This window comes from Tripterygium wilfordii, chromosome 5, assembly GCF_013401445.1.
Source record: "Tripterygium wilfordii isolate XIE 37 chromosome 5, ASM1340144v1, whole genome shotgun sequence".
Classification (NCBI taxonomy): Eukaryota; Viridiplantae; Streptophyta; class Magnoliopsida; order Celastrales; family Celastraceae; genus Tripterygium; species Tripterygium wilfordii.
Window position 1 is genome coordinate 9,599,238 of NC_052236.1, and position 112,674 is coordinate 9,711,911.

General features: G+C 36.9%; 15 protein-coding genes, 1 non-coding gene and 2 pseudogenes across 30 annotated transcripts; 6 read left to right on the plus strand and 12 right to left on the minus strand.

Annotated features, from left to right (window-relative positions):
• Nucleotides 1-1,137: 1,137 nt before the first annotated feature.
• Nucleotides 1,138-2,604, plus strand: LOC119998255 (josephin-like protein). The gene has a single exon (XM_038845535.1). The coding sequence runs from the start codon at nt 1,972-1,974 to the stop codon at nt 2,359-2,361; it is 390 nt and encodes a 129-aa protein (XP_038701463.1). The 5' UTR covers nt 1,138-1,971; the 3' UTR covers nt 2,362-2,604.
• Nucleotides 2,605-2,910: 306 nt separating this feature from the next.
• Nucleotides 2,911-4,872, minus strand: LOC119998256 (putative tRNA (cytidine(32)/guanosine(34)-2'-O)-methyltransferase). The gene is made up of 2 exons (XM_038845536.1): nt 4,374-4,872; nt 2,911-3,327 (listed from the first exon to the last, which is right to left on the minus strand). Exons 1-2 carry the CDS (start codon nt 4,405-4,407, stop codon nt 3,086-3,088), a joined length of 276 nt encoding a protein of 91 aa, XP_038701464.1. The 5' UTR covers nt 4,408-4,872; the 3' UTR covers nt 2,911-3,085.
• On the minus strand, nt 4,415-6,074 carry LOC119998602 (annotated as a pseudogene).
• A 3,535-nt stretch (nt 6,075-9,609) lies between these two features.
• Nucleotides 9,610-14,053, minus strand: LOC119998300 (26S proteasome non-ATPase regulatory subunit 7 homolog A-like). The gene is made up of 10 exons (XM_038845594.1): nt 13,780-14,053; nt 12,518-12,610; nt 12,351-12,432; nt 11,933-12,029; nt 11,657-11,732; nt 11,498-11,556; nt 10,801-10,923; nt 10,215-10,272; nt 10,028-10,113; nt 9,610-9,926 (listed from the first exon to the last, which is right to left on the minus strand). Exons 1-10 carry the CDS (start codon nt 13,964-13,966, stop codon nt 9,855-9,857), a joined length of 933 nt encoding a protein of 310 aa, XP_038701522.1. The 5' UTR covers nt 13,967-14,053; the 3' UTR covers nt 9,610-9,854.
• Nucleotides 14,054-29,389: 15,336 nt separating this feature from the next.
• On the minus strand, nt 29,390-31,190 carry LOC119998286 (aquaporin PIP1-3-like). Its single transcript, XM_038845575.1, has 4 exons — nt 30,799-31,190; nt 30,281-30,576; nt 29,861-30,001; nt 29,390-29,763 (listed from the first exon to the last, which is right to left on the minus strand). Exons 1-4 carry the CDS (start codon nt 31,130-31,132, stop codon nt 29,671-29,673), a joined length of 864 nt encoding a protein of 287 aa, XP_038701503.1. The 5' UTR covers nt 31,133-31,190; the 3' UTR covers nt 29,390-29,670.
• A 20,442-nt stretch (nt 31,191-51,632) lies between these two features.
• On the plus strand, nt 51,633-55,660 carry LOC119998109 (auxin transporter-like protein 2). Its single transcript, XM_038845336.1, has 10 exons — nt 51,633-51,860; nt 52,010-52,062; nt 52,283-52,503; nt 52,610-52,795; nt 52,919-53,031; nt 53,121-53,304; nt 53,380-53,477; nt 54,060-54,267; nt 54,362-54,619; nt 55,168-55,660. The coding sequence occupies exons 3-10, from the start codon at nt 52,321-52,323 to the stop codon at nt 55,387-55,389; spliced, it is 1,452 nt and encodes a 483-aa protein (XP_038701264.1). The 5' UTR covers nt 51,633-51,860; nt 52,010-52,062; nt 52,283-52,320; the 3' UTR covers nt 55,390-55,660.
• A 3,695-nt stretch (nt 55,661-59,355) lies between these two features.
• On the plus strand, nt 59,356-60,107 carry LOC119998959 (30S ribosomal protein S31, chloroplastic-like). The gene is made up of 3 exons (XM_038846442.1): nt 59,356-59,604; nt 59,689-59,753; nt 59,865-60,107. Exons 1-3 carry the CDS (start codon nt 59,439-59,441, stop codon nt 59,982-59,984), a joined length of 351 nt encoding a protein of 116 aa, XP_038702370.1. The 5' UTR covers nt 59,356-59,438; the 3' UTR covers nt 59,985-60,107.
• A 1,375-nt stretch (nt 60,108-61,482) lies between these two features.
• LOC119998727 lies at nt 61,483-62,421 on the minus strand. Its single transcript, XM_038846109.1, has 2 exons — nt 62,226-62,421; nt 61,483-62,087 (listed from the first exon to the last, which is right to left on the minus strand). Exon 2 carries the CDS (start codon nt 62,084-62,086, stop codon nt 61,517-61,519), a length of 570 nt encoding a protein of 189 aa, XP_038702037.1. The 5' UTR covers nt 62,087; nt 62,226-62,421; the 3' UTR covers nt 61,483-61,516.
• Nucleotides 62,422-63,359: 938 nt separating this feature from the next.
• Nucleotides 63,360-63,920, plus strand: LOC119998603 (annotated as a pseudogene).
• On the minus strand, nt 63,635-73,535 carry LOC119998726 (RNA polymerase II C-terminal domain phosphatase-like 2). 10 transcript variants are annotated; one of them, XR_005468286.1, is made up of 18 exons: nt 73,075-73,535; nt 72,498-72,968; nt 71,748-71,958; nt 71,120-71,277; nt 70,935-71,005; nt 70,732-70,837; nt 70,554-70,643; nt 69,889-70,030; nt 69,460-69,785; nt 69,290-69,347; nt 68,198-68,331; nt 68,067-68,120; nt 67,315-67,411; nt 66,679-66,830; nt 65,813-65,889; nt 64,969-65,148; nt 63,910-63,983; nt 63,635-63,815 (listed from the first exon to the last, which is right to left on the minus strand). XR_005468286.1 is itself a non-coding variant. In XM_038846107.1 (16 exons), the coding sequence occupies exons 1-15, from the start codon at nt 73,342-73,344 to the stop codon at nt 65,809-65,811; spliced, it is 2,421 nt and encodes an 806-aa protein (XP_038702035.1). In that variant the 5' UTR covers nt 73,345-73,535; the 3' UTR covers nt 64,703-65,148; nt 65,803-65,808. The 10 variants fall into 10 exon arrangements, 2 of the variants coding, with proteins under 2 accessions (XP_038702035.1, XP_038702034.1); XR_005468287.1 differs by having other exon boundaries at nt 63,910-63,992; XR_005468285.1 differs by lacking the exons at nt 63,635-63,815; nt 63,910-63,983 and adding an exon at nt 64,703-64,869.
• LOC119999192 lies at nt 66,093-66,225 on the minus strand. The gene has a single exon (XR_005468366.1). It is a non-coding gene; the product is annotated as a U6atac minor spliceosomal RNA (small nuclear RNA).
• A 2,174-nt stretch (nt 73,536-75,709) lies between the features above and the next one.
• Nucleotides 75,710-79,652, minus strand: LOC119998346 (zonadhesin-like). 3 transcript variants are annotated; one of them, XM_038845649.1, is made up of 6 exons: nt 79,378-79,652; nt 79,146-79,257; nt 78,392-78,506; nt 77,143-78,183; nt 76,589-76,872; nt 75,710-76,223 (listed from the first exon to the last, which is right to left on the minus strand). In XM_038845649.1, the coding sequence occupies exons 1-5, from the start codon at nt 79,499-79,501 to the stop codon at nt 76,621-76,623; spliced, it is 1,644 nt and encodes a 547-aa protein (XP_038701577.1). In that variant the 5' UTR covers nt 79,502-79,652; the 3' UTR covers nt 75,710-76,223; nt 76,589-76,620. The 3 variants fall into 3 exon arrangements, with proteins under 3 accessions (XP_038701577.1, XP_038701578.1, XP_038701576.1); XM_038845650.1 differs by lacking the exon at nt 75,710-76,223 and having other exon boundaries at nt 76,361-76,872; nt 79,399-79,652; XM_038845648.1 differs by lacking the exon at nt 75,710-76,223 and having other exon boundaries at nt 76,361-76,872.
• Nucleotides 79,653-84,267: 4,615 nt separating this feature from the next.
• Nucleotides 84,268-87,250, minus strand: LOC119998934 (protein yippee-like). 3 transcript variants are annotated; one of them, XM_038846414.1, is made up of 6 exons: nt 87,018-87,250; nt 86,733-86,911; nt 85,617-85,660; nt 84,841-84,949; nt 84,666-84,721; nt 84,502-84,586 (listed from the first exon to the last, which is right to left on the minus strand). In XM_038846414.1, exons 2-6 carry the CDS (start codon nt 86,826-86,828, stop codon nt 84,502-84,504), a joined length of 390 nt encoding a protein of 129 aa, XP_038702342.1. In that variant the 5' UTR covers nt 86,829-86,911; nt 87,018-87,250. The 3 variants fall into 3 exon arrangements, with proteins under 3 accessions (XP_038702341.1, XP_038702342.1, XP_038702340.1); XM_038846412.1 differs by having other exon boundaries at nt 86,733-86,916; nt 87,018-87,249; XM_038846413.1 differs by lacking the exon at nt 87,018-87,250 and having other exon boundaries at nt 84,268-84,586; nt 86,733-86,828.
• Nucleotides 87,251-87,908: 658 nt separating this feature from the next.
• On the minus strand, nt 87,909-91,420 carry LOC119998349 (mitochondrial inner membrane protease subunit 2-like). The gene is made up of 5 exons (XM_038845656.1): nt 91,163-91,420; nt 90,402-90,593; nt 90,256-90,328; nt 88,750-88,918; nt 87,909-88,620 (listed from the first exon to the last, which is right to left on the minus strand). The coding sequence occupies exons 2-5, from the start codon at nt 90,562-90,564 to the stop codon at nt 88,513-88,515; spliced, it is 513 nt and encodes a 170-aa protein (XP_038701584.1). The 5' UTR covers nt 90,565-90,593; nt 91,163-91,420; the 3' UTR covers nt 87,909-88,512.
• A 3,929-nt stretch (nt 91,421-95,349) lies between these two features.
• On the minus strand, nt 95,350-97,112 carry LOC119999019 (chlorophyll a-b binding protein CP29.1, chloroplastic-like). The gene is made up of 2 exons (XM_038846509.1): nt 96,549-97,112; nt 95,350-95,830 (listed from the first exon to the last, which is right to left on the minus strand). The coding sequence occupies exons 1-2, from the start codon at nt 97,050-97,052 to the stop codon at nt 95,471-95,473; spliced, it is 864 nt and encodes a 287-aa protein (XP_038702437.1). The 5' UTR covers nt 97,053-97,112; the 3' UTR covers nt 95,350-95,470.
• A 477-nt stretch (nt 97,113-97,589) lies between these two features.
• LOC119998604 lies at nt 97,590-98,758 on the plus strand. Its single transcript, XM_038845944.1, has 3 exons — nt 97,590-97,904; nt 98,004-98,025; nt 98,474-98,758. The coding sequence occupies exons 1-3, from the start codon at nt 97,660-97,662 to the stop codon at nt 98,756-98,758; spliced, it is 552 nt and encodes a 183-aa protein (XP_038701872.1). The 5' UTR covers nt 97,590-97,659.
• A 1,074-nt stretch (nt 98,759-99,832) lies between these two features.
• LOC119999017 (high mobility group B protein 1-like) lies at nt 99,833-102,653 on the plus strand. The gene is made up of 8 exons (XM_038846508.1): nt 99,833-99,975; nt 100,419-100,503; nt 100,730-100,849; nt 100,950-101,007; nt 101,117-101,161; nt 101,572-101,649; nt 101,764-101,832; nt 102,297-102,653. Exons 2-8 carry the CDS (start codon nt 100,436-100,438, stop codon nt 102,375-102,377), a joined length of 519 nt encoding a protein of 172 aa, XP_038702436.1. The 5' UTR covers nt 99,833-99,975; nt 100,419-100,435; the 3' UTR covers nt 102,378-102,653.
• A 140-nt stretch (nt 102,654-102,793) lies between these two features.
• On the minus strand, nt 102,794-108,679 carry LOC119999016 (protein root UVB sensitive 5). Of its 2 annotated transcripts, XM_038846506.1 has the most exons (15): nt 108,435-108,679; nt 108,130-108,189; nt 107,621-107,772; nt 107,199-107,299; nt 106,454-106,512; nt 106,310-106,356; nt 106,151-106,229; nt 105,998-106,070; nt 105,625-105,714; nt 104,773-104,832; nt 104,567-104,680; nt 104,321-104,381; nt 104,107-104,225; nt 103,426-103,518; nt 102,794-103,350 (listed from the first exon to the last, which is right to left on the minus strand). In XM_038846506.1, exons 1-15 carry the CDS (start codon nt 108,581-108,583, stop codon nt 103,120-103,122), a joined length of 1,488 nt encoding a protein of 495 aa, XP_038702434.1. In that variant the 5' UTR covers nt 108,584-108,679; the 3' UTR covers nt 102,794-103,119. The 2 variants fall into 2 exon arrangements, 1 of the variants encoding a protein (XP_038702434.1); XR_005468329.1 differs by lacking the exon at nt 102,794-103,350 and having other exon boundaries at nt 104,107-104,248.
• Nucleotides 108,680-112,674: the final 3,995 nt, after the last annotated feature.

The following is a 112,674-nucleotide window of genomic DNA, read 5'->3' on the forward strand; positions in this document are numbered from 1 at the left end:
CATAGCATTACGCTATCATCAATCAAGTCAGTATAACAGTATTTTGATTTTGTCTTTATTTATTTTGTATTGATCATTCATTTAAATCTAGTGTTGTACATACTGTCATTCCTGATTGGTTTTAGCAATGTCATTGTCGTTACTCCAAAAAAAAAAAGTTGGGCCTATCACAACCGAGTCAAAAGAAATGCATCAAACACAACTAACACTTAACCCTTAATATTCAAACAGATTCCCTCCAAAAGTGTCTCACTGTCACAAGTAATACAAAGGGCTGTTCTGATTCCAGGTAATAGATTCAAGATGGCCAACAAAGGGGAATAGAATGCCCATGAGACCACCTAAAAAGCAACGCTGGTGAGGAAAAGTAAATAAATGACAAAAATATTGTTGTCTCTCAGTGTAGTCAGTCTCTGCCTCCTCATCCTCCACCCTCTCTTTTTCACTATGACATCCTTCAATTCTTACTGTAACTGGCCCCACCTATTGTCTTTTCCTTTTGACCAAACCTATTTTTTCCTGGATTTTAAATCTTGTGCTATACCTAATCTTCTTGTTCGTATTTGCCCTACCATTAATTCTAACGAATATTAGTGATAATATTAAAATACCCCTCCAATTAGATGCTAACACGTATCATAATACAAAGTGAATGAGAGGAGATAGAAACTAGAGAGCATCTCGGTACACCCGGATGTCACCTCGACCCCCTACTCTTTGATACTATTAAATGAGCATAATCTCAAAAACCCCAAGTGACCAAGACACATCAGGTAACGAAAAACATCTAAAACCGATCAAGAAGAAGATCCATAAGAGATCTTTGGGGGGTTTACAAGGGGTGTTCACGATCGATTTTTTGACATAAAAATAACCAACCAAACAGTAGATTATTGACGGTTTGATAGATTTTTTCAGAATTTCGATCAATTTTTCGATCAGTCTTCACTATCTTGTCTTTGACAACAACCGACCAATCGGTCAGTGTGGTCAATTTGTTCGGTCCGAATGGCTAATTCGGCCAGCCCTAGGATTTACCCCCAAAAATCTCACCACAACTTGGGAAGATTTGTACTTCGAAATACATATAAAAATGAATTTTCATTCAAGTAAATCTAACTCCTCACTTTTTGACTAATAGCTAAAGGGAGAGCTCTAAATAATAAGTTGTCTCACTAGTCATATTGTCTACTGATCTCGAGTGTCGAAGCATTCTCCTGAGATATACCTCAGGGACCCCGTAATTTACGCTCTTTACCTGTGCAAAGAGACAATAACAGCTTCTTGATTCCAAGTCTGATTAACTGAGATACCTGCAAAACTAAATAGTCGATAAGTTGGTCTGATTTTGCACGCCATCAATTAGGGAGAGTTTTTGGTTGATACAACCATCACATGGCTGCAGTCCAAGACTCAGGCGTGAACTAGCAGTGGGTGTTAAAGTTCTTATCTACTCTTGACTTTTCCTGATATAGAAGATCACTACAATTGTCGAAGACTAATAAAGCAGCGTTATCATCATAAGAACAAAGCATATGCAACGCTGAATTCACCCTAGGCTGATAGAGATGCTTTGGAATTTATAAAATTATATATGCATGAAAATATGGCATGAGCATGGGCCATGTATGAAACACCCTCTTAAATGCTATGCATGCTTAGTCATCAGGACCAAACTCCATCAACAGTCTTCGCATTTATGTAGGCATACGATATATATGCACTGACAAAACACTGATTATTCCACATTTCAATGAGAAGACTAATTCTCTATTTCACCTTTTCCTAGTAGTATCTTTTCTCCCTGTCCTCTTTATCTAATAATAATTCATCAATAAATACTCCCCACTACCTTAGCAACTGCTCTTTCTTTGTTCATAAAACTCCTTTAGTCCCCTCTCTACCTCTGTCTCTCCCAAAACAAGGAAGAACCAGTTTCTTCACTATCATATAAGCACTTCCATAGTAAAAATGCTAGGAAATTCAAGTAAGAGAAGTTGTTCCAGTCCAGATGTCAATGATAAGCCGACAATCTATCTCAACCATGGAGGGGGAACCAGAAGAGCAGGAAATAAGAAGAGGGTTAGAATATGTTTCAGTTTTAGAATGCTCAGGAGTTCTACTCACTCACCAGCAAGATTACTCTGGCGTCTCGGTGCTCAGGTTGCAAGAGCTCTACGGCGTATGTCCATGAGGAGGAGGTCTTCACGCAAAGTCTCTTCAGCTATTTTGGCAAGGTCGCGATCTTTAGCCGATGCAATTGATTCTCAAAGAGCTGAAGCTGTAGAAGATTGCATTGAATTCTTGAACTCTTCTTCCTCTTTGCAAAGATCAAACTCGGTTTCTGCACATTCTAGCTAGAAACTCTAGGCATAAGGAGAGAGCATGTGAATTAAAGAAATATGTTTATCATCATTCACTAGTCTTAAGAAATTGTTTTTTGTTGCATAATTGCATGTAAAGAAACAGATTAAATTGTGTATATCACCAACAATATTTAGCAGCAAGGATCATAGAACATCACTTTCGCAGCACGAGGAGTACAAGGTTTTTTAACATGTAAGGCAAACTTGCACAAGAAAATTATAGCAAAGAAAAACGAATTGCAGAAAAATCCAAGCATGATATATCACTAACATGTACAGCTCATTGACACTGGAAACACGAAAGATAGGCCAATTGTAGAATATTCATCTATCATCTTCAAAAGTCTTTTTCCATTTCCAACACTGCGGGTGGGAAGTCTCTAAGGCATTGGGACCAAAATAGACAAGTAGGGCATACCCACTTGGCTTTCTCTGCATTAAAGTCCAATCTTCCCACATTAAAGCTCAATGCAGCAAACCTCATTTCCTTGCATGCCAGTATCCGTTTAATAATTAATGAAATCAAACCATGTACAAAAGGATCTGACTCTAGATTGCCACATACACATTTCATCCAAATACATAATAATTATATCTGACAAAGGGAAGTGGTTGTTATGAAGGGGGAAAAAATCCCTATAACATTGTGTCCACAATAAAATGTGCAAAAGAAATATGAATAGTTTAGTCCATGGAGAAGCAAAAATTATTTCTGACCATCAAGAATCCAAGGAGAGCTTTTCAAGCTCTTGGGGACCATGACTGGAAGCTTTCTTCAATTCAAGGGCTCTTTTATAAGGAGGGCCAATGGGAGGCTGTACAGAATCCAAGCTCTGATAAATTCCCTCAGCAACTTTTGGCAGTGGGTATGACCAGTCAGAATCATTCCCAGTGAGGTCTCCACAAGCTAGAAATGGGATATATACCTTGTTCGGACAGTCCATCCACCCACTACTACAATCTGCCATGCAACATGGACATTTATATAAGAGTGGGGGAAAAAGAAATAACTACGGGCAATATACAAAAAATGGCGCTCTCAGTAGAATCAGTATTCAGTAGTTCACAAAATAAAGACTCCACCAATTTTGAAACTTTGATCAACGTATCTACAACTGCATAGGATTGAAGAGAAGTATTACCTAAAAACTCCCTAAAAATTTAACCGAATGAATAACTCTTCTTTCTATTACAACAGAAAGCAGTACACTAGAGCTAGAGGAATAGTAGAGCAAAGCTAGCTCACACCCATATGATGACAACATAAACACCAACAACAATAAATCAGTACATCTATTTAAGCCACATCCGAATTCAAAAACCCAGTAACCCACTATTCCCCTGAAGATTTTAATTTTGGAATAATATTGTCAAGGAAAACCACAAGTAAATATTTTCTTCAAATGCGACATGCAAAACCAATTTAACATTCTAATACTTGTATTTCATTAAAGGCTTATAGGTAAAGGTCAACAATTCATGCAAGCCTCTTAAAATAGACACGAGATCAAGAAAAAGGTAAAATGTTGGCAACTTACCTGACCTAGTGGAGAGGCAATTTCCAAGAATTGAGCCCATCAACTCTAGGTTGCGGTTAAGCAACTTTACCAATAGGCCAATGGTTCGCCCTTTTAGTATTTATGCTTAAAAATTCTTGGAGGTGAATAATTTTCATTTCCCTATGTTCTGCCATCATCTATACCGTAAGTCTGTAATCCCAGTTGACTGTAAATAACTACTGCAAACTCAAAGGCCTTCTCATCTAATGGTTTACAATTAAAGGGTCTTAAAAATCAAGATGGACTTGCATGGTACTGTTGTTAAAATAGTAAAAATAATCTTTTAGTAGTAAGAAAAAACAAACACAGAGAATTCGATTTTGAACATACTGCTGGAGAAAACAACAATTCATTAGTTAAATCCACTAATTGGAAAATTTAAAAACTTCTTCCAACTACATGCAAAAGATTTGAACCTTAACCATATTAGCGATGAACCACAACATACCTAACCAATTTCTGTATGTTAAAGGTTTTTTCATTTTTCTTTCAATTGAATGGTAAACTCCCAATCTTTTCCAGCAGGCGATGCAAGACTTTAGGATTGAATCCTTCAGGAAGGGGAATAATTCTCACAAACTGCAAATGCCTCTGCATGACAGAAAAAAATATATTGATTTTGACTGCTACACAATGTCAGTCCACTTTCTCAATGTCTTAATAATATTGTTAAATATCACGAAGGGCCATCCATGTTCAAGAGGGTGCTGGATCCGGGGCACAGGCATCTCAGATCTGTATCCTTTGTGCATTAAGGGAATCTGTGTGCCGACTATAAGAGCATGTACAGAAAATTAGAACAGTTAAAAAAGATGTCACTATTACCTATGCTTGAATTGCAGCTGCTTTTTGGTTTCGCAAAAGTCACTATGGGAAAAAACAGTTTCAGCTGCAGTGATGAGGCAGAAAAATAAGTTATATTGAACCTGGTTTGTTTAATGCTGCCAAAAATTGTGCCATGAACGTTGGGAAACGATTGCAAGTTGCAATCACTAACATCTCTACCAGAAATGGAGATCATACTGTACCTGGCAATACAGAAGACTTGTATCTTTTCCATGAAATATTTTCGCAATAAATGTCCCACCGTCTTCAAGGACATGTGTGACAATTGTTGAACCCTGGAAGAAAAATGACCCAAATGATGTGAGAGCAGAAACACTTAGCAAGATTCACTTACATCTTACACTAAATATTTACACCAAAAAATCGACAAAGCAACTAAATATGTGTTCTCAAACAGATAAAAGTATCAAAGAGTGAATTATATGCAAAAAAATATGAGATCTGAATAGAACTTAGAAGCATTTTGGAGCTATTGAACATAACAGAATGACATGCATGCTCGCCAAATGTATTCAAAAAAATTCCTCCTTGAATCAGAAACTACCACTCATAACTAAGAACAATTAGTTTTGCTAGGAAATTATTTACATTCGGTTTGGATATGAGAGTCCGAAAAACTTATAGTCAGTATGAGTTGGGACTGAACAAATTCATCCATGTCATGAAGACCCACTGAAAATAAAAGATATAATAACTCAAAGCACCATGAAACATACACTCCAATCTAGTTAGTCATATAAATGTGATTCAGATGAACACAAATGATAGTAAATGGAGAGTGTTCAATGGAAAAAGAACAAAGCATTGGCCAACTACTTCAGCTTGGCTTCATAAGAACTAGCATGTCTACTCCATTTTTTATTTCATCATCATCCATCAAATCACACAATCCTGTTTGTTCCCAAAGTCAATACCAAATTTCAGTATGTCCATATTCATACTTGTCCAAGCATTCAACTGAAACCACAATAGCCTCCGAAATTGGTAGTGACAAAAATCAACAGTCAACATTGATGGGGTCTAAGTTTGTAAAATAGGCAAGTGAAAGTTCATCACCACAGTATAGTATAAAGGCAGTGTCTCGCAGCACTATCTAAATTAATATAAAAAAAATGATCCCTTGGGTCATATTTATGAGTCCATTTTCGAGAGCTTAGAGTAACCACGAATGATAATCCTGGAATATAGTTCTTTTAACAACGAGCAGATTATTTTACATAAATAAGGTTAATAGGAAAAAAAAAATTTGAGGGAAAAAATCAATAATTTGTAAGAATGCAACCAATCCTACCACTTCTGCAATTCAAGCATTGGTTATATCACCCTGCACCTGAATGACTCAATTGGAGCCATGGGCTGCAAATCAATAGCCACAATAAGGGGAAGATCTTTATGCCTGCAAATACAATGAGAAGATATGGTGTTTACAGGAAGGTAGCATTTAATTTTATATTTGAATATTTTGCATTATAAAATAAGTTGTCTAAAAGTGTTCAAACCTAAGAATAGGAAAATAAGAACATCATAAGCACACACAGAGACAAACATCTACATGCCATGAGGAGCTCATGCTTGAGAAATCTTCATATCCAAGGCAACTTAATCATAAATGCAAATGCATAGTCCATATACGTTTTTCTACCATCCAATCACCTATCATTTCTCCCATCTTCTTCTTAGACACACACGTGCCAAATCACGTGATCGGAAAACACATACTTATTGATAAATGTGGCAACATGAATTTCTTCAACCTTTGCATGACCACATTAGACAAAACTTACTTTGAATCAGGTGCAAGCTTTGCCAGAAGATATAATTTACGGCTCAGAACCAGGAATGGGAAGTAAGCATTGAAAATCAGTAGAATCTCTTTTAATGTCTCCAGCCCAAACAGCATAAGAATGAGGCAATCTACACTTATTAATGCAACACGTGTCCAGACCAGCTTTATGCATTTAGAATACGAAATTTGCATACCTGACTCCAGCTACAGCATAAATCCACGACACACTTAAGATGAACCTTAGTTGCACCCTAATTTTTGCTGAGTACACCCCATTTTAAATAAACCCCAGCTTAAATTAAAACAATTATGAGTTCACCCCATTTTCTCAGCTTTTCAAAATTTTCAACCTGCACCCCATGCACAACAGTTACAAAAACAGAGTATCACCATTTTCAGCAGAGATTGTGTGAGAGAGACCTCCATTTTGAAGGCAGTATTATAGTTTCCGCAGCTCAAGCTCTTCTTCTCCGGTAGAACTACCGATTGAACCAAACAAACCATGGATTGCCACTGGTTCAGGTGTATTGAGTCTCCAATAAACATAACCCTTTTCCCTCTAAGAGTCTCCAGCAACAGTTCTGCTTTGAACCTTCAAATTAAAACCAGAGTCACAACCAAAAGAAAAGAAAAAATGATTTACTTGGGTAATGAACAATCTCTGGGTTGGGTTGCCATCTCCATTTCTGATATAGTGAATCCTGCCAACCATTCCTCAAGCATGTGACCCACTCATCCAGAAACTTGCACTCATCCTCTTTGTACAAAGGATGTGTCAATGGGTCAAATACTCACACTCTTTTAAAGATGTCACAATCTTCAGACAACTTCTTCATGGCTGATGATTTTTCTTCACTAGCATCAAAACCCTTTCCTTGAACAACTTCTGATTCTCCTTTTAATGTTTCTTGGTGGATTGGCCTTGAAAATGAAAATGGTAGTCCAAGTTCATCATTGAACACAAAAAAAAAAATGGAGAGATACCAGAAGAGACGAAGGAGAACGATAGAAATGGTAGGGTCAATAGGGGGTGTGAATAGATGTGTGTTTTTTGTGATTTTTGGGGTGTACTTAACAAAAGTGGGGGTGCAAATAAGATTCATCCACACTTAACCCTTGGAAATCACATTTTCATCAACCAATATGAAGATGAAACATAATCATATATTCGTGCATCCTAGGTAATTTTACTAGGTGCAGCATAATTTTATTTAAAAAGAGAAATAAATATTATTAGGTGGCACGGGAAAATGCATGATAAACTTTCTGTCTATAACACATTAGTTAATGATTCTTCTATGTAATCAAACCGAAAATCATTTTTTGATTGGAACCAAACCGAAAAACATAAAACTATCATGTTGAAAAGTCTTAAGTCTTAACATTTACATTGAATATTTTATCTCCTGTCAACTTATCAATGTAACTGGAAAACAATGAGAGAGAGAGAGAAGCAACATGGACCTCACCTTCAAATATGTTGAATTTATCTTCTATCTGCAGGAGCTTCAAGGCACTTCGAGCACGCCAACCTTCTTTTGCCTTTTGATAATAGATATCCTAGAAACCCAACTATCCCGCCATTTAGTTCACAAAACAAGGAAACTCTGGAAAAGGATAAAGGAATACCAATATCCACAAACCCTACCCTCTTATCCATGCTTTAGCCATGTCCTCAACGCCCTTGAATTTCTGTAGCTATTGAAAAAGAACTCCCGTCACAACAATCAGTTCCAAAATCAGAAGAAGCTCACAAAGAGGGAACAAACCAGTAACAAAATATTCCTTTCTACCAATAACAGTGTCCTCCTCTTAAAGTAATTAAAAAAGTCAAGGAAGAATTCGACTATGATATCATACAAGTTTCATTGGGATCTGTCATCAAAACCCACATAGGTTAATGGGTTACGATGCTTGTTTTTATCAGGTCGACAATCCTCAGCGGCCCTTGAAACTATAACATATTCAAAGACAGTCACCATCCAAACCGTTGATCCTTCTGACCAATATCATAACAAAAAGATCCCACTCTATAGTCAAAAAATAAAGCTCGAGTGGGCATCACTTCAAATAAAAACAAATCTCTTGCTCTTGCCATGAGTACCAGTATCATGCCAGGAACAGTAATCCAACTACCAAACAGTCATTTTATCGAACAGGTTGCTTACATACCAAAAAAAGTAAAAACGTAAAATAAATGGATTCCAGGGATCCTTTATACGAACAGCTAACCATCAGCTTAAATTGATGTCATAGAGATGACTTACATCGGTAATCACAGAAGCGGATGGACGAACAAAAAGAACGGGGAAAAAAAGAAAGCGGAGACCACCAAGTTTTAGATTTTTTTGCTTCTTTTATAGAAGGAAAATGATGACTTGTGCTTAGGGTGTAAAAACCAAAAATGTGAATTGAAATCTGAAAAGAAAATATTTATTTAAAGTTAGAAAAATTATGTGAGAGAGTCCTATCAGTTCCCTAGAAACAGATTCTTCTATGCTTTGACGACCAAATCCTTTTAGCTTGCTTTTGAACATATCATGGATATCGTTAAGAAGGTTGCTATGTTTTTGGATTCTGTAACTTTTAGTTATGTTAAGAAGGTTGCTCTTCTATTTGGATTCCATAACTTTTAACTATGTATACTCTGAGTGCAATAAAATTGCTCAAATTCTTACTAGAATTTTCAGAGTTTTGAGAGGTTTTCCGTGTTTGATCGGAAGATTTTCCTTATTTTTGTCAACCATGCTATAATTATAGATTGTGTAACTTGTTTGGAGCAATGAAATTCTTCCTAATTTCTTATTAAAAAAAGAAATTGTTTGTATCGCAATAGCGCAGCAAATAAATGAATTTGTTTTGCAATGCATCCCACGGTTCGGTTCCGACACCGTTACCCCTAAACATAAACCTTGATAAACTTGTAATAACCTTCACAATTTTTCTGCAGACTCGGGCTCAGACGGCTTGAGACACCATGTGGGCTCCTGCTTTGGATGGCAACCAAAAACTGAACACTCACGAAGGAAATCTGGACAAATTTGTGGTACTTAAAGACCAAACTCAACAGAAACTTAATATTTGATTAAAACTTTCTCCTACATAGTTCAATGCATCAAATTCAAATTATCGAATTCGAATGCTGGTAAATCAATGGCAAGATTGGGACTGAAAATTTTGAGCGGTCTTTTATGACCAAAGAACGAACAGGGTCCGCTCCACAGGCTCTCAAAGCTCAACTAAGTAAGAAGTCTATCGAATTGCCCGAATTAAAACACATCACCACAGGCTTGGCATTCAGCTTCCGTTGCCAGCGGATACTGCTGCTGGTTTGGCATCCTCCGCTTTCTCGTGTTCTTTGTTTAGCATCTGGAAGGAAAAAAAAAAATTTGTAAAACAAATAAACACATTAGCCGCATTCAAAGGGATTTAGAGTAAGCAAGTGTTTGTCCTGGAAAAGACCAAATCACCTTGTTATTGATCAAGTTGTGGAGCGCGATTACACTTCGAATGACAGAAGAAAGATATATTACCAGCATCATGTCGTTTGTTTTCACTGCACATGAGAAAGTCCATAAATTGTCTCGAATAATTAAATATCTAATGGTTGATAAACCATCCGTCATAGATTACAGGAATCAAGTATACTCGACACACCTGAAAAGGCTTTGATCAACTCAGCTACGTTAAGATTGGGAAGGAGGTTGAAGACATCCTGAAATTTTTAACATAAGCAAACATGAATACAGAAATTTATAGAGTACATTGTAACGTCCAGACAACACGTTAAATGCTGTAATTCTGACTTGTAGATTGTCCACTATATTTTGGTTGCCAGGAAGCTTAGCATATAAATACAAATTTCTTCAGCTGAGAAACACATACAACCCAAGTGGCCCCTATCTTGCTGCATCAACCAATAGACAAATGATAGGGACATTTGACATAAGATATAGCACACCCAACATGTTAAGGCATCATCCTTAACTAAGCCTAAAGACATGATTAAAACATTAATATACGAGTGATATATTCATCCAAGATACATCATAATGGAATGGATCAGACAGATTTCCTTAAAATTTTGGGTGGGTTTTATTACAGCCCAAGTTAATGCCAAAAGGATCTTTTCCATAAATGGGTAAATAATGCATATGATCCAACCTTCACACTGCCATATATCTACAGCAACAATAAAGGTAGATAATCATTTGGTCCCATTAACCAAGAATAAACAGGATACCTGTAAGTGGTATAGTATTTCGTGATTTAATGGAAGCTTCTCATCAACAACAAGATCGAGGTAACTGCGTATCTCTCTTAGCCGTGCATCCAAACCCTTTAAGGCTGTTAGCTTACCGGTAACCTGAGAAAGACAAACACTTATAACAATATTATAATCAGTAATTAAGATGTAAATTTAACATCACATAAGAGCTTCAGTACTCAAGTTAGTCCTAGTTAAGGTAAACTTTCAGAAAAATCAATAGTGCCAATCAAGCCAATGACACTGCAGATGCAGTACTCCAGGTATCAATTTCCATTTTATTGGGCATCTCCAATATGAAGGCCAAAATCAATACAACTCGTTTGTAGCTTGTGTTCTCTCCACAGCATACAGGATTCCAACCCAATGCACAAGGCATCTGCTACCACTACATGGTCAGGGGAGGATAGAAGCACCCTGCTCATAGGCAGTTCCGACATATACAACTATTCTCACCAAATACACAGACATCCATGATAGTTCTAAAACACCTTTATAGTGCTAAATCAAAAAACTTGACAACATTTATCACGGTAGTCATTCACAATACTTTTACACAACAAATCTTTAATATTATCACACAACCTGTACAAAAACACTGTGACTTAATCTGAATCCATCAGAAGCTGTGGCCCCCAACAAATTAAGAAGGATACATGGGGAAAAAATCTACCTCGGTTGCAAGTGTGCTAATGGTTGTATCTTTCACATCCCTTAGCAAGTGTTCCACTCCTGCAGAAGTGTCGTATAAATAAGCAGCGCAACCAAAACTAACGGAAAGACAAATTCTACATCAGATTCCGATTACGTCCGACTTTATCTCACATCTCACCAATTTCCTCAACTTCATGAGCAGCAATCTCAGAAGAAACATGAATGAAAACCTTCTGGCTTTTCTGAGTAGCATTCTGAAACATCAAATAAGTAACCTTTAGACAAGGTTAAATCAGCGCAGTATCACATCTTAAGAAAAGAACATAAGTAATCGCAAATCCTTTAATGTAACCGAAACACGGAGGAGCTGTCCGTAACAGTTGAAATATTAGATCTTTAAATAGCTATTAATCAGAGAGTAAACCGAGATAAGAAAGCATGATATCCTTCCCACCTCTTTAACCTCTTCTACATCAAAGTACGCCTTGGTAGGTATACCCAGCTCTTTTGGTTGAACATCAATGATGACTAAGACCGGATTTGGGACATAGCTACATAGCAGTAAAGAACTTATCAGAAAAATGAACCTCTAAAATCAAAACATAGCCATAACATATCTCAAACCAACCAGCTTTTCTAATATAGTAGATCAAGTATAATGTGCGAGGCCCAGCTGATGCCAAAAGGGCCACGCCAAAATTAAAATTGAAACAGCAGCATTTTGCTAGCTATCTTAATAAAAAAAATATTGAAGTAGAGTTCGGAAAAGATTTGCAAAATAATGCATTGAATTCCTTAAATGCCTAGGCCAATAAGTTTTTTCATTACAAGTATATATATGTATATAAATATACATATAAATGTGATCTTACTTGTGGAATAATTGGTGAATATCCAAGTCATTTTCCCGTAACTTTGGACCCGTACTATACCAGCCCACCACATTCTCTTTGGCTGAAACAATATTAGCAAATTCAGATAAGGATATAATTAATATATAAGAAATAGTTAAAAAGCAAGAACTTGGAACAAGAATGACCATTGATTCTTTTGAACATTGAATACATGGCTTCATGATAGTTACGGTCAAAAAACCATATGCTTGGGTCTTTGTCGTCCTCCTCAAATGGCACTGAAATTTGATAAGTCAAATATTTATCATGATCAGTCATAACCATCGGATACAAGCACACATCAAAACAACTTGAATAAGAAAATTTTAAGACATCACAAAATCCCAAATAATTCAGTTTTATGTTACATAGCTGCTGTAAACTTTATGCATTTCCTTTAAAAAAAGAACACAAGGTTTTCCAAACACACGGATTTCAAACCAAAAGGCTGCACTTCAACCATTAATCACCAGATCATCTGCTGCGCTGCATGCCTACTTCACAGTGACACAGCAAATTAATCAAAGCACAAAAGAACCTTATTTTCTAAAACTTATCAATGCAAGAATCCTTAACCACCTTTTCTGCTTTTGAAATTGAGAAGTTCTGAAATTTGGCCATCCTGACTATATTTTCATTCTTTTTTCAAGCAGAATGTCTCTCATTAAATAAGATAAGAGTCCACTTTGAGCAACTAAAGCTTCGATTCAATTCCTTCCGGTTTCCTTTTCTGCTTTTCAAATTGACAAGTTCTGCAACTTGGCCATCTTGATTACACTTTCTTTATTTTTTCAAGCATAATTTCTCTCATTAAATAAGATAAGATAAGAGTTCAGTTTGTGCAACTAAAGCTTCAATCCAATTCCTTTCGGTTTTGGTTAAATCCCTGAACTTAACAAGATCAAGAGCAAAAATCCCTGCTTCAACATCTCAAAATGGCATTAAATGCATGGTTGATTTTTGAGAATATCAATCAAACCATGTAAAAAATAGGTTAAAAACAATATATAATTTAGGGTTCAGTATCACTAATTAATACCTAAGTACCCCTAACGAGCAATGAGCATCAAATAGGTTAGAAACTCAAACCCCGCAAGCTGTTTATACCAATAATTACATAGAAAACCCGCAAGTTAATCATCAATTGAACGATAATATCACAAATAAAGACTTCCCCAGTTATCATGTCTAATCCGAGATGAATAAAGACACTTTACTAGTATGTCCAATGAAAAACAAGTCCAAAAATCAACAACCATTAAAAAAAAAAAGAAGAAGCTAGGGTTCTTAACTCATTCAGTTAAATTCTCATCTTAAACAACAAAATTTCTTGACCACCATAAGCTAAAGGTCCAGTAGGGGGTTTTCTTTGAAAACATGGTTACACGAAAAGGTGAAGAAAACGAACCTGCGTAGCTATTGCTGACATCAACGGTTCCTTTGAAGGAGCTTCCGAGGAGGACGCCGACCACTCGCTTGCGAGTGTCCTTGGCAACTCGGTTGTAGTTGTCGACGATGCTGAGTAAGACTAGTGGATGCACTATCACCTTATCGATGGGCCTCGCCGATATTTGCTGCTCCTTTATCACATCCATTCCGATCTTCCCTTCCGAATCTGCCCTATCGCCCGCTCTCAGCTTGCCTCGTTTTATTTATTTATTTTCGAGTAACGTCTCTATTCGTCTCCCAAATGAAAACCCCTTTTGTCAACTCAGTCAGTCTTGTTTAAAATTTATCAAAATAATCAGTCAAAGATAAAAAAAAAAGATTCAAAAAAAATTCGGGCATGACACTGGAATTATCCATGGGGCACCGGAGTGATGACGTGCCATATATTTATTATTTTTTGTACATACAATGTGTAAGACGATGAGGCAATAAAATCTTACTTTGGTCAATATAAGATAGTCTTATTTTCCACTTGGTCACTTTTGTTTCAAAAAAATTTAGTATGGTCACTCAAAGTTAAAAAATTTTCAACTCAGTCTAACAACATTAATAATCAGTGATATACTTGAGTCTATAGGGACTTTGGGCGAACTCTAAAAATGGGACTTCTTAAAAAAAATCGTGATTATCATATAGTTCTTAAAAATTTAAATCTAAAAAATTATTACTTAAATATGTCTCTTCTAACAAATATTTAGTCATTCAAATTTCAGAGTTAAGAGTAAAAGAGTTGCAGCCAGGAGAGAAGGGGGAGATTTGGGAGAAGAGAAGGATGGGATACGATTCTGTCAATTTAGAGAGGAGGCTTTTGATTATTTATTTTTTTAATTTCTTTATGAGTTGGGACTAGTCTAACGTCTAAGTCTCTAAGACTCTAAAGTGGTCTTTTGTAATTGGGTTGGTCACCTCCCTTTTGTTAGTTTGTTTTAGCTCTCAATTCTTTTTCTTTATGAGCTTTTAAGTAATATTTGTGGGTTTTAAAATAAGTTGGGATTAGTTTTAAAATAAGCTATCATAACTAAAAAATTTCAAAATTTGGAGACACTAAAAATTTGGGGGCCTTGGGCGACGGCTCAGCTTGCCCAAGCCCAGGGCCGCCCCTGTTAGCAATATATGAATCGTTCTCTCTAAAATGAACATGAAAAGGTACACCATTTAAATTGTTCTCTCCATGTCACATGGATTACTCCGGTGTCGGAGTGATCATGCTTGAAAAATTTTGACCCAAAATTTGTGGAAGGGTTATGACTAGAATGACAAAACCCAAAGAAATTGCTAGAATTATTGCTTGCGCTGTGGCTTTTTTGTGCCATACATGGAAGTTTCACCTAGCTCAGATTATGGAAGTTTCACCTAAAGAGATGGGTGTCAAACTCGGCCATGCGGTTGTTGCTTACTCTATTCGATTTGAAGATTGCTCATCGAAGTACATAGTGTTGAAGCATATAACAGATGGTATGCTACTTGGGGAATTTCATGTGGAGGCGACTTAGGCAAGTTACAGTGTGGTTATGGTGGATGAGGCCCATTAAAGAACTGTGTCTACTGATATTCTTTTTGGATTCCTAATGGATTTAGCTCGTGCTCGGCCTGATCTATAGTTGCTTATTTTGAGTGCTACACTTGATGCGAAGAAGTTCGGTCATGACTATTAGGGAACATTTGGTTGGCATTTAGAGGGTGAGATGAGGGTGAGAATCACCCATTCCCTTGTTTGGTTGATTTTGGGATGATGGAATCTCAAACTCATACTATCATTTATTCTCCCCTATGGAGAATACTCAAGCTCCCCAAGATGGTGAGAATGACTATTCTCCACAAACAAGGGAGGGAGAATGAGTTTTAATATGAAAAAGTGTATTTTATCCTTATTTCCTACCAAATATGATCATGTTCACTCCACCCTTATTGTCACACTCACCTAAAGCTCATCTCACGCTCACCTTATTCAATTATGAATCAAATACTCTTTTAGTCCTGTCGCCTTCAAAGCATGCTCTTATATTCTCCCAGTTATGCTTTGTATATGCCATTGCAATCCACTCTCGAACTAAATTCTTAAAGATGATGTGCCATTGGCTCTACCTCCTTATCTTGCTTTTCAATCTTCAGTTTAATTCATCCTTTTTTGCTTACAATTCCACTCATATATGTCCTCATGACCAGAGCTTTGCCCTACCTAGAATTCAAGAACACACTTTCAATAAAACAACCAGCTTCTGGTCATTATGTTGATTATAGGGTTACTTATGTGAAGATTGGGTCATGAAAGAAGGTGTGAACTGTTGTTTATGGGATGGGGTTACTTGTATTGTCGTTGGTTAAGTGATTGGTCTTGACCTCAGTTGGAGTTGGCTTCAAGGTACGTTATCTCCCAACAACAACCTCTTCCTCCTCAGACACCTTCAAGACGTCAAACTTGCTTTTAATAATTTAAAAACTCCAGGATTTCTCCTGAGTTCGGCCAATTCAAGAGTTTGACACATCTTGACCTCCGTGATTCCCGGTTTTGAGGCCAAGTCCCATAAGAGATCTCCTATCTATCCACATTGATTGCTCTTGATCTCTATTTCATTTAATTTGATTCTTGAAGCACCTACACTTAGAAAGTTTGTTCACGGACCAATTTTCAGTACCAATCAACAATTTGTTGTCCTTGGAGTATTTGATTTGTATAAACTGCAGTTTGTCAGTATTGATTCCTGCCTCTATTAGGAACCTTAGACAACTCAAAAGGCTGGACTTCACATCCAATAATCTTAATGGTGAGATACCATCTTCACTTAAAAACCTCACACAATCAGAGGCGGACGCACTCATGGGTCATTGGGGGCACATGCTATGGAATTAATTGGCTCATTTTTTGCATTTTTGATGAACCGTCCGGATACCTCTTGTGCCGTCAGGATGGTTTGGCCAATTTTGGAGACAGAGAGCTGGAGTTTTTTGAACTTTTATATTTTTTTTGACAACTTATAAATGGAAGACTTGTAGGGTTCTGACCCAACTTGGTTTTTGGACGCCGTCTAGAGAGAAAAATAAAGAGAGAGAGGGGGAGCACTTACGAAGGGGAAACACTTGAGAGAGAATGGAGGGATAAAAGAGAGCAGTTTTTGGTGTTTCGATTGCCTTGTGGGTAAGTGGATTTCTTGTCTTTGTTGCTTTCTCCATTGGTTTTTTTGTTGAGGGAGCTTGTAGGAAGAAGCAATGTTTTAAAATATCGGTTGGACTGGGCAGTTGAACCGGGTACCAGAGGATCCATCGGTTTGATTTGATTAAATATTGGTCAAATACCGGTTTGACTGGTGGTATATTGGACTGTGTACTGGATGTCCGGTTCAATTATGCCCAAAATGAAAAGTGAAGAGTTTTGTAAAGACCTAATTTTTATTTCATGATTTCATCCCCATCTTTACATCTTCTCCCCCTCTCTCTACTGACAGCTTGTTGAGCGCATTGCTCTCTCTGCCGGCGTGCCGTTCGACCGACAATCTCTCATCTTCTCCATCACCTTCGCCTATGACGCCCGATCTCTCTACCTGTACCTCCGCCCAATCTCCCTCCCTCCAATAGCTCCTGGCCTCAAGTATCTTTGCCCGATCTATCTCCCTGAACAGACTCAAACAACTGGCTTTGCCTCAGATTCTCTAATTTCGGACCTGATAAGCAACTCGACACAAAGTTTCCTTATTAATTTTGCTTGCTTCTGTGCTCTTGAGTTCTTAGGTTCTATGGGTTGTTGTTACTCAACTCAGAAGCTCATGTGTGTGTTGTATTTTTGCTGAAGAAATTGACCAACTCTTGATAGAATACCTTTTAATCGAAAAAGCCCATAAGGACTGAGTGTGGTGTTATTTGTTTATTTATTTTTGGAATTGAAGGATAATGATGATGATAACGACGGAGGGAATGATAGATAAGGGGTATTGCCTTGTATCAATGCTATGTATGTATCCATGTATCAATGCTCTGTATGTATCAAGAAGCACTAAATTTCCATGTTAAGTTGTTAACTCTGTCTCAATCAATTAAATCATATCGGCTGATCAAACCGGTGAATCGATTATCAGTGATCTAACCGGCACGATTCGAAATCCGGTATTTAAAACACTGGGAACAAGATAACATCTAGAGTGGGCGTGTTCTACTTATATTGGATAGTCTCTCTTGGTTTGTAACATCTCCATATAGTAAAATTGGTTCGCCCGTAGATGTAGATCTTTGTGTGTCGAATCATGCATATCGTTGTGTATTGTCTTTTTATCGTTTTAATTTTATTGGTTGTTTGATTCTCTGCTTAGCTTAGGTTGGAATATTGATTTGGTCAATTAATTGGTGCTATTATTTATGGGTATTAGTGATTTTAGCACAACAAGGGGCCCTAGTGAGGATTGGTTCTTAATCTCTTCTCCAACTTCTTGATAGCATCCATTGAGCTACTTTCTTCATTCTGAACTCCCTCAGTTACTACCCCGCCAATAAAGGTTCCCGCGGTATCAGCACCGACTGGGAAGGGATTCTCATGCCCATGAGGATCAACTTGATGAATGTACATTGGGTTCTGAGTCGTTCCCTGTTGAGAAACATATTGATGCTGGTGCAAACCAGGCAAAGATTGGTTACGGACAGGAGTGAACCCGGGTGGGTAAACTGGTACTTCTTGGTGCAAATGATTGTCAGGAACCTCTGGTGTTTCAGAATTTCCAACTACTCCTTTTCCCTTCATTAGCAACGCCATATTCTTCATTAATAGGGCCATCTGCTCTTTCAGTTCGACTATATCCTGATTCTGACTATGCTCACCCGTTTCCTGCTCCATATTCTCAATAATTCTTGATTGTAGGCGAGTCTGATAGGGGTGTCGATGGTGCTTCTTGGGCGCTATGATTATTTATGATTTTCTGTGCATTGTACAAACAACGACATCAGTTCTCATTTATTTTACAAATGTGCATATATGTGGCTATTATTTGTGCATATCCTATTTCAATTAAAAGATGTCTTGAAAATTTTACCAAACCAAATTCCAATGACTATACCTATATGAAGGGTATGAGATATATATGAACATGTATGGGTAATTAACAATTATGTATGTATATATGGACATGTATGGGTAATTAACAATTGTGTATGTATATATGGACATGTATGGGTAGTTAACAAGTGTACAAGTGTATATGAATATGTATGGATGATTAACAAATGTGTAAGATCATAACCTAGGCTAACATATTCATGGCAAGTGTATAAAAGATGTACATGTGTGGTTTGATGAAATGAAGAATAAAATACAAGAAATAAATAGAGTCAAGGATAGGAGAGTTCCCCCATTGTTCCTAAAAAATGAGGTTCCTACAAACTTCTGAAGGTCTCGAACCAGATCTAATGGTTATCTAATGTGCATATAGGTGGCATATCTAACTATAACGCGGCTACGCGAGAGGCCACTAGATCAGGTTAGTTCACACCCCATATCTGGAAGTGGAACCCATCCCCCAATATCTTGAAGGGACGTCAATCCAGGAGGATGTTTTTCCTTGCTTACGTGAGGACAAAATCCATCAAAAGCAAAGATCAACCCTCACTAATCACTAGTAGGACCCGGTTTTTATGGGCCATTTGTGTGCATGTGAATAGTGATGTGTGTGCGGGGGAACATACCGTATCCTTAACAAACACTCAAACACTCAAATTTTATGAAACCAAAAACCTGTTATTTTATCTACAATCATGAACAAACACATTAGATTCCTCAAAATGTTGAAAGACTATTATACAACAAAATAAACAAATCAACCAAATAGGAAAACACCAAGACAACAAGGCCCGACCCCTTTGGTACAACAACCATGATCCCCAGTGAAGTCGCCAGCTGAAGCAGCCGGCTTGAAAAACAATGAAGTCGCCACCAATTGATTTTTAGGATGCAATTGGACACCCATTTTGGTCTACGAAAAAAGTGGGTAAGGGGGTCTATTGAGTATGGGGAAGGTGTTAGGCACCCCACAACTCCCGAAAACGGTTACCTTCAAAAACAAATTTCCTATTTGGCTCTACTTTGATTTGAGGAATGATTGTATGTCCCAAATGTTTTAATGAGTTTTCCAAATGCCCGGAAAATCATGTATTATCAAATGGGTGGAAATGTTCCATTAATGTTAGACCAAGATTTGATTTTAAAAATCTTATTTTTATGGGTTTTGATGTTTTGGATGATTTGGAAATAAGGCTATTTGGATAGAAACATGGGAATGGGTTTTGATGGTTTTGGAGAAGAGATTTTTGGGAACTTGGTTGATGCACCAAAAAGGCCCACGATCGATGAAAAAATGTTCAATTCAGGCCTTACTCACAATTATATTCTTTATGAGAAAAGAAAGAATTCATTTAAGGCCCATCGGACGGGCCAAATATCTTTAAACCCCCCTTTGGGTCCTTAAATAAATTCTCCTAATCCCTAAAAACATATTTGTTTTCCGGGTCCACGAAATCCAAATGTTTTGGATGAATGCCAATGGAACCCCAATATCTTGAAGGCTCCTTGGTATTCAAAGAAAACATAATGGTTCCGTAAATTAATCTTGGTGTGTTTATTAAAGTGAGACGGCTTAGATTAATTCTAATGACTAACGCGTTGCATTTATTTTCATGGCATTCAAACAATCCTAGCATACATCTAAATATCATGGCATAGTGTGAGAAAACAAAGTCCTAAGCATGCATTCTAATGCCATCATCATTCACGAGATCAATTCCTCATTTCTATATGCTTCTAACATCCTAGAATATCATGTATGCATTTTCTATTTTACATCTACTATTTTTGCTACACTATTACAAGACTTACATTTTACAAGAATACATAACAAATAATAAAATTAAAAATGAAATTTATACAAATGTACAAAAACCCAATATTGCCCGCGAGGCCCATTGCTTCAATCCAGCCCAAATCATCTAAGTATTCCCTTCGGCCCAAGTAATCCATTCGGTCCAAACCCAATATCAAACACAAAAATGGGTCAAACCAATATCATATTAAAAGATTCACAAACATAGGCACAATTTTTGAATTGTACACAGCATGGTATTTCAAACTAAGTTTGGATCAAAAATTCATAGACTAAATTATCAATCAACATGCTAGCAACTAGACATATACAAATATAATCAGCACATTATGGATCAACCAACACCTAGCAAATGGAATCGTGAAATTCTCACACCAAATTTAGCATAAAAATTGATTTGAACACAAGCATCAATCATCACCAGCAACCAGCAAGCAAAACATGGAATCCTTATACTAATTTCAATCCAAAGATCAATTCGAACAAACGGCAACCAGCACACAGCTCACGGAATCAGAACAAAAACCAAATCAAATACAAGAATAAACTACAGCCAGCTGCCAGCAATCAATAGAAGCCCAACCTATATATCCTAACTCATTTCATTATGGTCAATCTGTCATGACAGAACACCAACTAATAATCACATATATACACATAAGTCCAGTCTCAAATAGTAAGCCAACAAAGCTCATACTAAGGGCACCATCACCGGATTTTAGAATAGCAAACAATTCAACCAAGAACATCACAAAACCAGCAACCAAAACCCAGAACATCACACCCATAAACCTTAAGCCAAGAACTTCACACCCAGAAACCGAAATCAAGAAGAAATCTCAGAACATGTACCATAAGATTCAAAGATACAAAACCGGAAATCAAACTAGAAACAATATCGAAAAATAGCAAAGAAATAGCCGATTATTACCTCTCCTTTTCTTATCTCACGAATTTGTCAATGCTCCGATTCCGATTCCTCCCGATTCCTTGTGCAACGCCTTCTTTCTCTCCGTTTTTCTCTTCTCTTCCAGTGGCTGCTGTTGCTTTGTTTTTTCCCTTTTTTTTTGTTCTCTCTTCTCTCGGTTTCCCCCTTATTCTCTTGGCCCTTTTTCTTTTTCTTACTCCTCTCCCCTCTTGTTCTACTCTTTCTGCCGCCCCGCCTTTCTCTCTTTTTGTTTTTTTCTTCCCCTCTTTCTATTGCTCTCTCCCTTTTGTTTGTGTGTTATGCGGCTGCTACCTCTCCTCCTCCCTTGTCAAAGAATATTGCATTCCTTTTATACTAAGAGAGACCTCATCTCCTAAAACCCTAGTTCTTTCAATTTGTCTTTTTTACCCTTACTTTCCTTTTCTTTTAACCAAGTTGGCTATTCTTTTTGGTCTTTTTAGTTTTCCATTTAATTTATTTATTTTTATTCTCTAGATATTTTCTAGGGTTTTGTTGTATTGGGCTTGAATTTTTATGGGCTTATGGTCCAAGAAATAGGCTTTAGGATTTTTTGCATGCTTGTGGGTCCAAGAAACAGGCTTTGAATTTTTGTGAGCTTACGGGCTCGAGAACGGGCTTTTGAATTATTATTATTATTATTTTTTTATTATTTTTTTTTTTTGGGGGGCCGGACGAAAACCGGGTACTACAATCTAGAGTGGGCGTGTTCTACTTATATTGGATAGTCTCTCTTGGTTTGTAACATCTCCATATAGTAAAATTGGTTCGCCCGTAGATGTAGATCTTTGTGTGTCGAATCATGCATATCGTTGTGTATTGTCTTTTTATCGTTTTAATTTTATTGGTTGTTTGATTCTCTGCTTAGCTTAGGTTGGAATATTGATTTGGTCAATTAATTGGTGCTATTATTTATGGGTATTAGTGATTTTAGCACAACAAGGGGCCCTAGTGATCCAACAAATTTTTCATTAACCCTAGTATGGGTTGATGTGGAAGCCCCCGACCAAAAAAAAGAGACGCCTCTATTGGCACTTGCCTAGTCCACTAAACTATTATCCTAAGCCACAAGTCCACCTAGACTCAACCGACTATTAATAACTCTTGTTTTTTGCCAAGTAATTAGTATGTATGATTTCACTATATCGTTGTGTGCGCATACCTCCAGAAACCCTAGATAGTGTTCGCGAACAAAAGAGTCGAGGATATGCTTGTAGAGGTCATGCACACCCTCCACACTTTTGTTGTGTTTTTGTGTTTGTGATCTATATTCGTGAATCGTGAACCCATGACATAACTAACTCAAATTTTTGTGTTATTACTTTGAAGTATTATTAATGTGTTTTTTTGTGTTTGCAACCTATATTTGTGAATCATGAACCCATGACTTAAAAGAACCCCAAAAGTTTTTTCTCAATTTTTTTTTGTGTTTTTATGTTATTGTTTTGAAGTAACGGGTTTTTTTGTGTTTGTTGTTTATATTTGTGAACCCATGAAATAAAGAACCCCAAATTTTTGTGTGTGTTTTTATGGTATTACTTTGAAGTATTATTAATGTGTTTGCGGTCTATATTGTGAATCGTGAACCCATGACATAAAGAACCGATTTTTTTGTTTGTTCTTGTGTTATTGCTTTGAAGTATTATTAATATGTTTTGTGTTTGCAGTCTATATTCGTGAATCATGAACCCATGACATAAAGAACCCGAATTTTTTTTTTATGTTTTTGTGTTATTGCTTTGAAATATTATTCATGTATTTTTTGTTTACAATCTATATTCGTGAATCATGAACCCAAGATATAACGAATCACAAATTTTTTTTCAAGATAATCAACTGTTAGGCTCAATTCCTAACATGTCAAATCTTTCAAAACTAGTTTTCTTGGAGTTTTTAACTCTCTAAATGGTACCATTCCATCTTGCTTGTATACCTTTCCATCAATGGGTCCTTTGTCCCTTGATAGTAACCAGTTTACTGGTCCTATCGGTGAAGTTGACCATAAATCCTTAACATTTCTCAATTTAAAAAATAACACAAAAATTACAATAATTGATCTTTCACAAAATAGGTTATCTAGAAGTGTTGAATTTATCAAGGAATACATTTCATGAGGAAATCTCGAAAAAGTTTACAGATGGCAGTATCTTGAGAACTCTCAACTTCAACGAAAATCAGTTTGAAAGGCTTTTGTCAAGATCAATTGTGAATCATAAAATACTTGAAGTTCTTGATCTTGGCAACAACAAGATAAATTATACATTCCCTTACTGGTTGCTCACTCTCCCAGAACTGAAAATTGTTATTCTAAGGTCCAATAGATTTCATGGTCCTATACATGATTATGAGAACAATCCTCTTTTGCCTATATCTTTATAGATATTTGATATTGCAAACAATGCATTTTCTGGTCCTTTGCCGGCAAATTATATCAAGAATCTGAAGCCCATGATGGATACTGGAGATGGTAGAAATAGTTTGCAATATGTGGGAGTAGGTTTGTTTTATCAAGATTTTGTGTTTGTGTCGATGAGACGGCGAGAGTACAAGTTGGTGAAATTATATCAACATTCACGACCATTGATTTCATAAACAACAATTTTCAAGGAAATACTTCAGAAGTAATTGGAAAGCGTACAGCTCTTAAAGGCATCAACATTTCAAATAATATGGTTAGAGGTCAAATTAGATCATCATTGGAAAATTTGACATGTCTTCAATGGTTAAATCTTTCTTCCAACAAGCTAATAGGGGAGATTCCTGAGAATTGGCAAGTCTAACATTTTTGGCACCATTGAATCTCTCGCATAATAAGCTTGCAGGATCCATATAGCTGGGCAAATAGTTTCTATAAAGGGAACTTGGGTTATGTGCATTTCCACTGTCAATGACATGTGGAAATGATGATGATAATCCACAGTCACCACCACCACCAGTCCACCATCACTTCTCAACGAAGAGGGTGATAATGCAAGTGGGTTTGATTGGAAAATTGTGACGATGGGTTATGGTTGTGGACTAGTGACTGGATCGTTTATTGGATATATCATATTTCCAACAGGAAAAACACAATGGCTAGAGATAAGAATGATCGAAGGAATACAAGGCTGGAACACAAGAAGATTTAATTATAGAAGCAGAAGAACAAACTAGAATGTGGAGTGTTCATGGTAATGTTTGCTTTCTTTTTGTCCCTAATAAACTGTGTACATGAAACTCTCTATAAGTTCTATATTTTTTTGTTTTATTTTGATTATGAAGGTGCTAACAGGAAAACAAAGGGTTCCATAAGAGACTCAAGCAATCAAGATTTACACAAAAGGGATTCTTCTGTACGATATTGCAATGGCTGCTTGATGTGTTACCTTTGAAAGATGTTCGATTTTCTTGTAATACCTTTTAGACAAGGATTTAATAATTTTCATAATTTCTAATGTTCTCCCAGGAATTTTTTTGTAATTTGTTAGGGACACATGTGCATGACGTCAACTTAACCTCCTACATAGAAGGGATGGATCATGCAGTAGTGGGAGTTGTATGGAAGTTGGATAGTGTTGCCATTTGTTTAGGAAATTGGTGGTGTCCATGTTATGTTAGTTATCTTTTACATGTCATGTCAGTTTATTTCAGTTTCTTTCTATGTAAATTTCCTAATGGAAGGAATAGTGGGTCACGTATGACTCTGGCTAAACTTCCTCCTTGTGATGTATTTAATTTGACGTTGAAGGGAATGAGAAGATCAAGTAATATTACAAGACTCTTAAGTCTTTGGAGGTTGGTTTTCCTCGAATTAAACCATCAACATCTTGTATCACTTATCCAAAATTGCTAAGAACAATCATTACGTTACCAAACGGTATCCAAGTTCTCAACACAAACCAATTACACGTTCCATGAGTAAGGAATCTATCATAATTTTACCAGTTCAATTTATATTTTTTTTCTATCCAGTTTATATTCATTTTTTCATAAGGAATTTATATTCTTATAAGCAAGGCATTCCATAGGCGGATGGACATTGTTGACTCCAGTAAAATTTTGATACAATAGTGGACTCTATTGTATTTTTTGACAAGGCCCTCAATGAATTTTTTAAGGCCCTTAGTGCCTATTCAAAAATGCAAGCCCAATAGTCCATATCAAAGCTACTTGGTTGATAACCCCATCTCTGTTGGCACTTGGAAGCCCATCTTTGTGGGCAACCTAGAAAGTGGTCGCGAACAAGATAGTGGAGGATATGTTTATAAAGGTCACCACAACCTCCACACTCAAGTTTATGTTTTTGTATTTGTGATCTATATTTGTAAACCACGAACCTCTGATATAAAAAAAAAACCCCACAAAAATATTTGTGTTTGCAGTCTATATTTGGAAGTCTTGAACCCATGACAAAAATAACTCAAATTTTTTTTTGTGTTTTTGTGTTGTTGATTAATGTGTTTTTTGTGTTTGTTGTCTATACTTGTGAATTATGACCCCATGATATGAAGAATCCCAAATTTTAAAAATAGTTTTATGTTATTGCTTTGAAGTATTATTAATGTGTTTTTGTATTTGCGGTCTATATTCGTAAATCGTGAATTCATGACATAAAAAACTTGTATGGGCCAAAAATCGTCCATGTGCAAATTGACATTACGAGGCTTACGAGTGCCTCAATTGACACAACCAAGCCATGACCTAACATTCAGCAAACACTACTAGACACCCAAGAGTCTAAGTTGAGCTCAATAGGCTCAAGGCCCAAATAAATTGGCAACTAGACTCACGAGAGTTTAAAGCCCAGCTTTAAAGAGACTCATGAGAGTCTTGGACCATGTCGAAAAGGCCCACGAGAGCCTGGGCAATCTACAGAAAAGTCCATGAAGACTTCAGTCGACACAAAAAACCCATAAGAGCCTAGTTTTAGCAGGTCCGTAGAAGGCCCCACGCGTTCCATAAAGGCTCAAAGCCCGTGGTCTAGAAGCTCCCTCCAAGGTCTTGGGCTCAACCAATGCCCTAAGCCCATCCTACGATCGACATGTGCAAGTCACGTGACTAAGAGCACTGTAAATACATGAGGACCGCTCCTCATTAACTCTCTCAACAGCTTGGTATCTCTCTCCCTCTTTCTTTGAAGTAGCATTTCACTTCTCTCACTAAGTATCTTCCCACCATTGACTGACTTAACCATCGAAACTTCCCCCGCCGGTACCACACTAGTGCCCCATCTTCATGGTCTACATTTGGTATGATCTTTGTAGGGTTGTCGAATGTCTCGATTGACATTACAAATTGATTGCCGATTTTTGGATCTACGGAACCCCCAATTCTTTTGTGTGTTTTTGTGTTATTATTATAAGGTATTATTAATGTGTTTTTGTGTGTGCAGTCAATATTTGTTAAGGGTTAATGAGCAATAGATCCCTCAAATCAAACTTTTATTCCAATAGCTCCAGTCCAATTTTTTTCAACCCATAAGGTCCATAAGTGGATAAGATTTATTCCATTAAGGACAAATTATACAAAAAAATATCTTTTTTCTTGACCAAAGTATCCTCAACTCATTGTTTACCACCACAAGTTATCTTCTCTAATTTCAAAGTCTGTTCTCTCTCTCTCTTCTCTCTCCGCAGCAAATTCAACAGAAACATTTGCGATCAATTTTGTCAAAAATAGTAATGGTAGTACCTGAACAACAAATTCCACCAAAAGATGTTAGCGTAGGTGGAAGTTACTTACCGATCTCATCGAGATGGCTAAACGCTGAGATACTTGCATTAATTAATTTGAGAAGTGGGCTCGGGTCAAGGTACCAAGAGGTGGGTCCTAAAGGTCCACTTTGAGAAGAGATTTTCAATAGGAATGACGAGGTTGGGGTACAAGAGGAATTCCAAGAGATTTAAGGGAAAATGGGAGATTAATAAGAAACGCCTGGTAGACTCCAAGACTTGCCCTTACTACCATGAACTCGATTCACTTCATAGGAAAAAGGTACTCAGCAGCACCAACGAACTATGAATCGTATAGACACAAATTTATGTGCACTAAATTCTAATTTATCTGCATTATCTATTGTGGTTTTTTTATGGTTAGTACATATTGAAATATATATGCACTACATTTATATACTACAGATAAATTATATGTTGTGTAGATAAATAACTTTTCTGCATTGTAGATAAATTATGTATTAATTTACTACGCAGATAAATTATATGCTATGCAAATAAATAGTTTTTATTCACTGTAGATAAATTCATTGTAGTGCATATAAGTAGTTTTTATGCAGTGCAGATAAATTCATTTGCAATGCAGATGAATTTTTATGTTGTGTAGATAAATTCATAGGTAGTGCAAAGCAGATAAATCCATATTCTATGCATATAAATTCATATGTAGTGGAGTGCAGATAAGTTCAGATAAATAGTTTTATGTAGTGTAGATAAATTCATTTACAGTGCAAATAAATTTATATGTTGTGCAAATAAATTCATATGATGTTTAGATAAATTTATATGTAGTAAAGTGCAATTAAATTCATATATTGTGCATATAAATAGTTTTTATGAACTGCAGATAAATTATATACAGTGCAGATAAATTTATTGTAGTGTAGATAAATAGTTTTTATGTAGTGCAGAGCAGTATAGATCAATAAAATTTATGTGCAAGATTTGTTTCATCTCAGAATATATCGATGATTAATCTTGTTTGAAAGAGTGTTTCACGATGATTGAGAATATGTATTTTTTTTTCAAATTCCGTTATGTATTTTGAGAGATAAATCATTTTAAAATTTTGTTTAAGAAAAGAAAAAAGTAAGAGCTGATGAAGTCATGTGTTGAGGAAAGATGTGAAAAGACGCCGATGCATAATTACATAGGGTGTAATTTCTTTAAGTGAAAAGGGGTATATATGTAACTTTGTAATTTCTATCCTTATTAATAATTTTTTTTTTCATTTGTCCTTACTGAAATAAGTTTTACCCATTTTATCTTTATTGATAATTGTCCCATTTGGTAATTCTCTATACATGACTTAAACAACCCAAAAATTTTCAAAGAGGCTGTCCCCAAGCACCGAATCACTTTTTGTGCTCCAAAGGCCACAATTCCTCGATCCGCCACAAAATATACCAACATAAGTTCTAATACTTTTATGTATATCTAAATATTTGTTATATATTAGTGGCCAGTCTAGATTTCTTCCTTTCAAAAAAATAAGAAAAAATTTAAGGCCACACAAACGTCCATTATTTACATGGTCAAAACGTCCCAATAAAATTTTGGGAGAACCATCCATGGGTTCCTCATTAAAACGTTATATTTTGTTCCGTTAAGTTTACTTGCATTTTGAACATTCCAATAAGTCCCGTAAAGTAATTGGGCTCAATTAGGCTAAACAGCAACCCACTTGTTTTTGTTTAAGCCCATCTCATTGGCCAATAAGGCCCATAAATCTTGGTCAAGCCCGTGAAGTAAGTATAATGCACAACGGCAGCTTATATGGGCCTTTCTCTACTATAGGCTCTGGCCTGAGATCAATAGATATAGGCCCATTGGTAATAGTCTCAGCTTGGTCATTTACCTTGTTTTGTTTTAGTCTTTCAAGTTCTATTTCCCTGGACCATCTTGCAGTTTTAACATCTAGAGTTGGAATTTTTTTTTTTTTTTTGAATATAAGGGAAGGGGATGAGAAGAAGGCTTGAACTCGAGACCTCTATGAAATACTACCTACATGAGTGTCATCTGAGCCACTCGTGATTCTCTATCTAGAGTTGGAAGTTATGAACAATCTTAAGCAATAATTTATTTTTAATTAAGGAAATGTCACACAATATCTTAGATGGGCAAAACTAAAACCCACCAATACCACAGAGCACAACTCCCCAATTCCGTTGGGGTACTCAATATACATGTGGTGGGAGTGGAGGCTCGAATTTGGATATCATTAAGTTCGAGTATATCAGCTCGGATGACAATTACAGACAATTTAAGAGAGTAAGAGAAGTGGTCCAATTATATCATCTAATCCACCTCCACAGAGAGAGCATTGTGTTGATAATCTTTCATTTGGACTTGAAAGGGATGGCCCTAATCACAATCTGATGGTACAAGGCTGCAAGTGCTGCACCAATGAATGGTCCAACCCAGAATATCCACTGTAACAAAAAAAAAATAAAAATTAAGAAGATAAAATCAATTACTAATTCAAAATTATGTTTTTTAATCTTAATTTGAATTTGAACAGAAACTTACATGCTCATCCCATGCTTGGTCCTTGTTGTAAATGAGAGCAGCACCAAGACTCCTAGCTGGGTTAATCCCTGTCCCTGTAACAGGAATTGTCGCCAGGTGCACCAAGAACACAGCAAACCCTATTGGAAGGGGTGCCAATATCTGATAACCAAAACATTCAACAGTCACAATTATCACCAAAACTAATCCCAATCATATTAAAAAAAGATTTAGGCTGTCTAAAATTACTGATCATAACTGAACCGATCGATAATCGAATCGATCGGTCAATTATTTTTAAAAAAAAAAACATATTTTTTTAAAAAACCGATCAATAATCGAAACAATCCCTCGATAGGTCAGTTATATTTATGTCAAAAAACCAATCGTAACCACGGTTTTCATCCTAAGAAACTCAAATTTTGAAATTAAATTGCTTACGGGAACATGGGAGTCTCTGGCATTTCTTTTAGCATCAGTAGCAGAGAAGACGGTGTAGACAAGAACAAAAGTGCCAACAATTTCAGCTCCAAGACCACTCCCTTTACTATATCCTGCACTAATCATGTTGGCACCACCACCCAGCCTCTCATACTGGTTTTTCTGGAATCCTTTAACGACAGCAGCACCACTTATGGCTCCAAGGCATTGCATTATTATATAATACACTGCCCTGGTCAATGACAGCTTCCTCGCCAAGAACAGCCCAAATGTCACTGCCGGATTTATATGACCCCCTGTACAAACCCAAACTTAGCGCTGTCCAAAATTACCGATCATAACCGAACCGATCTATAACCGAATCAGTTGGTCGGTTATTTAAAAAAGTACATATTTTTTTTGAGTTTTGATGGAAAAACCGGCGGATAACCGACCGTGGACAACCCTACCCAAAATTTTAAGCAAAAATTGGTTCATACTTAACTGATATTGGGTTTTAATACATGTATGTAATGTACCTGAAATCCCAGCAGTGCAGTAGACAAGAGCAAAAATCATGCCACCAAAAGCCCAGGCAATGCCTTGAATACCCACAGTGGAGCATTTGGTTGGGGCCTTAACCACACCCATCACAGTTAAAACGGTGATGTAGAGGAACAAAAAGGTAGCCACAAATTCGGCTATGCCAGCCCTGTAGAAGGACCATGATGTTAACTCTCCTGGCTCAAAGAGCGGTGCCGGTGGTGGCTCCTTGTAGTCTTTGATGTCCTGGGTTTGTGCAGATGTTCCTATTGGTTGCCTCTCTCTGTACCTATTTGCACCCACCTTCACATCTTCCTCTCTCCCTTCCATTTTTTTGGCTACTGTTTACTCTTTAGGCTTAGTCTTAAGAGCTTGTGTGTTGTGAATTGGATTAATAAAAGGCTCAGAAGTGAGTATTTATAGTGTAAGTCAGGGACAAAGAGGAGAATCATTTGGTGATAGTCTAGCTAGTTCCTTCGAACTTAGGGAGTAAATAATGTTGCCCGGGTTCGGGAGTTTGATTCTAAGCTAACAACACCATTTTCAAGTGGTTTGCATGGTCTCGGTCCAACTAACCTGCAAATCGGGGTTTGTTGGTGCCTAGTGGAACCCGAGTTTGAACTTATGGACTGTCCAAAAAGACATGCTTGCTGAGTCACTCTTGGTTACGCAAAAAAAAAAAACAAAGATGGGTTTTGGTGTTTTTCCATTAATTAATCGATATTGCAAGTATTTTTAAATTTTTAAATTTTTGTTGTGGTGACACGTTATCGACCATTCAAGGCTGAAAGTTTGATTCTAAGCTGACGCCACTATTTTCAAGTGGTTTGCGTTGGGTCGTGACCTGACTAACTTGTTAAGTGGGTTTGCATGTCTCTATTTCGACCCAAATTTAAAGCTTAGTCAGCTGTCGAAAAATATACGTTTGTCGGTTGTTGTTGGTTTTTAAAAAACAAAAAGACAAATAGAGGTTTTTGTGTTTTTGCCATTAATTGAGAGATATTGAGAATATTTTTGAATTTTTGTTGTGGTGACACATGTGACCGACCATCCAAGACTGATGAAAAGGTGTGGTAGGCTTGGGTGGAGATCATGGAGTGGCTTTTGATGACCACTTCTTTATCATGTGATCATTGTCATGGCCTCATGGGGTGTTTTTTACTTTACTCTATGTGTGGGTGTTGCATTCTTAGCTTTTAGTGAAAGTTGCAAGCATTTTTTCCCAAATGAATTGCTGGCAAAGTATGATTGAAAGAGCCACTCACCGATTTGGGATGTTTTGGTAAGGACTAGAAAAGTAGCACGCGATGCACGTTCACCTAGCTCATTACGAGTTCGTTTAGGAGTGTGTTGTGTTTTTACGAATTCGTTTGAGAGTGTGTTGTGTTTTGACATTCTTCGGTGAAATGAACGAATTTCACAACTCTGATGAGCTAAGTTAGGTGATAAAAAGTGTTTGGTAGTGGTTAAAAATATTGTGGCGAGTTGAAAATAAAATTGGATATTTTCATTGATATCAACCAAAAATTTGGTGAATTTATTTTCATAAAAACTATATATGAAATAATAAAATTGATTGAAGACAAAATTGGGGAAAAAAAAACTCAAGTTTTGACACTAAAAAATGCGATTAATTGTGTTACGTCGGAGTGGAAATAGCTCACTGCAACTTCATCTTCGAACTTATTGTGGTGCTGTGATATCGTAATGCACCGTTTGACCAAACACTTTTGTTCTCCGAACGCAGTGCGTTTGCTTCCGTCTCTACTAAATATAAGGACTTATAATTTTCTTTTGAAATATCATTGAGAAATTTGCTTCTCATTGAAATCGAACCTTAGGCACACATATGTGTAACACAGTCGATTGTCAGCCCAACCACCTCTTGTTGGTAATATAAGGATTTATTTAACACACCTTATGAAAAACACTCCAATATGAATTAACGCATATGAAACAATTTTGGAATAGGTATACCGCCACAATCTTTTTGAGTCGGGTCATTGCGCACAAAATAGACTCCATACTAAATCCCAACATAACCAATGTCATGGAATATGCATACTGACTATTATTCATGTAATCGACCTTCTTGTTATAATAGTAATAAAGAACAAGTTGGAAGATTAGATTAAATGATGTTAAATAATATTAATATTGTCATTGCTTGCATTTTCATTTTCCAAGCTTAGTAATACTAAAGTGTCCATGGTTGAAGGATATATCAAGTGCTAAAATTTCATGTTATTAGATGATAAGTATTAGTACTTAAGCAGTAGTGATGCAAAGAAGTGAACAACTTTCCTACAAGATTGTGGAGAGCTGGGAAAACAATGTAGGGTTTGGTGTGGGGTCTACAATCTACATGCTGGCTCTTGTTGGCTAATTCACAGCCTCACAGTCACGGGCAACGAATACAAGCCGCTCTTGTTGGCTAATTGCTTTTTGAGAGTCACGACGACCGACCATTGCCGCCCATGCCTAGCAATTATACACTGTAGTCTAATAATGTGCTTCAACATTGAAAATTCCTCGAGCGGCACCAAATTTTCAAGCTCTTTAGTAGACGTTGATAGTTGTTTTGTCATGTGTGCTAAAGTTTGGTAATAAGGGACATTGTTTGACTTGTTGGGACCATCAATCATGAAATAGAATTGGTAGTTGAGTGGGTTTGGGTTGGCTGGGGTCTAAATTTTTTACAACAAGTCCCGCTCTAGTGACTGTAAAATCCACCAAGGGACTAACAAATTTTACATTTTAAAAAAAAGGAAAATTAAATATTAGTCGAAGAGTTTTGTTACAAGAATGACACTATTAAAAGTCTTATTATATAAAATCATTTAGTTTGAACTAATATTTCAAAAATGATAAAAAATTAAAATATATAGTTTTATTGTCTAAAATACCCTCATCTTCATCTTCAAACATGGCACATGCCTTCTGTACATGATTCATCTCTGACCTCCGACAAAACCTTTGTCTCCGCCGTCGGAAGTTTGGTCTCTGCCCTTCATGTCTTATTTGAGAGTTCTATGACATTTTTTAGTGATTTTTCATCCCGATTTTTATTGTATTTGAACTAGATCTACTCATATTCATCACGGGACTTGTAGATCTTGTTGTTTTCCTTCAATCTATCATCATATCATTATTTTCGATAGTTTCCGTGGTGATTTTTGTGGTTTTTTTATTATGATTTGGAATCTGCAGATTGCAGGTGATTTGTTATCTGTTTCGATTAATTTGATATCTGTCATAATGTTATTTGTCTTGTTAAAATATTATATGTCTTTAATAAGATGTCATCTATTTGAAGTTCTAAAACAGATAACATATCAGAACAGATCCGAAATAGATATAATATTTGCATATTCAGATCCGATTTCAGAAGAAAAAAAAGAGTTTGAAAAGCAATAAAACCTCAAAGGTGATGCGCTTTGATCAGTAGAGTTGATTGGGGGTGTTGATGGTCGTCGGCGTTGGTCGTATTAGCCGGATCTAACTCTTTTTCAAACGATGACGATGATGACTGGGCTTTGATCGGGCTGATCTGGAGCTTTATTTTGATAGTTCGTTCGTTGAAAACGATGGCTGGATTGCCAACTTTTGATATGGTGGAGCAAGGAAGAAGAAGGAGGAAGAGGAAGAAGGAGGGAGAGTATTTTGGTAAGTTGGTATGTTTTGTCTTTTTTTTCTAAAGTTTTTTTAGGTTGTCCTAATTGGAATTAAACTTTTAGTTTTTGTTCTTATGGGTAAAAACCCCTAAAAAAATTATGAATGTATTTTGATCGGGTTTACTAGTATAATGATATATTCTTTTATCCCAAACAAAAATCAAATTGAACATAACAAAGATATGAAAATTATAGACCATTGAATATAAACTTGAAACATTCTATGTTTCTTTGGTAATGGTTTTGATTTTTGTTTGAGGAAATAAAACATACCGTTAGACTCATAAACCCGATCAAAACAGATTCACTATTTTCTTTTATTTTTTAAAAAAATTAAGTGTCTCATTTGCAGTATAGCGCGGAGTCCACTGTAAACACAATCACAATAGACCCCCGGCACCCAATTGTCATGTTTCGGGGCATTATAAAATTTTAATTTGAGGATTAGATGTAAAATTATTGAGAAGGGACCAAATCCATATGAGTGTGACTAAAACTTACAGTAGTAGCAATTCGAAGGGGATGTTGTTGGTGAGGCTATGGCTTTGAGGTTGGATGTCCAACGGTGTCTAGATCTCAGGTTACAGGAGGTGCAATTCGAAGGGGATGCTTTGATTATTATTAATGCAGTTGCTCAACCTGACTTGGTCTCTCATTGGGCTATTGAAAATCTAATAGAGGGGACTCGCAATTAGTTAGATGAGCTTAAGAGCTGGTCTATTTTGAAGATCAACAGACATCAGAATGTATGGACGGATGCCTTCGCCAAATGGGCTGCTACCTTGAGACTTTCAGGTAGTATTCTCAGTCACCGACTTTCAAAGTTGCAATATTGATTGTACAGTGAGTGCGATCCCCTAGATCATTGTTTGGTTTGACATGGTATGGTTTCTAGTTGGTGTTTCTTATTTCTTTGTTTTCCATTAAAATAAAATTAATTAATTAATTTTTTTAAAAAAAAATACACTTACAGAAGTAACACACCAAAATACAAATCGGATACCAAAATTGAGAAAAACTTTGGACTAGGCTACACATCTGGACTAGTGGCCAGGTAAGAACAAAACCCCAATGGGCTCATAAGCCTGCCCAATACATATCTGTCCATTCCAATGCTTTACTGTCCGGCTCAGCACCCCATGGACAGGCCCATATCTTGAAATGCTATTGGCGAATTGACATGCTTCTCCTATTTGGCTAATTGGCATCCTCATAATTACGAGCAACGAATACAAGCCGTAATATTTTACTGAGGGAAAACTCCAAACTGGTTCGAACTTTTGACTTTAGTGACACGCTGAAACGACAATTTATTCTAATCCCATAGATTTAACCAAATGAGCTATCACTCTGTGTTTACTAGTCCTCTAAGATCGTAGGTCGTAGGTCTCCAATGTAATGTGAAGCAGCTTTACCACTCATAACAACCCTAAACCATCAACACCGTAATTATTCTTTAAGAACAGTTACACTTAATTTAGAGAGTGGAGGAAAAATTATAATAGCAAAAAATTGTCATGGGCTGCTTTGGCAAGCCCGCGGCTCATTAGTAAGGTATAACCATTTGAATTATATAAGTATATTATAATGTATCACATCAAGCATGTCGAGTTGGGCCTTCTGCCCCAACAACCAATTATCCTAACTCATGCCCAACATGCTTGCATATCATCCCACACTGGCCTCGACATCCCCTTTGTGTTACCTTAGCCTCGGCTTGGCCTTTACTTTACGTTGGTCTCGGCCTCGCCTTTATGCCATATTGATCTTAACCTTGGCTTCATAGTGTCTTAACCTCGACCTCCCCTCAAATAGGCCTCATGCCAACCTTATCGTCGTATACCTATCCGACCTGCCTCGAGACTGTTATGACCCACTAACAACCAAGGCCCAACCGACACCCATCTAAAGTAAGGGCCCTCTCCTACCCACTTAAATACTACATCAGAAGATGTGGGCGTGTCAATGTAGTATTTAAGTGGGATGACCCTCCCTCCCTAGTAGCCAAGGTTTTCAGGAGGGCATGGGCCTGACTGGGGCCTTGGTTATAGCCGGCCCTTGGGCAGGTGGGCAGCCCATGTGTGGGTAGGAGAGGGCCCTTGCTTTAGATGGGTGTCGGTTGGGCCTTGGTTGTTAGTGGGTCATAACATTTGGTGCTTTCATTGAGAGTCCAGTGCCCTCAACTTGGGGCCGCGTCTGCGGAGTGGCCAGCCATGGTGCTCGACCCACGGGGGTGGACTGTCGGAGGGGCCGGCCATGGTGCCTGACCAACGTGGATGTTGGTCTTTAGAAGGGGAGGGTATTGTCATGTCCCACATCGGAAGATGTGGGCGTGCCAATGTAGTATTTAAGTGGGATGACCCTCCCTCCCTAGTAGCCAAGGTTTTCAGGAGGGCATCGGCCTGACTGGGGCCTTGGTTACAGCCGGCCCATGGGCAGGTGGGCAACCCATGCGTGGGTAGGAGAGGGCCCTTGCTTTGGATGGGTGTCGGTTGGGTCTTGGTTGTTAGTGGGTCATAACATTTGGTGCTTTCATTGAGAGTCCAGTGCCCTCAACTTGGGGCCGCGTATGCAGAGTGGCCAGCCATGGTGCTCGACCCACGGGGGTGGGCTGCCGGAGGGGCCGGCCATGGTGCCTGACCAACGTGGACGTTGGTCTCTAGAAGGGGAGGGTATTGTCATGTCCCACATCGGAAGATGTGGGCGTGCCGATGTAGTATTTAAGTGGGATGACCCTCCCTCCCTAGTAGCCAAGGTTTTCAAGAGGGCATGGGCCTGACTGGGGCTTTGGTTACAGCCGGCCCATGGGCAGGTGGGCAGCCCATGCGTGGGTAGGAGAGGGCCCTTGCTTTAGATGGGTGTCGGTTGGGCCTCGGTTGTTAGTGGGTCATAATAGAGACTCACACATGTTTTACCACAAGCAATAAAGTCATTACCCTAAACATATCTCCTACAAATCTATTGTTTCAGACTTTTCCTTTAATACATGAAGCCAACGCTTGCCTTGTCACTATCACTAGACCGCAACATCAGACCTTTCTCTATGAACTTTTACTCTTCTATATTGTAAATCCACACCCCCATAAACATCAACAATATTGTTCGCTTTGGATTGCCCGATTCTCATGGATACATCGGGCCCGCACAACTTTGTTTCTCCTTAGGCCCAAGCAGGTGAGCTAGGCCTAACCCACTCAAGCCCAGGAAAATGCCTTGTAAGTGGTAAGAGGTGGGCTTAGCCCTTATCAAGGGCATAGTCACCGCATTTTTAAATGATGTGGGACTTTTACACTCCCCTCACTTGTGGGCTGGGTTATGCCGGACCCACCAAATGGGGTAGAGGTCATGTCCAACTAGACCAAATTGCTCCGATACCATGTTGTAAATCCACACCCCCAAACTCACCAACAATATTGTCCGCTTTGAATTGTCTGGTTCTCGTGGATACATCGGGTCCGCACGATTTTGTTTCTCCTTAGGCCGAAACAAGTGGGTTAGACTCAACCCACTCAAACCTAGGAAAAGGCTTTGTAAGTGGTAGGAGGTGGGCTTAACCCTTATAAAGGGCATAGTCACCACATCTTTAAACGATGTGAGACTTTTACGTTCTAAGGATTGCATTACATCACCCTACACTTCTCCATCTCTTTTATGCTCTTACCTCCACTGATTTGTCGGAACCTTTCTGCCTGGTACTCAAGGTTTTCGATTGGCACTGAAATGCCAAAATAGGGATAACACTTGAGATTATTAGAAATGCTCAGTTTGCATATTTTACGAATTGTTGATCGTCTTGAATATTCTTTGATTATAAATTCGAACACCTGCCGGACTCATGAAATAGATGAGGGTGACTAAGACTTTCAGAACAAAATTTAGAAAAACTTCGGACTGGACTAGCGCCCGGGCAAGAATATAAGCCCAATGGCTCATAAGCCTGCCCAATACATATCTTTCCATTCCAATTCCAATGCTTTACTGTCCGGCTCAGCACCCAATAGAGACAGGCCCATATCTTAAAATTCTATAAGGCCTGACACACGCAGCTTGGTCCACTTCATTTAGTTCGTTAGATCTTCAGAAGTAATCCTCGCCGTTGAATCCAATCTAAGCCGATTCAGACCACCTTGTACCGGAGATGGCTAAGCCCATTGATTCTGAGTTCTCCCATATCAGCCCAAAACTACTAGTCGTAGCAGCTAATCATGAAAAGCTCATCTCATCTGCTATATTTATTGAAAGCGTAGGAGATATGTAACCGTGATGAGAGAATCCACTAAGAGACTTTTCCAGTTGATGACTTTGCATGCTTGGAATCTATCTTTTATTTTCTTTTTCCTTTTCAAATGCAATCTGATCTGGGTTTCTTGATGTCTGCCACATTGTGTTCAATCCATTCATGCAAACTAATCGAAGGAGGCAACTCAAAGTGGATTCGCAAGACTTTCAACAAACACCTTCTCTGCATGTTTAAACACTATTGATTACAAAACAAAAATGACTTGGCCGAAAAGGACTGATCAGGTGGATTCTACTACTCCTACCATGAGATGGAGAAATATCAGACTCCTGCACGTGCAACATCTTCAATATATCCATCATCTCACACAAGATTTTGGAGGTGTAGGGCACAAACCCTATGATTCCATTCATTTGTCCATTTGAGAGACCTAACTTATTAGAACAACAAAATCTAGTCTAATCCAGCTTTATTTTCCTTTGATTTGCTACATTGAATATATAACGCCCACGTGACACACACCAAATAAAGAAAAAAACATATATATATATATATAAGTATATATATATATATAAAGCAAAAGCAGAGAAAAAGAGGTTTTCACGTGTAAAGAGAGGAAGAAAGTAGTGTTTTTTTTTTTTTTTTGTATGGAAGAAGAAAGTAGTGTTTGTTCATTCTATATGTTATCAACTTTCAATCCTCTAACAATACAAAAATGCTCCATAAAAAGTTTGGATTCTTAATTTTCGTAGGAGACATACAGAAAAAGAAACTATTTGGTATATACGCGTGTGGCTGCACAATTGAGCCTTGTTATTGGACAAAGTGTTTCTTGCGATTTTATATAGGGAAAATTGATGATAAATCCATCTCTTAAAAGTGTTACTCTAATAAAGACACTCTTAAAAGTTTTATTCCATAAAGTTTAAAATATTATTTCATAAAGGACAAAAAGTTAAAATATATGATTTCATTGTCTAAATACCCTCATCTTCATCCTCAAATATGGCACAAAACATGATTCATCTTTGACCTCCATGACTTATTCGACAATTCTATGGCATTTTCAGTGATTTTTCATCCCCATTTTTTTGTATTCGAACTAGATCTACTCATACTCACCATGGGGCTTATAGATCTTATTGTTCTCCTTCGATCTGTCATCACATCATTATTTTCGATATTTTCTGTGATGATTTTTCGTGATGTTTTGGTTCTGATGTGAGATCTGTAGACTACATGTGATATGTTATCTATTTCGATTAATTTGATGTATGTCATAATGTTATCTGTCTTGCTAAATGTTATTTATCTTGTTAAAATGTTATCTGTCCTTAGTGAAATATTATCTGTTTGAAGTTTCAAAAGGACCAAAATCGATAACATATCATAACAGATATAATATCTATAGATTCAGATTCGATTTCAAAGAATATTTACAGATAAAAAAAACATATATAATATTGACAGATACAAAACATACATAATATTATATACAAAATAGATATAATATATGCAGATTCATATCCGATTTTAGATAAAAAAAAAATAGTTCGAAAAAGCAATAAAACCTCAAAGGTGATCCGCCTAGGTTCGTGGAGTTGATTGGTGATGTTGATGGTCACCGGAGTTGGCCGTATTGACCGGATCTAGCTCTTTCTTAAAGGTGGTCGTGATTTCAAGAAGCTTTTCCTACAAATAAAGTGATAATTGATGCCCGGTGATGGCCGGGCTTTGATTGGGCTGACCAAGAGTTTAGGTAGTTCGTTCGTTCGTCGAAAATGATGGTTGGAAGACCAATTTCCAATGGTCAGTGTAAAGTGGATTTTAGGGATATTTTTGTCAACTCAACACAAATATACTTTTTTGTAATGATTTTCCCGTTTTGTCCTTTTTAGAATATATAAGTCTCAAAATGTCTTTTTACTTAATTTTCCCTTATATGTATGGAGTAATTCTCACATAAGGATATCAAATAAGGATCTATGTTAACACTATTGATTTGAAATATATGGAACCCAAAGCAATGGATTCTATTTATTATCTCATTCATCCACAGCATTAAAATATAACCCTTATTTTATATCATCATTTTAGATCTTTATGTGAGAATTCTTATATATGTATGTATATATCTCTTATAAATTAATATATCTCTGCCAATATAATTTAGGCATTGAAGGCACATAAAGGTAGCCGTAGAGGGTATCCCCAAAAGTCAAAAGATACTCACAAATTCGACGGTTCTTGTGATATATATATATTGATTGATGGGACAAAATAGTTTGGTGTATACTCATTACATACTTGGATCATCGGATTCCATCAGTTACCTAGGTATTTTCCCCGATATCCTAAGTAAAATCAATTTTTTAGTGACACGTGGCAGATCATGAATAGGGTAGGTGATGCAGCGCGAACGCATCAAAGACAGATGGCCTTCCTGATATTTGTGTGTCGAATCTAATAGATCCAAATGCGTGTTATTTGCATCACACTGCCCTAGATCAGTAGGGAGTGTTGGAAGGGGATGATATGTTTTGTTTGGGCAGCTGCCTTTTGTATTAGGAGTAAAAGCACGTGACAAGCACGAGAGGTCCCCAAAATTATATAAAAGGATTATCAATCCTTGAATTTGTTCATGATTTTGTACATCCAATAGTGGTATTTTGGTAAACTACTGAATGTGGATCATGGGCCCTGGTAAGGTGAGGGTGGACTACACCCTCCACAGACCAAACCCTATATGCCAGGCTAAGGCTACAAATAAATGTGAGGGGTAGAGAGGGAAAGTTGTTGTGGGGGTAGAAGCACTAACTCCAAAATAGTCCTTATCTTATCATATTTTAAGTGGATCCCACTCTATATTTAACATTGTGGGTCCTACCCATTTCTCTATCATTCCATCAATTGATGATCAAAATATATGGATGATCAAGACATTGGCCCCTCCTCCTTTGACCAAAATATAAATTCAAAATGAATAATCATATTATGACCTCACTAGATCATCCAGTATAAGGGCAAATGCAATGAGAAACAATTTACTGGGCCAATATTTTTGTTGGCCCGGTCCCACCTCTATTACACAAAAAGTCAAGTCAAACACGTATTCTAATACAGCCACATCAGCAAAACACAAATTTCTATACACTTTTTCTTCCCACGCACTTTCTCTTTCCACCCAACCCAACAACATTCCATTCCTCCATATTATCCACAACAAAACTACACCAAAACATCAAATATCAATACATCCACATCAACAAAACACTTATCCCAATACAGCCACATAAGCAAAACACATTTTACAATACAGCCACATCAGCAAAAGACAACATCTTTGTTGGCCCAATACCAATTCACCATTGCATTTGCCCTAAATGCTTGTGTTAGTATAGACAACCAACTGAAATCATATACCACAAGCAGAAGTGATAGGAATCCCAATAAATAGGATTTCAGTCATTTCAGACAATGATATGTCACTCTCTTCAATCACTAAGTTTTGTGGGTCCCTACACTAACATCAATTAAGGGACAAAATCATTTACTGAGATTACTAAGATCTCTGTCATTTTTGCACCACAAGTGATTAATTAGGGAAGGGTCCAAAGAGTAAGTCCTCATAACCCACTATGAATAGGATTGGAGTTGAGGATTTCCTGAAAAGATTGATTGGAATTGTATCAAGCCTAGAGAATATTTGCTTTTATTAAAAAAAATATTGGTTATTTAAAAAATAAATGATCAAGATATTTTGATTTTTGACGTGCAAACAACAATTAAGCAATGAGTAAAGAGAGAACAAATTACTTGGCTTGACAATTTGTTTATCTTCACATGAACAAATGTCTGATTTTTATTATCAATGATAACAATATTTATGTACTTAATGCTAGAAATAATCTCTATTATGCTTGGGAGTATTTTAATGTGTTTGTAGGTGTTCTCATGGTTTAGGGTTTTTCTCAAACCCATGATAGCACATTTTTTAAAAACTAAACTTATGAACACCCTAGAACACATAAAAACTAAACTCCCAAGCACAACCTATAAAGTGTGGTCCACATAACAATCTTTTTTGTTTGATAAGAGTTGAGTTGTGCCACAACTTCTAATAATTACGTACCAATTAAAACATAATAGAATAATGCGAGGTTTTCCTAAACATAAGTGATAGGGATCCAATCATCCCAGTGATTGACATGTCACTCTCTGGTTCAATCACCAATTTTGTAGGGCCCTACATTTACATCAATTAAGGGACAAGATCTATAAATTACTGAGATTATTGCTATCCCTAACATTTTTATTTTCTAAATAAGAACGCGAACTTTGATGGTCGTAAAGCAGCACTTACTAGAAGATCAAGTTCGTAGGATTGTTGGTAAGAAAGTGATGACTCAAGGTATGCAATGTTTCCATATAAATAATTTTATTTATGAATGTATGTGAGATTGAAGATCCTGAATTGATTAATTGTTGAAGACATACATGATTTATGATTTTATTTGCTTATGTATGTCAATTATTTATTTTACACCTTTTTTTTTTAAAGGAAGATCAAAAGACCTTATTGCATTAGTAAAAAATAAATACATATTACCACATCTAGTGATAATTTTCTCAATGCGATGGATAGACGAAACACATCAAGATAAGATCCATCAACAAAACAAAACAAATTAAAACCTATCAATACCAAAGGACACTGGAGGTACTACACCGGGCAGAACACCCATCTCTTCTTCTCCATTGAAGTAGGATTGAAAACAACAAATTTGCATCTGTATAACCAGATCTATCAATTTGAAACTGCATCCAAGACAAATATGACAATTTGAGGCAGTATCAAAGCAGATCTAGAAACAGAAGCAGTTTTGGGTGTAGATTACAAAAGATCGACAATCATCATCATCTTCTTCTCCATTGTCGTACTGATGTTATCAATCGATAAACCGACAAGTAGAAAACGTGGATAACTAAAATTATTCGACAAGTATATTAATGCTACCCCACTAGGGAAAAAAAAAAACAAAGGGAGAGGAGGTGGAGAAGAAAAGATCTCCACCTCCTCCAACCTCACTGTCGATGAAGAGAATTTTGGAGAAGTTGAGAGAATAGGACTCGGCTTTGATGATAGTTATATGTTATATCAATACTATTTTACACCTAAAACTTCCATTTTCAGTCACTATTATTAGGTTGGGACCGAAAGGGATATATATATACAGGGTTCAACTAACATTTCCTTTTCTTAACTACTCTGTTCAAATGTCATAGGTTATCTATCAGATGGACTGAGACAAATATCCATATATACTATTTGAACTGCTAAAATGGTATGTGTTGGAATCATACCTAATTAATTAATTAAACAATTAATTTCTTCAGTTTATTTAGAATCTGCATTTGTGCATGTGGGGTTACAGTTAGAGTGAGATTATGTTGTATTTAATTATGTCGGGTTCACCACTTTAGTGCACAAATTTGTTTTTTGTAAAATTTTGAAAAAATTACAAATGCGTAGAATTTAGTTCAACGAATCTAATGATATTTTTTTTTCGAAATAAAAATAAAAATTTATCCTAATGGAAGCATCGAATATTTTGAAATTATATTCGATCGCAATGAATTTGATTATATATCATTGAATTCGTAATACTAAATACTACACATTTATGATTTTTGCAAAAAAAATTGGTGCACTAGTTAGATGACCTGTGCATAATGTACAGGCCCTCCCCCAAGCCTTCTTAATCGCATTATGAAGTTATCATACTGTATTATGCATGCCAACTCATGCAAATCAGAAGCAAATTAATCATCATGATATATATATATATATATATGTTATAAACCTGACTATATTAAGTTATCCAATGAATTGAGTAATTGTGGCCCGTAGGCGCTGAGGATCACCATAAAGATAGAGTACAATCAAGAGTATTAAAAAAAACCTAAGAAAACACAAACACTAAAACGGAAATCGCCCAAACGGTTGGACGAGAAACAAAGTTGACCATTTAATCTTATTATTGATTTCTCTAGGTATGTATTATTTTATTAATTTGCATATATACATACATAGACTTTGTAAAGCGAAGCCGAACAAAAACGTTAGTGACGAGCTCATCATTAGTCTCAAGGTTCTTTAATTCCTTGCCCCACCAATGAAGAAAAGAATCTAAGCAAGTAGGTCAAGGAAGGAAGGAAACACAAAAGGGGAAAGATATAGAGAAGATGAAAATCCTCTTTCACTTATCTAAAATAGGAGTGTTACGGATCTTAATAATTGGGATTCCAATTATCTTATTTACTGAGGTGTATGTACAAGATTTAATATGCATGTAGAGCCCATTACATGCATATTAAATCTTGTATATACATCTCAACAATCGGGATCTTTTATCTTTTTCGTATCCAAAACCAAAAATCATATCATATTACTATTTGTCGAAGTAAAAACCCAGGAAAAACTCACTTTACGACATTTGGATACCCACAAATTTTACCTTTTGTCATTTCATTAAATTCCACTTGAGTTAAGACATCTATTTCTCTAATGAATGGGGGTCCATTTTTGTTCATTTACATGCAGTAGCAGCAGCACTGCTAGGTTCGTCAATTATCCGAATTTGCTTTCTGCGTCTGCTCAATTATTAAAGCCCCACTACAACATATATGCATGATTTTCTTCATAATAAGCTCCAAATTAAGTGTATATATATGATGATGACCTACCTAGCTTTGGATCCTAAAATCATTGCCATATATATTATATACCTAAACCCAACTAATTCAAGACTACTAAACATCATCTGCCCTCCACAAGTCAAAACCTAATATATATATATATATACACATGTGTGTGGATAAATAAAATGACACGTGTCAGGTCAGCATGACACGTGGTATGGAGAAAGAAAAATGTATGTCCAGCTTTCTGGAAATATCGTACTAGGGAAGAAGCTGGGAAATGATCTCTATCAGCCCCAGGAATAATACCTCAAGCTAACATTCAAACGTGAAGAAGATCAGGGATCAGGACGGATTTGATCCTACCTACCATGACACTCCACGTCATTCCTACCATGATAGATGGCATACAGAGGGATGACTTCCCAGAGACAACCCAAAAAAGGGGAACGTGAGAATTCATACCAGCCTAATAACCATGCATTATCTAGGGAAGAACCTAGACTCAACCCAGAGAGTGAAGACTTCCTAACGACAACCTAGAAATCATGAAGAATTCTCATATGACAACGAGTGATCAAAATGGATCCTCGTATCACAACCTCAACGTCAAGATCTCAACAACTTGAACAATTGGGACATGAAAAATCGCAACATATATGATCTACAACACTATAAAAAGAGGATGACCAGACCCATCCTAGGTATGCTCTCACAACAGAGATATTTGACTAGTAATTTGCTTTGAATAAGATTACTGACTTGAACGACGGAGTGTTCCTGAGCCACGAAGGGTCGCCCTCTCCCTTGCTCTTGCAAGATTCAAGAATGCTTGTCGCTTCGTCAGCCCTCTCAACAGCTGACGTGTGGATCGTTCAGATTTTTGCATCCACAATATGTATGTATGTATATAGTACTCTATAGATGGGTATGAACAAAGTAAATGCATTGTGTGCCAGCATTGAAAATTAGAGACCTTATTCGTATTTGTGTAAGTTTCAAGGAAAGAAGGATCTCTATGGCAATTATTGGAGATACGAAAAGGATTGACACATATTGTATGTGCTAAATTCTCAAACATATTGGTTCCACGGTCCACTCTTCATTATTCTTAATTAATTTCAATCATTTATTTTCAATTTTAATTCTATATACTCATCATATTTTCATCAATTTCTATTAAATCCATATCCTTTCTTACTATTTCAAACCATGACTTGGATGTCATGAGAAACTAGTTCCTAGTTTAGTTTGTGGAGAAATTCCACTTGTTCTCTGTAATTCTTTGGTAGTTAATAAATTGAGAGATTCTACGTTAGCCCCAAAGGATATCAATGTTATTTATCTTGTTTTGCTTTATATTCGATTTAAACCAAGCCCAGTCCTATCATCTTTTGTACCCAAAGCGGTATGGCAAGTGATGCTCTATTGAAAAAAAATGACGCCCTTGACTCTTGTCTCTTGGTGTTGCTCAGTAAATTCGAATTCAGGTGACTGTAGAGGAAATAATAATGTAATCAACAACAGTTTTCTATCACCTATGTAAACTAACACATATATACATATATATGTGGTGCGTCTTGGGCCAGTCTGGTGCCCAAAGTGCTAGCTTTGGTTGTTTGGTGTAAGGTGGGCTCTAATTTAAACCCTAACTATCTGCATCACCCGTAAATTCAAACTCAATATATGTTTCGAGCTGAGTATTCACCTACTTGTAGATTATTCCTAATCCTAAAACCCTAAGCTCGATTCAGGGTCAACTATATGTTGATGTACCATTAAATCATAAATTGAAAAAAATTAAAACTTTCAAAACGAATTAATTCATATGTTTATTTGATGGAGTATGTCATGCTTCATGACAATTAGAGGCATGAACAAATTAAGAGATGCCATGGTGAACCCTAAACTGGCCATATATAAAAGTGAAAAGGTTGTGTTGATGTCAAATTATTGCAAGTGGAGGCATCGAGTACCCCCCTAATCCCCCTATTGAAAGCACTAGAGAACCCTAAACTCTCAAAAAAGGCATTTTCCGTCTGAGGCTTTGTTGCCTTGGTCCACAACTCATTCTTATACTTATCTACACAAATTAAAGATCCCTTTCTTCTTTCTTTTATATATACAAACTAAACGCATTTAGTGCAAAGAGGCCTTCTCCTACAAAGTATATTAAATCATTAATATACAACACCCCACTAAATAATTGGATCTAGATTTATGATTACGTTGTTAAAGGTTCGTTTGGTTTATTTTATGTTTTATCTATTCCCATATATGTTCTTTTTCTCAGAATGTCATTTTTCATTTTTTGTTTTTCGTATTTTCTAAAATTGACAATCAAATGTATTTTTAGAGTTGACTGAAAAATTAAGACCCAATATTTACAATTTTATTTACATAATTTCATATAAATAGTGGAAATGTGAGGAAATAAAGGTGATGGTTGTACAACAATGGGGGTTCCCAATTGAGGGACATGGATGGAACATATTCCGAATTTTGATTCTCATGGAAAAGACCGAAGTGGGGGGTCAAAATCTATTCACTAATCATTACTTCTCCCACTATAAGTTAAAAAAACGCCTAATTAAAGTTTTTTTAAAAAAAATATCGCATTAAAAAAAAAGTAGACTTATATTATCCTTGATTAATTGGTCGACACCACATCTCCCACGTTCATTTGTCCACTTTTTCATTTGGTCAAACTGTTTAGTCACCAACCAAAAATTAATTGGGTGATTTTGCGGAATTCATGAATAATATATATATATATATGGAATTTTCTTATGTGAATAAAAAATATGAATTAACTTTGTAAATTTGTTTTTAAACACTCTTTTGATGTGTTTTATTATATAACCAATGAATTTTATATTCACAAAATTGATTCACATTTTTGATTTATATATATATGTATTGGAAGAAGTGGAGAGTAGGGTTTGTGTAATGTGTGTTTGGCCGGGGAAGCGGGCCAAGAAAAGAAGCCTCACAAAGCCGACAAATCCCCGTTGAACGCGAAAACCTGTGGATTCTGCAAGATTATGAGCTACACATTTTCCCATTTTACATGCATTTTTCTCTCAACCCAAACACCCTTGTGGAGCCTCCACCACCACCACCACCACCTCGATATGTTCTAAAAGAAGACTTCTAAAATAGTTATTAATTCATTAGTCATGTCTTCCTATACAATGTTTGTAGTTATTAATCATTAATGTTTATGTCTTCATGTACAATGTTTATTGATAGTACTTATTTATGGGTAATGAAGGGGCACCAAACAAGAATGATTAATTAGGCTCAACAAATTACACTATATATCACCTAAAACATAGTTCGTTCATAAATTTTATAGGAAGCCAAAATTTATCGTCAACATAAAATGCTCCCTCTTATTTTTGTCTACTCAATTAGTTGTTTGTTGAGGATAATTATGTCTTCCTATAAAATAGGAGTAAAACTTATTAATAAGCTATTTTTCAGGTGAGATTGTTATTAATCATTGTTTATGTCTTCCTATACAATGTTTATAGTTATTAATCATTGTTTATGTCTTTGTAGACAATGTCTATTAATTGATAGTTATTTATGCGTAATGAAGGGCACCAGATAAGAATGTTTCAACTAACTCCACTATATATCACTTAAAACATAGTTCAATCATAAATTTTATTGAAAATCTGTAGAAATTCTGGCCCCCATTATCTTCCTCCTAAATGACCTATTAGAGGGAAAGAGTGCATGCTATTATAAATTTATATACAGAATTTTTGCTGGGTTATTACCCGATGTGGGACTTTTGTCCAACACCCCCCGCACTCGTGGGGGGCATCTTTGCCCAAGGCCCAACGAGTGGACGTCTTACTGAGGACCATTGCACACCTGCTCCGATACCATGCATAAATTCTGGGCTCCCATTGTCTTCCCCCTAAAAGGCCTATTAGAGGGAAGGAGGACTTGCTATTATATACATGATTTTTACTGGGTTATTACCCGATGTGGGACTTTTGTCCAACAAAACCAAAATTACCCTCAACAGAAAACCCTCCCTCTTATTTTTTGTCTTTTATACTGGTCGTCCATGCGTTTCAGGACTCTATTCACTAGTGTAAATAACTCAATTAGTTATTTTTTGAGGAATAAAAATTATTAATAAGATATTTTTTGAGTGAGGTAATGGAGTTAGTTGATTCTAATTAATCATCCGTCTTTGTCGCACACCAATTGTTACAAATCACACCCTCATACACATCAATAATATTGTCCGTTTTGGGTTATTCGGTTCTCAATGATACATCGAGCCCCACGACTTTGTTCCTCCTTATCCTAACTACTAAGGACCGAAGCTCATAAGTTAAAGCCCAACTCATTTGGGCTAAGAAAAGGCCTTGTTATTGTAATGAGGGACGACTTGATCTTATAAAGGTAAGACCCCGTATCTTTTTCCGATGTGATACTTAACACCTGTTATTTACAAACAATTACGGTGCCCAAAATTTCAAGCTTTTACTACTAAAGAGAGGGAACAAAAAGGAATAATATTTGATTTTTAGATGTGCGTCAAAAATTAAAGATCGTCTTTGGTCAACAAAAAATAAAAAGAAGAAAAAGGGGGGGGGGGGGGGTTGGATCCTAAGTCGGAGAAATAGTGTTGGACATGAAAGTGTGGGTCCGGCCCGCCGATAATAGGCCACTCGTAGCCGTTTGATTAAAATACGGCATGCTGTCCCATGATGAGCCGACGGCGAAATGGGCTTACGCGCGTGTTTTCTTTAAAAGCGTGCTTAAGAACTCGTGGCTGGAGCCATCATGGTTCGGCCGGCTGCACCTGAGTCAGTCCTTCACAGTCGCACTCAATTAAATTTATGCTCTAATTAGAGGGGAAAAAAAAAACAGCGACAATAATTTATGGTATTATTAGGAGGTTATATTGATTGGGTTTAGCAGCCCAATATGCAAATACCCTATCGTCTCTCTCATGGTCATAGATGTCAAAATAGGGATTTAGATCATAAGATTCTACGATCTTACGATCTTATGTCAATAAAATGATCCGGATAGGTATAAAATAGCAAATCTAGTAAGATAGTATGATCTTAGCTCCCTAGGAGTTCAGGATCTTGGAAGTCTCGGAATCGTAGAGGAATTTGTATAAGCACCGTCTTAGACTTCTCTTTGGCTTCTAATTTTCTCTGATTTCCTGTTAATTAATTAGAGAGGGATAAAAAGATATTTTAGGGAGGGACGTTGCAAATAATCCTAAATTAGATTTCAGGGATAAAAACAATTATTTTTTAGTTAGGTTAGGGATATATCGTTGAACTTATCAATAGTTTGCCACATAGGTGTCACACATGCATTTTCTGACCTCAATCTCACTTGAAGGACGAAAGGAGTACTTTTCCATTGTTAGGACACGAAATTGGGGAAAAAAAGAAGAAACTTGGAGACGAAAATGAAACCACCTATATAGTTGAAGGATGAAAAGTTATATTTTGCCAATCAAATCTAATAATTATATTAAGGTTAATGATAGATGAACATTATTTGCATCCTATTTTTTACTAAGTACATCCTATTAACCCTTTAAAAACACACTAGAGTGGGGTGTATTTAGTAAAAAGTGGGGTACAAATAATGTTCATCTTAATGATAATGTGTTTCTTAAAGATACTTGTTAAGGATTCACCATGACATATGACATTATGTGTGTGATGAATACTCTTTCACCTAATTTTTAATACTGAAAATACAAAAAAAAATTTCAGATTTCAATACACTTTCTTTATCCTTATTTAGTGCTCTTAGGGTACACATTATCATTTTCCTTATATATCGTGTTCTAAAGGTACACATTATCATTTTTCTTATAAAATGGAATTAATAGGGAAATTAAATTCTCTTACTTATTACTGGGATTTGGATCCGATCTCATTTACAATCCTTGCATGTATGGATGGATGTATTTTGATGAGCTATGATATTTTGACATTTATGTGGAGTATAGGGAATTTTGGTTTCCAAAGCCCAAAAGAAAAACACAGAGCAATTATATATATATATTTATGAATTACGTTTTAAAGTGAGTTATTAAAATGAAATCCTAACTTTTATGATTCATTTTTAAAAGGTACAAAATATTTTTTAAAAATAAATATATTTGTGTTTTGATTATAAGCACATAAAGGCTATATGTCACTCATCTTAATAGAAGAGAGTATCGTTTTGTGTATATATGTAAGAGGAAAAGGGGTCTTTTTCTTCAACCTCTGCTGAAGACCCATTGAAAGAAGCGGAGAATTTTATTGTTTCAACTCTCCTGCTTCTGAGCTACTCGCCGTCGTTGGGGTTCAGTACTGCGCCTTTTGTCTGTGCAGAGTGGCTGCATTAAACAGAGGAGCTTGTACTCAGAGATTCGTAGCGGAGATCTTTAATTCGTGTAAATTATCGGCCATTTTAAGTCAAAATCTTATACTGAAGAACTCATAAACTCTCTCTCTCTCTGTGCCTTTCGTTTCTTTTTCATTCTGAAATTAAGGAAAAACCTGCGACACTTTCTTCTTATTATACTCTGTTTTGGGTTAACAGACATCTCCGCAGCTACTTCAATCCGAAATAGAAATAGAGACATAAAGAACAAGGTTAGTTCAATGTTAATAATACTGGGTTTTTCTTCAATTCAGTCTTGTCAGTGAAAAAAACATGTCAGTTCTTCTTTGTTTTCGCACCTTTTTTTGGAAATTTGGGAAGGGAATTTCTGTTGTATCTGGATCTGAGGTCTTTTCAATGATGGTTGTTTTTTCTTTTCCTTTTGTCTGATTGAGTGTCTTTTTTTTTTTTTATATGTTTCAAATCTGTCAGAATTTGGTCGTCGCCTATAGAGCAAAACAAAGACAACAATGTTGCCTCAGAAGCAAGCAGAGGAAGCAATAGTGGTGTCCAGCTTCACCGAAGCAGAGCATGATCAAGGCAAGGAAGCAGAAGACACCCAACTTGAAAATGAGTCCATAATTGGCGTCAAGAGCCTCCTCTGGCATGGTGGCTCTGCTTGGGACGCCTGGTTCAGCTGTGCTTCCAATCAAGTACTTATTCAACCATTACTATCCATTTTTTTACATCATACCCAGCTTGTGATTAGTCAAATTCTTCACATGAAACTAACCAATCTTTGTTTTGTGATAATTTCAGGTGGCACAAGTGTTGTTGACACTGCCTTACTCTTTCTCCCAACTGGGTATGCTATCAGGGATCATACTGCAAATCTTCTATGGCCTATTGGGAAGCTGGACAGCCTACCTGATTAGTGTCCTGTATGTTGAATACAGAAGCAGAAAAGAGAAAGAGAACGTTAGCTTCAAGAATCATGTCATACAGGTTTGTTTCTGTTTCTCTCTTATTCAAGAGCTACCACCACCATTGATTCCTGATCTTCTAGTTAAAATCTCTCTCTCAAAGCTACAGAGTTGGACCAAGTTAAAACCCTTTTTTGCCCTGCAGTGGTTTGAAGTACTAGATGGGTTGTTGGGTCCATACTGGAAGGCATTGGGTCTAGCCTTCAACTGTACTTTCCTCCTCTTTGGATCTGTAATTCAACTAATAGCCTGTGCTAGGTAACACCTTTAATCATGTTTATACCCAAATAAGGTAAAATCACAACTGGGTTTGACTCAATTTTGACATCTCTGTTTTGTTTCCCTAGTAACATTTACTACATCAATGATAACTTGGACAAGAGGACATGGACATATATCTTTGGAGCCTGCTGTGCCACAACAGTGTTCATTCCTTCCTTTCATAATTACCGTATTTGGTCATTCCTGGGCCTTGGAATGACCACTTACACTGCTTGGTACTTGACCATAGCCGCCGCTGTTCATGGACAGGTACAAAAGAACAGAACTTTCACCTACTTCGTAATTGTAATTCGCTAAACAGTTTAGCTTCTGTAACCAATTCAGGCTGAAGGAGTCGTACACTCTGGACCAAAAAAGCTGGTTCTGTACTTTACCGGCGCCACCAATATACTCTACACATTCGGTGGACACGCCGTCACTGTGTAAGTCTTCTATCCTCTTTTACTGTTTTTCGTTTCCACTCGGCTTCTGTTTGTAGCGTTTGCCCGCCGTCTTGGGGTTCGAGACCCACAGACAAAATTATGCAAAATTATTGTTTTGTTCCCCTTCTCGTATTTTACCAAACTAAAAGTACATAAAAAGAAGAGTAAACTAAAAACAAAAAATGATTAATATCCGAGCATCTTGTTATTCCAATTATCAAGAGCGTCTAAGTTAGACGAACAAGATTTAAGAGAATTTGTAAACTCTATATGATGCATAGAAAATTTTATTTTATGCGCACATCTTAATAATAATTGGAGATAACTAAGATACCAGTTACTAGATCCCTATTATAACTTAACTAAAAAAAGTCATATTCTTTAGTCTCCGTTTGATCTTGTCCTTAATCATGTCGTCTTATTTGTATATATGTGAGAATTAACTCCTTATCATAATCTTATTACGCCTTAATCATACAAATTATTGGAATCCAAGGAGCTTAAGGAGATGTTAGTAATTTTTTGTATTTTTTTACCATTGAAATTAATAATTAATAAGATATTATGTAAATTATTTTCCAGGGAAATTATGCATGCCATGTGGAAGCCCCAAAAGTTCAAGTACATATACTTGATGGCTACACTCTATGTTTTCACACTAACGCTTCCGTCGGCTGCTTCCGTTTACTGGGCGTTTGGGGATGAGTTGCTCAACCATTCAAACGCCTTCTCCCTCCTTCCCAAGTCACGCTGGCGTGACGCCGCCGTTATCTTAATGCTCATCCACCAGGTCTGTAAACTAATGGAAATTGTTCTCTTTCTTGTTTTTTACATTTACTGGAATCTGACAGTAAAAAGTCAAAAACTTTGGATCTGGGTTGCAGTTTATTACATTTGGGTTTGCATGTACACCTCTGTACTTTGTGTGGGAGAAGGTGATTGGAATGCATGACACAAAGAGCATATGTTTAAGAGCACTAGCAAGGCTGCCTGTGGTGATTCCAATATGGTTCTTGGCCATTATCTTCCCATTCTTTGGGCCTATAAATTCTGCTGTTGGTGCTCTTTTGGTTAGCTTCACTGTCTACATTATCCCATCCCTAGCACATATGCTCACCTACAGAAAAGCATCTGCTAGACAGGTAAAACTGAACTTTTACTTAAAGCCCACAATTTGTGATTATCTTGATTGGGTAGGGGTGTATTGGTCAACAAAGAGATTTTGGTTGAGATGTGAAATTAATTATGATGACTTCTTATAAATATGAGAGGATACAAGTTCAACTCACACACCCAACAATTTCAACATTATTTCTCACATGGGTTTCGGTCCGATCTTTTCTCTCGCCAACATGAAAGGAACTGGGGATTCGCCAAATTCCATGAGGGATGGTGCCAGCTTAGTGTACAAGGAGAGCATTTAGACCTGGATTTGGAAATATTGAGATGGTGGCATGTCCTATTCATTTAGGGAGTGTTGTACTCTTGTCTCCGAATGAGCTGGCTGACTTGACTAAACCCTAATTTATTTTGTTCAGTACTATAGTGCACTACAGTATCCAGTAACTTTGTCAAGTACTTGACAGAATAAAAAAGAATAATGAATTCAACCTAATTACTCAATCTTTGACCGGTTTAATCTCTAATCATATGATCTAACGTCTTTGTTTGGTTACTCTTGTTGTTGCAGAACGCTGCAGAGAAGCCGCCTCCATTTTTACCGAGCTGGACAGCCATGTACGTGGTTAACATATTTGTGGTGGTTTGGGTGTTTGTGGTTGGTTTTGGGTTCGGGGGATGGGCCAGCATGACCAACTTTGTGAGGCAAGTGAACACTTTTGGGCTCTTCGCTAAGTGCTATCAATGCAAGCCACCGACACCGCCAGGAACCGCACCACCTCTGCATCACTGATGAGTGCCGAGCCTAATCTCAAAAAGAGCTAGCCCACATAGTTAAGCTGAACCCAGTCTCATTTTTTGTATCATACATGGGGATGTGATCATGTGTGTTTGATTTCCTTCTATCTTTTTTTTAAATATATATTTTATATGTTAAATTCAGTTTTTTTAATTTTATTTTATAAAATAGTGTGTTGAAGTTGTGATGATTCCTTTGCTGTAAAAAAAGTATAGGCTAATGAAATCAAATACATATATATGTTTTAGGGTTTTTATTTTCTCCACCTTTAATGTGTTTGGGATATTATAAAATTTTGTTCTTGCTTTATGTCAAAATGCTTGTGATGTCATTATAACAAGCATGTCGGCATGGGTTCCATCATAGGAATTTTTTAAATGCGGTATGGCTTCATAGATGATTGAACACTTGGCCATAATCTAACTACTTTCTCTTCAAATTTAGGGTGTAAAAAATCTTGTTCAAGAGTTTGATTATAAGTTGACACATTTGGTTATACCATTAGTCTTTGTGCATCTAAGTGCATGAGGTCGGATGACTATAAGTTATGGCAGTCAAACCCGGGTTTAGAACCGGTTCAGGGGTTCCAAAGAGGCCGTTGAGTCGGGGGTTTCTTGGTATTATAAAAGGGGAAAAAAAATAAAATTGACACACTATTTCCAAGCACGCCGGTCCTCATCCCAATTAGTCTTTTTGACGAATTTGCGCGTGTCCAACTTGAATTTATGCTTGTTGAATTGTTTTCGGTTACCAAAAAATTTAAAAAAATATATAAAGAGATGGTTGTATTGCATATTTGTATGTGAACTATTTAATGGATCCATTTTGAATTAGATTCCGTTGTGGAAGTGGGCCGCGGGCCCGGGAACATTTCACATGGGTTGCACGTTAGGTCATATGCTTGTCACGTGCTACTCTTCACTCCTAAAGTATTCTCCTTATTAATTTCACATGTTAACATGCGTGAACCTTATACGGTAATTGAACCCACAAATCAAAATTTCTTTAAAAATTAAAAAATGCTAGGAATCTCAGTCATTCCAATAGTGGATCTTGTCCCTTAATTAATGTAAGTGTAAGGTCCATAAAACCTGATGATTGAACCAAAGAATGACACATCTATTATTGATATGATTGAGATCCCTATCACTTCTGTTAAGAAATTCTGTGTACAAACCCCTTTGACTAATCTATACTTCAAAACTTAATTAATTTCTTATTGTTCAGCTTCACATGCATCCAATTTTAGATGCCTAATTCTTGTTTCTTTTGAAATTATTGAACAAAAAGTGTGCTAATGTCCCCTTTAATTTGACAGTGCTGATCACTGACTGAAGCAAGCTTTGAAATCAAGCACGATTGCTTGTCTCTCACTTTAGAGTTTTCTACACGTAATTGCTGATTAGCTCAAGGTTAGGTATAATCCAACTAAAAGTTTCAATTGGGGCAAGTAAGAATTGACATGTATTGGTCAATGTGAAAGATTAAGGTAAGTGGGTATTGATATTGTGGTTGGTTTAGTGATTTGGTAATCACATTTATGTCAAAACTCAAGCAAAGAAAAGAACATGTTTGCATGTAATAGTACTTAAGTAGTTGGAAGTTTTGATACATACCCTACAACATTTCATTGCTTGAACGTTAATCTTAGTCACATAGCTCAAATAATTGGAGTTAGGTTAGTCATTAATACGATTGATAAGTTTGGCATTATGTACATATTACCAAAACTGAATTACTTGATTACGGGTACTTCAATTTATAATTAATTTATAATCACTAGGGTGATAGCCTAGTTGATGAATTTTTTTGGAGCCAAACCGTATGTACTTGAAAGGTCTGCTATTCGATTATCACTGGGCTTTTTGCCTACTTACCATGTCATCAAGTGAGAAATTTTCTGTGCGTACAAAACCTGACGGCCCGAGTTTGAACCCATATTGAATGTCACAAAAGTAAGTTTGTATGATACCGTTTTCAATTACTAAAAAAAAACAGAGAGAAAATTAAGGATAAGTCCCTCATTAGAAAGTTTTGTTTCAATAAGGACACTCTTAAAAGTCTTATTCCATAAAATCCATGTAGTTTGAATTAATATTCCAAGAAGAACAAAAAGTCAAAATATATAATTTTATTGCCTAAAATACCCTTATCTTCATCCTTAAACATGACACATGCCTCCTGCACATGATTCATCTTGGACCTCCGCCGGAAGCTTCGTCTCCGCCTCTTGTGGCTTATTCAAGAGTTTTATGGCATTTTTTAGTGATTTTGCAATCAGATTTTTATTGTGTTCGAACTAGATCTACTCATACCCACCACAAAACTTGTAGATTTTGTTGTTTTCCTTCGATCTGTCATCATATCATTATTTTTGGCAGTTTCTGTGGTGATTTTCGTTCTAATGTGAGATCTGCAGACTGTAAGTGATATGTTATCTGTTTCAATTAATTTGATATATGTCATAATGTTATCTGTTTTATTAAAATGTTATATGTCCTTAATGAAATGTTATCTGTTTGAAGTTTCAAAAGGACCAAAATCGATAACATATCATAACAGATCCAAAACAGATATAATATCTACAGATTCATATTCGATTTCAGAAGAATATTGACATACAAAACATATATAATATTGACAGATACAAAACAGATATAATATCTGCAGATTCAGATCCGATTTCAGATGGAAAAAAAAGGGTTTGAAAAAGCAATAAAACCTCAAAGGTGATGCGCCTTGGTCTGTGGAGTTGATTTGAGGTGTTGATGGTCGTCGGCGTCGTCGTATTGGTCGGATCTAGCTCTTTTTCAAACGGTGGCCTTGATTTCAAGAAGCTTTTTCGACGACTAAAGTGATTTTCTACTGTTGGTGATGACTGAGCTTTGATCGGGCTGACCTAGAGCTTCATTTCGGTAGTTCATTAGTCGAAAATGATGGTCGGACGGCCAACTTTTTATATGATGGTGTAAGGAAGAAAGAGGAGGAAGAAGAAGAAGAAAGATGGAGGGTATTTTGGTAAGTTGTTAAGCTTTATCCTTTTTTCTAAAGTTTTTTTTTTTTAGATTGTCCTTGTTGGAATACAACTTTTATCCTTATGAATAAAAACCCCAAAAAAAAAAATTCCTCAATCTATACTCAAGAAGATGGGTGCCCTAACTCTTAATTTATAAGCCACTTTTTCTACTCAATCTACACTTAAGAGCATTAATCTCTCCTTCCTCTACAAGATTGCCTCTCTTAGTACAACACCCCACAATCTAGTGCAGCTTAGACTGTTATATACGATTATTAATGAGTCCGCACAGCAAGTTGTAGAATAGGATTGAGAATTAAGGAATTGTTAATTGCTTAGAACATGCTTATGCATGTGAGAATCAAATTATCAAAAAAAAAAAGAAATTTTAGTTGCAATTATGGTAAGATTTTTCAAATCTTAATTAATTATGGCAAGGTCTTTCAAATCTTCTGAGGGCATAAAAAATCTTGCTAGAGGTTGTGAGTTTGATTCTAAACATGTGAAGCCATTTTTAAGTGATTTGCGTCGGGTTTCTGTACAACTAACATATTAGGCAGATTTACATATGCCTAATCTAGCCCGAGTTTGGACTTAGTAAGTTGTAAGGGCACATATGCTGAGTTGTTCTCGGTTAGAAAAAAAAAATCTTCGGCTGCTGAAGGAAAAAAAAAAATCTTATCATATTCGGAACTCAATAGTCATACTCTAGGCACATTTGAGCTGATCCAAATAAAAAATAATAGGCCCCAGTTGCGTAGAGCCCGAAGTCCAACAACGCAGAAATTTGGATTAGCTATTCTTAAGTCGGTCTGGCCTTTTCACTTTCAGGCTTAATTAAAGTATTACTGGGTTGGGCCGTACATGATCTCATTTGCTGGGCCCATAGTTATCTCTCCAGGCCCATATTTGCGGTGAACTTTCAAGCTCAGAAACCCAGGAGCAGAAAAGCATAAGCGGAGCAAACGGTCTCTTCTCAGAAACCTTATCCACCACTTCTCCACCTCGAAAGGCCGAGAGAACAGCCATGGCGTCGTTGATAACAGGAGTCAGACCTCCACCAATGACTCCTCAATGCCTCAGTCTCTCTTCTCGCTTCTCGTCCTCCCAATCCTCAGCCCTAGGCCTCCCTCTTTGCGACTCAACATCTTCACTCTCGCTCTCTGCCACTCCTTCATCCTCCGTTCCTTTCGGTCCGTAAGCACGATTAATCATCTCTTTCACAAATTGTTTTCATACTGTAGTTTCGTTGATTTGTATTTTTTATATTGCTACAGTGTACTGTGGCCGAGGCGATAGGAAAACCGCGAAAGGAAAGCGTTTCAATCACTCTTTCGGCAATGTGAGTAGCTTCTCGTTCTATTTTAACCATATTTTTCTTTCATGCGAGTATTTTGATGGTGTTCGCTTGATGAATTCGGGTTCTGGTACCGATTGTGTTGAATTGTGGTAGGCGAGGCCTCGGGACAAGAAGAAAGGAAGAGGACCGCCCAGGGTACCGCTTCCTCCTTCTGCACCAAAGAAAGATCTGTTCGAGGACACCGACGTTGTTAGGATTGAAATTGACGAGTAGCTGTTTTCGAACTAATCAAGTATGCTTAAATACTGTCGTTTATTGTATTCTGTAAACTTTGAAGTGGCTTGTAAAGCTTCTCTTCGTCTATGGAAGTTGCTTTTATGAGTTTGCTGCTGATTACAGATTATTCATGCTAGTTCCTTTCTGTTGCTCATATCTGAATTACATTAGAAATAAATAACTTAATCCAAAAGCAGTATATCAATTCATGTTGTATATAATGAAAACTTGGAGATTATAAAGTACTGGAATCTTAGTTGTATTTCAAAATTACTGAGGAATTGGTGGAAGCAGGAAGCGCACATCTCTGTAGATATTTGATATAGAGAATTCTGCCAATCTGTAAACCAGGTATGGCTCAATTTTGTGTAACAATGGTATTAACTTGATTGGTCGTGTTCAAACCTTTGATGAGATAAGAAGTTTGATGTATAGAGTTGGAGGATAATAAGTAACTATTTACATCTCAACTAAGTCATTTTGAACTGCTTGCTTCATGAAATGTAGGGTTTTAGTATTGGTAACTATTTACATTGGAACCCTTAGAACTTTTCTCTGGAGGTTGGGAAGTTATAGGGAATATTTTGGGCAAAACCCATACTTTCTATCCCTGAAGTTTCCCCGAATTATCAATTCTATCCTTAAAGTTTAAATTTTATCAATTCTGTCCTCAAAGTTTGAAAAAAATATCCATTTTTGTCTAGACTTTATGTTTCCAGTGAGATGGTGCCGTTTTTGCTGACATGGCAGCTGGAGTGCTTACATGGCTTTTATAACTCATTTTGAGATTTATATATATTGCCACATCAGAAAATGAATTTAAAAATATTAAAAAGAAAAAAATCCTTTGTAAACACGAAAGACCACCAAATCCTAACTTTCTAATCTTATTCTAGAGCTTTCCATTGAAACCCATTTGCTAGTGAGCTTAGAAAGATTTGAAGATGAGCGAAAGGGATGTGCGCAGCTTTTGTCGTCAAATCGTCTAGGTGGAATATATCTCTTTCTTGATTTCATTTTGTTTGTAGTCTGGTGATTTTGTGTTACTATTGATATACTGAGAATGAGTGGGGTCAATATTGAAGACTTTGTCACTGATGAGGGTGCCATTGTTGAAGGAGATAATGTAACTGATTTTTCAGACGACGGTGATGATGAATTTGACGTTGACGAATTGGCAATTGTAGATGAAGATGATTTATATAGTTTACCTTCTGAGAATGAAGATGATGAAGAGGTGATGGAGATAGCCCACTCTTTTCCTGAATACAGACCTATGAATGATACAGAACATGTCTATAACCACCATAACTAAACATACCAGTATCAAACTAAACATACAAGTTTACCATAAAACAAAGACATTGAATCCAATGCAGAAGTAGCATTATGCATTGGGTGGTCTAGAGTTCTATTTCTTGAATGAGTGGGGTAGTTACGTACAAAGGGGTGATCTAGAATCCTATTTCTTGGAAACTTCTTTCTTCTCCTTTGCTTTATCTACTTCTCCAGCAGAAGAAGAATCATCATCAATCTCGATAAACTCCATTTTCTCCTTTTTTCTTCTTCTTCCTCTCCAGCAGAAGCAGAGTCCTCATCCAGATCAATAAACTCCACCTGTATGAACAAGAACAATGTATATAATTTACACTACATATATGTTTACTAAAATCATGTAAAAGCCAACAGATTACCAAGGTTGGTGAGTTCTGTCTGGCTGAGTACCCACAGAACCCACAAGTCTTCTTAGCTATCTTATGCTGCAAATATACAGCAGGAGTGTATGTGTTGGTGTGGTCAACATACATGTGCACACTACCATCTTCCACCCCCATCCATCCCATCTCAATGTAGTCTTCTTCATCCTCCAGCAACTTCAATCCATGACATTGTGCCCTCCAAGGCTTCCGATACAAGATTGCAACATTGTCAAAATCAATACCCAAACCGTTAATCCACCATCTCATCTCATCAGTACCCCACTCCTCCATCGTAATATCCATGCAAGTTTCTTTAGATCCCCCTGTGTATATCCCAGTTTCCACATCCAAAGTTCCTCTACAATGGACTGTCATAACAAATTTATGGTGCTTGTTCATCCTGCCAAACACAAACCCAACATAACATATAGTACAATTTACCCATATATACTCAAACATCTACGACCCAATCATATGTCAAATACCCAAATCGTTGATGACAACAGTGAAATAGATAGAGCTTGGTAGATAATCTAACCTGTTTGACGGCTTCTCGTTAACCCTATAACAGTCAAATACCCAAATCGTTGAATCGTCCTTCACTGTAGAAGATCTTCGGTCGCAGCATCGAAGCACAGAGGAAGATGAAGTTCGATGCGATAGTGCCCTAATTTGGTGGTCTTTTGTGCTTACAAAGGATTTTTTTCTTTTTAATATTTTTAAATTAATTTTATGATATATGAATCTCAAAATGAGTTATAAAAGCCATGTAAACACTCCAATTGCCATGTCAGCAAAAACCGGCACCATCTCACCGGAAACATCAAGTCTGGACAGAAATGGATATCTTTTTCAAACTTTGAGGACAATCGATAATTCTAGGAAACTTCAGGGATAGAAAGTATTGTTTTGCCGAATATTTTGATATTTATAAAATAGCTTTTAAAAACAGCAATGTATACTCATTGTTTGTTGAGTTTTTCTGATTCTTGGCCTTATTTTTCACTGTTGGCTGAACTTGGAATTTTTTTTTTCCTCGCATTAGTTCAGAAGTTTTTTTTCATAAGAATTGTAGTCATGTTGACAGATTGCACAATGATGTGAGATCAACTTTTCAATTGTGCTCCCATCTTTAATTTTCAATTGTTTGGTTAACCTGTTCCACAGGTTTAGTGCAAAACTGCCCCTCTTCAGCCAATTGCTCCATTTTTTTCTGTCCATATGAAAATATGAAATTATCTTCCATCTCTGGCTTAGCAAGAAGCCTGCATATCTTAATCCAAGGTACTAGATAAAAGGCCTTGGGTGGTAGAGGATTGTGAGGTTATATCCTGGTGCATTGCCTATTCTCTTAATAACTCTAGAAACCAGGTGATGGCAATTGTGCCCCCATTTATTTCCATTGAAAGTTGAGGCAAATTCCTGCAAGAAATCAACCAGAAGTGGATGATTTATATCAAATACCATAATTGCACAATTTAGTTGGTCTGACTGCTTAGCCATCTTATTCATGTTTTGTGCCCAACTGAATTCCTCAACCCTGCAAAATCCTTTAAAAGTGCAAGCAAGCTTTCCTCCTTTGTTTGTTGTGGGTTGTGCCTTATGAAGTCTGAGTAAACTCGTCCATACTTGCATAACATTGCAACCTTGATCATATTTGAAAGATTAATTGATAACGAATTACAACCTCGTCAGATTAGCAGTTCTGTACAAGTATGGAGGTGTTTACTTGGATGCAGATTTCATAGTTCTGAAAAGTTTCAAGGGTTTAAGAAATTCAATTGGAGCACAAAGTATTGATGTCATGTCTAACAATTGGACCAGATTAAACAATGCTGTTCTGGTCTTTGACATGAACCATCCACTTCTGCTCAAGTTCATTCAGCAGTTTGCCTCAACTTTTGATGGAAACAAATGGGGACATAATGGACCATACTTGGTTTCAAGAGTTGTGCAAAGAGTTGAAGGCCTGCCTGGTTTTAACTTCACAGTATTGCCTCCGATGGCCTTTTATCCTGACGATTGGAATCGGATTGGCGGGCTGTTTAGAAACCCAAAAAACGAGGCCATTTCGTGATGGATTAGAGCCAAACTGCTTCAGTTGTGGGAAGAAACATAAAGGATTCACCTATCGAACAAACAGAGTAGCAGACTCAGAATTGAAGAAGAAAGTGTCATCACCAGATTAATCTTGGATCACTGTGTTATCTGTGAAAACTTACATGGTTCATGAACAAAATTTCTCCCCCGAGAGTTGGCTATGTCTGCTGCTTGAGGGAAGATTCATAGATTTAACCTGAAGATACTGGTCAGGATTAATTAGTACTTTGAGTCAATAGGAAACCAAAAAAATTGATCAACAGGAAACCAAATATGCACATGTTTAATATAGTTTATCATGATTGAAATTTAACGAAATTTTACTATTATGATTGAAAATCTTATTGATTTAAAGAAATTTAATATTCTTATAAAACAATGATATTACTTGTTTGAGTGATCATATTACTTCTTTGAGTAATCATATATGCTCGGTTTGGTATGAATTTTCAGTCTTATGTGCCTAATATGATTTTTTCAGTTATGATTTCTATACTATTAATCAATGTGCAAAAACATAAAGCTCTCTCGTTTAAATCATCTATTTGACCAGTTTTTTTCAGTAGTTTCAAAAAATATCGACAATGGGAGAACTATCCACGTTGATTCTGAATATATATTTTTAATCCGACATAATTTCGAAAGATAAAACGTTTTGAAATTTGTTTTTAACATGATAAAACAGAATAAAATACGTTGTACAAATAAAGGTAATGATAAAACTGTCTTCGAATTTTTATTTTAAGTAAATTTGTGGAATTTTAAGGTTTAGTTTTTTTTTTCCTTTGACAATATTTTAAGGTTTTTTTTCCTTTAATGAAATCATTACTGATCTATAAACTGTGATCTATTGGTATTTAAACCTAATATTTATTGTGATATTAACCAGATCCTCGTCAAAATTGAGGTGGTTTGTCAATCAATTCTAGGCTTAGTTGCATTGATAATACCTTTAATCATATTGTCAAACAAATTCAGAATGGCAAATGCAAATTCAATTGTATCAAAAGCTGATCAACTGAAGATCAAATGGGCTTCTATAAGAAAGGATGAGTACAAAATGGACTGCTGGATCCTGCAATCTGCCATCTAAAGTATACGAAAAACTAGGGCAATGACAAAAATATAGCCCATCTTCCCATTTAAAGGTTAAAATAGAAGGATAATGAGAATTTCTTCACCTCTGTTGTCTGTATAAGCCGAATACTGCAAGCTTAAGGCGTCAAATTGGAGGTTTCAAATGGTCTTTCATGAAACACAATGCCCATCATTCTGTTTCTATGACTAGGAACTAGGATGGGCTTTGTGAACCAGGCGCTACGTGTTCCTTGTATCGTTTACTAGGACTAGATTGCGACAATCTGACAAAAGGAACCACAAGCAACTAAATTCAGCAGTATCTACATATACAAAGCTATAAATTTCAAAAATAAGTATTTCTCATGTGTCATGTATATTTATGCATATTTACAAGTACATAAACAACACCACCCCCGTGCACAAGACTCCGGTAGTGGGCGACTAGGCGAGGTCGGGGACATGTAAGATATAAATAATTTATGACTTAAGAAGTTGAGTGAAGTACCAATTTATACCTCTTTCAAACACACATACCAACACACAAACCCAAGCAGATTCTCTCACCCTTTTTCAATATGCCGGCACAATAACTAATTAACTATGGAGACATTGTTTTGTCCCTTAACAAAAAAACTAAAATATTCCCTAAATTTCTCCATGTCTAATTCAAAAGACTTCGCTGGCTTCAACAGGGCAAAGCAAGAAATCTTGAAGTTTGGATACTTAAGAACCTTAAGAAATTTGAGGAATTAGGAGTCAAGATTCCACAAGGTGCTTTGTTGGACACAGTAAACACCCATTTATCAAAAGTAACCACAGCGATGTCTCAGGTGACTTTCCTATAAATAAGTGGTTCAGATTTCACGGTAGTGCTAGATTGTGTATGGCAAAAGTATGCGCACGCACACAGAGATAACAAAAGAAATAACCTTCACCGGATGTTACCTTGGAGAATTTGCACGCTTCTGGACTTGTTGATTGACCAAATTGGAGGAGGTACTCCCAGTTTCAACTTCAGTTGTCTGGAAACATGCATCAAAACATATCAAATCATACCGTTCCAGGAATTACAACTTGAGATGATGATTATTACATAATATGATTCCAATTGCACAATTTTACAAATAATAGGTCATTCAAAGTTCAAAAAAGTGCACCTGGCCAAGAAAAACAGTTCCATCCCCATAACAAAGTCAGACTATGCCATTGAAATAAGTTCAAAACCAAATACTTCTTTGCAGATCTGCTGAAGCAGATAGCCTAAACATGTATACACATATGTGTACTTGCAAGAAGGCCCAAAAGGCCATTCCATCCCTGTTAGCAAGATGCCAACCATCTCTCCTTTCTATGAACACCAATTAAAACAAAACACAAACTCAAAAATGGCATAGCTGGATCCCAATAGGAAGAGGAAAGAGCATGCATTCATGACAACTAAAATAACACAATGCTCAGTTCCAAAGCACTGCAAATGGCTAATCAGCCCTTATATTTGGGAAGAAAAACAGTTATTCAGAAACATGGGAGTACTTGGATAATGGGTAATAAGACTGACCACCAAGCCTTACCTCTAAAAAAAAGAGTGAAAGGAGCCTGTAAAGGTGGCAGTAGTGGACATGAAACCAACCAACTTCCCTTTCAGTGTTTTAGTGCTCAAATCTTGGTGCGATACGAATTTCACGAAGGGGTGCCTTCTTTCCAGATAACCAACAACCTCTCATCTGGAAATTGCTCAGTCCGCATACCCTTTATCCAAGCATCACCAATGTTTTTGAACAAAGAAATCAAATCAACTATGAAGAGCCCACCTCAGGATTACCTTCATCGAGCAACCCATCTTGTTCATATGATCCAGGATTGACAGTGTCCCACAGAAATCCATTTTCGCTGCCAGATGAAAGCTTATTGAAATCTTTGTCAACAGCTCCAGAATGAGGTTTGATATATGCTACATATTTTTCTGAGCACAACAAAAACAAACAACGCATTACCACAACTTTATATAATATTGTCATCTGAAACCAAAATTAAGCACATGGGAGAGATAAAGCCCTAACTCCTTACATGAAATACCTATAATATTTATATCTCTGCATATAGCGATCCAGTGATTTTATTATTAAAGAAAGAATAAATTAAAAGAAGCCACTATAATTATGTGTAACACTCATCAGACAATGAGGAGACCAGCATATGAAACCTAACTTTTAGTAACCAAAGTCCACCCCAACCTACTTAAAAGGTCCATTGGGGCTGCTCAACTAATCAGCCCCCTTAGCCTCATCACTTCACATTCAAAAATATATATTCTGGAAATTATCTAAGCACGGATTCTTTGAGATCGCATCCAAGGAGGCAAGAGAAAAGCGAAACTATAACTATATGACGTTTCTCCTTCACAAAAGAAAAGACAAGTCATGACAGAAGGCCTAGAGAGATTTTACCTGCCAAGCTGTGAAGGGCAACCTCAGCTGCTGCTTGTTGAGCATCCTTTCTTGTCTTGCCCATTCCTACACCTATCTTTTCACCAGTAAACAAAACCTGTACACATAGAAATAAGATACACTTGTCAAATTACAAAGGAACAAAAAAAATTCCTTAGGCTTAAAAAAAATACAATCAATGCTTAAATATCAGTCCTGCTATTGCTCAAAAAGGACCGACTGTAGAAGAAAAAGGCTTTTGGCCAAGGTTTAAGGATATCATGGTAAGACAGTAATAAGGCATTTGGTACTTATGACTTAAAATGAATGACACAGAAATGATATTGTTTACCGTTGTGAGTATTATCATGAACAGTACCATGAACACGACGGCATCCTCAAAGTGATTAAAGGGCATTCCACAACATATCAAACAACAACATAACATCAAAGCAAATGGAGAAACCTAACCACTATCCAGTTGCATGCAACATGTGCTTCATAAGTTCAAACAGCAACACCCATTGAAGAAAAATGTTTGTGATTCTAATTTTGATCAACACATGACTATATTAGTCAATAAAATGAACCTGTGTGAGAACAAAACATGATATTAATTGATCAATGCAAGAGGTTTAACGATTATATTACAGTCAACAACATAAACCTGTATGCGAACAAAACATGATAGATGTTCAGACTTCAGATTATTAAGCTACCAGACACATACCCGAAAAAGTAAAGGCAGTAATAGAAACAAATTATTGACTGACCTCAACAGAAAATTCCAGATCCTTACTGGTGCTTAAAACAGTCCTAAATTCAACCTGAAAAGGTCACATATGTTTACACATTAAATTGACAACGTTTGTAAATTGTGCTCAAGATTGGCATTAATTGTTACCTTTGAGCTGCATCTTCGTCCAATTTCAAGTAAAACTCCAATAGATGAATGGGATAGCAAGATATTAGACTTTACAGCTTCATTCTGGACTTCTCTATAACTAGTAGACGCATGAATCTGAGATACACCAACTTCTGCAAAGAAAATTCATCAGAAATAGGGGTCCATATGGTTAGATCCCACTGAAAAATACAGCACTCCACTAAAACAAAAGGCATAAATGCTTGCAGGAGGTTTTGACCGATACAGATCATGCTGAGCATTCTAAGGATTTGTGTATGAAGGACTGGCTAGTTGTGAACAGCGTTATTTCCAAGTAAGAGTTATATTATGCATGTGTGCTTAGAAATCAAATTTCTTCAGTATACATCGTATTTCAATCTTAAATTGGACCAAATTCAAATATGTTTGTTCTCGTGCAAAATGGTAACAATCGCAAGTTCTTGAGGCTGATTCATGGTTAAATGCTTAATAATATGCAGCCAGTGAAACCCAATGAGCATGACCAAAACTAGGTAATGGTCTAAAAGTCGATCACAATTCCTCCATCTCCACGGCTGAACACACAAAAAATAAAAACCAAACATGGAAGAAAAATGGATTTCAATTCCAGTCATTAGATTCAAAGTGCATTGCATAAAACTGGAACCAAAGACCACTACAAGTTCCAGGAGCCATTGACGTAGAATCACAAAATCCAAGTAAAACTACCTTAAACATCCAAGACTCTAACACTACACAGTTCCCTAGGAGGCTGACCTCAACAAGTTTTTCAAGGTACCATCACCCCATGTCCATGACACTTCATCAGACTCTGTTAAGGGCCTTAAGGCAACGAACTGATGGATGAACAAGTTTCTGCAGGCCTATGACTCATATCTTTAGCACAATGCTTATTATCTTGCTAATGGACAAAAATTTCCACTAAATCTATGAAACAGGCTCTCTGTTAAAAATTGCATTAATTTCCGTAATGTTTAAGAAGTTGGCCGCTAATGGAAAATCATGCCACTGAAAAGGGTTGGACTGATCAGAGGTAAATCAAACAACCAATAATATGCATTCAGATAACTAAATAAATTATTTTCATACCTGATAGCTGATTGACATGAGGAAGACCTTGTTTGGGCACTTCATGTCCAGCACCTGCCTGGAGAAGTGGGCATGGATGACCAGATAGTCATTTTCAGAACTCAAAATAGGAGATGTATCAAAACAATGAAGTATTTTCTTGTAAGAATCTCAATCTAATTCATACGAACCTCTTCACCCTTTACTTGGGACAAGTGCAAGGGCAAATCAATTGAAGTTGAAGCTGCACTTGGACCAAATGAATTCTGAGGAATTCGCAGCTTTGATTCTTGAACAAATCCTGAAGGCCGATTGTTAAGCTGCACTCTGCTGGCGTCTTCTTCCAACCAGCCCCCATGTGGCTGGGTAGAGATTGATACTCGTGCAGGTAATCTAGATAGCAGAGGAGGTTGCCCTGAATTGTGACTCCTCAAATCCACACCATGCTTCATGGCAGGAAGTCTTCTCTTCATTTCATTGTCACTCTCCTTAATTAGAGGTCCGAGCAAACTTGGCTCTAACATGTAACGCAAAAATAAATTTCAGATTCAACTATAATTAAAACTCTGTGCAGTATAACAGGCAATCCATTCCAAACATAAATAAAGTTAATTCCATACTCTGAGATGGAAAGAGTGCAGTTGAAGATGCAGGGCCAGCAACATTTGGAATAACTGCAACAGCTGGCTGAGAGGTTTCAGATTTCAATTCAGGATTATTTGTCATAGATTGAGTCGGTGGTTCCATACTGTACTTCTCATCCTAAAAAATAGCAATGTAAGAGTGTAGGATCAGTTCTAACAAGTCACACACTCCTATTCCAGAGATACAGAAACCAAGAATTCTGAGGTTGAACCGCAGACTGAACCCCAAATACCAGCCTATCCACTTCGCTTTAGAGTGAAAAGCCAAACAAGGACTTAATGGTTCTTAGAAATCTAATTAATTGAAATTCCTCTAGTAAAATCATTAAAAATGTCTGGCAAGAAAAATGGAATGGAAATTTTTGAAATTAACACATAAGCATGCGCCTGAATGCCTTTATGGTTCATGCTCAGGAAGCACAGCAGTGTATATCCCACCACAAGCATAACAAATACAATATGCCAACCAAATCTTAACATGCTAAAATAGTCTACCAGTTTCCTGGGTACGCGGATTATCACTATATCTGCACCTATTGCGACAGTACACTGCTCAAGAAAGCGTCTCAAGCAAAAAAGAGAGAAAAGAAATGGGTGATCAACATGTGAATCATTTCTTAGTATGATTGTTCTGAACTCACCAACTGGTTTAACCTCCATTGAACTTCTGGACCATTCACACCCTCACTGATAGGGGCATTGCCATTTCCATTACGAACAAAACTTGCATCCTGAAGTTAGTAAGGCCGCATGAGCATATACAAATAAGAACACAAAATTACCAGTAAATTAAGCATCAACTATTTTCAGTTCAAATACCTCTGACATCAGAAAGTTGCTCACATCTGGAGCAGGAGGTAAATTGATTACCTCGTCTTCAAAGAAAACTTCAGAGATCCTTCTCATTAAAATCTCATCAAATTCCCTGAAGAAGATTATAGCATTACAAACAAGACTAATGTTCATCTCAAGTATAATGCGTCAAATAAAACATCAAATTAGTAAAAATTGCCACCACGTACTTGAAAAAATAACCTCTAACATTACATGCAACATTTCTTGCCACACAGAGCACTGGAACAGCATTTGCTATCTACAAAACAGAGGGAGGGGAAAATAAGACCCGATTAATAACTTAAATAGGAGAAAAATATTAGAGAAAAGAATGTAACTCAATACTAAATTCATAAAAGATAAGATTCAGTACCTCCGCCTGAGGAGCATAGTAAGGAGTGAATGCTGGAACCACATGAACTCGGGGTTGATCTTTGTCTTCCCAAACCTTAGAACGGTCATCAATCACCATCGCCATCTTTGGATGGCACGTACCATCTTGGAAGACATTTAGCAAAGATTTCCTCGAGCCTGATTTAAAATAAGGGGGATTACAAAGCAGCATAAGCATAGGTGATGTATGTTAAACAAAAGGAAACAACTTCACTACGTCAAGCTCCTGCCAACAATGATGATTTGCTAGAATCAGAAGCCTTAAAACATGCTACTAATGTACCACAAAACCCTAGGATTAAGTTAAGAAAAAGGTGACGGTAAACTCCACCCATGCACAAAGCTCCCGCAATGGGCGGAGTCGGGGACAGACAAGATATACGCAGACTTTACCCCCACATAATATCTGGAGAGGCCGTTTCCAGAAATTGAACTTCATACCTCTAGGTTGCACCTCTACAATGTAACCATAAAACCCTAGGATTTAGTCCATGCAAAATATATCCAATTCACAAATCGCGGATTTGAATAAATAAATTTGAGGTACTGATAGAGGCTTCATGTAGAGGGAAAAAGAAGTCAATCAAATAGTATGGTCCAGTACTTGCCTGATTTTACGCAAACAACACGGTCCATGAGTTTATTTGAATTTATAAGGTGCGCTTCTGGGTCAAGAAGCCTCCACATTTCCAAGGCATAATCTCTTTCGGCCATAGTGCAAACATAAACTTCAAACCTTTTCCGTCCTTTTGCAGTCAAATAACTTCTCAAATCTTCCCACGCAGGTCGTAACTTCACAAGCACACTGGTGTCTCGAATCTACATATAGGATACAGCTAACAATGAGAACGGCATTCCCTATTTTTATACCATCTATGCAGCCCCTCAATTGCAAATAAATGAATTGCAGAACCACAATTTTAAGTTAGAACATCATAATTATTTATAAGCAGATGTTTATCAACCTCTCTATTGAGCTAACAAACACAGAAATTCTTATTTTTTAAAATAAGCACATTTATTTTTATAACAAAATGTTTATCGCATATGTTTATGAGAGGGTAACAAATACCATGAATGCAAAAGTTTACCTTGATCATGACCACATAATTAAGTCATATCTCAACGTCTATTATAAACATAAAACCAATCACGTTCATGAATATTAATACAAGCTTTTTCATGAACACTAAAGGAGCTTGTATGTTCACCACATAAACGCGACAAACTATCTTCAAGAAATCTTACAGTCACCTTCTAATGTCACTAATTCACACAACCAAATCAAAATACATTTACTGAAACGCATGAAAAATAACCTAAATGGTGATAACTATATGAAAAAGTGTTATTTTCACCTCAGGATTGATACGAGTGAGTACAGTACCCCTCTCTGGCAATCGAATGACAGGCCGCAAAATCTTCTCCGGGTCATCAGAGAGTGGAGTAACCTCTTCCAGTTTAATCTTAAACACCTTTCCATTATCCACAACACAGTCGTTCTCAGTGTACTGCTTCAACAGCGCTCGATCATCCATGTAGCGTCTCATCTCAGCTGACATCCCTGCTATCCTCATCGAATCAGTTTCACGGGAAATCCACCCTCGTAGAGTCTCGATCCTGTCCTCAAAGGACTTCATGGTGTTCGCTACTATAAGTGTCTCATCAAGATCAAACACAATTGCAAGGCACCGCATATTCAGCATCCTCAAGCAAGAATTATAAAGATCTGCGCGCACGGAACAGCACCAAAAGCATGGAAACTTCTTCTGCTTACTCGGCATTGCAACTAAATGGATCTCCTCGTCTCCAACTAACACAACCGCCGTCTGTCACACCAAAAACAAAAGATCATCCACGGTAAACCAAACCAAACCAAACATCAAAATAACACTTCAACAAGGAATATACAAACACAATCAAAAGATGCGAGACCTTCAATTCATGAAAGCAAGACGCATGGAGATCGATCAACTGCTTCTGTTCCTGAGGCGACGAGGATTCCAGTTTGCAGCGAACAGAAAACGAAGAAATTGTCTGAAGAATTGAAAGAGGAGGACATCGGTCGCTGAGCGGGGATATGTAATGGATTCGAATCTCGTTGTTCGGGAACTGGAAATTCTGGTCCGTCACGGGGACATTATCAAGCTCTCCCAAACAGACATCCCCAAGATAGACAGCGGATTTAAACCCTAAACGACTCATCTAAAAGCCGCTCTCAATTCGAATTCAACGGCAAAATCGAAGAAATTACGGCGAACAGATGGTGAAAGAACCAGGCTACCAGTGTGCGGACAAATTGGCTTATGCGACGCCGTTTTCCTCTACTTGTTACCTCTTACTCTAACTCTATCAGGGCCAGGAGCTCCTGGGTTTCTCGCCCTCCGTCTCTGCGTCCTGTTTTCAATCAAGCAAGAGTGGGGCCGCATTTATAGGATAAAGGAATCGAGGCATCGGCTTAATTTATAGTGTTGGTTTTTGACTGAAATTACGAGAATACCATATTACAAGCCGGATAATAAATATTAAATATTGCCAGCGAATATACAAAGGTCTTGGCCCTTCGCGGGAACTCGTTAAGGGCTGTGATTCATGGTGGCCCACCTACAAGTTTTCTTTCATCGACATTTTTTTTTTCCATCTATATGTTTATGTGAGAGTGAAAAAAGACTACAATAGTAAAATATGTCTTAAATACTTGATTAAATAAATTAAGAGCAAAAAAAAAACATTAATTTGAGTTTGAAAATTGATGACGTTCAAAACGTTCTCCGATTTTGATGCCTTCATCGATGGTTGGGTCAAAGTCAGGATCATCTTAGTCGCTCTGCACAAGAAAATATATAAGCTATGGGGATCCCAAGGATGTGCTCAGAGGGACTTCTCTTATGCTTAAGTCAGTAAACAATCAAAAAGGGAGAGTGTTCGGAACTCTCTTCTCTCAATTTGCTATTAAGTATGCTAGAGCTTAAAATGTGCTTAGGCTTCGGCCTATGCATCTAATGTAATTTTTACCTGAGGCAGGGGTCCTTTTCATAGGGGCTAGAAGAGAGTAGTTACGGAAGATCACGGGTCTCTCATCATTAATGCAAAGATCATGGCTGAGTGGATCCATAATTTATTGCTTCCTTTGTAACTGATCTTCTTGTGGATCCTTTCACACCAAGACATAGCATCTTCATTAAACCGAGCATGTGTGCTCAACGGGATACCGAGGGTGGCTCTTCAGTCATGCTGAAGAGCTCTCCTCCTCACCCTACTTTGATGATCTTAGGGACTCTTGATCTTCGGAATATTGAGTATGTGTGCTCAGATGGCACACCGAGAGTGGCTATTCGGTCTTGCCAAGGAGCTCTCCTCCTTGTCTTCTTGATTGCTTATCCTAGGGTGCTCACCCTTTATGTTAGGTGTCAAGACACGTGGCAAGTTTTAAGAGGATGTCATTTTGGTATCATCAAGAGTAATTAAAGACAAAATTATTCTCATCGGTTAATGAAAATTACCATAAACTCTTTTTTAAAAATCCATTTTCTCTCTCTTTTCTCTCTTCTCTTTTTTTTTGAGAAAAAGGGTATTGCGTTAATTTGGAAACTTGTCTGTGGTTACAAAATAGATGGAGGACAATCGTCAATAAAACAAGCCATCCTCGGTATGAGAGTTTTCTTAGCTTGGCTAACGCATGGCTCATGGACCACGACATTGGTCGACCTCCTAACATGACTAAAAGAAGAGGAATGAAGTTGACGAGAGCAAACCAGAATATCAATAATGACATTGTTCTGATTAATCAATCCATAATTCTTATACCTTAAAACTAGATAAATATATATAAATAATTTTCTTTCTAGTCAATTAATCATTAGTAAAACAAATGTAAACAACTCTAGTGCATAAAGTTGGCAAAAGGGTATTTTTTTTTATCCCTAAACTATTAGTCGGGTTTCATTTTCATCTCTTAACTTTTTTTTCTCTCTTTTTCGTTCCTCAATTATAGGAAAGTACCCCGTTTGTTCCTCGAATAAATCCGACGACAGAAAAATCCAACTTGATGTCCTATTGTTTCTCATATCATATTTCTCCGACGTGTCACATAAGCATTTTCCAATTGCAACATAAACATTTTCCAACCTCAAACTCACTTGAAGGACGAAAATAGTACTTTTCAATAGTTGATGGACGAAAATGAGAGGGAAAAAAAGCTTAGGGATGAAAATAAAACTTGCCCCATAATTGAGGGACAAAAAATACCTTTTTGCCACACAAAGTTAACCGGATGTAATTCGAGGCATTGATTTTTGTCAATTAAAAAAATTTACTCTCAATAATAAAGATAAGTAAGTTTTTTGATGTAATCATATGTTTCCATTCATAATAATAAACTCTCTTTTTTTTGTTTAATACAAGATAATATATAAAATTATCTTTGTATCAAGGCAAGATTTCTTTTGAGAGCAAAAATGTATATGAAAAGAGAAGCACTTGTTATCTCATTAAAAAAAAATTAATCACATGAAGAGTAAGTTGTGAATTATCAAATAATATTGTCAAATAACCATACAGGAGTGTTAGAATGGGCTGGAGATTCAGAATATCACACATTGATCAATCAAAGAGAGATTCAACAACTATAAGAAAGATCGATTCTTTGGAATTCTTCCATTCTTCAAACGGACAACTAAAAGAAAGATCAATTCTTTGGGATTCTTCCATTCTTCAAACGGACAACTAAAAAGAAAGATCAATTCTTTGGGATTCAAACGGACAACTAAAAGAAAGATCGATTCTTTGGGATCCTTCCTTTCTTCAAACGGAACGAACAAAGAAAGAATCATACTGATTCCCTAATGAATTGTTCCAACGATTGGGACACCCATATCAAATATCACTGCATGCCAAATTCTGAATTTTAGCAAATTTTTAATACACATTGATATGCGTTGCCATGTTGAGTATGCAGCAGACTTCAGTCAACAACTACAACACTTGGAGTCTTGAACTCCACACATTAATTTAATATTTACTCCCCAAGCTGAGACGGTTAAAGCATATATTCGGATTGGGTGGTACCTAAGTTCCCCGCTTACCTATCAAAAAAACACATTTATACAAATTCAAAAAGCTCATTTATACAAATTCAAAAAGCTCGGGAAGTATCTGCATCAAAGCTTTAAAACTGAAGGAGTTCTTCAGTCAGATCACATTGTAAAAATAGATGCTCCTCTCACTGCATGAGAAAGGTTTGTATGTCGATCTAAAGTCACCAATTATCGTATGTAGAACAGATGAATTTGAGGACCCACTTAGCTAAGCACATTTTACAGGAAGGTTGACATCTTACTACCACATTACCGCAAGTTACTTGATAAAAATTGTCTAATTAAATATCACGGTGGATATGATTCTACATGCATCTATGCATAACAAGAAAACAAAAGTTTTCGTGTACAACCTGTTCCCTGAGTAGGCTGGGGGTACCTTGGGTCACCTGTCATGGAGGCTGCTGGCAGGAGAGGAGTTCCCTCTATTACTTCCAAAACCATAGTTTTCCATTTCGTTCCCATCATAGAAATTTGAGTTACTATTGATGCGCAGCTCAAAGCTACTAGCATTGCTATGAGGAGAGCCTGAAGCACTACCACTCCTTGAGCCTCCAGATCTCATGCTATACATAGAGGAAGCTGGAATGTTCGTCACAATTGGCCTTAAATTACCTGAAATGCTTTTTCTTATATCCTGTACCAAAGAAAAAAGAGCATAAAATGAGAAATAGGACATTTGGAACACAGAAACATCGCAAGATCCAATTGATAACCAGCTCCAAACAGACATCTCCTCTTTTATCATTCAAGATATTTGATAGCCCCACGACAAAAAAACATAATTTCAAGGCAACTTAAAGCAGGGAGTACCAATCAACAATGCAAATTAGTCAATTCATCATCCAGACAGAGCCAAGGAGGTACTTGAAATGGGCATATTTGGTGAAGGGAAAGGATTGCATACCATATGCCTCAAAGCCATATCAAGTGATTTCTTAGACAGCGTTCTCCCGAAACATGTGCGGTCAAGGTTGATAGACTTCCCAGAAAGATTAGTATGAGTAGAGTGCGTATCATCTTGCTTTGGTGGCGCCAGTTTCCTCATGTTCACCACTCTTTCAACCATTTTTGTTCCAATAAGAACTGGGTTCACATCATCACTGTTGTTTGTGCGTGCTCTGCTCTTTGCAGTAGTGGAGTTCTGAGTACCATGGACACTGTCATATGAAGCCCTTCCTCTGGTAGGCGAGCATGATTGCCGTCGTGGTCTTCCATTGGAATTGGCTGCAACAGAAGGTGACTGACCACTTGGAGCTCCAGGCCTTCCTCTAGAGGCTGAAGCCGGTCTCTCTGGCAATGATGTTCTTAAATTTGGAGGAACCTCAAGAGAGAAACCAGGCATCTCTGAGGGTTTCCAAGGCCTAGATTTAACAGTTGGAGAACTACCACGTGATGGCACGGGATTTTTCGATGTTGTGGGGACAGACTTTGTCATTGAAGAAGAACGACCACTGGGAGCAGCAACATTAGGTGCACTTGATGGTACCGATGGTCGTCGGGTTGGTGTTGCTGATCTTGATGCTGTCTTTGGAGCTGTTACAGAAGTTCTAGAGGTTGGTGTAGAAGAACGAGTGGTGGCAGCTTTACTCGGAGTGGAGGATCTCACTGGAAGAGCAGTAGGTTTCATGGATGTCAAGGTGGCCCGTGAAGTAGGTGTGGATGATCTTGAAGTCTTGGCACTAGTGGGCAAACTGTGCCGTACTGTAGGTGAGGAAGATCTAGTAACAGATGGCCTCCCACCAGATGAGGAGGGTCTTATGTTGCCAGCATTGGAGGAATTCAAACCAAATGGCATAGTTGCAGGTTTGGCTGTAACATCACTCCTGCCCCCTGATGAGGAGGGCCTTCTGTTACCAGCATTAGAAGAATTCAATCCTAAAGGCATCGTTGTAGGCCTGGCTACAACACTACTCCCAGGAGCAGGATCTGCTGGGATATTTTCAAACTGCAAAATGAATTGGAAAAATATAATATAGCATTCAACCTAGATAAAAAAAAAATTCAACAATGGAGAAAACTCTGCAATTCACCAACACAAGACCAAATTCGTACCATGATAAGTTAACTGTAAGAATGCTGAAGATAAAACATGGTGATTCCACCAGTTGACAGAATTTCAATCATTCACAACTACAAATATTTTGGGTACTTACCCTAGATCTCAAAGCAGTGGGACAGACATTTGCATTTCCAATCTCAGTCATCATGGTTTTCTGTGAATCCTTCTCCAAATGAGGAAACAGTGGGGTACCCGGTGGAGTAAGAAGCCTGAACATAAAAGACATCTCCCATTAATAAGATGTAAACATGATACATGTAGCAATGGAAAGTCTACTATTGAATAGCTAACTGCATATATTTACCATTATTTTATGTCTGCACATCAGATAAATACCAAATATATACATACATATATATATATATATATATCAAGAAAAGAGTACAATTGGGTGGGGTAACAACTAACAATTATCACCATTCAATGGATTCACACATTCAGGCTATTGATCTACTATGTTTACTCCCATAATTTTAATTCTCCACAAATTCAAGTCATTAATCCGAACATGCTTAATTTCAAATTTTCCATTGGGATTTTTCACTTTTTCAGACCATTGTTTCGGAATTATCAACTACAATGGTGTTAAGTTCTATTTGCTTCAGCAAATGTTTTCCAATTTTAAAAGATCAAGAACTTGCCTCCTCTTGAGCAATAAATATAAATTTCGATCATATTTTCTCAAGCGTAACCTCGGGGAGAAAACAAATAAAGCATAAAAGCATCTACAAGCATTATAAACACCAAAACTATACGAATGAGCTAACAAAATCATCCACACCAACACTAAATCTTAAGAAAAACAAATGGAACATTTCCCACTGAATGTCAATAGTTTAGAAGATTACCAATCGTAGTCTGTTTTTTCATTCTCCGAGTTCAAGAAATTCTCGACAGCAGTCTTTCGCTGTGGCACAGAGGACATAATCTTCGTGATAGGAGAAACCCCTCCGTTCGATGCTGCATCAGTGCAACAACACAACAGCACGAAAATCAGTTAATTTCAAATCAAAATAAGACTCATCATGTTACAATGTCTCTCTTTCAACTACTGCAACTGCAGAAACGACGACGCCGTACTTGGAGCAGTATCGAGCTCACCAGAGTTGTGGAGGCTAAGAAGGTTGTTTCTCTCCTTCTCCATCTCGCATCTTCGCATCTCGAAGAACATCGCGAGCTCTTCATCCCTCTCTTTCGTCACCATTACCCCTATCTCTGTATATTCGGTAGCCAGAGAGCAACAGATCTGGAATCTCAACTCCTAGAAACCATAAAAGAGAGCTTATATAATCAACAGACTGTTTTGTATTGTTGCAGAAAAAACAAACTCTCTCCCTGTTTGGCGTTCGCATTCAGGTTTTTCAAAATCTGAAGAATATTAACACACGACAGGATTTCCAGATTTTTGGATAAACCAAGGTTACGTGAAATGACCATGGTAATTGACATAAATACGAAACTGCCATTCTAACCTTGTTCCCTTCACAAGTCGGGATGAGTGGATGACAAGCCATGTGACCGAATTTGTCTAACTCGCTTTGAGTTGAGTTTATAGTATATAAGTTATATGTTCGAAATTTGGATAAACACAAAAAAATTTCCTCCGTTTAAAATCAGATCTGGGTTCAATCAAAAAATTTTGTTTATTTAAAACCAGGTATGAGTCCAAACACAAAAATTTTATCTAATTTACTTGTCCAGACCTTAACTCGGATTCATTTATTGTACAATTTATTTATCCCGATTTAAATCAATCTAGGTTTGGTCAATTTAAAACGTCTGAAATTCAATTCAGGTTAGAGTTTAGATATGTAAATATTTCTAATATTTCTTAAACCCATAATATTGTTCGACTTGAAATTGATTCCATGAAATTGGAATCATGGAATCAGAACGTGAGGGGCAGTTTTGTATTTATGTGCAACAAGAGGGCCCTAATAATGCAATGTATATCAGCAAGTGAGGCACAACAGTCTTGTTTGTCTCCGCACAGGCGGAGTGAGTATTGACTAAATTAAAATAGACTGCGGCACGGGCGATTATTCCTATTGGAAGGAATTCAAAATCGACCACCGTGGGCCGTTGGAGTTCTCGAGATGGACTGTACTCCTCATCCGACGGCTATGATTGGACGGAGTAATTAAGGAACATCAGAGACTCTTTTGAAATTGCTTCGTGAATCGTGTAGTTCAAAAAATTCGGTGCTTGGCTTGGCCCTTGCTTTGGACCCAAATCAACTTTGGGTCAATTGGTCCTTTTAACTCTTCTGTGAAAGTGTCTTTGAATTGAAGGAGAGTTCCAAATCTCATAATGTGAACCTTTTTCACAAGTAGTTTCTTTATTAAAAAGAAATTGGGCAACGAGAAGAATATACTATCATTTTACAAATAATTTTAAACCCATTTCAATTATATGAATTTTTTTATAATCGAGAACCACATTATACAATTTTTTCATTTGAATGTCCGATGTGGCCATAAATCTAGATGATCATGGCTTCACGCACAGAAATTTATCACCTGATGATAAATAAGTTGGGTCAAAGTCCATCTCGTGGCCACAATAATATTACTTCAGCCCAAGGCAAAGCTATGTGGGGACGAGGGGAGCCTGGACCCCCTGAATCTTTTTTTTTTTTTTAAATGTGTAGGTATAATATATTAAGTCATTGATTTAGGAGGATTAAAAATGGGTAACAAGAGAGGGTTGTCAGAGTAAGTTTTCTTGAATCAAACGTCATCATGTATTTGATTTCTATTTGTGGTTTGGTCATGTGATTCCTATTTGTTTTCATAACCTAAAAAACATGGAGTCTATGAAAAGAAACAACACAACACTAAATCTTATCACAAAACTTTATATTTAATACTTTATGAATTTTTTTATATTTAATACTTTATGAAAGCATTAATAGAGAGAGCTTGGAGAACTGGTTCCGATTGGCTAAACATATCGTTAGATCTCATCGATAAGATCAACGATAGGAGGCTGGAATTAATCCAACCAATTCCACCATCCAATACAATAATGCATTATATTTGACAATACCACACACAATGCATTCAATGGTGCATATCATGTGGAATTGTTGAAATAATTCCAAGAAATCATTTTTCATAAGATCCCAATCAAATGCCTAAATATTAGTAATTGATGGGTTTAGGCGAATTGAAGCCCATAGTCCAGATACAGATGGCCCTTCCCAAGGACAGTCATGATATTATGAATATATAATTTAAGCTTTTGGCCCATATCAGGCTTGTATAGTTGTATGAGCATGAGTGGGCCGAACCTATCCACAATCCATATGATTCAGAAATCAGAACGTGTCCCTAAAAATTTGAATTGTCAAGAAAAGCTTCAACTTTTCATTTGGGTATTTTAACTTTTGACTAGATTGGGAGAAGGGGTTCAGGAATCTCATACTAGCTTTTCCAAATGTGGTGCTCTCTGATAAGAGTCACTAACATTATTAAATTGAATTTGTTTGGGCGTCTGTTGTGTTTTTATCTCTTACGGGTGAGATGATGTGAGTTATGGTGAAAATGTATTTAGCATCAACAAATAAATTGTGGTGAAACACGATGAAGGAGATGTACACTAATGTTGTTTGATGTTTGTTTGTTTTTTGTTGTTCTTGAGTCATGACACCTACTTTCCTAGGTTTCGGTTTGTAATTTTCTAGGCTGCTATCGTCGGCGTTAGGTGTAACTTGGCTATCATGAAATGAATTGTTGAGACGTATTCCCTTTTAGAAAAAAAGAATAAACTCCCATTAATTAAAACTGGGATTTTTTTTTTATCCCTTTATGTATTGTTTCCTAATCTTTTCAATTAATTAAAATTGTTTTACGCCTACTCTCTAGTACTATTCTTTGGCACACTATACTAATTTGGTCTCCTACACCCAAATGCATTGTCCAAAAACCCAATCTCCTTTCCTCCAAAGAAGGCCTTGAACCAATTATTGCTGACATTATGGCAATTCTTCATGGGCTTACCTTCAGTTATGAAGTTGGGTTTCGAGATACGGTGGTTGAGTCTGATTCGGCTATTTTCATTTCTACGATACACTCTGCTTCCTTCTAGCTTACAACATTTGGCCATCTCCTTGAAGCTATTTACGCTGTAGCTAGACTTATGGGGAGTGTGAGTTTTCAGTATGTCAATAGAGAATGTAATTTTTGTGGCTCACTCTTTAGCTAGAAATGCTCAGCAGTTGGGGCCCCTTATTAATTGTTTGGTTAGAAGAGTACCCTGCTTGTATTGGCTCTTTTCTGTTGAAGGATCACTGTTTCTTCTGGTTCTTAATATATTCTATGTTCATAAAAAAAGAAAAAGAAAAAAGAAGGTCTCCCCTTTGCTGCAATCCACAAATGCACCCTTCAATAGCAATAGTCCTTCCACTTGTGCAAACACTACTTTCCTTTCTTCTTCTCCTCCATCATACAAAATGCCTCTAATAGATGGAAACCACTCAATCACAATTCAAAATCACATAAGAAAATGAAAGAAGAAAACCCATGTTGAAAAAGACACGTGTCAATCAAAAGTGGTGTAAATGAGTGTGGCAAAATGGTCGAACACTTGATGGAATGATGGGCAAGGCACATCACACTCAACAGCATAGAAAGAATTTTGGGTACCTTATCTATGCAGCTCAAAATCGAGCAATAGCATCATATGAGGATCACAAGGAAGAATTGAGGGGCCACAGGACCAAGCCTCATCAATGTATTGCACAATTATGGGAGATCAATGGTGGACTCGAGAATTGAGATCATTGGGGGCACAAAAAAATGGTGTGGGAGTTCGGGCAACAGTCTTGTAATAAATCTAGACCCCCATATTCTTCCCCCTAAAAGGCCTATGGAAGGAATGTTTGCTTTATATACAGGCGCTTCTTGGTTCCCAGCTAATGTGGGAGGTTTGACAAGTCCTAGAATTTTTTTTGGAGTTTGTTATCTCATGAATTTACGAATATAGATTGTAAACACAACACACACATTAATAATACTTCAAAACAATAAAAAAATACATAGTGGATTGGGTTGGCTTTGTTGGGTCACGAAAGAGTTGGGTTTAGAAAGACTGAGTCAAAGTGGGATGTGTGGGTCACTTAGTGGACTGGACGAGCTTTTATTTATTTATTTATTGAGTATCTTAATGGATTGGGTCAAAGTGGAGTGTGTGGGTCACTTAGTGGGCATGTTAAGTATCTGAATGGATTGGGGGTCATTTTTTAGTTGGGAGCCCATACATCAATCATATTAAGGTTAGTGGAAAATTTATTGAGTCACTGGGGCCCATCCCCTAGGTCCATAGAGTGCATCAACTTTTGTGGGAGATTCGCAAACGGGTTTGTCGAAGTAGATGAGCAATCTAGGTTAAAATGGCATATGACATAAAAGTATTATGGAATTCATTGGGGGCAAAATTGTAAAAAATCTCACTACAACTTCAGTCTGAAACTCACCGTCGTGACACTCCAGCACACCGCATATGAATCATGTCCAAACGGGTTTCAGCCCGAACTCGGTGTGTTGGGGCGAAACCAGATGTAGTGTCAAACACACTGTCAAACCCACCGAGGACATAAGCCCCAATGGCGTATCGGCCTAGAGAAGTCGCCTCCCTCAACAAGAAAACAGAAGAGAATCCAGCTTTCACGTCCAAGCTTTCTTTTACTTTGCTTTCCAACCATAAAATGCATACCCTGAGATGCTCACAATGCTACACACTATTCTTTACTATGAAACTTGAACAGTTACTGACAAAAGCTAAAACGCATGATATGCATTCATCATTCCTCAAAGGCTTAGTTGATCTGGCCTCCATTGTCAAAGCAAATATAAGAAATCAATGAAAGCATTTCAAAATATCGTCCAGCTCTTAAGGCTGCAGGAGCGAAATTTTATGGTCATCGATAAGGAAAGCAGAAGGGTTTCAACCTGTTAGGCATCTCATCTCCAATTAAAGACAGTATATAGATGCTGATAGTAGAGTAAAGTTGGAAATAATCCGCATCAGTTATCATTGTTGGATAATCCAAAAGAATTACAAGTCTAATGGCTGTTAAGAACAGACTAGAAACAGAAAACAATGAAATTTAAGAACCTGGATAGCAGGCTTAGATGAAACAAAATAAGAAGAGGATGTACATTTCAGGAAAAAAGTGGATCAATTTGCAAATAGAACGATCAATCAAGCATCCTCAGCATCGCTACTCTCAACCTCAACTTCGTGACGGACCATGTATTGACTTCCATCGGGACCCAGCACCTGAAACCTAATCAACAGTAAAATTTGCATCTCAGAACATTGAAAAAACACTCTAAAGCACTTCCACAAATGGTAAGTACTGCTACCTCTCAAGTATAAATTTTCCCTTCTTGTACTGCTGGGACTTCTCATATGCAGACTCCTGAAATTAGAAAACATAATCAGTAAAATAGAGCCGGGAAACAATGAATTGATGCGGAGCACTGCACTGAAAAAGAAATGCAGGACCACAGGCTGTGAATTTGGAAAAAGACATTGTACATATTTCCAACCAAGACGTGAGCCGCAACCAACGCAGAATATATCAACAACAGTGTGCATTCCAGTCATCATCATCCGCTCTTCTTGTTCTCCAACTGTTATATTGACACTGCCATTTATTCAGAATAAAAAATCTTAGTGAGAGCATTTAGTGCGAGAAAATGCTTACAGCTCATGTATGATTCTGTTCGAATGCAAGTAAACAGGAATGCACGTGAAAGAATGCAATTGATGGGCCGTAGAAGGGATATCCATATCAGCCATTAGGAAATGACTACCTCAAATGTGGAGCATGAAAAAGATAATCCGATCCCAAAAAAACATTTTCAGAAATATTAATGTTCAATGCTGTATGTCAGGCGTTTGGTTCAATACAGGAATGGAAGTTGTTCATGACGATGACAATAAGGAAAATATGTCAGGCTATTTCAGTTCACTGCAGGAAATGGAAGTGGTTCTACTTTAGCCTACTGATAGCAGCATGGTTTTCCATACTAGTTAAGAGAACGAGGCATGTTATTCGGACAGCAACAATTTCCCGAAAAATATGGGCTGCTTTAGTATATTGCATACATGGTGCAGAAGAATTTTTAATTGCAAATGCATTCACTTGTATGAATGGCTGCAACATGCTACACGTTTGATAGATACCAAGCCACATGCTACATATTGTAACTAGAAGTCCAAACACCATGAATACTCAATTTTACAAGAAATGCACAAAAATCAAGGAAACCTAAATTGGGATTACCAGCTAAGAATTATGGAACACTTACACCTTATCAAAGAGATAAGCTTTGCCATGCCTGCATTGGAAGGACTGAAACATGGGCAAAACAATGGTTAGAAGGAGGCAGTCTATTGGATGCCCAAAGGTACTCAACATGATCCAGACACAGAGCAGTCAAAACATGACACTCAATGAGTAATGAATAGGAATAACATAATTTATCTTTGCAATGATGAAGTTTACAAGCGTAAGAGCCAGCTGCAAACTGGGGGCAAATACCACAGGTCATGTCTCCAAATAGAAATATAATCAACGTATCCCTTTATTTGTGCAGATTACCAAAACTAGCATTTTCAATTCGACGCCTAATAGTCAGAGAAAATCAGGAGAGAATGGACTAGCATCTGTCTTCTAGGAAGATACGTAAAAATTGATAAGAATCAAGACAAAACATATATATTGAAGGTTAAAACTCACATTCTTGTCCTTGAATATAGCATATCTTTAGTTTGTAAATTTGCAGAGTTTAACTACGATAATTAAAGAGCTGAATCCTCTATTAAGGCTACAAATGCAAATACCTACATCATCAATCGAGTAAAATTTCTATTCATGTTTTTATTAGACAGAAAAATCATAGAGGATGGTAACTGGAAAGGAAACCAAAATTGTTCTTACCAATACAGAATTTAATCATCCCAACCTGAATGGGTTTGAATGAAGATCAATGATACTGAAACATGCTACAATAGCACCATATATATCAAGTTATTTCTTCATAGATGAAATGTGCAAGCACTACTCAACAACTATATTTCAACGCCACCAATTCTTCCAACGTTACGTGCAACGAAATGTTTCCCTTCTAAAATTATTGTCAGTCTTGTGAATTTATTTGCCCTCCACAATTATAGAGGAACTTAACACTAGATTTTCTGTCTAAACCACACTTTTTTTTTGTTAAGTGAGGTGGAGGAGTCGACTTGTGTACGACCAAGTCGATTATATGCCTTAATCATCTCGGCTAAGGGGTATTGCCCGTCTAAACACTAATACACAAAAAGCAAAAACATCATATTCCAACATGAACAACTGTAGAGAAAGAAACATAAACATCAATGGAGAAAGAAAAGTAAAGATCAACAGATTAATCAAAAAGAACCTTGGATAGGATATCCTTGGATAAACCAAGATGGGTCCGGCAGTGCTTGCAGCTATAGAAACTTCCTTCAAGACTGATCACAAAAATCCTCCCCATTTCTTTCCTTTATCGCTTATCTGATCAATCTTTCGCATACCAAAATTTCTCTCTCTCTTGCCCAGTGCATAAAAAACAATCACCTGAACTAGAAAAGGGAAATCAAGCATAATTCAAGAAACCCCGAATCAGAAATCGAAGTTCAACGAGAAATGCTTCACAATGTATCGGTTGTTTCATTGATCTTACAAGCAGTTGCAGTTGCAGTTACAGAGAGCATAAAAGGCTGCCGAGGCGTAACAAGTAGAGAAAGGGTGTCTGGTGCGTGCACCTGTATACGCACTTCTTTTTTTGTATTTATAGAATTAATATTTAATAATTTTGGAAGGAAATATGAAAATATGGATTCAGGGAGAAATCCTTTTGCCCCTCGTTTTTCTCTTTAAGCTTTTTATCCCATTTTGTCCTCTTTTCTACAATAGAAAATATACCATGCACGTTCACTGAATTAAACCGGTATCACGCCACCATATTCAATGGTTAATTTACCAAATTAAACCTGTATTTTTTACGACGACACGTGATCAGAATAGTTATTCAATGGTTCTGGCGCACACCATGTCATAAGTCAATGTACCAAATTAAACCCGTATTAACCCGTATTTTTTACGACACGTGATGATAGAGTAGTTATTCAATGGTTCTAGCACACACCATGTCATAAATCAATGTACCAAATTAAACCTATATTTTTTACGACACGTGATGATAGATAGAGTGGTTATTCAGTGGTTCTGACACACCATACTAATATGTCATATGTTAATGTACCGAATTAAGCTTGTATTTCTTTCAACATATGATGATAGAGTAATTATTCAATAATTTTGACAAACCATGTTATACATTAATATGATGCATAAGAACCTAGATATTTTTAAAATTTATATTACAAACTACTCATCTCCATTCTCAACTACTTATATGCACATTATCACTAACCGCTTGTAAATTGACATGGCGTGTCACAACCATTGAATAATTTATTGCCATGAGGAACAGGAGAATATTAACAATTTTAAAGATACGTCCCCCATGCAAATGAGCTCCAATGGAGGAGGAACGAGTATCCTTGCAAGGTGAACAAAGCTCCTCTTGCTTCCTTATGTATTCATGATTACAAGAGAGATGATCAGATTGTGCCTGAACCTGAAGTATAGTGATTGGAAATACCAGGGACCTTTAAACCATGTCCTATGTAACAAAATGATTCAGAGCATCTTAGGCTAATAATTAACAAGCTACTGAATTCTCAGTTCTTAGCATTGATAAAGCTTATTTTCTGACATATTTGGAAACTCTGTACCCTACAATCAGAAGATCTGAACAAATACAACTTTACAATGCAGAATTATCTCCATTTGGATTCCAGTTGATGGCACAAAACCGATCAGGGAGACGATCTTCAAGCAACAGTCTTGATCATCTAGATTTTAGTTCCAAACTTCCAATTGCCCAATTCGTGCATTTGCACGCTCAGGGGGGTGCAAATCAGTGCCAAAAAATGAATACAAAGGAGTAAAATATGGAAAGAGTCCAAAATTGTAAAGGGGTATGGAAACACATACAACAGTCCTGACATTTCTTTTATCAGAGAAAAATGATCCAATCAAAGAATAATGGATTTCATAAAGCTGAGGAAAAATAGTCTATTACCATGCGAAAATGGGGCGTTCATTGAATTTCAATTAGGAGAAAGTCTGTCCTGAGGAAATATTCTGTTGACATCACCAATTCTCTGAGGCGGCCATACAATATGGGTGACCCTCCCCCGAACTAAACCCAATGGAACCTGACACAAATAGCCTATTAGGTTTAGGTGAACAAGGAAATGTTTTTGACAGTTGGAACAATTATCATCAAACTTTTCACTATGACATTGTTCAAGCTAAGCACAAATATGGTGGCACGGAAAACTTACCGGCCCATAAGCTCTTGAATCCAAGCTGAATGCTGGATTGTCTCCTTCAACCCAACAATGTCCTTCAGGAACCTTGATTGCATCATAAGAATATGGTGCTTCTCCTATCCAATCACCTGGTAAGCCGATAATTCTCTTTATATGTTTCTCTTTGTAATTGCTTGGAGAGCTGGAGAGGGATCCCACATTAGCAACATCAGATTATAACACAAAAGGCTTTGCATCAATAGCATGCTTCAAGACTATTCATGCACTGTAAACTGATTGGAGAGACATATATTGTGTATGTGTATCATAGCTGAAATGTTTGATAAACAATAACAATAATTAATCTCGATATCATTGACAGTCGACAGACGAGGATTAATAAGGCACTAACCAATTCTTACTTTGATCAAATTCTCAAAGTACTCTTTTCATGCAATATGTATAGACACCAATAAGCCAATAACTTTTAGAAACTCAATTACAGGATAAAAACAGCTTGAAGAATGATTTATTGGTCAAGTGAGCCACCGTGTGAATGGTTTTCTGCATCAAGGGAGCTGACAGCTGATATCAAACTTGACCAAATGAATAAGCCAACTCAAAGTTTGAAAGATTCTGGTTGGGATCACAACTTCTTCTGATACTCAAATGTTATCTAAATCATAATAAATCTCTAACCAACAAAAACCAAATCAATTTAACTGGTCAACACTCAGCATCACGAAAGTCGGCCTTAGTGATCCGACGGTGTCGAGTGGAAGGGCCATTGCTCAACGGATAAAAGTTACTCAATCATCATTAACCGATCCACACAGCATCACAAAAATCAGTAAGAGGAATTCACAATTATTATGGCAATTGGGAAACAAATTCATTCTATCTAATGCAAGCCCACATCGATTTTCATATTGGTCCTGTTTGGGAGTGTTGTCAACTGCTGTGAGGTGTTGTGCGGTGCTGTGAGTTATAAAACTGTGGTGCTGTGAAGTAAGTTGGAACGCAAAAAGCTATTTGGCGCATCCCTTTTAAAATTGTGGTGTGGTGCTGTGAGGTGCGTTTGGCGTATTTAAATTACGGTTATATTAAATGACTAATAATATTAATATAAAATCACTTAAAATTTACATTGTACATTAATCTAAAATAAAATAATTGACCTAATTTGATTACGTGTGACAATTCAACATATATTTGTAAGCGTTTGGGGGTGCGGTGCGGTGAGGTGAGGTGCTATGAGGTAAAAAGTTGTGGTGCTGTGAGGTAAGGTCTACTGTAAAAGCGTTTGGCGTGTCACAAAAAACTGTGGTGTTGTGAGGTGAAGTGCAACTGAACGCAGTAAAAAGTACTGCCAAACATATACATTATCTTTGATTTGCACACTACAATTGGTTTGGCATTCATTTGTCCCAGTTCTATAACAATGTTGAGGAACATCTTTTTTATAATGTAATCAAAACTGGGTTATTAGAGCAAAATATAGTATAAATGCTTCTTTAAATAGACATGGAGAGACCTTACCTGAAAACTACCACATCACCGCGTGAAAATTTGTAATTTGTTAGGCAAAACTTTTCCACCAGAACCATGTCATCTGCATCCAACACATGATAAGACAGTGATAATTGCAATGGCGGTCCAACACTTGCTTTTAAATATATTATTACCAGTTAGTGACCCAAAAGTGGTATTTGTTTCAGGATTAAATGTGGGAGTCATAGAGGCTCCCCGGACGTGAATAACACTGGCATAATCTGAAATGGTGAAGGTAATGAGTCCAACTGTAAAGTACTTCTTTGCCACATCCCATAAGAATTTTCGAGTTCCCATGTCCAAATTTGCCTGGAAATTAGTGTCAGCTGAAAAAGTAATCTATTAGAGCGTGCCATCAACAACGAATATTTCAGCTACTACTCCGATTACAATAATCTCATATTTCAATCGTTTTTTACTCGCATAGAACAATGTAATGGACAAAATCTCCATAATCATTCCATAGCATAAGCACATTATTTCAACATATCTTGTTGCCATTGCCAAAGGAGACATATACTCTAACATGAGCCCACACCATTAGAAGAAACCAAACAAACAAAAACATAACAACATATATGTAACCACACCAAGATGGGGTAAAAAGTTGCAACAACAAATTTCCCCACAGAACTTCTAGTGAGGCCAAAAGGAGTTTACACAGAAGGGAAGAACAAAAGGCCCATGGACTGGTCCAATTAGGTTAGGGTTTAAGGGGGGTTTTTGCAGCAAGCTCCCTCTCAGGCATTTCAATAACAAACAGATTCAATAACAACAACAACTATCAACTACTCCCGTCGGCATTCTAACGTAGTGGAAACAAGATCACCGACAACAATTCCATGTATTAACAAACAAGATACGATGAATCGACAAAAAAAGGGGGCATTCTTACCTGTCAGCTCAATCTTGACAGTGTTGAGATCTCCATAATTTTAAACCGTATTACGTGGGATCTTTCAAAACCACACGACACGAGGAAGAACGGCCTGGCATGTAAAAGCCAATACCAACGGAATTCCTAAAATTTTCTGGTGAGCTTGGGCGCTGACGGAAAATACGAATTTGCTTCTGAGTTTAACGAGGCGGCTATAGAACGTTTAGGATGAATATAAAGGAGTGGCGGTGAAAATGGGAAAACGTGGTATATTCATTCTTCTATAACTTCTAAGGTTACTCCAGTTTCAGTTTCAGTTTTTATTTTTATTTTTTTAATACAGAGAAGGGGATTGAGATCGGAAGATTCGAACTCGAGGCTTCTATAAAATATCACACACATTGAGTGGCATATGAACTAATTGTGTTCTCTACTTTTATTTATTTATTGCTAAATAACACCTAATATTTTTTTTATAACTACCTAGTACGACACTATCCTATCAAATTGGTATAATCCTCCTATAATATAAGTAAATGGTATTAATAGCGTGTGTCCTAAAAATACAACTTAAAATATATATATTTTTTTCAGATTCCAATACATCATTTTTATCAATATCTAATGCTAAGGACACATATTATCATTTCTCATAAAACCACATATCAACTCTCAGTTAAGGAGTCGAGCTATGTTAGACCAAATAGGATAATGCTGATGTTTTTTTTAGCTTAGATTTCTAACATTCTATCATGTTTTTATTATCATCAATGATGAAAATAATATTTGATGTTTTTGAGCTTAGATTTCTAACATTCTATCATACTATCATGTATGTATTATCATCAATGATCAAACGATGCCGTAGAATAAAATTATTTTTTTTTCCCTTTTTATAAGGCAGCAAGCAATACAGAAAAGCAAAGACCAACTACACGGGCCTTAGGGGCCAAAGTCCAAATTCACAGTCCGGAGCATCGCATCCGGCTATCGAGCCAACAGTGTAATGTACAAAGGTGAACTTTATTTAGGGAAAATTTCAGGCCGGTACCACTTGTGAAACTTTTGGACACTTAGGTCCAGTCCAAAAAACTTTATCCCTCTAAGGTACCACTACTATGCTAATTACTTTTTTATCCTTATCTTCCTCCCACAACTACACTTCTCTTCTCTTATCACAATAACTTTCTCTCTCCTATTGCATCTCTCTCATAACAACTTTGAAATTCTACGCTGGCCCCCATTACCACCACTACTACCGCCAACATCCATTCGACCTCCAAATTCAAGCTGCCAACACACCAAACAAAACAAAATTCAAACCACATAAACCTCAAAAACGTGGTAACTTCGTAGATCTGAATGCAAAAATTCACAGACAGAACCAGACATTCTAGGGTTTTTGATTTCCGAACAAAATAAGTGAGAATTAGCTAGAAAAACAACATTATCCTTCCAAGAAAGTAAAAAAAAAAACAAGAAGATAAAAACACATAAAGAAATAAAGGATAAACAAGAGAGCATCTCGAGAGCCGAGATGGGATTTGCTTTATTGCTACGATTTGGAAATCGGGGAAGACATCTTCTGGTAATCAAATCCATCTCGGCCAATGTTACTGTTTCAAAACAGTAACATTGGTCGCCCAATGTTATTATTTGGAAAAAAAACTTCAGATCCGATCGATTTCAGTGGCGGTTCTCCATACCACCATCACAGTTGGACTCCCCTCATTGAAGCACACAATGCCCAGTCAGGTACGGCCCAAAACGGCCATCGGATTTGGCCATTTTAAAACAGTAACATTGGTCAATGTTACTGTTTCAAAACAAAAACATTGGTTGGTCAGTGTTACCAATGTTACTATTTCAAAACAGTAACATTAGTCGGCCAGTGTTACTATTTTGAAAAAACTTCAGATCCGGTCGATTTTAGCGACGGTTCGCCATACCACCACTACCATTAGAATCCCCTCACTGAGACGCACAATGCCCAGTCATGTATGGGCCAAAACGATCATCGGATATGGCCGTTTTAAAATAGTAACATTGTTCGGTCAATGTTACTATTTCAAATAGTAACATTGATCGCCTAGTGTTACCAATGTTACTGTTTCAAAACAGTAACATTGGTCGACCAGTGTTATAATTTGGATAAAAAACTTCAGATCCGATCGATTTCGACAATAATTTGTAATACCACCATCACCATTAGACTCCCCTCATAGAGACGCATAATGCCCAGTCATATTTTGACCAAAACGATAGCCATAAAAAGAGATGAGAAAGAGAGAAAGACGTAGTAAAGAGAGAGATTCAATAGGAGACAGAAAGTTGTTGTGATGAGATAGAGATGCAGTAGGAGAGAGAAAGTTATTGTGATAAGAGATAGATGTAGTAGAGAGAGAAGATGTAGTGAGATAAGAGAGATGTAGCATATAACAAGAGAGAAAATTATATTAGATCTAATCCTCTTTAAAAAGGGTAAAAAAGGAATAAGATAAAATTTAAATGATTTAAATATTATAAAAAATAAAAATGGACTTATGAGGGATAAAGTTTTTTGAAGTGGATCTAGATGTCCAACAGTTTTAAAAGTGGTATTAATATGTCATTTTCCACTTTATTTACATCTCAGTTTTTACCAATCATACTCTGATATATCTACATCCCATAGAAATTAAAAAATAACTAACCACACCCCAAATAATCAAAAACTGACACATATATTAAACACACATCAATGACAAAAAAAAAAAAACAACAGACAATGATCTCTTTTTTTTTTTGGTAAAAAAAAGATATACTATACACGAGGGCATGTCTCATGGAAGTCCGAAAACGAAATTTTCAAATGAAAAGATAAAACTTTCACAACAAGTAGCTCAAGTTAACTAGGAAGCTATAAGTTGTATCCTAGAGAAATAGAGGAACTGCACCAAAACAGATCCAAAATCTATACCAACTATCTTCAAAAATCTGCACAAAGCAACTCCAAAATTCTGCACAAAATAGCTTCAAAATCTGAACCAAAACAACCCCAAAATCTGCATAATACAGCTCCAAAATCTACATATCATCGTCATCCCTGATAGAGAAGTTGAAGTCATCGATTTATTGTTTCCGAGAGAATCCACACGACCTTTTTGAGAACAATAACGACAGACGAAGGAGTCGGGATGATTATGGTAATCAAGAACTGGATACCAGAGATAAGTTGTAAGTTAGGTTTGGAGTGGGGTGTGTTAATCCTATACTTTGAAAAACATATGGTCAAAGATAAATTGATCAGAGTTGGGGAGTAATTAATAAAAACTGTGATGTAAATAAAGCTCACCATGCATAAAGCCATGAAGGTGGTGTTGGGAATGCATGCGCCCCATTTGGCCAGCATATAGGCCCAGGAATTTTTAATCCTGTTAATTTTGTGGCAAGACCAACCCACAATCATCTAGTCAATTGGTAAATTTGGTGGGGAAATAATTTTTCTAATTGTAAGATGATTTTTTCAATCGCCATATTGACAGCACCCTACGTTTTATAAATGAAAGTGGTTCAACTACTTTGCGCTCCCTAAGAGCCATTACCAAAAAGAAAACTATATATCACAATGCGTTAACCTTGTTTAAATTTAAATGAGTATATCTCAGAATCAAGTATGTGCTAAAGAAATGAACTCGAAAAATTGAGGTGATTCTTAGCACATAGAGCCAAAAAAATATCTAAGAAATTATAAGAATTGAGAGTAAAAGATATTGGACAAAATTTTAATGACGAAAAAAGTTAGTAATTACATAAGGAAATTGTTGTTAAACAAGTTCTTCACAGACAATCATAAATTATAGAACAATATAGAGAAGCAATCGAAAATATAAAGAAAAAAGAATAAGAACACATGATTTACGAGATTTGACAATTTACCTACGTCCTCGAGGTTTGCGGCTGTTTTTAATATAAGAAATTATTTAGTACATTCGGCTCGAGTTTGTAACCCTAATTTACCAGCTACATAGTTACCCAAAAATATAATTATACCCCCATACAAAAAAAAACAATCCACATCAGTAATACTATACCTACACTCCCCTCTTACACAACTTGCCCTTTCCTCACAGAGCTTTTAGGTACTAGATAATACTTCTAACATGAGCAAGATCTGAGTTCCCGTCTTCAGAGCCTGAAACATATTTCACTTAGATTTTTGCATATAGTAGCCAATATGATATTCCGCTTAGAAACTGTCATTGAGTAAACCTTAAAGATTTTTACAAGGATATTACAAATACGATTACAGCCGGGCAATTTCTTTCAGTGAAAAAAAAAACACTTTTAAGAGCTCAAGTTGTCAATAATGGTGGTGTGTAGAGGGTCACTCAAGTGCGTAGCCCAGTTATGGAGCGGACCTTTACCAGTAACAGCAGCTTGGACCGCAAAGCCCGGGAAACCAACCATGGCAAGGCGGGCGTGCTTGATCTCAGCTGTCTGAAGGGTGACCTTCTTCTCTGGGTCAGCGGCCAAGCCAAGTGGGTCGAAGAATGAGCCTCCTGGGTACAGCCTCTTTTCCGGGTCAAGCTCTGCGTTCCTTTGGAACTCAATGTACCCAATCACCAACACCTCTATCCAGATCAATGTGGTTATGGAAAATGGGAGTGGTTGGCCCAAGTAGGTTGACCCTTCCACTAGTTCCACCTGAAGATGTAAACCCATTAAAATTAGTCACTTTGTGAGGCTAATTTGGCTCCAACAATAGCAACCATACAATGTAATAAAATCAATGAAGCCTTGAAATGAAAATCAATTAAATATAGAGTTAGGTTGGATTTCTTGAGGGGAAATGTATTGGTTATTGAAAGAGTTGAGTGGATCTAATTCGATCACCGAATGTTTAAATGTTTCAACTTGAGAATTTAAAGTTGAAAATTGTTTTAATATGCATACAAATATATTTTCAATTATTCGAGCAATCAAGTTGCTTATGCAGAATATCTACCCGAATAGTGAGAAATTTGTTAATGTGTGCATATTGAAACAATTTTTAACATTGAGTTTCTAAGTTGGGACATGTGAACATTCGGTGACTGAATTAGAAATTGATAACTTTTTTAGCACCAAAAGTTGCATAAACAGACATTCACAATGAAATAAATGAGGAGTGTAAATGGTCGGTTTCAATCAAATTTTTTTCTGGTTTTTTTTACTAGAATTTAACCGATCGATCGAACGATTATTTCAGATATTCGATCATTTTTTTTATCGATTCTCACTAAATATTTTTTTCAAGATAATTGGTCATTTGATCGGCTAACCATTCGATTTTTCAAGTAATTTTCTTACCGCCTTAAAACAAACAATTAGCATGAACTACAAATGAAAGAGGCCAATTTAAAACTTGACAAATATCAATTACCTTTCCAGCGTCTTGCCATGTGATGCCAGTGAGCGATTCAACAGCGAGAGCACCAAGAGTAGCCAACATGGCCCACCTTCCATGAATCAGCTCGCATTCCCTAAATCTCTGCAACCCAAAAACCTCGCTGTAAGGCTGAAGAGGAGTAGACTTCACATCCGCGGTCTCCGTCCGGGTCCCAATGATGTCACCCGCCAAGTTCTTGGCCAAGTTCTGGTCCAGCGAATCAACGTCGAACTGCAAGTACTCCACGGGTTTTCCCAATCCAAATGGGTCGAAACCATAATCACCCACCAGGGTCCCGTCAAGGTACTCGGGCGCGTTGGCTCCTGGGAACCACAGGGGACGGTCTGTAGTGGGCTTGGCAGATTTTTTCTTCGGTGCAGCCTTTTTTGTTCCGAACCCGAACCTTGCCACCACCCGACCAGACTTGGAATGCACCTCTGGGAGGCGCATACCAATGAAGGAAGATGTAGCGGCAGCTGCTGTTGTGGCGGCGGCCATGGGTGGTCGTTTCGAGAATGATGTGTGTGGTGACGGGTGGTGAGAGGAGTTGTGCTGGTTGGTTATATTTTGATATGGGCGTATTTTTTTTTAAATAAGGCTCGGGGGTTATATCCACGGTAGTGATTCTGTGCCGTTGGATTGAAGGGGAATATCCATCTGACGAATGGCAAAGAATGGGTCTTATCCAGGTCTTATCCGGTGGATGTGCAGGAGTTGCCCCACATGAGTGACACCAAACACTGACTACTGTGCTATTTTTTGTGTGGTTGAAGGTTGGGGTTTTTTGTCAATATAACACTGACTCTCATAATATGTTCCAATATAACACTTGAGTAAAAATATTTTCCAAAATAACACTACATGTCACTGGTAATTACGTGTTCTTTATAATTTTTAAATGATCACGCCATCACAGATGACGTGATCCATTCACGCCATAGACAATGACGTGAATAGTGTATAAAAACTAGTCACGCCAACAAGGTTGGCGTGATTAATGATTTACAACTTGTTGGCGTGACCTAAAAAAAAAAAATCAGCAGTAAATGGTTTTGGACTCGCAATTGTGATACCAGTTCTGTAGTCTTTCATCATTGATAGCTATATGGATGGTGTGAGGGGCACCGGATTTGGACTGCTAAGCCTGATTGGTACCTTGGGTGGCATAGGAGGTGGTGTTCTGGCAACATTAATGGCGGGCCAGCATTGTTGGGGCATACCAGGATGGCGTTGTGCCTTCATCTTGATGGCAGCATTGAGTGCACTAATTGGGTTTCTTGTTCTGATATTCGTCACAGACCCAAAGAAAGCAATCAGTGTCAGCCATGCTTCTGGTGAGGACTCTGATAGGTATACTTGCTCACTTGAGATGCTCTATTATTGCTATGTCTTTCAATGCATACTGCTACCTACATCTCTTGATATTATTGCTTCAACCTCATGTATCAGTTATTTTATCTTGTTGCTTTCTGTTTGCCATTTTCATCTGTTAATAGGATCTATTGAGCTTAGAAGTACTTAGCTGCTTATATTTTCATTTTCCAGTTTTGTTGACGGGATGATGCAGGTTGAGATTGCGATATTTCTCTTAAATATTTTATTTTAGTATTTTAGGAAATCAATTGTTTGTTAATCAATTAGTATTATTTTTCTAGGAGTCTAGTATCTTTTTAAGTATTTGTTTCCTATTACAAGTGTCTAGGGTTTCGTTTAGTTTACTATTTAAGGTTGTAACCCTCATTGAGTAATTTTAGTTTTGAGTTTTTGATTGAATAAAATTAAGAGACGGCTAGTATTTTCCAATTCTTTGATATTCACTAGAATAAACAAAGTTTTGAAGCCTTAAATATGGTATTCGTGTGTCGAATCAACAGATTTAAGTAGACTTGTTCCTGGTATTCGTGTGTCGAATCAACAAGTCCAAATACGCGTTCTTCCCACCACGCCACGCTGCATCACTGGATGTTTGTGGCTTCAGGGATTTGTTGATTGAGAAAAGCAAAGCTAGTGCATCATCCATCTGGTTGGAGTCCTGGACGACTACAAAGGCTGTTATAAAAGTGAAAACATACAAAGGCCGGATCATGTGTGCGCAGTTCAGTGCTTTCATGGGCATCCCATTCTCATGGTTTCTTCTAAGAGTGATCCCGCAGTCAGTAAGCAGCTACTATACATTTGCCACAACTGTATTTTTATGGGCCTGACAATCAACTGGAATGCAAAGAAACATAGACAAGTTGATTGAGTGCAATTGGAGCTGGAACTTGCTGCAAATTTATTTTTTTTAAGGTCACGCCAACCTTTGTAAATCCAATAGTCACGCCAACTACGTTGTCTTGACTAGTTTTTTTACACTATTCACATTACCGACGGTGGCGTGATTGTTTAAAAATTACAAAAAACACATCATTGTCAGTGACTTATAATGCTATTTTGGGAAATATTTTCACTCAGGTGTTATATTGGGATATTTTATGATAGACAGTGTTATATTGACAAAAAACTCTCGAAGTTTGCTTGAAAAAAATCTGACGAGGTTGTCTTTCCGACTGACTGTTCATAGTCTAAAACCTGGGCCTATTTTCTCAACCCATTTCATGACCAAGCCTAAAATGTCAAATTAGATCTCTCTGCATTAATTGGGCCTATCAGTTCAGGCTTCTTCAACCCATTCATTACACAAACCCAATATTGTCAAACCCACGATGCAAACAGTAGGATTTTTTTTTTTTGATTTTTGACATAAAAATAACGGATTAATCAATCAGTTATTGGCTTATTTCAGTCGATTCTTTGTATTTTTTTTAAAATATGTTGACGAATTAAACAATTTCACGATCAATTTGGTTTCTATGATTTTTTGTTAACTCCCCTATTTTTCGGTGCCTCCTACATACGTGGCTACTGGCTAGATCAAGTTTCCAACACTAGAGCCAACTAGACAAGACCAGACAGCCCAGTAGACAAAAAGGTCCTGTGAAGACAAGACTTGACTTGACTTTTGTAGGGTAGGGTTAAATCTTGAACCGTTAAACGGTTCACACAGTCGAACGGCGATGGCCTGCAAAGATGCCACGTGTCAGGTACAGAAAGCGCCACTTCTTCCTTGTCACCACCTCCTGTTGATTGATATTTATTATCAAAAGACAATGATGGCATAATTAAATGGTAATTAAGTAATTAACGATCAAAGCATTCCCGAATATGTGTACACTGGCTATACCCGGTAACAACAAGCTGACTCAGATACTCATCTCGCGCCAACTCTTTGGTTTACTGGCTCTTCCGGTTAGCTTTCCCAAGTTTTCCTTTCTTCACTGATCGAACCTTTCTCTGCCTTCGATTCGATTCTCGACGCATTCTCGTTGTTCTCTGCAACTCTGTCTTTCTCACAGACCGACTGCTCTTCTCCTTCTCTAAGGTAACTTCTTCAGATCTGCTTTATTGTTTTTGTTGATTATGCTGTAGTGTATTGTGTCGAATACCTCTGTTTTCTGTTACTGATTGTTTGAAGAAGCGAAAGAGGTTTACTCTATATCGTTATTTTTTTTGAATTTTGCATTTGTGATTTTTGACGTTTTATATATGATTGGAACTGTTTGTTGAATTATAGAGCAGATATGTGAAGTTTAAGCTTTCTCGGCTATCAGCATATTATTGATCCTCAAAGCTAATTTGTTCCTAGTGAGTTGAATTGTGATTTTGTGTGTGTATGTCTTTTTTTGAGATGTTGTGTCCGTTGATTTGATGTATTGATTGTTTGATCTTTAAATTGAATTTATTTTGCATTTAGATTTGTTGATGTTACCACAAAGTTATATATTGGATTGTTGGAGTTTCTGATCAAAGCCTTTGTTCATACAGGCAAATATCTTGTGAGAATGAAGGTTGCGAAAGGAAAGGGGGCAGCAAGGACCCCCAAGGAAGCTTTGAAACCTGTAGATGATCGGTTAGTTCCTTATTTTTCTAGTTTCTAGATATGATTTTATGTTGTGGGTCGGGAATCGTTTTTTCAGATGACTTTATGATACAAAATTCTTCTTGGGGTAGTTTCATGGGAGTTGGCAGGTTAATTATTTTGTATTGACGTCTGATGTTCTACAGTCAATTGTGTGGATACTGATTTTACAGGAATATAGTAGTGATGGATCATATATATCTCTAATTCTTTTCAGAAAGGTTGGAAAGAGAAAGGCAGCTGATAAGAGCAGCAAAGGTCAAACTGGAAAGGACAAACGGGCCAAGAAAGACCCTAACAAACCAAAGAGGCCTGCTAGTGCATTCTTTGTTTTCCTGTATGTATCTTCCTCATAAATTGTTCTAGGTGTTAATTATTGGATTCTTGTGATTCACTTTCATTGATGTAAGTAATTTATTGTTATATTAATGTTTCAGTGAGGAATTTAGAACCACTTTCAAGAAAGAAAATCCAAATGTGAAGGCTGTCTCAGCGGTAAGCTTTTGATAACCTATGATGATATATTGTATTTTGTAGTCATATATAATAAGGCAATATTTTCTCTTTGGAAGAAAATTCAATAACACAAATGCTCTAATTGAAGGTTGGAAAAGCAGGAGGACAAAAGTGGAAGTCCATGACTAAGGCTGTAAGTATTCAAAGTCTCGTGCTAGTACAGGATCATATCTTACTTGTTGGTTAATGGATTACTCTTGGTTGTGGTGGTTGTTTGGAAGACCTTCTGTTCCGGTGAAAGGACTAATGTTCAAAGTCGTAATTGCTATGGTGCCAACTATTTTATTTGAAAGTAATGGATGACTCTTGCATTAGGGTATTGGATATAGTTAGTGATTTGAGGGATGGGCTTTCACCTTGCAACTTTCATTTACTAATCTGGGGTTAATACTTTAATTGCAAAGTTCACTTTTGTAATGGTGAAGAGATGGCAGCTTACTGCCGCCCTCCCGGTTTTGGGTGTGCCTTTTGATTTCTGCAGAGAAAGATTACTTTTATGTATATTTATGATTGTAACTTGCAAGTACACTGTAATTTGTCAAGGAAAAAGCTCCATATGAAGCCAAAGCCGCAAAAAGGAAGGTGGATTATGAAAAGCTTATGAACGCGTATAACAACCAGGTAAAAATGCTGCAGCCTTCACTCATTCTGAGTAGTGCTTTTAATTAACTTATTAGATGCGATCGACTCTAATAAAAATTTTAGATGTGCCTGACTCTCTTCTTATCGTTGCAGGATGATGGTGATGAAGAGTCAGATAAGTCAAAATCTGAAGTAAACGACGAGGATGAGGCCAGTGCTGAGGTAATTCTATTCCAACCTGTCAATATTTTTCAATCTATACTGCAAACCTAAGTTGCTTTCCTACATATTGCCTGGTTTTGATGTAATTCAATTTAACATTTTCATGTTGATGGATTATTTAGTGTTTCTGTATAGACAGCACCTCTCCCATTCTTGTTTACTCTATGCTCAGTTGTGGAAAATGCCTTAGTTAAATAGCAGAGCAAACTCATTAGGTTTTGGATTTGGTGATGTGTGGTGTACGGGAAAGCCAAATCTGCTTTGGCTCTATTAACTGTCATCGCCATCTTCAAAACTCCAATTTCAAACTATTCCGTGTCAACCTTCTAAATCCATAAGAAAGCTTTCTTCCTGAACCTTCATTTGAATCCACCTCCTGGGTTCTACCTTGCTATTTGTTCTGTTGTAATGTTCTTTGTTGGTTAAGTTTTGGACTTTTAATTTTAATGTCTATTCCTTTTCAGGAAGAAAAACAGCAGCAGGAGGATGACGAGGAAGATGATGAGGAGCAGGAAGAAGAAGAAGATGACGACTCCGACTACTAAAATCAGATGGATTTGGCCTATGCATGTGGCTGATATAAGACAATGATCCTTCATTCTGTATGTTCATATGTATAGGTTATAAAGGGTAATGCTTCTTGGACCGGGGTAACATACCCTTGTCCTGCTATGATGATAATAGCTGCTGGGATGGACGTCCCCTACTCCCCTCTATTTTGTATTATTCTGTATGCTTTGTATGCGACTTGTGATAATGTAATTTGCTATCCCGAAAACTTTTATTTGCGTGCTAGAATGAGAGTAGTCTTGGTATTAAGAGTTCTAGGCTTGTGTCTTGCTTCTCAAGTATATAGATAGGATCACCATGTTCTGCACTTACACTGTGAACTGCAATGAATTTTTTGGCTACAAACATTAATTCATTTTATCCTTCAATGATAATGGAATATCCGTTGAATATAGTATTTAGTAATTGTTAGTCTGTATTCATTGAATATAATAAAAAGTTACACATTTCTCTATTAAAAACCGATAAAAAATTAAAAAAAAAAAACCAACCATTTGATCAGTTATATTCATGTAAAAAAACTAAAAAAAATCGACTGCAAACACCCTTAATTTTTCCTGCTGCCAAAATCTGATTCCCTAGTGTAGGGCTCCTTTCTGTATAGAAAGCCAGCGGTCATCCTCTCTGTTTTGGAGTCTGATCCTTTTGGTCCACCAGCAAGGCATCATCTCACAATCTCACTAACATAGAAGATGTGTTGATCTCCACGTTTAAATGTTAAACAGGATCAATTTCATGAATAGAGATTTCGTTAGGGACTTTCAGGTTTATGTTATGTGTATCCCATCCAGCCATATCCAACTGGCAGATGAAGTCATCAAACCTACTTTCCATCTCCAGTACACTTTCTGCAAGCTGATCAAATACGCCATCAGAGCTTTTGAAGTTCTCCTGGAGCCAGTAAGTCTGCCACACACTTCGCAAGACTGACAAACTTGTTGCTCCTACCTTCATTTTATAACTTTAAGCTTGTAAAAGATGATGATAACGTCTATAAATCATTCAAAGCCAGATTATGAATACCTTGAATGAGACGAAGACCTCAAAATCTCTTTGCTGTTGGTTCACCATGAGAATATACTTTTCATTTGCATACAATTTCAGTAGTGTCTTGACCTGTTCCAAATAGGGAAAGAAAGGGAAAGAAAATTGACGTTCAGAAACATCCGTGGACCAAATTCAAGCTCCCAAGTATTAAGTTGCCCGTCTTTAATGGCTTTTTGTCACATCCGGTATACGCGATGAAGCTCATTTATCTACAGAGTAACTTGGATAGTCGAAATAAGCATGCAACTGATGTCTGCAAGCTTAAGCAGGAAGACATTATGCATATTATCCGTTGCAGGCAGAAGAATAACTCCAAAATTGTAAAACTAGCTCAGATCATGTTATCAATAAACTACAGCATAAATTTTCAAATTAATTTGGAAAGAGCAGGCCAAGGCATCTGTTGAATGAAGTACAACTCTAGACTGACCTCTATAGAAGTTATCAAATGATTCAAGTCTAATATTGTTGCGGTGCTTCACTCTATTTAAGTACCAGATTAAGAACACAATTTCTAATTTTCTTTTGCCTAGTTATTTGAACTATCTTACTCGAATACTTATAAATGGTTAGCCCAAATGAAAAATTGTTAAGAGAGAACCACTTTGGAGCTTTCGATGTCTCTACTACATTATTGTTCACTAAATGAGGAAATACCTTGGAAATGGATCTCTCACGGCCAACCAACTTTTCCAAGGGCACACCAAACTCAATTTGCGGCTTCATGAATCTTTGCCATGATAAAATATTTTCTTTCTTGTTGCAGTCATCAGATCCTTTGCAAACATATGAAAAGCAACTGGTAATTGTCATGATTAAAATAACCTAAATGTGGCAAAGCACTTAAAAACTCTAAGAGGACGAGTCTTACCCAGTACAGTAGAGTGTAAAACATGTGATTTTACAAGTATACGAGCACGCTTAAGATTTATCTGAAAAGATTAGAACAGAGGGAACAACCCATCAAAGAACCGAACATTAGAACAATTTATGAGGGTATCATGAGGAATGACACTACTTAATGTAGTCTACTTTCCCTAGAAGACTCCTTGCACAAGGCGATTTTATGCATTAACCCATTTAGCGGGGAATGAGGAATAGAATGAAACATTCTAACCGTATTAAACCGTAAAACAGCAAGTGATTGATAACGCAACCAAAGGTGCAGAAGCCGCATGCTCATCCATGTCAGTAACATCGCTGGATATGATTTTACAAGGCCAGGGGAATCCTGCAAGAATTTAATACAGCAAACTACGATTAGTTGCTTATCTAGTTCCTTAATACCCAAAGATAGAGGACCTGATAGGCAGTATAACATACCAGGATCAATATGCCCACCGCAAGGCCGAGCAACTGCGCAGCTACTTCCCAGACTTCCTCCTGAAATATTTGACCAACTAATCATGAGGAAAGTAAATTTGAAGCTTACATGTGATAGACTTGAGTTAGAGTATATGACTTTTCTTGGTGTTCATATAGTGATGATTGAGGGAATTAATTAACGTGAGAACATAAAATTTATTTCAGATGTTAAGGCAAGGCATATCATTACTACAACAATAGAATTCACAAGCCAAATTCAATAGTTGGTCTCAACAGTTAAAACTTATGATAGAACAATAATTACATGAGCACATTAAGCATCTCAAAATGAATTCAAATGCTAAGCATGGAACAACAAACTTGTCTACTTTTCCTCATCAAGCCAAAAAGTGCCCACAAAGCATTCCACTTGATGGTCATTGTTGAAACTTGAAAATGTTGAAAGCTTTACCAAAAAATGCACACTATCTTGGATATTATGAAAGATAAAGCAATTGACTGATTATTAGCAGGCAGATCTGAAGTATGCCAAGTCAGGCTATATAAGAAGAGCCAAAACAATAATGACCGCAATGGGTACCAAATTATTTTATTATCTAGCGTTCCATGAAATGGACGTCTTGTAAATCACAAAGATAGGAAACTTCATGAAATGGGAAAGTTCAGATGAATGCATTTGAGAATCATATCAATGGCAGTAGAGCAACTGGGGCTTGCTAAGAACCGACCCTGATTTTGCAGAAAAATTCAGCAAATATAAGATTGTGAACACTCATCATCAGATCAGAGAAGTGAAAATGTTCTAAATAAATTATAAATCTTACAGTATAGAAACAGATTAATGCATACCTTTGCTGCTACCTCTCCTAGATTTCCTGAGATTGCAAAATGGTTTTGAATGACGCGGAATGAAGGATCTTTCAGTCCTCTCGCTACTGCCTGTTTAAATGATGTTGAGAAATGTGTAAAGCATGAGCATCTTATAACCAACTTAGGTCCATACTCCACACGTCTCTATTCTAATGCCAAACATTACTATCAGCATTCAAATGGCTGTTTCAGCTACACTGTGCTGAAGTGCAGCTAGAAAGTTAATGACACGTACAGATATGCAGATAAGCTCATAGACCACCTAACAGATGATAAAAAAGAAATTTCCAGGGTACCATTAGGCCGGGAGGGGTAGGAGAGTGAGGAAAAGCAAGGGAACTAAGAAGAATACCTTGGCAAGATTCCCAAGAGACGCCAATGGCAAAAAGTAGGCAGGATAAAGTTGTGTAGTTAGATCAAAGATGCTGCACAGTGAATCAACAAAAAGTCATCAATTGTATTTAATTTAAACTTTCCAAACTTGAACAGAGCTTATTACACAGACCTTCCTGCACTACCAATGAAGTCTGCATACATGCGCCATTGCTTTGGATCATCATCAAAAAGATTTCCAAACCGCCCACCTGGAGAAACAGCAACAGCTAGCAGTAAATTTCAGCATATAATCACTTTCCCACTTCAAATGTCTGTACAATGGCCAGACCAATGAATAAGCGCCCAACAGCGCCAATGCCATCCTTTGATACCCATCTGCAGAAGACATGACCTACAGTTCAATGCACTAAAACTAATGTAATACATCGAGTCATCGACTTGCACACAATCAACAATATGTGTCAACATTCACCTGATGGCAGCAGCAGAAGCAGCAGCAGTAGTACCAGAGAAAGTGCCAACACCAACAGCCTGAGAATTTGTGGATAGATTTTTTTCCCAGAAATTTAAACAAGATTTAAGGTCAATGAAGATGCGCCGAAGATACAAGGACATAGAAGAAGTTCATTGAAGTGGACATTTCATCACAATGAATTGAACAAGGTGGAGCAACCATACAAAACATGGAATGGCAATAAAATTTATGCCATATGAGCTTTTCAAATCACAGTCAGTAATATGATAAAGATTTTCAAAAAGAAAAAATATAAAAAAATTAAGATACTTGATATACTATTCCCTATATTTTAAAATAACCTCACAAATTTGGAAGTGATAATGGCGTTAGGTTAAGCAGAAAGCTAATTACAGGAAATGAATGAAGCGTGTTGATACTGTTTCGTTATCAACCCAATAGCACCCTCAACAGTAATTCAAGCTTTCACATCACAAGTTTCAAATTAATATACTTCAGATATGCTAAAGAAGTATGCCAAAATTTCATCAAGGAGAGAGACTAACGCCCTCTATGACAACTCACAAGTTATAACCATAATCGAAAATCATTCAAAATCCATCTCAATAAATACAACCACCTCAGAAAAAGGAAAACAGAATATTCAACAGGAAGACCTCAGGCCGACAGGAAATTCGAAAAGTTTTAAGGTGTTTAAAATACTATGCACATACCCAAAAAAATCCCTGAATTAGATTCTTGCCTTTAGGAGACTTGATGTGACTAAGGTGTGACAGATCCATCCAGTAATGTTTGTAGGGAACTGTAGCAATATGTACGGCAGATAATCATCAGAAACCGAACCTGCATCAGAAGTAAAGAAGTGTAACAAGGCAGCACCGTCAGGATCACCAAAACAAAAAATTGAAGGACTGCTCATGCATGATTTAAAAACAGGTGAAATTTTCAATTTGAGGGTGCTGTTAAATAGGAAACTCTATATTTGCTTTACTCACAACCTACATACTACAAGACATTTTATCTTCATAGATGTCAATAAACAGATTTATCATGTTAAGGATCACATTTAGTCGATTGACAACATGACATTACAGAAAATAAGAACAAAAATGCCAAGTGGAGCAACAATGGAAGAAGGGAAACAATATACTTCATATATCAGACCTGGGAAGCCAGAAGGTAAAACAAAATCTTTGACGATATTTGGAAGCCAGGATAGTTTGGGGTCAGAGAAATGGAAGTCCTGAAGCTTATCGTTCCCAGACTCATGCTCCTCATAGAAGGTTTGTGATGTCAAGTCATCATCCAATGTGTATCTGTTAATGAAAAGGTCAATTAAAAAAAGAAAGAAGGAATGTGATGTCAAGTCATCATCCAACATGGACCTGTTAATGAAAATCTGAACTTAAAAAAAGAAAATAAAGAAAGAAACATCTATCAGGCACAAAATGCTGGTAAAATGCCCAGACAGAACGTTGTCAAAATCATTCTCATCTAACTTCGAAATCTTTCATAGTCTTATAATTGGCAAGGAATTTAAGATGTGCTGCAAAATGTACTTCAAGTTTACTAAATGATAAAAAGAATGAGCCATATGAGTACCAAAGCCGCGGACAAAGAAACTTTACCAAAGAGACAAAATAAGAACTGAAGAAATGTGTTAAAGTAAAGACCTTCTAGTGGTTCCATTGCCATATCTCTCAATCAGAATCACGTGCTTTCGGCCTTGAACTCTGTAATCAACAGAAATACAACATTGAAGAAACCGCATTTTCCTAATGATAAACATAACAGAAAACATATCCAATATCTTATTCTCAGCATTTCTGGTGAAACAAAAATATATTAATTCACGAAACTCATGATATTCCTCGGGGAAGAAAGAAACGGAAAAATCTATAGATAATTTCTTCACGAGTGCACATTTCTCTTCTTTCTCGGTAACCAAACGGAAAATTGAGAGGGAAGAAACTTGTACCTTCCGTTATCGGTCTCTCCATCTCCTTCTTGGAGATTGGGCTGCAAGGAGGAACAACGAAGCCGCAGCAAGCGGTCTCTGTTACTCGACCGCCTTCTCGAAGATCCCAGGGCAGGAGCAGTGAATGAGTTGTGGAGAACGTGAGTCATTTCTGGCTTCAAAGGAAATACCGAGTTTGCAAAGCCGATTCTTCTCTAGTTCCGTCTTCCCCTTGTTGTCATGTTTGCTCCCCAACCACCCAAATGGTGCGGCACCAACAAAATGGAAACAAGATTCCCCAATTTTAACTAAGGTGTCAAACGGCCGGTTCAGTCCGTTTTTTCTCCATTTTTTGACATAAATTTAATTGACCTCGGTTATTGGCAATTTGATTAGTATTTTTGGATTTTCAGTCGGTGCTCATTAATATATCATCAATCGTCATCAATCAATTTATATATATAAAGTGGAAGGCTCAGGATACTTCCCCTTGAATTGTAGAGAATAACAAAGAAAGGGATAAAAAGCTTCATCTTAATTATGGGAAAATAATCAATGCCAATAATAAAGATCACCAAAAATTAAATAAACATAATATTAAATATGTTAATTATGGAAAAATCAATGCTAATAATTGTGAAAAAGTGTTACAAAATATTGAAATACTTTAGAAGTTGTCACATTTGCTTTTGTATGGCTCAAACTTTTGCCACATGTAATAAAATAAAATTGAAGTTGTGTTAAGAAACGCTTTCAATCATCACTTCTTTTCCGTCTCATGTGATCAATCATAGTTTTAGAAACTGCCACATCTACTTCTGTATGGCTTAAACTTTTGCCACATGCAATAAAATAAAATTGAAGTTGTGTTAAGAAACGCTTTCAATCATCACGCCTTATATATATAAAATGGAAGCCTCAAGGATGCTGCCCCTTGAATTGTGGAGAACAGCAAAGAAAGGGTAAAAAGCTTCCCCTTAATTATGAGAAAATCATCAATGCCAATAATAAAAACCCACCAAAAATTAAATAAACATAATATTAAAGATGCTAATTATGGGAAAATCAATACTAATAATTGTGAAAAAGTATTACAAAATATTGAAGTGTTTTAGAAGTTGTCACATCTGCTTTTGTATGGCTCAAACTTTTGTCACACATATTTAGAATGAAATCTATTGACGCTACTGAGTACTTAGGTTTAGAATGAGATTCATGATTATATGCATTTATTAATATGCATATAATGTTGTCCATACACATGTTCTTGATGACCTTTGTCACTTTTGAGAAAAAAGCAACGCAAACAAGAATTGCTAAACTCTGAATATATTTTTTTCCTTATGCATCAAATTTCTTGCTCCCTCTTAGAAAATTATTTCTTAGCATATTAAGAAAAATATATTGTAGTTATTTGTTTATCTCACAATTATCTCCATTTTCTAAAATTCAAACTCTGTTGTTCATCATGGTAACAAAATATTGAAAATTATCAAAATCTTTATTTTTCAAACTAATTATGTGCCACACAAAGCGCGGGCATGCAACTAGTATTTTATAATAACTGACTAATTGATCCATTTGACAATCAATTTGATTTACGCAGTTTCTTTTATAACCCTAATTTTAACTGAAAATTAATTTTAGGTGAACATCACTCCAACTAATCTTGAAAAGACAGACTTCCTGCAAAGAAGCCCTTCTAGCCGCCAATCGATCCTTTAGTATTTGATGAGGACTATTTACACTTTTCCTTTTGCCATTGACACCCCACTTTTCAAAAACCACCAAACACAATCTTAACAAACTCATTCAAACCCCATTTCCCTCTCTCCTCTCACGCGCACCATCACTGGCCACCACTACCACTGCTTATTTCGGTCACTGACCTATCAAGAAGCTTCTCTCGACCCTCACAAGCATAACCCAACCAACCTAGTCTCAAATCGTCGTATGTAGCCTCCAGAATCGTCCTTGGAAGCTCGTGGCCATAATGAAGAAAAAACTCCCATCCTGCAACGAAACGACAAACCACCACCACCAACGAGTTCACCGGCCAGAGACGAACCTGACCCAGCCCTTGGCCGGCCGAAACTGACATCATAATGCCCCACTCACATCCCATTTCCCTCTCTCCTTTCACGCGCACCATCACTGCCACTGCTTGGTCCGGCCACTGTTTTCGACCACTGACATACCGAAAAGCTTCTCTCGACCCTTACGAGCATAACCCAACCAACCTCATTTCAAACCGTCACCTGTAGCCTCCTGAATCGTCCTTAGAAGCTCGCGGCCATTGTGAAGAAAAAGCTCATATCCGGTTGAATCCGGCGACAAAACGACAAATCACCACCACCAACAAGTTCACCGGCCAGAGATGAACCCGATCCAGCTCTTGGCCGGCCGAAATTGACACCGAAATGCCCTATTGGAGTTCACCGGCCAGAGACTCGAGGTGACTAAGGGCCGCGTTTCGACTTTGGGGGAAATGAGGTGTCAATGGCATCCCATTACTCTTTTTTTTTTTAAGGGGGCCATCTTCTAATTCTAAGGCCAATAAACAATATACCCTATTTGAACATCAAATATAATACTTTAATATTTTCGAACATATTAAAATTTAAGAAATATGAGAGATAAAATACAAAAGTAGGAGAGACAACAAAAAACAATTTTATATGATTTAAGAGAAAATTTTTCTCTACCTACGTTTGTTCTACAAAAACCAAAAATGAGTATGGCTTAGAAGCGTGGAAATTCAAAAAGCATCACCAAAAATTACTATTTATCAATTATAAGTGAAGTGATGGGTTCATGCTTTTATACTCATCGCCTATTCGATCTGTATGAGCAACACGTCATCTCCTCCATTTTGTCAAGGCTTCTCATGGAGTGGATGCGGAGGTTCCTCGCACCCATTTCCCACCACTTAGAAACCATGAAATTCACGTTCTTCAATAGTATATGTGTATTTTTTAATAAGTGTATATATATGTTTGTATATTTAGACTATTCCTATACTCATTAGCTAATAGCTAATGGTAATGAACAATACAAAACGATAGTAATCTACATTATATTGTTTTTATATTAAACAACAATAGATAACAATACTTATGTCTTCTAATTATATATTTATATGTTATTTCTTCTTACATGATCTTCGATTAATTTTTATCAATTTTAATATGTATTTATTTTAACCTTTTGGGTTAATCAAACATTAAGATGAATATTCATCAATAATTTTTTTTGTTTTAAAACGACGTCTTTTCGATCTCCTTCTGAATCTCAACTGGGGTAAACCCAAAATTGACTTTTAGGTCTTCAAAATCAGTCATTGGAAACATATTATAGTAAAGAAACAGACGAGAGGATCAAAAGTTACGGACGGTCAAAGTTGAAAAATTGAAATACTCGAACATATAAAACAAAATACTCGAACAACAAATCTGAAATACTCGAACAATAAAACGAAATACTCGAACAGACACAACAAAATACTCGAACAACAAATATAAACACTCGAACAGATAAAACAAAATACTCGAAACAACAAATATGAAATACTGGAACATAGCACACAAAGTATCCTAAACAACGAATATGAAAGTAACCAGTCCTACACGGACGTGCTTCTTTCAGCCAAGGATGCATTGCTCAGCATTCGTGACAATGCCTGAGGTAACTCCCGCGGCCAAAATGTTTATCGACTACAGGAGTCCCTTTTGGACCTTGCAGCCCATGTTGGAACTGCAATGAATGCCATAAATGATGTAATCCGTACATGGGCACGTTAGAGTTTATATCATATCATTTCATGTCCATGTTATCAAATACTTCATTTATCATTCTATGAATTCAAAATTACTCGAACAAATATCGAAACATACTCAAACAGATATCGAAACATACTCGAAAGGATATCAAAACCTACTCGAACAAATATCCACATATATCGAAACCTACTCGAACAAATATCCAAAACTACTCGAACAGATATCGAAACCTACTCAAACAAATATCCAAAACTACTCGTACAAATATCCAAAAATACTCGAACAAATATCCAACGTACTCGAACAAATATCCAAAACTACTCGAACAAATATCAAAAACTACTCGAACTAATTGACAAATACTCGAACATATATTCAAAACTACTCGAACAAATATCTAACGTACTCGAACAAATTTTAAAAATACTCGAACAGTTATAAATAAAGTACTTGAATAGAGATCAACAAATACTCGAACATAT

Excerpts from the sequence above, each read along its gene's own strand:
- LOC119998255 (XM_038845535.1), top strand. The coding sequence starts at position 1,972 with ATGCTAGGAAATTCAAGTAAGAGAAGTTGTTCCAGTCCAGATGTCAAT.
- LOC119998256 (XM_038845536.1), bottom strand. The coding sequence starts at position 4,407 with ATGAAAAAACCTTTAACATACAGAAATTGGTTAG. Across the intron at positions 3,328-4,373 it reads AACATACAGAAATTGGTTAG|ATTGTAGTAGTGGGTGGATG; the intron begins GTATGTTGTGGT and ends GTTGCATGGCAG.
- LOC119998300 (XM_038845594.1), bottom strand. The coding sequence starts at position 13,966 with ATGGATGTGATAAAGGAGCAGCAAATATCGGCGAGGCCCATCGATAAG. Across the intron at positions 12,433-12,517 it reads AATGTTCAAAAGAATCAATG|CCAAAGAGAATGTGGTGGGC; the intron begins GTCATTCTTGTT and ends ATATTGTTTCAG. Across the intron at positions 10,924-11,497 it reads TTAGCACACTTGCAACCGAG|GTTACCGGTAAGCTAACAGC; the intron begins GTAGATTTTTTC and ends TGTCTTTCTCAG.
- LOC119998286 (XM_038845575.1), bottom strand. The coding sequence starts at position 31,132 with ATGGAAGGGAGAGAGGAAGATGTGAAGGTGGGTGCAAATAGGTACAGA. Across the intron at positions 30,577-30,798 it reads CTGCACTGCTGGGATTTCAG|GGGGTCATATAAATCCGGCA; the intron begins GTACATTACATA and ends GGGTTTGTACAG. Across the intron at positions 29,764-29,860 it reads ACCAAGCATGGGATGAGCAT|TGGATATTCTGGGTTGGACC; the intron begins GTAAGTTTCTGT and ends TTTTTGTTACAG.
- LOC119998109 (XM_038845336.1), top strand. The coding sequence starts at position 52,321 with ATGTTGCCTCAGAAGCAAGCAGAGGAAGCAATAGTGGTGTCCAGCTTC. Across the intron at positions 52,796-52,918 it reads TCAAGAATCATGTCATACAG|TGGTTTGAAGTACTAGATGG; the intron begins GTTTGTTTCTGT and ends TTTGCCCTGCAG. Across the intron at positions 53,305-53,379 it reads CCGCCGCTGTTCATGGACAG|GCTGAAGGAGTCGTACACTC; the intron begins GTACAAAAGAAC and ends TAACCAATTCAG.
- LOC119998959 (XM_038846442.1), top strand. The coding sequence starts at position 59,439 with ATGGCGTCGTTGATAACAGGAGTCAGACCTCCACCAATGACTCCTCAA. Across the intron at positions 59,605-59,688 it reads TTCATCCTCCGTTCCTTTCG|TGTACTGTGGCCGAGGCGAT; the intron begins GTCCGTAAGCAC and ends ATATTGCTACAG. Across the intron at positions 59,754-59,864 it reads TCAATCACTCTTTCGGCAAT|GCGAGGCCTCGGGACAAGAA; the intron begins GTGAGTAGCTTC and ends GAATTGTGGTAG.
- LOC119998727 (XM_038846109.1), bottom strand. The coding sequence starts at position 62,086 with ATGAACAAGCACCATAAATTTGTTATGACAGTCCATTGTAGAGGAACT.
- LOC119998726 (XM_038846106.1), bottom strand. The coding sequence starts at position 73,344 with ATGAGTCGTTTAGGGTTTAAATCCGCTGTCTATCTTGGGGATGTCTGT. Across the intron at positions 72,969-73,074 it reads CTTGCTTTCATGAATTGAAG|ACGGCGGTTGTGTTAGTTGG; the intron begins GTCTCGCATCTT and ends TTGGTGTGACAG. Across the intron at positions 70,838-70,934 it reads GTTAGAGGTTATTTTTTCAA|GGAATTTGATGAGATTTTAA; the intron begins GTACGTGGTGGC and ends AATCTTCTTCAG.
- LOC119998346 (XM_038845649.1), bottom strand. The coding sequence starts at position 79,501 with ATGGTGACGAAAGAGAGGGATGAAGAGCTCGCGATGTTCTTCGAGATG. Across the intron at positions 79,258-79,377 it reads TGAGCTCGATACTGCTCCAA|CATCGAACGGAGGGGTTTCT; the intron begins GTACGGCGTCGT and ends GCACTGATGCAG. Across the intron at positions 78,507-79,145 it reads GAAAAAACAGACTACGATTG|GCTTCTTACTCCACCGGGTA; the intron begins GTAATCTTCTAA and ends TTTTATGTTCAG.
- LOC119998934 (XM_038846413.1), bottom strand. The coding sequence starts at position 86,828 with ATGGGGAGGATTTTTGTGATCAGTCTTGAAGGAAGTTTCTATAGCTGC. Across the intron at positions 85,661-86,732 it reads CCAAGGATATCCTATCCAAG|TCCTTCCAATGCAGGCATGG; the intron begins GTTCTTTTTGAT and ends CCCATGTTTCAG. Across the intron at positions 84,950-85,616 it reads GCTTATCTCTTTGATAAGGT|TGTCAATATAACAGTTGGAG; the intron begins GTAAGTGTTCCA and ends AATAAATGGCAG.
- LOC119998349 (XM_038845656.1), bottom strand. The coding sequence starts at position 90,564 with ATGGGAACTCGAAAATTCTTATGGGATGTGGCAAAGAAGTACTTTACA. Across the intron at positions 88,919-90,255 it reads GGTGATGTGGTAGTTTTCAG|CTCTCCAAGCAATTACAAAG; the intron begins GTAAGGTCTCTC and ends ATCCCTCTCCAG. Across the intron at positions 88,621-88,749 it reads ATTCAAGAGCTTATGGGCCG|GTTCCATTGGGTTTAGTTCG; the intron begins GTAAGTTTTCCG and ends TATTTGTGTCAG.
- LOC119999019 (XM_038846509.1), bottom strand. The coding sequence starts at position 97,052 with ATGGCCGCCGCCACAACAGCAGCTGCCGCTACATCTTCCTTCATTGGT. Across the intron at positions 95,831-96,548 it reads CATGGCAAGACGCTGGAAAG|GTGGAACTAGTGGAAGGGTC; the intron begins GTAATTGATATT and ends TTACATCTTCAG.
- LOC119998604 (XM_038845944.1), top strand. The coding sequence starts at position 97,660 with ATGGATGGTGTGAGGGGCACCGGATTTGGACTGCTAAGCCTGATTGGT. Across the intron at positions 97,905-98,003 it reads TCTGGTGAGGACTCTGATAG|TTATTTTATCTTGTTGCTTT; the intron begins GTATACTTGCTC and ends CTCATGTATCAG. Across the intron at positions 98,026-98,473 it reads ATTTTATCTTGTTGCTTTCT|TCCAAATACGCGTTCTTCCC; the intron begins GTTTGCCATTTT and ends CGAATCAACAAG.
- LOC119999017 (XM_038846508.1), top strand. The coding sequence starts at position 100,436 with ATGAAGGTTGCGAAAGGAAAGGGGGCAGCAAGGACCCCCAAGGAAGCT. Across the intron at positions 101,162-101,571 it reads GGAAGTCCATGACTAAGGCT|GAAAAAGCTCCATATGAAGC; the intron begins GTAAGTATTCAA and ends TAATTTGTCAAG. Across the intron at positions 101,650-101,763 it reads TGAACGCGTATAACAACCAG|GATGATGGTGATGAAGAGTC; the intron begins GTAAAAATGCTG and ends TTATCGTTGCAG.
- LOC119999016 (XM_038846506.1), bottom strand. The coding sequence starts at position 108,583 with ATGACTCACGTTCTCCACAACTCATTCACTGCTCCTGCCCTGGGATCT. Across the intron at positions 107,773-108,129 it reads GGCAATGGAACCACTAGAAG|ATACACATTGGATGATGACT; the intron begins GTCTTTACTTTA and ends TTTCATTAACAG. Across the intron at positions 104,382-104,566 it reads CTGTTTTACGGTTTAATACG|ATAAATCTTAAGCGTGCTCG; the intron begins GTTAGAATGTTT and ends TAATCTTTTCAG.